Source organism: Citrus sinensis, chromosome 6 (genome assembly GCF_022201045.2).
Source record: "Citrus sinensis cultivar Valencia sweet orange chromosome 6, DVS_A1.0, whole genome shotgun sequence".
NCBI classification, from domain to species: Eukaryota; Viridiplantae; Streptophyta; class Magnoliopsida; order Sapindales; family Rutaceae; genus Citrus; species Citrus sinensis.
Genome location: NC_068561.1, coordinates 11,095,886 through 11,240,064, shown reverse-complemented (window position 1 = coordinate 11,240,064; position 144,179 = coordinate 11,095,886). Strand labels below are relative to the sequence as shown.

Sequence of the window (144,179 nt, the reverse complement as noted above, 5' to 3'; positions counted from 1 at the left end):
GTGCTTATGATAATGGGAATCTACCCAAATTGTATCTAAGATAATAAAACTTAACGAAAAGGATACATACACCCCCAAAGTTTGGGGAAACGGTTACAAAATCATTTGATTTTTCAAAAAATGGACACTAAGACCCCTTTTTTACCATAATACCCTTTGAATATAGTAATTAGAAAATTGATTTTAAAGTTATTTAATTAATAAAAAATTAATATAAATAATATAATATATCGAATAGACTAATAGTATTCAATTATTCTTAACATAAAGTAATATTAATATTTTAAATTATTACGTTTATTTTAATAATATATTTGTATTTACTTTAAAGATTATAAATAAATCTTTGGTTAAGTAGATTTTACAATTAACAAAATATCTCCCTATTAATAAAATGTTTTTACATAAGATTCAAAATAATTTCAATTAATTAATTTATTTTGATATTGTTTCTATTTATTATAAAAATTACTTTAATATAACAATAAAGGTCCAATAGATTGTAAAATATTAAAATATTTTTTAAACATTAAAATTATTTTAAAATATATATACTACTACATTTATTTTAATGCCATATTTCTATTTATTATAAAATTTTGGAGTCAATTTTCTTGACCTTATAGAGTCAAAGGATATTATAGTCAAAAGTGAGTCCTGATTTTCTTTATTGAAAACCTAGGAGTTTTTGTGACCATTTCTCCAAAATTTAGAGGTGTGGGTGTCCTTTTTTTTAAAACTTGTCAATGATCATATTTTGGCATAAATAATACATTAAGAGATTGATTGTTATAATGAAAAAAAAAAGTTGAATACTGAAACCCAAATGAAGAAGGCTAGCTCAAATGCATTCTGAAAAAATTATGAACATATTGGTTAGTTCAGTGTTACAAAATCACTGGGTATTGCAAGTTCTTTTATTCAATTTTCCTTTTAGAGAAGAATCATATGTATGTATGTTACCATGAATAGAGTTAAGTGAAGAAGAAACAGAACCAAATTTGGATGGCCGATCAAACCAGAAAAGACTATCAGTTAGTTGAACAAGAAGAGTTCCTTTTATTACACTTGTTCGATCATCGATTTGAAGTGTCATTTTCACTACAATTGATTCAAGTTTGATTCCCAGAACTAGCCCTATCTACACGAAATGTTATCATGGCCCCAAATGTTAGAATCGCAGACACGAAGAGAAACAGTCAATAAATAACGCTAAATCGTTCATATCAAATGCTGTAGCACTCATGGAAAGGGAAAAAAAAATAGTGAATTGAAATTTTGAAAAGTAAAATACTAAAGAGAGAGTGGCGGCAAAATGTCGATAGAAATAAGATAAAATTGACGTGTGCTCATTTATATTACTTTCAACTAAGTGACTAAATCAGCACCGATTTTATCTTGTTTCTATCAACATTCTACAAGATTTGTCTGTCCAAATATCATTTCATTTTTTTTAAAAAAAAATATTTTTTCTTTTTGAAAAAGCTATAGGGTAGGCTGAGGCCAAATTATTATTATTATTTTTTTACTCCAAGCTACCTCCTTAAAATTCAAATTCGACTGGCTAACAAAAAAAACAAATAGAAAACTACTCACAGTTTTTTGAAAAATATGACACAACACATGAATATACTTTTTGAGATAACTAATATTCTTAAACTTTAATAAATATAACTTTTTTCTTTTTAAATTCTCCTTTATATATACACACACTTACTTACTGTGAGTGGAACATAAGATATCAGAGATAAATAAGCCATTCTTGATGAAAATTAGGAAAAAAAATTGGGAGAAAAAAATATAGTCTGGGCAAGCACACCTATCGGAAAATCCACAAGCAAGAAGATGACAACAACAAACCATAAATGTCTGTCAAGAGAAAAGCATTGATAAATCAATATTATGCCAGAAATTGAGAATTATGAAATTTTATTCTAATTATTTTTTTTTTAAATTTTTTTCTCTTAATTGAGATGAGAAAATGGAGATTCAAAAATTCATTAGCTAACCTGATTCCAACGAACGACTTCGAAATCTTCCTCCAAGAATCATTGTATGTATTTTTGGTAATCTAAAGTGTTATATCTTGCTGATGACAGGTGAGCCTCAAAATTTTTATCATTAAAACATAATCTTAATTAACGGAAAGCACTAATTTTTTCATCTCATCATGCACTACAAGAAAATAGGGATAAGGCTGTTGGGAAAATATGCTCTTTAAAAGCATATGTGTTTATTTAATTGTAATAAACAATTTTTTCTGATTAATAAAATAAATGAGGTATTTTATTCAAATATCTTAATTGCATTAATATTTGTATTAAAGTCCATTTAATCATATTATATGTATTTATGTGATCACCATGTGGATTCACAGAAGACATAAATACAAGTTATCTTATGATTAAATAAATTTAGTTCGCAGTTGATAAATAAAGTTGGGCACTTTATTTAGGTATAGACTGTAATAAATTCATTGAATGATTTGTCTTAATCATGTATGAATTTATTGATGTAGTACGACTACATTGAACAGGATCACATATGAGATTTAATTAACTTTGTAATAATTGTCAGACTTATTAAATCTCATAGGCGTTGATTTTATTGTAATCTTAATCTTGAGTTAATTATGATTTCATGATTGTGATTGTTATTTCATTTGAGTTACCTATGGGCACGACACATCCTTGTGATCAAGATTACCCGGTATCTTGGTGGGAGCAATTATGAGTATTGGAGTTATGGATTAACAATATAGAATTTGTACAACACATCTCTTGATAGGTTTTCGGTACTTGATCATAGAATTCTCTGGCCAGAGTGTGTCAACATATTTAGTATGTTGAAAATGATCATTAGAGAAAACCAGTAAGGATCAAGGAATAAGATGTTATTAAATTGATTGGACAGTTGAGATATCAATTTAATTAACGATGTGGTACAAAGGATTGTGCAGTAAAGAAATCAATGTGGCTTGGGACGAATTATTATTCGAGCATACAATTATGGAAGTCAGTTCCAATCTTTTAGTGGAGTAGATTTGGAATTAAATAATTGGGCTAGTTTAATTACATGCCTAATTATTGTAGCCACTATTGTATGTTCCCAAATGATCCCCGGGTTAGCTCATTTAATTGATTGCACCACTACTGGACTAATAAGTAAGATAACTAGCAATTTGGGTCAAAAGCCTAAATATATCATTTAGTGGGAGGCTCCATTTAATTAGCTTTTGTATAAGGGGCCTTATGTTATTTTACAAGGTGGGTCCCCTATTGAAAAAGCAAATAACGTGGGTTTTGATTTTTCATTATTTGGAGCCTAGGGTTTTCACTAAAGGGAGATATATAAGGCTTATTTTTCTCAACAGAAAGAACGGAAGCCACTTTATACAGATCAGAGAAAAAGATTTTTCTCTCTATTGTTGAGAGAAAAATTTTCTCGTTGCTAGTTGCTTTGGTAGTGATAAAGGCGCCCACACGTCAAGTGCAGATCGAACCTGAGTCATAACCTGGAAGATCATTGGTGACAGTTCGTGATCTAACAAGCGTGGTGGTGACGGATCGTGATCTAACAGGAGTGGTGGTGGCGGATCGTGATCTAGGAGCCTAAATCACTTCAGCGGAAAAAGCCAACTTGGATTTTCAAGGTACGATTTCTAGAATACAAATTCTTATATATTATATGAGAGCGATCTTCAAAAGGTTTTATAAAAATTTAAAAACCTAATTTTTCCCCAACAATTGGTATCAGAGACATCTCATATTAATATATAAGAATTTCGTATGAAATTAATCTTGATATTTATGTATTAGAGTGGCACAATTTATTCAGATATATATTATTTGTTTAATATATGAATAAAGCATGTTTTGGTTTGTCTTAATTCATGGTTAGATTTTTCGTTGTATTTTTCTTTGGATCTGTAACAGGAGGGGTGGTTTTTTATCACCATGTTTCCCTCTTGATTTATTTTACTGTTATAGAATTTTTGTAAGCCAAAATTGGCCTAGGAAATTTGTAAATTAATCTCGGATTTTCAAGATCGGAGCGACGGAGGCCAGAAATTTTGACAGCGGCAACCAGCAGCAAGCAGCGCGCGGCCAGCAGCACATGCTGCCAGCAAGCGCGCGCTGCACGCGCAGCGGCAGCAGCGCGCGGCTCGCAGCACACGCTGCCAGCAGCGCGCAGCGGCAGCAGCAGCAGCGCGCGGCTCGCAGCACACGCTGCCAGCAGCGCGCGGCTCGCAGCACACGCTGCCAGCAGCGCGCGCTGCCAGCCAGCAGCAGCACGCAGCAGCCAGCGCTCGCGGGAAGCGTGGCTTGTGCGCGCAGCACGCGCTGGCACAGGCTGCGCGCGCAGCAAACGGCGCGCGCGGCCAGCGTGGCCAGTAGCGCGAGCTGCACGAGCAGCAAGTTGCGTGCGCGAGTTTGGAGCGTTTCCGGCAACATGGCGGCGGGTGGTTCAACGTCGGAGATGGCTGGAAACAGTGAACAGGGGATAGGTTTTTGGAGATGGCGGCTGGGGAAGAGAGAAAGAAAAATATGGATTTAGGGTTTCATGGTTTCTATCATGGAGGTCCCTATGGTTCCATAAGTTTTCATTTGGGCAGAAAATTTTTAATTTTTTGCGTTTAAATCCAAAAACAGTTTTGGGTTTAATGAATCCTAGTTTTAGGCCCAATTTCAATTGGGCTTAATGGATTAAAAATGCATAGACAAAATTAAATATATTAAATTTATTTTTGGTCCAAAAGTTTTATTTTAATAATAAAAAAATAAAACTATTTATTTATTTATTTCCTTTCAAAATTAAAATTGGACCAATTATAAATTTAAAAGCCCAATTTCTCCTAGTCCATTAACAAAAACAAAATTATGAAAGATGGACATTGACAAGAAGCCCAATGAAGATTAGGCTTAGGGTTAATGTATTTTTCATTATTAGGAAAGCCATGAATTAAGATTATTTAATTGTTTTTCTATATGTTATGTTTTGGATGATAACATGCCATGATAACATGTCATATAGAATAGGTAGTGCCACTCTATGCATGATTATACATGTCATTCATTAATAATGAATCTCATTATATTGTTTGAAATTTGCATATGCTTAATAATATTTGATATCATCTAGATAATATTATAGGAAGCATGCAATTAACAATATGTATGTTTTAAAAAAAAAAAAAAACCAATTTTAAAATATTGAGTGGGAGAGGGAAAATTCAAGATAATTTTCCCACGGGCTCCATTGTTAGTTCAATAATAAAATTATATATATACCTCGACTTCATGATACGGTGATGCTCCCTACGGAGGGTATATATATTAGATATTTTATTTGATGAACTTCTTCAAAGATAAAATTGAAATATTTTTCAATCGATTGTTCACCCCAACGGTGACTATTGATATGAAAAATACGTAGATTGAAACAATGGTTATACACTCAACTAAAGTTTGTTATTAACCTTCCCAACGAAGCTCTGTTAACAAATTTAGGCCCAAAAAGATAACGATAATTATTTATCATGTCTCTACATGAAAGTAAATAATCCAATGGGTAATTGGGTCTAGTAAGTATAGACATGACTTCCCCACCGGATAGCTTGTCAAAGCAGTACTAGATTATCGTTACAATAAATTAAAATGCATTTATGGTTTTTTGCATTTTTGTCATTTATTGTGAATATTGTTTCAAAGTATTTATGCATGTGTATTTTGTTTTTTCAGAAAATGTCTTCCATCAACCCATTATTAATTATCCTTGTTAAAAATGAACTCACTGGCGAAAATTATTTAGATTGGAAACGCAATCTATTTAATATTCTCACTGCTAAGGGAAGCAAATATGTGTTGACCCAGCCTTGCCCTCCTGAACCATCGTTATACGATTATAGAAATCAGAGGGAGCCTTATGAGAAATGGTGCGAAGCTAACAAAATGGCTAAGCGCTATATATTGGCTTCGATTTCTGTGGAACTGTATAAGAAACATCGGAGCATGGAAACAGCCACTGAAATAATGGGTAGTCTTCATCATATGTTTGGGCAAAATACCCATTTTGCCAGAGAAGCAGCATTAAAACGTATTACGGACACTAAGATGGAAGAGGGCACAAAAGTTCGTGATCATGTCCTCAAAATGATGGACTATTTGAATGAGGTTGAGATTCATGGTGTTCAAATCAATGATAAATCAAAGATTAACATGGTGATTGAATCTTTACCTGATACATTCAAAGAGTTTAAGGTCAGTTATATCTTAAACAATAAAGATATGACCTTAATTGAATTAATGCACGAACTACATGCTATAGAAGAATTTTATCATAGCAGAAAACTTCCTGAAAAAGGATTCTCTTCAAGGCTTAAGTCGAAAGACAAGAATGAGCAAGCAAGAGTTGGGATCGGAAAACTGTCCACTAAAAGAAGTGGCAAGCCAAAAGGCAAGTGTTACAAATGTGGACAGAAGGGTCACTGGAAGAAAGATTGTCCTAAGATTATTAAAATCAGGTATAGGAAATCTTTAAGCTTCCTAATTAGTTCAGATTTCTATTGATTCATACAATAATGAATTCTGAGATAACTAATCTTATTTGTAATTCATTTATTTGGTTTTCAGGAAACCAAGAGATTAAGTGAAGAAAGCTTCAAACAGCAGTTGAGGACGTGCTAGTTTATATCAATTGAAAGACTAGATCAATTTTACAAGACTTTAGTTTTGATATTTGTCTTTATATTAGAGGAATTTAATTTCGGTGGCTTGTTTTAATAAACAGGAGTACACTGTTATTTATGGATCCTCTGTTTATTATTTATTTTGGTTATTTATAAAGACAATTTATATCATAGAAGTACATTGATCTATTCAAAGTAAGATATAATGATAAAAAGTATATGCATTTATCTAAGAAAAGAAATGTTTCTTCTAACCAAAAATCACCTCTGATATTTATGCTTAAGTCATATAAACTATAATAAGATTTTAAGAAAATGATTAATGATAGACTTGTTGGCCTATTAAGATTGATCATTGTAACTCTATAAATCTTATTTAGAAAAGTAATATGACAAGGATGCTCTTCATGAGCTAAAAGCATAACATTATATTTGATGATTTAGCGCATACAAATGTATACGGACTAATCATTTTACATGTTATAAGAGGTTATGAGTATTCTATCAATCTTGTTGATGAATATTCATTTTATTTATGTTTGTCTAAATGCGTCATGATTCCATTGCTTTTGAAATTCAAAAGAGAACGTGGATAAGACAGAAGCAATTAGACAGGAACATAAAAGAACTTCGATATGATCGAAACATAGAATATCTCTATGGAGAATTCAAGTACTATTTGGTTGTCAATGAACACTATGATACAATAGTGTAATTAAATGGAGAAACAAGATTCTTTTGGATAAGACAAGATATATACTAAGTGGTTTATCATTTACCTTTTTTTATTCCAGATACTAGAATTTGAAACTACAAAGTTTATTGAACTAAGTTTCATCTATCTCGGTGTCTACTACTCCAAGATATTATGAAAAAGTCACAAACATAGTTTGAGACACATTCGTATTTGGAGTTTACTAGAATCAGAGATAGAGCAGATGAATTCGTGTTCAGAAGCTTGCATGTTTTAGGTATCTTAAAGGAATAAGGGAAAGTCTGAATTATAGTCCTCAAGATAGGAATGTATTTATAGAAATATTATTTACTTTCTTTGAGGAAGACTATATAATGACTTATAACCTAAGAGTAAGGTAAAACTAGAGAAGCAAAAGAGATCAGGTTGATGCTCAGCTTTCAACACCTGTTATAGAACAGGAAGAACAGCAACAACCAGCTGATCAGTACAGGATTATCCTTGAACAACCATCACTTTTAGAACCTCGTCGTAGTGGGAGGGTAACTAGGTTACCTGAGAGATACATGCTTTTGGGAGAAACCTATAAGGCTATCTCAGATGAACATGTATAAGATCCCACTAGTTACAACGAAGCTCTAATAGATAGATATGTTGAATTTTGGAAAAAGGCCATGAATCAAGAAATGGAATCTATGTATTCCAAATAAAGTCTGGGAACTTGTAGAGGCACCAAATGGGGTAAAACCTATAGGGTGCAAGTGGATCTACAAGAGAAAAAGAGGAGTAGACGGAAAGGTGGAAACATTTAAAGCAAGATTAGTAGCCGAATGGTTTACTCAGAAAGAAGGAATCAATTATGAGGAAACCTTTTCTCCGGTTGCTATGCTTAAATCCATCAGGATTCTGCTCTCCATTGCTGCAGTGCTAGATTATGAAATTTGGCAAATGGATGTCAAGCCTGCCTTTCTTAAACGGGCATCTTGAAGAAAACATCTACATGCAGCAACCAGATGGATTTATACAAAAAGGCCAAGAACACATGGTATGTAAGTTGCAGAGATCCATTTATGGATTGAAGCAAGCATCCCGGTCATGGAACATCAGATTTGATCAAGCGATAAAATCGTTTGGATTCATTCAGAACATTGATGAACCATGTGTGTACAAGAAAATTCAAGAAAAATTTGTAACCTTCCTAATTCTTTATGTAGACGATATTCTTCTAATTGGAAACGATATAGGAGTGTTGACTACAATAAAGAGTTGGTTAGCAAAACAATTTGATATGAAAGACCTGGGAGAGGCAAGTTATATTCTTGGTATCAAGTTACTACGAGACCGGAAGAATAAAACTTTAGCCTTGTCTCAAGCGGTCTATATCGATAAGATATTGGCTAGATTTAGCATGGAAAATTCCAAGACTGGTTTATTACCATTCAGACATGGAATTACATTCTCTAAGGATCAATCACCTAAAACATCTGAAGAGATAGAGAGAATGAGACGAGTTCCCTATGCAACAGCTGTGGGAAGTCTCATGTATGCCATGCTTTGTACTAGGCCAGACATCTGTTTTGCGGTATGGATGGTTAGCAGATATCAATTTAATCCTGGACCTCAATACTGGACTGCAGTCAAGCATATTATAAAGTATTTGAAAAGAACTAAAAATTATATGCTTGTGTATTCTGGTGATGAACTTATTCCAGTGGGTTATACTGATTCTGACTTTAAGTCAGATAGGGATTCCAGAAAATCTACTTCTGGCTATGTGTTTGCATTGGGAAGTGGAGCTATTAGTTGGATGAGTGTGAAACAATCTTGTATCACAGACTCAATAACTAAAGCTGAATATGTGGCTACATCTGAAGCTGCAAAAGAAGCTATATGGCTCTGCAAGTTCCTACGAAATCTTGAGGTGGTACTTGTTGTAACTGCACCCCTTAAACTATTTTGTGATAATGGTGGTGCGGTAGCTCAATCTAAGGAACCAAGGAACCACAAGAAACAAAACATATTAAAAGGAAGTATCATCTTATAAGGGAATAGTGTAGAAAGGTTATATAAAAGTACCCCAAATGGCATTAGATGCTAAATTGCAGATCTTATTACAATGGCCATTAGTGGGAAACCTTTATAACCTGCACTTAGAGCCCTAGAGCATGTGCAATATGCCAGATATGCTTTGAGAGCTAGTGGGAGATTGTTGGGAAAATATGCTCTTTAAAAGCATATGTGTTTATTTAATTGTAATAAACAATTTTTTCTGATTAATAAAATAAATGAGGTATTTTATTCAAATATCTTAATTGCATTAATATTTGTATTAAAGTCCATTTAATCATATTATATGTATTTATGTGATCACCATGTGGATTCACAGAAGACATAAATACAAGTTATCTTATGATTAAATAAATTTAGTTCGCAGTTGATAAATAAAGTTGGGCACTTTATTTAGGTATAGACTGTAATAAATTCATTGAATGATTTGTCTTAATCATGTATGAATTTATTGATGTAGTACGACTACATTGAACAGGATCACATATGAGATTTAATTAACTTTGTAATAATTGTCAGACTTATTAAATCTCATAGGCGTTGATTTTATTGTAATCTTAATCTTGAGTTAATTATGATTTCATGATTGTGATTGTTATTTCATTTGAGTTACCTATGGGCACGACACATCCTTGTGATCAAGATTACCCGGTATCTTGGTGGGAGCAATTATGAGTATTGGAGTTATGGATTAACAATATAGAATTTGTACAACACATCTCTTGATAGGTTTTCGGTACTTGATCATAGAATTCTCTGGCCAGAGTGTGTCAACATATTTAGTATGTTGAAAATGATCATTAGAGAAAACCAGTAAGGATCAAGGAATAAGATGTTATTAAATTGATTGGACAGTTGAGATATCAATTTAATTAACGATGTGGTACAAAGGATTGTGCAGTAAAGAAATCAATGTGGCTTGGGACGAATTATTATTCGAGCATACAATTATGGAAGTCAGTTCCAATCTTTTAGTGGAGTAGATTTGGAATTAAATAATTGGGCTAGTTTAATTACATGCCTAATTATTGTAGCCACTATTGTATGTTCCCAAATGATCCCCGGGTTAGCTCATTTAATTGATTGCACCACTACTGGACTAATAAGTAAGATAACTAGCAATTTGGGTCAAAAGCCTAAATATATCATTTAGTGGGAGGCTCCATTTAATTAGCTTTTGTATAAGGGGCCTTATGTTATTTTACAAGGTGGGTCCCCTATTGAAAAAGCAAATAACGTGGGTTTTGATTTTTCATTATTTGGAGCCTAGGGTTTTCACTAAAGGGAGATATATAAGGCTTATTTTTCTCAACAGAAAGAACGGAAGCCACTTTATACAGATCAGAGAAAAAGATTTTTCTCTCTATTGTTGAGAGAAAAATTTTCTCGTTGCTAGTTGCTTTGGTAGTGATAAAGGCGCCCACACGTCAAGTGCAGATCGAACCTGAGTCATAACCTGGAAGATCATTGGTGACAGTTCGTGATCTAACAAGCGTGGTGGTGACGGATCGTGATCTAACAGGAGTGGTGGTGGCGGATCGTGATCTAGGAGCCTAAATCACTTCAGCGGAAAAAGCCAACTTGGATTTTCAAGGTACGATTTCTAGAATACAAATTCTTATATATTATATGAGAGCGATCTTCAAAAGGTTTTATAAAAATTTAAAAACCTAATTTTTCCCCAACAAAGGCAACATCATTTTAACAACGTGCACATATGAAATGTTGTCAAATTTATAATTTAACAACAATCGTAAACTGCATGTTGGCAAATATAAAGTTTTAGCAACACACAATGAGTGACCATTGAGTTACCATTAAAACTTTATTCCTATATTTGTTGCGATATAGGAATATGTAATGACAACATTCAAACTTTGCATGTTGTAATTAGTTACTTAAGACAACATTGAATTGTCTGTTGCATAAATTATTATTTAAATAACAACATTTAGTTGTGTGTTGTTAAATTTTTTTTAACTCAATTTAATATGAAGTTGGTATAAATTAGACATAAATAGATGCTTATGAAATTTATTCATAAAAATATTATAACAAAAAAAATTTTTGACTATATCATTAACTATATTTCTTAGAACTAAAATAGTAGAAAATAATGTGCAATAAATAAAAAATTTCATTGCGCATGCATAAGTTATACGGCGCGGGTTAAAGCGCGGCAAAAGGAAGATGAAAAAAAAAGACGAATTGACTAAACCAAAAAAAAAAAAAAGAAAAGAAATTGACTTAATGAATCCTGGGTTCACTTTACAATGCCACTTTACTCTTTCTCTGCCTCTCAAGCAAATCAAGCCCCTTCATCGTCATTGTAATAACAAGTGCCCAAGGAATCGGGTTTATCAGGTACTTTTCTTTTCAATTTCATTAATAAAGCTCTGTTTCACTTTCCTAATTCCATTTAATTAATAGTTTGCTCTTTCCACTAATTCTTTTCAAGAGATTTCGGGCTTTGTCCTAATGTTCCCACTCAAAATCGTTCGAGATGGTCCCATTGCAAATTCATTGCTTGGTAAGTGGGACAATTCTTTATTGTTTGTGGGGTTCATATGTTATGACATAAACCAAACTAATATTAATTTTTTTGTGGTGGGTCATTGAAACCAAAAGATGATTTTCTTCTTTGAAAATATTTACACGGAAAAGCTGATTTTGGAGATTATATTTTTTTTTAATTTAAATTAGTAAATATTACTAGTGAGATGGATAATGATTTCTTTTAATTGAGTGGTGCAATTTTAATCTATTATTGGTGTTGTTGACATGATGAAATAGGTAACTTCTTTTAACGTCATTGAACATAGTCTCCTATATCAGCAGTGACTTCTTACAATTTGACTGCGAAGCAAAACTTGAGGTATTGCTAATGCTTTCTGCTGTATAATTAAAATTCTAAATGAAATTTCTCTATTTTGATTTTTGCTTTAAAAAATTTATTGCAGTTATATTATTTTGTCTATTTTATGTTTGTTCATAGTCTTATTCTGTTAACTTTTACTAACCTATTGGATACTCTAAATGGATCCTATTTCTTTATATTTATCTTTATATGGTCCAAACTAATCACCTTTGCACAACCAGGTCTTGCCAACATTAGTAATTCAAAATGGATAAAAGATGGGTCTACTTCTCAAGGTTTCATGTTTATTTAATAAAATAATGAATAGTTTTAGGAACAATTATAGCTTTAGATTAACCAATAAGTTATTACTCTCATTATTATTTTTTTGTAGACATTCAGATGAATATAGAAAGGGAGCACGTGACTTTGTTTATAGTGCTCATGCAAATTCAGGTAATCTAGATATAATAGTATGTCCTTGCATTCGTTGTAAGAACGTACAACGCCACCATTTTGATTTAGTGTATGAACACTTGGTTATGAAAGGCATGGATCCTACCTATAATACTTGGGTTCTTAATGGTGAAAATTCTACTTATTCTAGAATGTCAATGCAATATGGTGATATTGAAATGACAGAAATATATCAGATGTATAGAGATCAAGTTTATTTTCAGGAGCCAAATGTATCAGAGCGCACACATGAAAGTAGCAAAATAGAGTTCACAAATCTGATCAAAATTGCTGAAACTCCATTGTATCCTGGATGTACAAAGCACACAAAAATATCAGCGTGGACAAGTTCGAGGACTGGGGTTCAGAGCCACTCCCACTCAATTAGAAGCACATATTCGATCTACTGGAAAAGTAAAAGAACTTCAAAACCAATTGCAAGCTCAATCTGAAAGAATGTCTGTCCTTGAAAAGAATTATGAGCATTTGACAGCTGCACTTTTAAAACAATGCCAACAGGTAAATGACTATATGATAATGCATATATACATGTAACTAGTTATTTGAAATCCATTCTAAGACTTAAGAGAATTCTAATCATTTACAGAATCCAAGCAAAGGTTTTGATGATATTATAACTTCTCAAGCTTGTACTCCTCAGGTAATGTTTTTTTATCTTTTTTTAGACTTATTAAGAATGCTTCATTGAAAAGAAAAAAAAAAGTGCTAGCTAAACCAACTTTTATTTCTTACTCCTATAAGTTGTAAATCCATATTCGTCTTGCTTATAGTCACAACAAGGAAGCAGTACAATGCAAGAAAATGGCCACTATGAAAATGCAAGATGTTATTTATTGAATTGGTATTCAGATGATGTTGATGAAATTGTGGCTGAAGGAACGATTGCCTCCACAGACCCTAAGGCAAAAGTTCACCACATGCCTCTTGGAAGAGATTGTTGGAAAGTTTGGGTGGAATCAATATTTGATGGTATGGATGAAGTGACTTTATATAAAGTGACAGATGAAGCTCATATAGTAGTTGAGGCTTTGGGAAGCACTGTTGCTTGGCCAAAAAGTTGCATTAAATTGTTTTAAAGAAGGTATGTAGGCATGCAGATATTCTCTTTGGTATGTATATATAATTATTTTTCAAATGCAGCAAATAAAAATTGATTTAGTTAACCATTTTGTAGGAGTTTATGCCTTGAAGAAGATGTTTTTGTTGGTGTGTATATATGCCTTGAAGAAGATGTTTTTGTTGGCGTGTATGTATGCCTTGAAGAAGTTTTTGCTGGAATTGCAAGCTGAAGAAGCTTTTGTTGGAGATGATTTCTTGAATTTGATATTTATGGAATTGCAACTGCCACTGATGTGTTTTAATTATTTTTTTTGGGTGTTTTGCTAGATGGAAATTATACTGATGTTGGAAATTTCTATGGATTAATTGTATGAATACTAAAATATTGGTGTGACTTTTAGCTGGGATGTGTGGTCATTACTATGTTTATCAAATCTTATTACAATAAGCCGAATATTTGAATTAGTTCATATACATTTTATATATGGTGGCAGTAGTGTTGTAGTAAGTAAGTAAGTAAGTAAGTAAGTAAGTAATAATAATAATAATAATAATAATAATGATAATAATAATAATAATAATTATTATTATTATTATTGGCAGCATGCAAGATATGTTGTTTATTGCAAAATAAAATTGAAATTAATGGCGACAATTAGTTGCTTGTTGCTATATAGTGTATGGCAACATTCACAAGCTTGTAGTAAAAAATTTGGATGCACATGACCTTTTTAACCACAATCACTACAAGTTGCCATAAGACATTTAACAACATTCATATCTTTTTCAACAACGTGAATTGCGCGTAGTTGAAAGTTACCTACTTTTCGCTACAGCAAGAACCGCAACACGCATGTGCTCGTCGTGAAACCCCTTCCACAACAAGCTTTGCCTGTTGTCATATAGTATTTTTCTTGTAGTGATGTTATCAGATATATATGAATGAAATAGTAATATTTAATTTAATTAATTACCGAGATAAAACCATGTCTCAAGGTGAGATAATCAACTTTTGCGAAGGAGCGAAAAAACTGCCTGAAAAAATATTTCTGTTCCATTGAAACAAGTCATTAATTAAGCAGCAACATAATATGTTCTATTAATTTTTAAATTATATTAGCTGAAGAGATTAATTACTCACAGTCCATAAATGAATTGATGTTTCCGTACACGAATTCACATGCCGTCTTCCGAATGTTGTTTGTCTCGTCAGTCTGAATTGTTAAGTATCTGGTTTAAAAGTACTAACATGAATATTAATAAAGCAAAATTAGAATGTGTAAAAAGTCATAAATTAGTCTGCTTTATGCTGAAAGAAAATTAACAAAAATTCCACCAAATTAATTAATTCTCTTCAACTGAATTTAATCTTAGGTCCTTCATATTCAATCTAATACACGTGCAAGTTTCTCATTATATTCCAGAAAATGATAAATCCAATGGGGACAAAATAAACAAAATATCAAGTAGACAATTTCAATTCCCCTAAGATGGAGGGAAGTCACCCGCACTGCTAAAGTTTCATTAAATGACCATACATACAGACCTAATCGGTCCCATAAATATGCTATTTTATTAGTTATATATATTTAAATATTTTATGTGTATTTATATGCTTTTTTATTATTTAGGATTTTATTTGTATTTATTATAAAAAGTTTGACTATAATCAAAAGATATTATAATAAAGAAGGATTTGTGCGATGAATAGATTATGTATAAATAACTAATTTTCTGTGGCAATTATATATAAATTATAATATCAATTAAGACTCATTGTTCAATTGTTAACATCCCTTGCATTACTTTTTTTTTTATTTAATTTTTTTAGGAACATCATTCATTGAAGAATATCTAAAGAAGTCTTGACATACAGTTGGCAACTTGGTACTCGGTTGTTCGAGTTTCTTTCTCCCAAGCTTTCCAACGTCTCATTCGTATTAATTAATTAATATCGATAAAACAAAAAGGTGTAGACTCGTGGAATAAATAAATTCCATTACTCAAAGGAGAAAATTTCGGATGAAATAATTCTTATATACAATTAGGAAATAGAACCGCACTTTGTGCGGCTTTAAAAAAAGAATTTCGTATTATTTTTTTATTACTTTACATTTGATAAAACTGATAAAAAATATGAATTGATTTTTTTTAAAGATGGCACAGCATTATAAAACTAATGTTATTTATGAAAGTTAATTAATTTTTTGTTAACTTTAAAAATATATATTAATGTGTATAGTTAAGTGTACATAACCTTTTCATCAATAAAAATTATGTTCACACTAATCAACTCTCCATTCTTCTTGGTATTAACAGACTCTCACATTTTACAAAGTCTAACCCTTATCATCCAACTATCTTTATCATTGTTTAACTCATGGAGAAAAGAATACTCCATGAAATACACAATACAAAAAATAAAAACACAAGAACATTTTTAAAGAGGATGTTGGTTAAATAATAATAAAAAAACCCAAACATAACAAATCTTAAATACTTAATATTTATATAGTTTGAATAAGTCAAAAGACACTAAATAAAAGGTTGCATAATTAAATATGAAATTATGACATTAAAATTAGGTCCTAGTGGTATTGGTGAGGGAAGATAAAATAACCTTCCTTCCTATATTAATTAATTGATGTATTTTAAACTACAAAAGTTTAGTTGTTGGCTTAATAAAATAAATGAATGTTTCAAAACTATAATTAATTTATTATTAATGGTTACATATTGTTGAATTTAAATAGAAAGAAGAAGAGACATGTAATCTTTTATAATCTACTAATTATTTTCTATTTTTAATATTTTTTAATGTAATTATTTTTTAATCTCAACCAATATATTAAATTATAGAGAATATAAAAAGATGAGAAATATTAATGCCACAAATCTTAACTACTTAATATTTATAAAGTTTGAAAAAGCCAAAAGACACTAAACAAAAGGTTACATAATTAAATATGAGATTATAGCATTAAAATTAGACCCTAATGGCATTATTGAGGGAAGATGAAGGAACATTCCTTCCTATATTAATTAATTGATATATTTAAGCCACTAAAGTTTAATTGTTGGCATAAGAAAATAAATTAATGTTTGAAGACTTATAATTAATTATTATTAATGGTTACATATTATTGAATTTAAATAGAAAGAGGAAGAGACATATAATCTTTTATAATCTAATAATTATTTTTTATTTTTAATAATTTGTAATGTAATTATTTTTTTAATATCAACCAATTTATTAGATAATAGAGAATACAAGAAGATAAGAAATAGTGATGTCACATCAGCTCATATATATATATATATATATAGATAGATAGATAGATAGATAGATATAGATTTTTAATATTTTGTAATGTAATTATTTTTTAATCTCAATCAATATATTAGATAATAGAGAATATAAAAAGATAAGAAATAATGATGCCACAAATCTTAAATATTTAATGTTTATGGAGTTTGAAGAAGCCAAAATGCACTAAACAAAAGATTGAATAATTAAATATGGGATTATGACATTAAAATAAGGCTCTAATGGCATTGTTGAGGGAAGATGAAGGAACCTTCCTTCATATATTAATATTAATTAATTGATGTATTTTAAGCCACTAAAATTTAATTGTTGGCATAATAAAATAAATAAATGTTTCAAGACTTATAATTAATTATTATTAATGGTTACATATTGTTGAATTTAAATAGAAAGAGGAAAAGGCATGTAATCATTTATAATCTAATAATTATCTTCTATTTTAATATTTTGTAATGTAATTATTTTTTAATTTCAACCAATTTATTAGATAATAGAGAATATGAGATGATGAGAAATGGTGATGCCACATCACCTCCTCAAGTCCCAGCTTTATATAGATACTAGAAAATAGAACCGCGCTTCACGCGGCTTTGAAAAAAGAATTTAGTATTATCCTTTTTTCTTATTTTACATTTGATGAAACTGATAAAAAATATGAATTGATTTTTTTTTAAGATGAGGCAGCCTTATAAAAAACAAAAAAAAAACTATTAGCCAGCAATACAAATAAAGAAGCAACGCAAGATAAAGAATAAAATGAGAGAATATATTATAGAGTGATTTTATTCATTCTAATTGTGTGTGTACAAAAAAAAAAGATGAGTTCTCTTTTATAATTACATAATCACTCCATGAAATTAATGAAAAATTATGGATCATAATTCCTTGTGATATAGTGGGAGTTATAGAGAAGCTAAATGTTGCTAATGGGAGATAGTGAGGAGGCTAAGAGATATATGTTATGAACATTTACATTTATTTTAATAAATTCATAACACTCTCCTTGGATGTTCATTACAAAGAATATGCCTCATTAAAATCTTTACATAATTATTATTGTGTAATAACAATCAAATTAATTATGAGAAGATGAAAAGCAAAATCTAAGAAAAAATTTCTCTATTTATTAGATAATAGAGAATATACAAAGATGAAAAATGGTGATGCCACATCACCTCCTCAAGTCTCAACTTTATATATATACTAGGAAATAGAACCGCACTTCGTGCGGCTTTAAAAAAAAAAGAATTTAGTATTATTTTTTTTATTACTTTACACTTGATAAGACTGATAAAAAATATGAATTGATTTTTTTTTAAAGATGACGCAGCCTTATAAAACTAATGTTATTTATGAAAGTTAATTATTTTTTTGTTAACTTTAAAAATATATATTAATGTATATAGTTAAGTGTAAACAACCTTTTCATCAATAAAATTTATGTTCACACTAATCAACTCTCCATTCTTCTTGGTATTAACAAACTCCCACATTTTACAAAGGCTAACCCTTATCATCCAACTATCTTTATCATTATTTAACTCATGAAGAAAAGAATGTTCTATGAAGCACGCAATACAAAAAATTTAAATAAGTCAAAAAATAAAAACACAAGAACATTTCTAAAGAGGATGTTGGTTAAATAAAAAAAAATCCAAACATAACAAATCTTAAATACTTAATATTTATATAGTTTAAAGAAGCCAAAAGACACTAAATAAAAGGTTGCATAATTAAATATGAAATTATGACATTGAAATTAGGTCCTAGTGGTATTGGTGAGGGAAGATGAAAGACCCTTCCTTCCTATATTAATTAGTTGATGTATTTTAAACCACTAAAGTTTAGTTGTTGGCTTAATAAAATAAATGAATGTTTCAAAACTATAATTAATTTATTATTAATGGTTACATATTGTTGAATTTAAATAGAAAGAAGAAGAGACATGTAATCTTTTATAATCTACTAATTATTTTCTATTTTTAATATTTTGTAATGTAATTATTTTTTAATCTCAACCAATATATTAGATTATAGAAAATATAAAAAGATGAGAAATAATAATGCCACAAATCTTAACTACTTAATATTTATAGAGTTTGAAGAAGCCAAAAGGCACTAAACAAAAGGTTACATAATTAAATATGAGATTATAACATTAAAATTAGACCTTGATGGCATTATTGAGGGAAGATGAAAGACATTCCTTCCTATATTAATTAATTGATATATTTAAGCCACTAAAGTTTAATTGTTGGCATAATAAAATAAATTAATGTTTGAAGACTTATAATTAATTATTATTAATGGTTACATATTATTGAATTTAAATAGAAAGAGGAAGAGACATATAATCTTTTATAATCTAATAATTATTTTTTATTTTTAATATTTTGTAATGTAATTATTTTTTTAATATCAATCAATTTATTAGATAATAGAGAATACAAGAAGATGAGAAATAGTGATGCCACATCATCTCCTCTAGTCCCAACTTTATATATATATATATATATCAACTATATATATATATATATATATATATATATATATATATATAGATAGATATAGATTTTTAATATTTTGTAATGTAATTATTTTTTAATCTCAACCAATATATTAGATAATAAAGAATATAAAAAGATAAGAAATAATGATGCCACAAATCTTAAATATTTAATGTTTATGGAGTTTGAAGAAGCCAAAATGCACTAAACAAAAGATTGAATAATTAAATATGAGATTATGACATTAAAATTAGGCTCTAATGGCATTGTTGAGGGAAGATGAAGGAACCTTCCTTCATATATTAATATTAATTAATTGATGTATTTTAAGCCACTAAAGTTTAATTGTTGGCATAATAAAATAAATTAATGTTTGAAGACTTATAATTAATTATTATTAATGGTTACATATTGTTGAATTTAAATAGAAAGAAGATAAGATATGGAATCATTTATAATCTAATAATTATTTTCTATTTTAATATTTTGTAATGTAATTATTTTTTTTAATTTCAACCAATTTATTAGATAATAGAGAATATGAGATGAAGAGAAATGGTGATGCCACATCACCTCCTCAAGTCCCAACTTTATATATATATAGATATAGATGGTTACATATTGTTGAATTTAAATAGAAAGAGGAAAAGACATGTAATCATTTATAATCTAATAATTATCTTCTATTTTAATATTTTGTAATGTAATTATTTTTTAATTTCAACCAATTTATTAGATAATAGAGAATATGAGATGATGAGAAATGGTAATGTCACATCACCTCCTCAAGTCCCAGCTTTATATATATATATAGATTGGGGTGTAACGTGCAAACCACGAAATCTCTTTCATTTTCCTCTTTTGTAGGGATGGTAAAAATCCCCACGGGACGGGTATCTTCGGGGATTTTCCCAATTCGGGGAGGGTATGAGGATAATTTCATTCTCAATTTCTTATTCGGGGAAGGGACGGAGAAATTTTTTTACCCAATTTCTTATTCGGGAGGGGACGGGGATGAGATGGAATCCCCATCCTCTACCCATTTCCCCATTTTAATTTTAATTTTTTAAAATTACTAGTAAATAAATAATAAAATTTGAATTATAAAATTATAAATATTGGTAAAAATAACAAATATCAAAATATTTATATTATTAAACTTTTAGGCCTAATTAACTAATTAAAGTCCTAAATTTTTATTTAGGACATTAAAAAAACCAGGTAAATTCTATTAGCCCAAAAAGTTTGTTTTAATTTTACTATTCATTAATTGTTTTAAACTTAAATCTATTTTTTATTTATTTTTAGATGTTATAATTGCCCACAGCAAATCACAATTTTAATAGCTAATTTAATCTAATATTTGCTCTTGATTTGCTCCCACTTAATTATTGAAAAAGTTAATTTTGAATCTAAATTCGATTTTATTTGTAATAATTTTGTATTAGACTATTAATTTATTCACGATAGTTTGTAAAAGAAGTTTGTATCCCTTACATGTTGCGTTACTTACTAATTTAATGTATGTGACTTTTGTAATGGATATTAATGTAAGATATATTTCAAACTTTACTTTTATTTGAATTTTTTATTTTAATATGATTAACTCAAAATCGAAAATAAAAAATGTATTAATTATTCGGAGATCGGGGACCCTTAGGGATCCCCTGTTATTATTCGGAGAGGGGATGATGATTCTCTCAAGTAATTCTGACGGGGACGGAGAGGGGACGGGGACATACGCAAAATATCGGGGATGGGTACGGGGAGATTGGTCCCCTCCCCTCCCCTCCCCTCCCCTCCCTCCCCATTGCCATCCCTATCCCTATTCTTTTGTGATAAAAGGGAAATTAATTAATCGATTCAGCTATTCTAGCCAGCTGAGGAATTTGCTAAAATCATAATCATGTAAAGTTGCAAGAAGTGATAGAGGTTGCATAAAATCAGACCCAAAATTAAATTGAAAGTACTTAAAAATGCGCCAAATTCTCTCAAGTAAATTGATATTTCCTACTAATTTAAAAGTCTGCTGTATCACTGTTATTAAATACATGAGATTAGCTAAATATGTTTATATTTGTGCATATTCAATATATAATTAATGAGAGATCTAAAAGTATACCTTTTGATCCTGAACGCAGAAGCGGATCACAATAAAGTTATGTCATTGTCCATTTGATTAGAGACAAAGGATAACCTCAAAGGAAAATCCTCGTGCAACCGTATACTTATGGCCGGAGGATAATCATAATTAACAAAAATCTTCTTTGATCAAATTAAAAGAATCCATTGCCGTTTTTTCTTATTTTCTCTCATTTTCACACATGCACATTTTGGGAGGTTTCTTTGTATTTCTTATATGTTTTACATATTCTCATGCCTTTCACACACACCTTTTTTTTGTGTACAATAGGTGTGTTTATAAAGAAGCCAAGTCAACCAAAAAAATTTCATGACTCTCAGAGTCCAATTAAAATTATAATAGTCATTTGAAACTCTATCTAAAATGATTAGATGGTCCAGCGAATCATGGGCACCAATTCCAACAAAGTAAATGTGAGTAAAAAGTGATTGCTTTTAAAAAAGCCTTTTGAGTTCGCTGTGAATATCTACGTGGTGAATGAATCATGTTTACCCTAGCCCTGCCCAAAGCCATAGTGAGAACTATATACAATCTGCGTGACTGATATTACAAAAATAAAATGTGTAGCCGATGGATCCAATCTTTTGATATTAAAGAAACCTTTCCCTGCAAAATTTTGATCATTCGTAACAACTGAATCACCATAAGAAAGATATAGATATAATATAATATAATAAAAGAAGAAATAGAAAAAAAAAATTGTTCTACTTCTACTCATGGCATACTTTAGAAGTACAAGAATGAGAAACTGCAATGGGATCTTTTTTGCAGCCTCATCATCAGTGCCAGCTAGCTGTCGCCACAGATTATGTATTGAAGATAAGTTTCCAATAATTTCCTGTGTTTCCAGGGATTGGCCGGATTGGGGAGGTTTACGGCCGGATTGGTGGGCATGCAGATTTTAGATATAGAGGTTTGAGCAACGGCCAAAATTGGCGACATGAATCCCAAAAGCATCAATTCTGCATCATAATTCACCAAATTTAAAAAAAATGAAAGAAAAAACTAAATGATAGGTCTTGAAATCAATTATTCACATTAAAATTTTGTTCTAAGGAAAGATGAAACTTTGAAATGGAACCTGATTTGAGCTTCTCTACTGCATCAATTCAAGGCATTTTTTTTTTTTTTTGGTTTTGACCACGAAGTATCCTGGGGAAGGTCCCAACTGTGGGAGGCGCCTTTAAACTTGTACCACAACCCAGACTAAAAGTCCCCGCTCGAACCGAGAGGCACAGGTTCTCCCAACAAAGGCGACTTCCCTGCGACTCGAACTGAGGAGCAAACCCAGTCACGCCACTTAAGGGGACTCCATTGCTAGTGGAGCCAACACTTGTTAGTAATTCAAGGCATTTCTTCCACGCCTCTTAAGCCACAGCATGCATGCACCCATGTTTTAGATGCGTGAGTTAATTGGTATTTGAAAATGTTAGGTTAATTATGTGCTCTTTAATTTGCTTGAAATTAAAAGTTTATTGAAGTAATTTGAGTGAAACTTACGGAGCTAAATTATTGAAGTGGATATGATCACAAAACAAACAACGGGCTAGAGCCCATGTTGGTGTTGTTTTCCAATGAACGAATGGATGTGTACATGGCAGCAGCCATAATCTGCTAAGATGATTAATTAAACTTCTATCAGGACTAAGGACTTGAATATATAGGACTCTAGGGGAAGCTGAGGATCCACTTCTTTCATTTATTTCATTTCCACACTAAACTTTGGTTTATTTATAAGACTAAAATTGAAAAAATTCTATCTTCATCTAGCTTTTGCATAAGCAAATATATAGATGTGATTGAGAATTAATAAAAATTAAAAAGAATAAAATAATACATTGATACATTAAAATAGTTAAAATTATTTATTTTATTTACTTAATTTTATAGTGTTGGTTGATTTTGAATTAGTCAAAGTAGCTGCATTTATTTTATAGAAATATATGTATATAGTAGAGCATTATGTGAAAACATGCTTAGTGTAACTAATTTTTAGGTTGTAATCGTAAATAAATTTTATTATATAAAATTTTTCTATAAAAAAAGTCTGGAGTATTATTATTTTTATAACTCGAAAGTTATATTTAAGAGTTTATTGACTTCTCGAATAACCAATACTTATTTGAAAATCTGAGTTTTCTCTAATTAATCTTATTTATTATCTAATTTTTCTACTTCATTTGATTTCTCCAAACTATACTATTCGTATCATGCATCCGAACTCTACAGTCTCACGAGCATTGTCTAAAACGGTTGTCCATATTGGAGACTATTGCAGTCATTGGTTTTCTTATTTTGACAGGTGTACTATCGTTTGTTTTTGTTAGTTCAGATTAATCGATTCAGCAATCATTGATAATCGATTGCTAATTATTGGTAATCTGGTAAATCATAAAAAAAATCTTGCCTGCAATATATGCCTCACCAACTGCAATATTTCGATGGCAAATCATTGCCAAAACTCTTATCTATTTCAGTTTTCATTTCATTGATGCAATTATAAACGGACTTGCTATTATATTTGTGTTTTGTGCGTCCTCTTCCAATAGTTGTTGTTGTTGTTTTATTCTTTTGTTTTCCAAATTCACCCTTGAAAGTGATCATAAACGAATAAAATTGAAGTTTTCAGAATATAGTACTTCGACCAAATTCTTTAATACCGAGTTTAAACAGCCTTAAAAATATCCTTGAATCATCTTAAATAAAAGAATAACACTATTAATTAATTAGTTCAAAAATTAATGTTATTTTTTTCTTTAGTTGAAAATATGTAATTACGCTACAATTATCAAAAATCATTTTACTTCTAAATAAAGTAGAACTTCAATAAATTAATAGCCTGATGACTATGAAAAATCTATTAATTTAACAAATATTAATACATTGATAAATTAATAACTTATTTATTTAGAAAGATAATATCACGTTCATAATAAGAATTTTACGAAATATAAAGATAGTACAATTAAAAAAATGTAGTGATTCCTTTTTCTAGTTTGATGATCTTAATTGAGTGGATTAGTCACTTGATAATTCCTTACCTAGATTATTTGACTTAATCATGATTACATGGTAATCCATCGATAAAGACTTTTTTTAGGTAATATGTTGAGTCGATCTCTCTATTATTTCTCTTAACATGGGACATTGAATATAACAATAACTTGTCAACTGAATGGTGTAAAGAAAACAACACTGATCAAAATAAAATGCATAAATCATTATGCTAGTACAACAAAGAAACCTTAGACATATCATATGTATTTAGTTTATATGTATTAGTAAAAATAATTTTTTTTGAAAATTTATTATCTAATAAATTTATTAACTTATTAATTTACCATATTGGTTCTAGGTTGGAACCGATAAAAATATTATTTAATCGAGGTTATCAATTTATTGAGTATCTTTCAAATTATAAATATATTTCAACTACTTTGAAGTGGCAAGCTTTGGCACGAGCTTTTAAAATAAAATTTTAAATAGCATTTAGAAAATAACCTGGGCATTTGGTCTAGTGGTATGATTCTCGCTTAGGGTGCGAGAGGTCCCGAGTTCAATTCTCGGAATGCCCCCAACTTGCTGTTTTAATAGCATGTTTACCCTTTGGATCACAAGCAACGTTAATCATTCCCAACTTGCTGTTTTTATAGCAACTGATCCCTATATGAGCTTTAACTTGTTGCAAATTACGGAAATAGTACGGATAAGGTAATTTGACAAATTTTTATTTTTATTTTTATTTTTTGATATAAGGTACAATGAAACATTCTTTTACTTCTCTATTGATTATTAAATAAAATGTTAATTTGGTAGACAGATAACAAATAATGTCATCAATTTCTCTCATTCTTTTCTATAACTTATATATAAGTTTGGAATAATTATGATTAGAACCCATTTGAGACAGCTGCGTTGTGGCAATGTAATTATAAATTTTTTTAGTTCTCTATTTATCATAAAATAAAATGTTAACTTGGTGGACAAATAATGATAATAATAATAATAATATTATTATCTGTTCCAAGCAGTAAAAGAAAAGAGCCGACAAACCAATAACTTAATAGAGATTTTTTCTTAAATTATATATAAGTTTAGGATATTTACGTTAGGAGCCCATTTGAGATAGTTGCGTTGTGACAGCGCACAACTATCCCAAAGCCAATAATTTTGGAAAGATACTCTCCTAAGCAATTGCCCAAAGGAACTCAAAATTTTAAGGGTATTTTTTAATTGAGTCCTCATTATTTCTAGAAAAAAATTCAGAGACCAGAAGTTTACTAAATGAATTAATTAAATCCTTTCAAGTACAAATTAATATAATTCAAGTCCTTAACTTAACTCTTCAGTTAGAAATATTAACAACGTTGAGGACATTTTAGTAAAAGAACAATTAAACCCTTCTTCATTCTTTTATTTTTGACAGGTGGCAATAGTTTGCTTACAGGTGGCAATAGTTTCAAGTAAAGTCAATTCACCTAACCAAGTTAAAGTTCTTTCAAGCGGAAAAAAAAAAAAAAACCTCCAAAAGAAACTGTTGTATTCTTCATGTGAGAGGAGGGATTGAGAGAACGTGGGATGTCGCCAAAAATGTTATATAAATCTACTGTGATTTTGACCAAAGCTTTGTTAGCATTGGTTGAGTTCAAGTATTGGAGAGAAGCCAAGCTTAAAGGTTAGTAACTCTAATTTTTAAGTGATTTTTGCAAGTATTTTATGATAAAATTGTTTCCATATTTAGTGATCTTTGTGAAAATTAGGTTTTTCAAGTCTATTTTTCTAAATGACAAACTATGTTTAATTATTGGTGGATTTTTTTTATTGAATGTTGTATTTTGTTAATATACTTTTTTTAATTTGCTCTTTATATAATAATTAGACCAAATACACCATATTTATATATGTATTTATTGAACTTATTTTGCCTATTTTATGGGCTTTCTTGAATTGTTGTATATGTACAATATTTCATTTCAACCAATTGGTATCGTTATATTAATAAGATTGAATTCATTGTATTTGCTTTTTTGTTCATGTAAAATTGAATTCTATGTGTTATTATGAGTGGTAATTTTTATATATATTAGACTAAATTCTCTATAGTTGTTGGGTTATTTTTTCTTTTCAGTTTTTATTTTTATATGTATTAGATTGAATTTTCTTTTATACTTTTTTTAACCGAATTACATGTATATTTCATTTAGGTTGAGTTTTTTATTCTTTGCTAAATAAAATTGTATTAGTTTAGCCATTTTTTGATGCAATACTTTTTTGTTTTAAAATTGATGCAGGTATTCATGTTACTTTTTTTTTTGTTGGTTAAAATTAATGGGGCGGTGTATGAGATAGGATATAGGGACCCAGAGGAATATAAGATTATTAGGTTGTTTCATGAAATTCTAGAAGTCATGGTTAAGTATGGACACAATGAAATGGATTTGATTGAAATTTTTGTTGTGTTGCCATGGACTAAAAGTAGGCAGAGGAAGCTAATTTCAAATGATGGTGAATTGTATTCGGTTTTTGAGGAGTTTTTTACTAATAGTTGTCTTGTTATTGAGTTTGAGGTGCACACTGGGTTAGGTGGTCAATCATGTCATGAAAGTGTTGTAATAGGATCTGAAAATCCTGTCAATATAGGTGTTAGTATGGGTAGTGATAAGTTTGAAAAACTTAGTGAGGATGACTTTATCGGAGGGCACTCATCTGATGAAGAGAATGGTCTCTCACAGATGTATGAATCCATTGTTGATAATGAGTTGAAACCAAATCTAAATGGTTTAGTTAGTCTAAAAGTAGGAAATACCTTTGAATCTTTTGCATTATTAAGAGAGGTTATGGTGAAATATGCAATCCAAGAGGGTTTTGAGTTAAATAGGATTAAAAATGATGGTGTTAGGTATACTTGTTGTTGTGTTAATCCAAAATGCACTTGGAAACTTCATGCTTCATCGATGGTTGATGGGATAACTTTTAAAATTATGTATATTAAAGGGAAACATGATTGCCAGATTAAATCAATTAACAAAGATGCAACAGCACCTTGGATAACTAAAGTTTGTGCTGGACTTATTCAAACTAACCCAAGAGTTGGTGTAAATGTCATAAGAAGTGAGTTAAAAGATAAACATGGGATTAAATGTGACAAACAAAAACTATATAGGGCAAAAAAAATTGCATTAAAAAACCTAGGTGCTAACCACATTGCTTGCTATGGAAAACTTTTGAAATATGCTCACATTCTAATGAAAATGAATAGAGGTGCTTGTGTTAAGGTAAAGGTTGATAGGCCATTGTCAAATAGCCCAGTTTTTCAAAGGTTTTTTTTGTCATTTCCTGCACTTAAAGTGGGGTACCTAACTGGGTGTAGACCTTTTATAGGATTGGATGGGTGTCATTTGAAGGGGCCATACAGGGGAGTATTGTTATCTGTTGTTGCATTAGATGCTGATAGTGGAATTTTTCCACTGGCTTTTTGCATATGTGAGGTAGAGAACTATGATAGTTGGGGTTATTTTTTATCTTTGCTGTATGAATTCATTGGGGCTAATGATCATAGGTCTGTAACTATTAATAGTGATAGACAAAAAGGTCTTTTATGGGGATTGGAAAAATATTGGCCTAATGCTAGTACTAGATATTGTGCTAGGCATATCTTTGCCAATTTGAAGTGTAAGTTTCCTAGTTTGAATGTCATTGGGTTATTCTAGAAAGCTTGTAGTGCTGCAAATCAGTATGACTTTGAGAAGGCAATGAGTCAAATTAGGGCTAAAGACCAAAATTGTTATGAATGGTTGAGAAAAATACCACCTGCACAGTGGTCTAGAAGCGGGTTTGATCATCATGTGAAATATGACCATGTTACAAACAACATGACTGAATCTTTTAATAAGTGGGTGGATGAGGTTAGGAATAAGCCTGTCCTAACCATTCTTGAGCATATTCGTAGACAACTAATGGTGAGAATGTTGAAAAAATATCAGTTAGGTGAAACTTGGCAAGACCATTTGACTCCATATGCTAGAGAAAGACTAAATCAATCCTCAAATGAGGCAAGGAGAATTAAGGTCTTTGGAGGTAGAGGGGAGCTGTTTGAATGTTGTCAAGCTGGCTATAGAAACTTCCTGGTACATATTACAGATGGTACGTGTGAATGTGGGATGTGGCAAGTTAGTGGAGTGCCTTGCAAACATGCAGTAGCTGCTATTCTTCATAAAGGAGGGCAACCTGAAAATTATGTGCATCATTATCTGACCAAGGAATCTTTTATGATGACATACATGGGGACTATAAATCCTATTCCTGATGAGTGTGCTTGGCCTGAAGTGGAAGTTGAACCTTCCCCTAATGTTGTGGTGCCTGTGAAGGTTGGACCACCTGACATAAAGGCTCTAGTTGGTAGACCGAAAAAGAAAAGAACAAAAGAACCTGGTGAGACCAAACTAACTAGTAAAAGGTTTACTATCAAATGTAGTGCTTGCAAATGTCTTGGGCACAACAAAAAGGGCTGCCCTAATTTTCCAAAAACCACAAGAACTATAGAGGTATAACATAAGAGTCATTTTTGTTTTTTAAATTTCATTTGGTGAAGTTAACAAATATTGATCTTGATGTTGTGCAGGGAAGCAATAGGACTTCATCAAGTGCACATGTTTAATTTAATTATAAAATTTTAATTCAAAAGGATTTTTTTTTTCTTTTGCACTAGATATTGCTTAAAACTTGGTGATATTGGTTGTGTGCAAGGAAGAAATAAGGCTTAATCAAGTGGACATGTTTAATCTAGTTATGAAAAATTTAATTCTAAAGGATTTTTTTGGTTCTTTTTTCATTAAATTGCTTAAAACTTGGTGATATTTTTTATGCGCAGGCAAGCGATATCACTTCATCAACTGCACAAGTCTGATTTTGTAATTGAATCTCCTTATATATGTTTTGTTATGTTAACAAATGGATTAATAACTTGGTACTATATATGTTTGATTTGATCATGGAATTATATTGAATAGATTGATTCTTTTTTTTTATTAAATGAAATTGATGTCTTTTTTTTTTTCTTTTTGGACAGCATGGAACTAACCCACAATCTCAAGAAGTAGATGTCAATGAACAATCAATTGGCAATAGTTCTCAACAAGCTAGTTAGGTTTCAATCAATGTCACTCAACCAGTGGGGTTGTATACACAACTATTGTGGACTGTACTTCAACCTCAAAATGAAGAACTTATCACTGTTAACAAGGAGTAGGATAGTACAATTTCACATTGGGTTGACATTTAATTCTCCATTATAGAATTCAAAAGACAATTAACTATTTTTTGTGTTTAAATTTCAGTTTACCTTAGTATTGTTAAGGTATTTGTTAGTTTGAATTTAATTGATTTTCATACTTTTAATTTCATTTTTAGACCGAATGTTATTGTGATTTTTTTAATATTATATTCAATACATATGTTATTTAGTTTAACAATTATTATATTTTTATAGATGTGATGAAATTATATGGATAGCAAATTACATTTTCATGTATAATTCACTCAAATTGATAAATAGGATGTTAGATTGAAAAACAAAATGTTCAAGGTTAAAATTGTACTTTAAATCACTAATATGATTATAGGGATATACCTGTCTTTTATGTTTAACTTAACATTGTCACTAATTTTTTTAACGGAAGAATTGGGTTAAGGGCTTGAATGACATAAATTTACACTTGAAAGGATTTAATTGATTCATTTAGTAAACTTTTGGTCTCTGAATTTTTTTTTAGAAATAATGAGGACTCAATTAAAAATTACCCAAATTTTAAATACAGAATTTGAAAACTGCGAGAGAACTTGAAGCAAGTAACTGCATATCATATTGAACAAAAGTACTTTTTAAATGTGGAAAAAGTTGCAAGTTATGGTAGCAAATAGAGGAGTTACATAGATCTGCACTTTGCTTGAAATTGTGATTTTTTCGTTCATTTCTGTGAGGCAAAAACCAGCGGTCAAGTAAATCAATTGTTTTAGTTTGTCCTTACTGTTTAGGTAAAGGTGACAAAAATGGACCGAAATATAAAGTGAGGCAAACCCCAACATGCATTTAATGTATGTTACTCCACTCATATGAACAGTGAGTGGAGTAACATACATTAAATGCATGTTAGAGGGATTCATAAAGTGATATTATTACACACAGTTATGTATTAAGAATTATTTATTTTAATATTCCTCGTTATTTATATGTACGTCATATTAAGTAATGAGATATAAACGGGTAAAATTTTATTTGGTCTCTACATTTTGAAATTAAAACCTGTTAATCTTTATATTTTAAAAAAGTACTTCAAAACACTCTTAATAGTAAACTAGTGAAACTCCTTTTTTTTGTTTCTTTTAGCATGTATTTACACTAATACTCTTTTACAACAATGTTTCTTTTTCTTAGGATGTTAATAAAAATTAAAAAATTAAAATTACTAAATTAGAAATGAAATAAAACAAAAAAAATATAGATATTGTTGCATTTATATTTATTTTATTTTTTGGAATTAATTTGATAATTTATTTTTTTATTAATGCCTAAAAAAAGAAACATTAATGTAAAAGTGTATTATTGTAAAATTAATTAAAAAGTAATGGCAAGGTTGTTATTAATTTAACGTAAGGGTGTTTTGAGGTGCTTTTTGAATTATAGGGATTAAACGGTGGCAATTGTTGGCGCGATGGCAATTGTTTTTTTTTGTGTGTTTAGGATGAGACGGGGGCGTACAAGAACCTATTACAGGAATGAGGAAATTGCACAAAGAGTTGGAGCTCCATTGCCGCAATACACAACAATCAGGTCGGGCCTTGGACACCTGCCTGTTTTTACTGGGATCGTAGAGTTGGCTGGGATAACATTTACAGGGAACCTGCCAAGAACAAGAAGCAAGTTGAGAAGAATGCAGCCATGGCAGCGTGGACATCTCTAAAACAATTTAAGTTTCAGTCTTAAGCTTTCTTTTTGATGAACTATCTGTGTGATGGAATATAATAATTGAACTGAAGTAAGCCTCAGTCCCAAACTACACGAACCCTCCTCCTCCAATGTCCTGTGTGTAGAATTATGTCGTTTCATTAGGATAATATCTCCACTTCAATGAGAAGATCTTTGCTGGGTGGCCAATCAAATTCAAAATAGAAAGAAATCCAATCCTAACTATTATTGGATTCCTTGTTTCAATATATTAGCGTATGTCGGCGTAGTTGCAATAAAAGTCACGTTTTCAAACGGTTATTTAAACGTGGTTCAGTCCGCATTCGTTAACTTATTCAACAATCAGCATTCGGCAGGCAAGGCGAGGTTATCTTTTCTGCGAAGCATGGAATCAGAATCAATTGACAAGGAGAGCAGGATATCTTCTTTCCTCGAGATCGCCGTTGGCGCAAGTGGTGTGACTGCCATAGAATGCCTACAGGTCTTTTTTTATTCTCTTATGGTATGTTTGGTTTACAAAAAAAATATAAGAAGAAGAGAGGAGAGAAAACGAGGGTGAGAAAAAAAAAATTAGGAGAGAAATATAAATTCTTTGACCAACCAAATAATGGAACTAAAATTATTTTTTTTTTTTTACTCTTTTTCTGTGCCCTTGCTAACTGCTTGCTCGCCTTGCCTGCCTGTGTTGCTGATCAAAGTTTTATTTATTTTATGCATGTTAATTTGGCGACTTGCCACTGGGATTGTTCTGAAATTTTGATCGTTAATTGATTTTAACTTGTTTGGTTCGTTCGTTCTTTATGTACATTCTTTAATATTACGCTGATTGAGAGTGGCTTGCGATTTAACAATTTTTATTTGTGAAAAACTTTTAAATTGTTATGGTATTTACGTACATGACTCAGTCAGCTCACTTAAGCTTTATATCTTTTTCTTTATCATAATCTTCGTTCCTGAGTCACCGTTATAGGTAGTAAGGCTATTAAGGATTCTTCGGTGTGCAACTGCCAGTGGTAATTCCATTTATTGAAAATATTATTATGGACTTTTTATCCTCTTACTGTGCACGTTTTTTTTCGGGGTTAGGCATCCGTTCAGATGTTTTCAGAACTCAATGGTTGAATATTATGGAAAACAGGCTACAAGTTGGAAGCTTGATGAAGCCATTCTGCTGTTCTTTGCGGTTAATGAGGCTGATGCAACTGTCCCCCCTTCATATTCTGCACTTGCAGAGAATGCTAATTCAAGGCCTGACCAGAATTTAGTGTAAGAACATTTGTTGTAGTCATCTGGTTTCTTCTTGTTTATCTAGATCTATCTTTAACATCAGCTTTCATTTAATGTCCCAGAACTGGGGGACAAGATGGTGGATATGAGGTCTGTGTTCCACCTCATGCGAAGGATCTTTTTTATAATGATGCATCTACAACTGACACTTCACATGATATTTTGGCTTCTTTATACCGTCCTCCATTTCATGTGATGTTCAATGGCTCATTTGAAAAGGTATCTGTGCTCCTCATTAAGTTTCCTGCCATTTGATTTAGAATTATAGAACTAATGTGTTTTACTTTATTAAAAATGGCCATAATCCATTTTTGAGCATTAACTGTTAAGTCTCTTAGCTAAGAAGTATTTATAGCTTTTTAATATATGTAGGATTTCAATGATTTGCTGCTCCCAATGAGTGGAGTTATACAAAATTTCATCTACTGCCAATAAATTTGAGGTTCTCTAGTTTTATTGAATTATTCAACTGATATACAGAAGTGTACAGAACTTGATGTTCAGTCAATTTGTCCAATTGCTTGATGATAGTATGTTGTGTTTGTCTGGCTGCTTTATTTAACCAAAGTTAAAGTTGAAGCTCTATCTCTGTGCATCCAGGCGAAAGATGCTGCCCTTGCTCAGGACAAATGGCTCCTAGTGAACTTGCAATCTACAAAGGAGTTTAGTTCTCTTATGGTAATGCTTTGTCTCTTTCGGCTTCCCAAAGTTGAACTATTTCTTTATGCTAAAACTACTTATTCTCGTTATATATTTTGTTGTCTGCAGCTTAATCGGGATACATGGGGAAATGAAGCTGTTTCTCAAATTATTAGTGGCAACTTTATCTTCTGGCAGGTTAGCATATTGTTTAAAGTCTTTCATGTCTTTAAACACTGTTCTTTCCTTGTGGTGAATTGGGTTTACTTGTTGGAATGCTACAACTTTATGGAATGCTTCATATGACGTGCCTAAAACACTCTTCAAATTAATTGCTGTGCTGTCGTATGCATTTTGTACCCTTAATTTGTTCCCACATTACCTGGATCTGGGCTTTTCTGTCAATCGTAGATAGTACATTTAGGTAGCGTCATATGATTATTTTCCCCCCTTGAATTGAGCTGCAGTTGATGAGTAAGTTGATTCATATACGAAGTATAACTGGAGTTATTTGGCCCTTAGTTGATTGATTAGGTTAATCACACATCAGAAGATGTTTATTTTCTTTGTTTTGGGAATCTGTCTTATTAGTGTGGGAATGGTTCTAGTTTGTGAATATGCATTTACACTTTCAATTTTTACTGATGTTATTTTTCATCTGTTGGAGAAAAGTATACAATTGTTCATCCAAAACTTTCTCCTGTTAAATTTTTCTTCTTCCAACCCTCTCAACCATCCTCCGGTGTGTTTTTTCCCCGCTTTAAGATTTACCTTTAATCCTGAAAGTTTAATACTAACATTCATCATTATAGACCATGTAATAGCAGCCAAGAACTTCAGAAATATGCCTATTACTGTTCACTTAATCTGTATACAGCAAAGTGACACTAACCGGTTCTTTGTTTTCGGCTATCAGTTCACCATGATACATAACCTTGCCTTTGCCATGACCCTGATTATTTTATTAATCATATAATTTTTTCCACTATACATCAAGAACATCTAGAGATGTACAGCTTATTCTTTGTCAAAACTCTAAAATGTTTACTGTGGCACTTAAGGCAAGTTATTTGAATCTTTTCTAGAGCAAATAGCTTCCTAATATACTTGGTTGTTTCTAAACTTTTTTAATCCTGGTTTTAATTGCTGTTTGGCACGGGTGTGGAAATTCTGTATCAATATCTTCTTCATGCTACTCATTTTGGTTTGTGGCTTTAGGAGTATGATGATACGAGCGAGGGCTGGAAAGTTTGCAGTTTCTATAACATGGATTCTATTCCTGCAGTGCTTGTCATTGATCCTATCACAGGTCAAAAAATTTGTTCTTGGTGCGGAATGATTAACCCACAGCCTTTGGGTGAGGTATTTGCCAGCTATGTATATCATTGTATCCTTGTAGCAAATTAAAGTGGTTTAGTAACTGCAAATCTCTTTCGAACAGATGGGGTAGGTAACATTGAATATGTTAATGTATTTGCCTTGCTGATGCTAGTAAACATGTCTATAATTTTAGATGCTATTACCTTTCATGGATCGTAGCCCAAGGAAATGTGCAACTATCATTATTGAACGTCAAAGAGCAAGTTCCACAACTCCTCAACGAAATATTAAAGGTAAACTGCAATTGCTTTTTTCTGCCATGTTATTGTTGCATATAACTTCCGAATAAAATGAAAATAGAGAACTGGCAAAAGGCGATTATAGTTTCACTGTAAAATGCACAAATTTCAGTTATTGTTCCAATTTATGATGCAAAATGCCCATGTAGCTTAGGGATTATTCAGGAAGAAAATTTTCATCAACGTCTTTCTTTTTTTAAGATAAGTCTTTATGCTGGAAGTAGTTGTAGTTTATTTTTGAATCTGACATCTTGACTTGTAATTTGGGTGAAAATATTTCTAAAACTGCAAAATGTCTGTGGAAATTATCAGAAGTTACTTTTTTAAAGATTGAATTCTTTTACAATTGTGCATACGTTGGCTAAATTTTATTTGGAAGCTCTGTATTTAAAATTGGTGCATCATAAAGCTCCCTAGACACAATTGGAGTATCTCCCAGTGATGCTGATGTAACCAGTGCTGACAAGGAGGCAACATCCACCACTCAAGAGACTGCATATCCTGCACTTCCTGAAGAACCCAATGTTGATGGAAAGCGGTAAGCCCCTTTGTTGGGTAGAAGTCTGACTCCCTGATGGCCGTAAGAGGCATCGACATTTCTTGCCTATAGATCCAATATAGGCAAGATATTTGAAAGGCATAATATTTTCTTATGTGTACTTTGTTTTCCCCTGTACTAGTTTCTATAGATTTCTCATTTGAATATCAGTTCTCCACGACTTCTTATGCCAAGTAATATTCTGAATGTTGCATCTTAAGTATGAGGGTTGATGATTTCATATTCTTTGAGGTTTTGGGTATGCATTTAGCATGTCTGGTTCTGTATTCATTGTATAGTTTTCAGTTGAGATTGCTTCAATATGAATGGTGAAAATGATGCTTCAGTATGGCTTATAATATGGCGCATACGAAGTTCTTTTGGGGACATTATGTTATGAGGTTAGGGACGTGTCTGAACTCATTTTCATATTGCCTTCTGACTTCCTGCTAAATTAGGCTCAATTTGGCTCTCAATTAAGCTTGTATATTGGAAATTATGCACGTGTTAGAGAGCCTCCTGAATTGAACCCTTGTCACAGCATCTTAACCCTATCAAAACGATTAGTTGTCCATTGAGAGGGCTTTCCTTCTTTGGTTAATTTAGAAATATCACTTGGTGCATTCAGCTGCCTCTTTTTCTGTTCTCGGTTTGTTTTCTAGAATTTTCTCCCTTCAACCAAATGTGTAATGATCTGAAATAATCCTGTTTTCATTATCATTAGCTACCTTGCATAACCGAGGTCAGAGAAAGCCATCAAGTCATTTGGGCTACCATGACCAAATGTTTATTATAGGTATAATCTGAATTTGAGTTCCTCCGTGAGCTGTTTTCTTAGTCATATTGTACCATAAGCTTGAAAATATTAGTGAGAACCTGAGTCTACTTTCTGATTTGATTTCCTTGTTCTGCGGCTGCTATGGTCTTTTTGCCATTCTCAACTTGAAATGGGTAACATAAGGCTTTTCCTTCTGACACAAACTATGTCAGGGACTACAAAGTCTCTCGATTATGAAAGCAAATTTGACCTTTCTGGATTCGGGGCTTGGCAATGCAATGATCGCAGATTCGCAGTTACCTGGGATTGCGAATGTCAGGCTTTATTTAACGCGTTTCTTTTAATTTCTGGAGAATCCTTGCACCAAGCTGTTTGGCTTACGTTTCTCGCATTCGCGTATTGGTTTTTAGGGATGACAAAATTTTGCGTATTGGTTTTAGGGATAAATCCTATATAGGTTTGGAGCCCTATGGGTCCCGCCCCAAATGTGATATATTTTATATAATTTTTGGGGAATGAGACGAAGAATGAGAGAAAAATAATTTCTGCATTTTTAATAGAGTGGGGTTTGATTTTGTGCTCTCCGTCCCACATACTCCAATTCCTATTATATATGAATTTTTTTTTGTTCAATGATTTTTGTTTTATTAATTACAATGTTAATTAATGAATTTTTATTTTATTTTTACCTAATATAAATATGTTATAACTAAAAAAAAATCTTACATTATAATTCTTATTCAACCCTAAAACATTGTTATTTTTTCTTTTCTCTCTTAGGGTGATGCTCTCTTCAAATATTTTTTAATTTTGATATTATTTCAAGATATTGTTTCAACCTTTTAGAGATCTTTTAAATCATTTAAATATTTTATAATGTGATAATGATTTTATTTAAGTCTCTAATGTTTAATTTTTAATTTATTGAAATCATTTATCCATACCTACTATAAAATAAGTAAATGGGAAATGGGGTAGGGATGGGAAATCATTCACCATATGGGGATTCCCCATTGATTTTCCATCCCCACCATACTAAATTTATTGAAAAATAAGATGGGTAATGGAGATGAAATTTTTAATGTTGACAATGGTGGTAGGTAAAATTAATAATTCAAAAATAATAGTAATTCACTAAGTTGGGGTTATTTGTTCCAAACATATTTTGAACACATTATTAATCTGTACATCATCTAAAAAAAATTAGTTTTTACTTTATACAATTTCTAAAAATGTTAAAAAGGTTCTCACTAAAATTCTTTGAATTAATTACATTTTATGTACCCCACTCGTTCGTAAAAAGGAAAAATTGTAGATGAAATTGTGATCAAACATATTGAGTATTGAACACGTTCTGGTCATCAGTTGCATCAAGAGCTGCGGTTTTAGGGTGGTTGGATTGATCGAACAGCTAATGGACCCTTAACAGCTAATAATAGATCGGGATTTCGTTTGATAAGTCCAATACGACATAACTCGAATTTCTACCTTCACATATATTAAAGAGATATTTGTTCTACTTATTTCAACAAATCTAATATAGTACAATCTGAATTTTTACTTTCAAATAATTTTGGAAGGATTTTTGTTCTACCTATGCTAAGGGGGGAGAAATTTACCCCTCAATTTAACTAACAGGGAATTAAACCTGCACACTCAAAACTCTGAGTGCACAAGTCGTGCCAATAAATTAAAAAAATAATTGCATGGGTTGTACCAATAAGTTAGAAAAATAACGTTTTGGATATACACAATGCTTTTCTATAATTTATGCTTACTCAAAAAAGTACTTTGTGTTCGGTTGAAAATAATAATGAGTACTTTTCGATAGTTTTGATATTTTAATAAAATTTTAGATGTATTAAAAATTACTAAAAGACATCGAATGTATATTTTTCGTATTAAATTTATTTTCTTTGAAGATATCCTATTTGGTTTTGTAAAAAAATAACTATGATTTTAAAAATAATTTTTATGGTACAAATTACATAAATGATTAGTTAACAGTATAATTAGTTAAATTTTAATTGTATTTAATGTTATACTCATATTTTTACCATGATTCGTTGACATAAATAAATGGGCTCTCGAGCCCAATGACCCATATCCAATAACATATCCTAATTTAAATATGATAAAATAATATAAGTCTTAAATATCCAAGAATGTTTGGCACAAAGCCTTCTCTCAAACCGTAATGTTTATCCATAAGAATTTCCTCCATGATCTTCTACAAGAATACATCACCACTTTGTGCCTCTTTATTCTTTCAATCAAAATAGGTTGCATCGATTATGTAGCTATATATGCTTCATTATCAGCTTCAACCACTTCAATGCCAAGCTTCTGTAAATCTGGCAAAATCTATCTCTAAGAGATAACAAGTGTAGCTACATGTTCTCAAGATTTCCTGCTGAAAGCATCTGCAACAACATTAGCTTTCCTTAGATGGTAGTTTATCATATAATTATAATCTTTGACTATCTCAAGCCACTACCTTTGCCTTATATTTAACTCATCCAGTGTGAAGTACTTAAGGCTTTCGCTTTTATGATTTGTGTATATTTCACACTTTTTCCCACAAAGATACTGCCTCCAAATTTTAAGAGTATAAACTACTGTCACCAGTTTTAAATCATGAGTAGGGTAGTTTTGCTCAAAACTCTTAAGCTATCGTGAGGCATAAACTATAACCTTCCCATTCTGCATCAACGCACAACTGAATCCCTAAGATAAGCATCACTGTAAATTACATATCCACCAGATATAGAAGGAATGGTTACTATTAGAGGCTTAGAGCTAGAACTAGCCACTGCTTCAATTCTTGGAAACTCTACTCACACTCTTTTGACCACTGAAACTTGACATTATTCCTTTTTAGTTGCGTTAAGGGTGAAGCTAACTTGAAAAATACTGTAACTAATGTTCTGTAGTACCTAGCCAAACCAAGGAAACTACGAAGCTGGTCTAGGCCAACTCACCGCTGCTTCAATCTTGCATGGATTTACTGTGATTCCTTTCGAAGAGACAATATGCCCCAAGAATGAAATTCGATCCAACCAAAATTAACACTTCTTGAATTTTGCATAAAGTTACTTTTTTCTTAGCATTTATAGGACCTTCCTCAAATTCTCTTCATGATCTTCTTTACTTTTGGAATATACCAAAATGTCATCTATGACCACAATAAAAAATTTGTCCAAGAAATCCTTGAATTCTCAGTCCATAAGGTGCATTTATCAACTCAAATGGCATCGTTGTAAACTTAGAATGCCCATAATGCGTGCGAAAAATAGTCTTTTGAATATCTTCTTGATCTTGAATTAATGATAGCCTAATGGAAGATCATGTGATTAACTGTCTGGCAAAAAAAAGGGGATTAACTAATTTGATGAAATTCTTTGGCCATTTCCCAAAACTTAAAAATAATGGTGAGAATATAGAGGTGTTCGCTGATCGGATTTTACGAATTAGATATCAATCCATATCCGATCCACAATTTTACGGATTATAATTTTTCAATCCAATCCAATCCACGGATTGATTAAACTCAATTCAAATCCAATCCATACATCTGCGGATCAGATGTGGATTTGACTCAATTCATATCCAATCCATACGTCTGTGGATCGGATGCGGATTTAACTTAATCCATATCCAATCCACCATTTTGCGCATTAGTTTTCGAATTAAAAATTTTTAGTTCTCCCCAATCCATGAACTAATGAAATTATAAAAAAAAATCTTATATAAAAATAATTTTACTACCAATTAAATTTAAAATTGAATAAAATTTAAACAAATTAATTGTTTAAATAAAACTAAAATAATACATTCAAAGTTTCAAAATATAGCACACCGAGATTAATTGTTCAAATAAAGCTACAATAATACGTTTAAAGTTTCAAAATATAATACACTAAGATTAATTGTTCAAATAAAGTTACAATAATACATTAATATAACACCGAAGTTAATTGTTCAAATAAAGTCACAATTAATTGAAATGGCGAAGTTTCTGAAACCATACACAGTCTGATCCTTCACCAGGGCTATTGCACTTGTCGAAAAGTGGTGATTATGGAGCCGTCAACGATGGGAACCAGGAGAAGTACGGGTGGCGATCTTGAAGGTTTTGATAATGCAATTGTTTGGCTGGAACCAGTGATTGTGAAGTGGCTCGATGGACTCGGGGAAGAAGATGGCTTGCTCTCGCTGGAATCACGCGGCCGACGTCCTTCAAACCGGTGTCGAGAGTGTATCGAACCAGTATTGGGTGTTTCTAGTGCGTGTGACAGCGGGGAAGCTTAGGGTTTTTTGTTTGCAAATTGTTGGTGACTTGGCGTTATGTTACTTTGCTTTTGGGTGACTTTGCAAATGTTGATAACTTGGCATTATATTACTTTGCTTTTCCTAGTGCGTGTGACTTTGCTTTTATTTTGTTTTACAATTTTTACAAGTTTTATTTGTATATTTGATTATTTAATTATTTTTTATTTAATATTATTATTGGGTAATCTCTAAGATATGTTATAGTGCTTATGTAATTATGTAATGTCACATTTATAATATTCTTTAATTAAATTTATAATAATTTTTTAACTAAATAAATAAAATATATATATATATATATATATATATTTTGCAGATTCACGGATTTTTACGGATTTACAGAAGTAAATTCATATCCAATCCATCGACTGCGGATTTTTAAATTTTCAATCCATATCTAATCCATGGATCCACGGATCGAATTTTCACGGATCAGACGGATTGAGCGGATCGGATTGGATTCAGAACACCTCTATGAGAATAGAGATGGATAAAAAATTAATAATATAATAGTAATTACAATTTGTCTGCTTCTAGCAAGGTGTGCAAATGACGTGCTAATTGTCGGTTAGGTAATTTCAGTAAAGGAAAGAAAGTGAAACAGCCAAGGATGGAGACCAGAGAAAGAGAGAGAGACATTGAGAGTGAAAAAGAAACACAAGATTATTCAAAGAAGATTAGAGAATACAGACTCTGGTTTCAGACATTTCCATAAAGAGTTGCGAGATGAATTTAGAGGGAGTAAAGAAATTTTTAAAGTTGCGGAAGAAAATCAAATAAAAGGTTAGAGATTAAAAAAACAAAGGGGGGGGGGGGGGGGGGGGGGAGCACCACTAAAGGAATTGAGAAAATATAATATGCAGAAAGATTTTAGGATGGAATGAGAGAAAATATTAATTTTTTTTAAAAAATTTTATTTATTAATTCATCTTAAATTTAATAAATATTAATAACTATACAGTTAAGGATATTTTAAAGAAAATATTGATCCCTGCTCTGTTTATATGTATAAATATAATATCATTGTCAGGCTCAGAAAATATAAGCCTAGTATTGGAATCTCGTGCTTAAATGTTGAAGGGGGAGAAATTCTTAAGGAAGAGACAAGAGGCCTTTTGAAAAACGTGGTCATAAATCTGTAATGTGGAGCGAGTCCGACCACAATTCTGGAATTGATTCTCTTCTTGCATCAACATAATAGAACCTACACTTGTAGCTATTCGGGCATTGTGTTTGGAGACATTGGGGAAAATAAAAGTCATCATAGCTATCATATCATCATCTGCCAGGAGGTCGCACAGCTCGCACGCCTGCAAGCAATATTAAATGCGCTAGGAGTTAGTGGCAAGAGCTTGAGTATCACGGTGGCGTAAAGAATCGAGAATGGATTGGCTGCAGTAATGCAGTTAATTATTTTCAATCGCGAGTTGGATGGATCATTTTACGTACTTGACTTAGGCGTTATTGCTTCTCTCTACGAAAAATGGCGCTGCAACCTTCCTAAGATCTATACATATTATGCTGTCAAGTGCAGGCTCTTGGATCCAACTTTGACTACGCGAGCCAGGCTGAAATTAAAGGGAAGTGGCACCCGAGATGTGATTCGTTGATCCGGATCAAAGCCCTGGATGATAGTAAAGCAGTGTGCCCACAGGCACAGGACTCCAAATGCGGTGCAAATCTGGCGGAAATTGGAGCTCTGCTGAAAGCCGCTCTGGCTTCACAGCTCAGCATCGTGGGCGTTTCGTTCCATATAGGAAGCGGAGCCCACAGACTTCGGTGTATTTGATGGAGCCATATCAGCGGCTAAAGCAGTTTTTGATGCAGCATCAGCTCGGCATGGCTTGACTGATCAAATGCGTGCCAAACATTGGCGGTGGGTTTAGCCCTAACAAGAAATTCCAAGAAGCTGCTTCAATCATAAAAGACGCCGGGCAATCTTATTTCTGAAACGAATTACTGCCACTAGAAATTATCGGGAATCAAGTGCGTGGTGAATTAAGGGAGTATTAGATTAATGATGGCAAATTTGGGTCCTTCACTTATGCGAAGATGCAATTGCTAAGTGCACGCCTCTCGCTTGCACCTCCAATCGTACGTGCACGGGTATGATCTACAATTCGACGGTGTTTGGACCGACGTTGGATGCATACGATAAGCTATTTACTAGCCACCCGGAACTTCTCAGGTGGGCAATTGGCTTGTGTTTTCCCAAATAGGTGCCTGTACGGCGGTTTATGGATCCGGTTTTAAAGGCTTCAACACGGCTGACATTCTCACTTGTTTACTCATTAAAATCGAGCTGACCGGCCATGTTACGAATTGTTTGGTATGTTTTCTATTACCGCTTTGCCTATCAGTGTTTGCGCCAATTTTTTTAAAAATTTCATAGTACTTTAAAGTGATTGATGTTGCTAATTCATTTTCGTGCTTTATTGCTTAAATAATGATTGATTTTAGATAAATAAATAAGTGGAGCGCTCTAACAAATAAGACACAAAAAATTTATATGGATCAGAATAGAAAAAGAGTAATTTTACTGTTGTATAAAGATTGTAACGGAGAATTTGTTTAGCTATTTGCTTGTGTCTTCCCTACTTATTAAGAACTTTCTATTTATAATACAACTAGAAAATAGAACCGCGTTTCACGCAGCTTTAAAAAAAAAATTTAGTATTATCATTTTTTCTTACTTTACACTTGATGAAACTGATAAAAAATATGAATTGATTTTTTTAAAGACGAGGCAACTTTATAAAAAACAAAAAAAAAACTATTAGCCAGCAATACAAATAAAGAAGCAACACAAGATAAAGAATAAAATGAGAGAATATATTATAGAGTGATTTTATTCATTCCAATTGTGTGTGTACAAAACAAAAAGATGAGCTCTCCTTTTATAGTTACATAATCACTCCATGAAATTAATGAAAAATTATTGATTATAATTCCTTGTAAGATAGTGAGAGTTATAGAGAAGCTAAAGGTTGCTAATGTGAGATAGTGAGGAGACTAAGAGATATATGTTATGAACATCTACATATATTTTAATAAATTCATAACACTTCCCCTTAGATGTTCATTACAAAGAATATGCCTCATTAAAACATTTACACAATTGTTATTGTGTAATAACAATCAAATTAATTATGAGAAGATAAAAAGCCAAATCTAAAAGAAATTTTCTCTATTTATTAGATAATAGAGAATATATAAATATGAGAAATGGTGATGCCACATCACCTTTTCAAGTCTCAGCTTTATATATATATATAGCTTAAATTCTTAATAACGCTTTCTTTTGGTTATTTTGATTAGTTGACTAGAGTTTTATATAGAGTCAATATTTATTTCCAACACTTATTCTTTTTCAAACTCAAATTGAGTTTCTAGAGCTTCTAAATTCTTCTTATTTTAATCATTATGAATAAAACTTAACAGGATAAGGCTTCGACCAACTCAGCTAATGGATTCAGAAGCTAGACTTTTTTAATTAAATTTATCTTCTATAGTTATGTTCTCCTACTATCGTGCTCTTCTACAATTCTACAATCGTACTTGTTTGACTTTTTCAAACTTTCAACTATTACGCTCTCTAACAGCTAGATTTATTTGACTAAAATCTATTTTTTTCTTTTTAATCTTCCACATTTCTTATTACAACAAGTGTCCTTAACTATTTGAAGTTGATTTACAGAAGTTAAAAGGCGATAAAATTATTATTATTATTATTAGCCATCATTTGGCCTCTCTTATAAGAAAAACTCATTCCTCCGCCTCTCTGAATTTAAACATGTCTTCATTTATCTCTTATGAGTGTTTATTACTTCTTTTTTCTTAAAATATTTGATTGATGTACGGGCAATATCTTCAGACTCTAAGGACTATTTTGGCCCAACCATTTTTGAATACCTTGTTGAAGATGACGATTATTAGCCTATCACAAGTAATAAGCCATCTTTTCTTGTGAATTCTACTCACACTATCTTTCATCATACACTTTCATTGTAATCCTAATTGGAGCATCAATGAAGTGAATAATCACATGGGTGAGATGTTGTTTGAATCTCTCCAAGTCTCGTATATTGTACCCAACTCAATTTTTCTTGAGAAAACAAAAGACAGTGAATGGCTTAACTGTCCTCCTCGAGGAGCTATCACTATGCATCTAGATTTCTTTACACGTGCTACACTTTTCAGCTTCTATAAATAAACTTGAAAGAGTAAAGTGGCAGTTGTTGAAAATAAGAAATGTAGAGGGTAAAAAAGTGAAATGAGGATTTTATTCAAATAAGTCTAGTTATTGGAGAGTTCAGCAACTGGAAGTCTAAACAAGTCAAATAAACATGACTACAGGAGAACACGACAACAGCTGATATGTTTAACACTTATCGCTAATTTTAATACTCATAATTCAATTAATACAAAGAGTCTTCTCTTATTCTTTAATGGCCTTAAAGACAACAGCAAAGTTGTTGCCTTTCCTAAAGCCTCCACATCCCCCTTTCTAGTAATCAATCTCTTCTTTATCTTTGTCCACATATTCTATTCTCTCAATTATTTCGAATAAAACATGTCGGCCCGTCGAAGTAATACAAGTTAAACCAATCACAAAATTATTAGTGATTAGGGGAAAATTTGGATGCTGATAAGGACAAATCGATTGATGAAACATGGTAAAGAAAATCAGCAAAGTGAAGTCAGCTTATTTGATTGAATGGCAATATAGCTCTTAAAGGTCAAAGATAAGCTTCCTAAGGGCAATTTGAGTAAGTATGCCCAACGTCAAGGGATATTATCAGAATCTAAATTTTAGTGGTTAGAACCACCATGGGAACCATGCGTGCCATCATAAGAAGAATAAAATATATTTTTTAGGTTAAGAATAAAGAGCCAATAACAATAAAAATACCTTGACCAAAGCCATAGTAAAAGACCATGTCACCTGTCTTTTGCTATCCTTTAAAAAGTAATGGAAGGACCACAAAGCAAAGAGGCTGGCACATGCACAACTATGGAGGCTAAAAGGAAGTTAAAGGTTTCATTGTCTCCTTTATTCATGGATGTCACCATTAAAGGACAAAAGAAAAAAAATTAAAATAAACTCACTTTTGAAAATAATGAAAATTCATTGGCTGTTCAAAATTACCAAAACACCCTCAAGAGCACTCCTATTTAATCTTGACATGTTTAATTTTAAACAGGATCTCTCGCTCTTTCTCTTTTTTTGCTCCATCCAACCTTAACCACCTTTTTTTTTTCCATATCTACTTGTTGAAGAGGTTGCTTCATCTTCTTTTCCCTCCATTTTAAAGATTTTTTCCTCTATTTTTAAATCTCTATGGGAGATATTGGCTATCTTGTCTCTCAAAGAAGCATTTTCCTTATTTTTCTGTTAATGAACTCTCTAACCTGTATAAGACCCACATCTCTCTCATGTTATTATTGACTATAGACAACCTTTAATAAGGTTTTGTTGATATTGTAAAGTAATCATGTAATACTCCATATACACAATGGATTGGAGATGATTACTCTGGTAGATGTAGATAAAAGGCAGAACCACATAAAATATTATGTGTTCTTCATTATTTATGTTTATTTTCTTCTTTCGATGATTATTTTCTTTTTACAATGATTGTTTTCATGCCCTGATTGCATTTCATATATGAGCTTACCTCTATAAGCTTCACTAATTCCTTGGGTTAAGCTCTTTAAAGTTAGGAAAATTATCATTGCACCACCTTTATTTTGCCTTATATTCATTCAACCACTACAAAATTTTAACATGTACTTTGCACCACCTTTTTTTTCAAATTTGTATTAACTAGCCACTTTTGTATTAACACTATTAAATAATTTTACCCTCAAATAAATTAAAAGACCATTTTATTTTATAAAAACTTTAAAAAATAAAAAAATATAATGATAAAATATCCCTAAATTTAATAAAAATAAATCCCAAAATTAGAATTTTTATTTTTAATAAAAATTATTTTAATATAAAATTATAATTATAAAAATAATTGCAAAATTTTGGGAATTTTGGGATTTAATAAAAATCCCCTAAATTATTAAAATTTTAGGATTTATTCTTTTAAGAAATAAATTCAGTTATTTCAATAAAAGTTTACAAAATTAGAATTTTTTAATAAATAAATTCATTTATTTTTATTAAAATTTTGTAAAATTATAATTTTTAATAAAAATAATTATTAAAATTTTGTAAAATCTAAATTTAGTAAAAATCAATTGAGCACCTATATTTGTGATTTTTTTTAAATTTAGGGATATTTTTATGATTATAATTCTTAATTTTAAAAATTTTTATAAAATAAAATAGTCTTTTAATTTATTTAGGGGTAAAATTATCATTTTATTAAAATTATTTAATAGTGTTAATGCAAAAGTGACTAGTTGATACAAATGTGAAAAGCAATGTAGTGTAAAATACATGTTAAAATTTTGTAGTAGTTGGATGAACATAAAACAAAATAAAGGTTGTGCAATGATAATTTCCCTTAAAGTTATTACCTGAGTTCTTTTGAGCTCTTTATGCTAACTTTCTAAATTAACTCTCACGAGCTCCACTGAGCTCTTCACATCAGTCTAAACTCATAACACTTAGCTCACCTCCCAATATACTTTAGTTCACCTTCCAAATCACTTTAGCTAAACAATAGTTTGAAGGAAATGTTTTTATCGTAGGTTGTTTGTCATAGTATCCTAGGATAAAAATCTTAGAACCTATGAGGTTTATCTTATATAGATTTTCTTAGGATCTTGGGAATCTTAGAGCCTATGAGATTTTTCCTAAGATCCCGGGGTTTAGAAACCTTAGAACTTAGGGGAATCTTAAGAGCCTTAGACCTAGGAGGTTTATCCTAGGTTATTTGTCTTGGAATCCTAGGATTCTAAGAACCTTAGAGGTTTATTGCATGTGTTTTATCCAGGATTCCAAAAACTTTGGAGGTTTATTGCACGTGTTTTGTCTTAAGTGATTTCCCTTAGGATCCTAAGATCTTAGAAACCTCAGAATTTAAGAGGTTTATCTAAAATGGTCTGTCGTAAAATATTAGATCTTAGGAAACTGAGAACCTAAAAGGCTTATCTTAGGTAGTTTGCCTTAGGATCTTGAGCTTCTAAAAACCTTAGAACATATAAAGTTTGTCCTAGATGATTTATATTAAAAATCTTGAAACTCCAGAGGTTTATTTTAGGTGGTATGTCCTAAGATCCTAGTATCCTAAGAACTTTGAAAGATTTATCCTAGTAGGTCCTTCTTAAGATCTTAGGATCCTAGGAACCCAGGAGGTTTATCTTAGGTTATTTTTCATAGAATTTGGCATACTTGGAATCTAGGAACCTATAAGGTGTTCTTAACCTAAGTACTCTGTTTTAAAAAGTTTATCCTAAGTAGAGATGGGCAACGGGTTGTACCATGATAGTGTGACTCGTCAAAGTAAGGACCACAAGGCCCGTGGGTCGGCACGGCACGGCCCACCATGTGAACAAGCCATGTTGTGCTGTGCTCAATTCTTTTTAGGCCGAGCATGACCTACAACATGAACCCATGCATTCCATGCATAAAAAAAAAAAAGAAAGATACCTTTTTTTTTCTTTAAAAGGCATGCCTAACGTGCTTTTTCAAGCCTATCAGCCCATGCACTAATAATAATAATAATGATAATAATAATAATTTAATTGTTAACTTGAACTTACATGAAGTCATAAATCATAGTCCATAATAACATGAATGCTCACAAGCTTCAAATTAAAATATAAACATTTTATTAACACAATTTCAAAACTATGTCATCTAATTTCGTAATAATCAATTATAAAATAAGAATATATAAATCTAATTCCATAGACTATGGTAATGATTAATAAAAATTAAAATTACAATCCTGAAATAACAATTTCAAGATGTTACAACTATGAGGTATCAATTATAACAAGTCATAACTCATAGGTAAGAAATTCTTATTATAATAAATCACAACTATGAAAATACGAAATATCGATTATTAATGATAAAATAATATTTATTAATCACAACTATAGAAATGGTAGATAAATAAGGCTAATTCTGTGTTGGTGGCGTGTTAAACAATTTGACACATTTTGAGGTAAATTCACTATGCCAAGGATATCTGAATAGAAAATTTTTCGATGATAATAGTTACACTCAAAGATCATTCCTTTGTAAGGACGATACAAGCCATTATTTATTATTTCCTCCTTATAGTAAAATGTTGAAAAAATTCATTTAGACGGTGCCTTTTGAACTGATTTAGCCTTGTATTGTTGCTGTTATGTTGAGGTCTACTGCATCGAGACCGTGTTCTTGAAGGTGTTGAAGTTCTTCTGTATTCATATTGTGTTCTTGAGGATCCATGGTGATTTTGAAATGCAGCAAAGGTTTAAAAAACAAAAGAAGAAGAATTCTAATATTCTAATGATATTCATAAGTCGCAACTTACGAGTGTGAAGTGTTATGGTTTATTTGTGTGCATGTACAGTTATTAGTTAGTTCTAAAAGGACAAAAGTTGAATTGGTTACATTGATAGGTGGAAATAATTGAGTAGGTACGATATATTTAGTGAAATATGTCAATTTTGTAATTTTGTGGGGTCGTGGAGGGAAGCGAGTGGTTGATAGGAAAAAAGTTATTAAATTATTTAAAAATAAATGAAAAGTTAAAAGAAATGAAGAAATAGTATTGAATTGTATCGATTTGACATTTTGACTACACAAACACAATGCTTACTATTTTCTATTACAAATTGCATTGTTGGGAACTCTATATAATTGCATAACACACAATTCAAGTTGCAAAGACTATAAAAGTGAAATTGATTTATACACAATTTAAAAACCTTGCACGGATCAAAAATTAATTTTTTTGATTAATTTATAAAAAAAAACTTTTGAATTGAATTGATTACTCATTCAACCCAAAAAAAAAAGAGAATTATAAAAAAAATTTTGAATTGATTTTGATTACTTATCCAATGGATAAACTAGAGATGACCAATAGGCCAGATAGCACATGACATGGCATGGGCATGGGCATGGCACAAGCACGACACATGGTATAGCACGGGCATGGCATAACATAAGCATGTTTTAGTAGGGAACGACATGGCTCGATAGATATACTGGCTGGTCTGAGAATTTTAGGTACGTGAGCTTTAAAAACATGACATGATTAAAGATAGCATAAAGTACACCATGTAAGAAGGCCTATAATAAGCGTGCTTTATTGATGGGCTAGCACACTGCCATTGGGCTATTAATAGCATGCATGCCAGTACATCAAAGTAAGATTTTTTAATAAAAGTAAATATAAAATGTTATCATTTTACGGATAACTTAAAATTTAATTTTTTAATATATTTTATTAGTATAGGTTCTTTAAAATTCATTTCAGTCTTAGTTTTAAGAAAAAAATTCTAATTGTTTTATGTCAATAATTAATTGTAGATATTATGATTTTATAAATGATAAATCTAAACTTTTATAGTTTTAGTATTTCATTCATGAAATCATAAATTAGTCAAAAGAGATATGTTTCATTTGTGATTGAAATGTTATCCACATTTACACACACAAAAAAGAAAATTATAAACAAAATATGTTTTACGATAAATAAGAAGTAGCATTTTCATGCAATAGAGTTCACGTGTAAGTGTAATATTAGTAGTTCTAATAAAATTAGGTGTAATATGTATCACTACAGTTAACAGTACATTCCAACTACTAAGCTATATATCATTTGCAAATTCGTGACCTTTTTACTCGTAAAATTTATTCTAAAAGTTACAAGGAAAGAGGGACTCTAATATTTGAAGGTATGTCCGGTGTTCACTAATAGGCATAATTTAGATCCACTACCTCTTAATCAAAATCCAAACTTTGAATTTGTTCAGTTAAAGCATTTTGCCAATCTTGTTGCACTTAGCTTTCATCATCTCCCCAATCTTTCAAACCCATTAAGAATAGGCAAATGTTAAGTTACATTAAATGTAACTTAAGGGCTCCCTAAAAGATAATGTCTCTAATGACAAATTCAACCAACACTCTTCTAGAATTCTACCACTTGCATTAAAAGCTGACTTAGATGATACAATTAAAACTGGCGGGGGTAGTAGATCACGGTTCATAATGAATTGTATAGGAAAACAATATGTCTTATCTATCCAAAATTCTAAAATATCTAAATTTTACAATTGTGAAACAGTCACTAAATATTTTAAGATTGATAGTATAAAACCTTTGCAATTCATTACTAATTAGTATTAACACCAGAAGCAATACCCTTACTTTGAGCAATAAAAGTTGAGCTGAATTTTTATGAAAAGTCAGTGCTTGTTGAATATTAGAATATGTAATACTTGATCTAAATTTGTTTTAATAAAATTCAAAAATTTCATTCATAGAGGGCATAATTGTATAAAAATTTGCATCAAGTCCTTTTTTGTAAATTTTTGGTAATACCATCAACTAAAATTTTTGCACTAATTTCCTTCATTATATGATCCAACACTGCTGCAAATGTTAATTGGTGGCGAAACCTTTCCAATATTTTTGAAAATTTTGAATATTTCTAGATATAATATTTTCTCTAAAAATCTTAAAAGCATCACTCATATTATACAAATGAATTAACACTTTACATGAATTAAGCTCATAAATAGTAGAAGATGCATGAGTAGCCTTATAAAATACGTTAAAAGATCCAAAAATTTAAATGCAACATTTCAATCATAATCAGTGATATGGTAATCTTTATCATTTATTCTTCCATTGTAAAAGCTTAAAACTGCTTCAAAATAGCTTTGGCAAGAAAGTAATATCAAATATATAGAATTCCAATGAATTTCCATGTCAAGGTTGAATATCCTCTTTTTTCAATCAAAAAATTTTCAATGTATATAAAAATTGTTGATGTCTTGAAGGTGTTCTAATATATAAAATGGTTGCTGTAATTTTTTCTAAATAACGATTTATATGGGTTATAACAGCTTGAACAATTATATTAGTAATATGACATATACATATAACATGAGAAAATTTTGAGTTAGGTGTAAGTATGAGAGTAGAAATATTCCACAAAAATATATCAATTGTAGTAGTATTGCCTGAGGCATTATCAAATGATATGCTAAAAAATTTATCAGTAATTTCATGTTCTCTTGAAACAAGCATTATGACAGATTAAATTACTAAATCAACATGAGGATATTTTAATTCACAAAATGCAAGCAATTTTTTCCAACCTTTATTTGCCATTAATTTCATGAATAGAATGCCAAGTCACACAAAAATAGCTAGTTGTATTATTATCAATCCAACAATCAGAAGAAATTGAAATAACACCTATAAAATTGATAGAAGATTAATCAAGATTTTTTTTTTCATATCATAAAAAAATTTAGTTAAATCACATTTTAATGTATTTTTAGACACTTTCTTAAGTTGAGACTAAAAATACCTTTGCAAAATATTCATTAGTCATTCATCTTCTACAAACATTAAAGGTTGCTCTGTAGCAGCAATATACGTAGAAAATTGTCTCGCATGTTTTGTTATGAATATTTAAATGATGTTACAATACCAAAACGTCCAAAACCATATTATGAAATTTGGGTTTGTGTTAGATCTTGTGGCTTGTGATTTGCTTGACAGATTTTTGTATGTCGTTTTCCATCTTTCCTTATGGCACTTAAAATAGCTTGACAAAATTTGCACACTACTGCATCTGTCATTTCACCCTTTTTGTTTAGACATTTTTCCAAACTAAAACATGACCAAAAATTAATGTTCTCGGTCATTCGATTTTGATGGTAGAAGTAAAACTGACAGTGGTAGAAGTAGAACTGTTATGACTTGCTTGAGAAGAAGGAGGAGATTGCTCAGTTAGGACAATAATTAAATTGTTTGGATCTAATTTTGATGCAATAATTTCTTCATTTGGAACTCCCTCTCCCATTTCAACAAAATTAAACTTCTTATCTAACTTAACATGTCTTCCCTCGTAATTATTATGAGAGCGAGACATCTTATATAAATAATTTTTTTTGGTAAATAAAAGTGCTTGTGGTGTATTTGTGCGGGTTAAAAAAAAAAGTGAGCAAGAGAGAAGTATGTCAAATGACAGAGTAAGCAATTGAATGATGTTTCACTGTTGTTTAAGAGTTGAGTAAGAAGTTGCTTGGAACTATAGGAGAGTTTAGAGGAGGTTGGGTACACATGAGAGTTAATGAGGTGAGATTGAGATTATGATGAAAATTGAAAATGATTAAATTGTTTAAATAGAATGAAAAAACAAAAAACATTAACGGTCAAAAATATGTTATATTGAGCCGTTGCATTTATTTATTTTTAACCTTTGTTTTCAGTTCTTGTACGTTGTATCTGTTCGATAAGTAATCAGATCAATTTAAAATCTATTATATTTGTTTCTTTTGAATGACTAATTAAATCAATTTAGAATTTCTTTATTTTAAAATGTCAAGTTAAAATGTCAATTCAATCAAATTCGATACCATTTTTTTATTTCTTTTAATTTTTCATTTATTTTTGGGGTTTAGCTACCTTGCAACAGTTGCAAGGTACCACTTATTTTTGTCTTTTGTGATGTCAAATTTCATTTAACTCTTTATCTTCCTTTTTATTTACAATTTATTTATAACGTTATGTGTTTTGGCAAGTGACGTTTTAAAATGTAATTTTATTTTATTTAATATTATTACTTTTTTATTTATAATTTATTTATAAGTTTTTGTTCTTTGACTGGTGATCTGCTAAAATGTAATTTTATTTCATTTAATATTATTTAACTTTCTAAAAGAATAAATATAACAATAAGCCTATGACTAGATAATATTAAATAATATTTTTAATAAAATAAAAATATTAAAATTTATTCTTTTAAATAAAATAAATAATATTAAAAAATAATATTTATTTTTTAGGACTCACAATTGCTTATTCTATTTTATTTGATATTATTTAATTTTGAAAAATAAATATAATAATAAGCTATGACTAAATAATATTAAATAAATAAAACAAATGTTATTAAAAATAATATTAATTTTTTGAGACTCATTACTGATTATTTCATTTTATTTAATATTATTTAGTTTCATGAAAGAATAAATATAATAATAAGCCTATGATTATATAACATTAAATAAAATCAAATAAATAATATTAAAAAAATATTTATTTTTAATAAAATAAATAATATTAAAAATTTATCCTTTTGAATAAAATAAATAATATTAATTAAAAATTATATTTTAAGACTCACAGTTGATTATTTATTTTATTTAATATTATTTAGTTTTCTAAGGAATAAATATAATAATAAGTCTATAACTAAATAACATTAAATAAAAAAATAAATACTATAAATAATATTAAATAAAATAAAATAATTAATATTAAAAATTGTATTTATTTTTTAATGCTCACCATTGATTATTTTATTTTATTTAAAATTTTTTAATTTTTTGAAAGATTAAATACAACAATAAGCATGTAACTAAATAATATTAAATGAAATGAGAATAAATAATATTAATTAATATTTTTTAATAAATAAATGATATTACAAATTAATTTTTAAATATAATATATAATATTAAAATATATTTATTTTTTAAGACTCGCTACTAATTAAACAACATAAAATTTTAAATAATTTGGATGTATGTGCTAAAAGTTTTAATTCTTTAACTCTTTTGCATTTTTGATAAATAGTACGGAGCATAATGTTAATATTCAAACAAATGAATCTCCACCCTTAAATCTACTTTTTCATTGAATCCAATGACCAATAATTGAAACCACAAAAAATAAAATCAGGTGGTACCTTGCAACTGTTGCAAGATAGTTGAGTCCTTATTTTTGAAGTAATTTTATAGCTTTTTTCCTACCAACCACTCAGCTTTCCTCCACAGCTCTACAAAATCAAAAAATTCACAATACAATTTTTTATATTTCACTAAATATATTTTACCTATTCGGCTACTTTCACCTACTAAAGTAACTAAATCAACTTTTGTCCTTTTACTACTAACTAATAATTATATACAAACACGTCATAACAGTTCATACTTACAAGTAGGGGTGTTCGCGAATCGGATTTTACAGATTAGACATCAATCCATATCTGATCCATGATTTTGCGGATTATAATTTTTCAATCCAATCCAATCCACGGATTGATAAAATTCAATCCAAATCCAATCCATACATCTGCGGATCAGATGCGGATTTGACTCAATCCATATCCAATCCACCATTTTGCACATTAGTTTTCGAATTAAAAATTTTTAGTTCTCTCCAACTAATGAAATAAAAAAAATCTAATATAAAAATAATTTTGCTACCAATTAACTTTAAAATTGAATAAAATTTAAATAAATTAATTATTTAAATAAAGATAAAATAATACATTTAAAGTTTCAAAACATAACATATCGAGACTAATTATTCAAATAAAGCTACAATAATACGTTCAAAGTTTCAAAATATAACACACCAAGCTTAATTGTTCAAATAAAGTTACAATAATATGTTAATATAATACCGAAATTAATTGTTCAAATAAAGTCAGAATTAATTGAAATGGAGAAGTTTCGGAAACCAAACACAGTATGATCCTTCACTAGGGTTGTTGCGCCTGTCGAAAAAGTGGTGATTACGGAGCCGTCCACGATGGGAACCAGGAAAAGCCGCACGGGTGGCGATCTTGAAGGTTGTGATAGTGAAATTGTTCAGTTAGAACTAGTGAATGTGAAGTGGCTCAATGGACTTGGAAAAGAAGATGGCTTGCTCTCGACGGAATCGCGCGGCCGATGTCCTTTAAATCTGTGTCGAGAGTGTATCCAACCAGTATTGAGTGTTGCTAGTGTGTGTAACGGCGGGGAAGCTTAGGGTTTTTTAGTTGCAAATTATTGGTGACTTGGCGTTATGTTATTTTGCTTTTGCTAGTGCGTGTGACTTTGCTTTTATTTTGTTTTACAATTTTTACAAGTTATATTTGATTATTTAATTATTTTTCATTTTATATTATTATTGGGTAATGGCTAAGATATGTTATAGTGCTTATGTAACTATGTAATGTCACGTTTATAATTTTTTTTAATTAAATTTATAATAATTTTTAATTATATATATATATATATATATATATATTTGCGGATTCACGGATTTCTGCGGATTTTTAAATTTTCAATCCATATCCAATCCACCAATCCACGGATCGGATTTATACGGATCGGATTGAGCGGGTCGGACGGATTGAACAGATCAGATTGGATTCTGAACACCCCTACTTACCAGTTGTAACTCGTGAATATCATAAGAATATTATAATTCTTTTTCTTTGCTCTTTTCAAACTTTTCCTGCATTCTAAAATCACTATGGATCCTTAAGAACACAATATGAATGCAAAAAAACCTCAACACCCTCAAGAACACAGTGTCGATGCAGTAAGACCTCATGAAAATAACAACAATGCAAGGCTTAATTAGTTAAGAAGGCATCATCTAAATGAAAATTTTCAGCATTTTACTACAATAAGAGAGGAAATCATAGATAATAGCTTGCATCGTTCTTACAAATAAATTATCTTCGAGTGTAAGCATTGTCATTGAGAAGTTATCTATACAAATATTCTTGAAATAATCGGTGTCATTGAGAAGTTATCTATTCAAATATTCTTGAAATAATGGGTTTACACTGGCACAAGTCAAATTTTTTACTTGTCCACCAAGAAAGAATTTAACCTTATTCATTTACCGTGTCTATACCTTTGATTAATAAATGTTATTTTGTGACTAATAATTGATATTTCGTATTTTCATAATTATGATTTTTCATAATCAATATTTGTAATTGTGAGTTGTGACTTATTATAATTATTATCTCATAGTTGTAACTTTTTGTTATCGTTATTCCAGCATTGTTATTCTAATTTTTATTAATTATTACCAAAGTCTATGGAAATAGATTTATGTATCATTTACTATAATTAGTTATTGTGAAATTAGATAATATAGTTGTGCAATTGATTAAAAGAAATGTTAACTATTATATATTTATCTAAAACTTATAAGCATTAATATTATTATAGACAATGCTTTTGTGACTCCATGTAAGTGTAAGTTAATAATTAATTGTTAACCCTTAAGAAAAACTTATTATTATTATTATTATTATTACTATTACTACTACTATTACTACTACTATTACTACTACTACTACTATTACTACTACAAGTGTATGGGCTAATGGTCGTGAAAAAAGGTCATGTGGGTTTGAAAAAAGGATGCCAGGTGCGTGGCTAGGCACGCCCTCTAAAAAAGGGAAAAAAGAAAAGTTATCCACATTTTTTTTTTTTTGGACGGGCATGGGCTAGGCACGCCCATTGGCCATCTTTAGGTACAACGTACAAGAACTTAAAACAAAAGCAAAAAGTAAGTAAGTGCAACAACTTAATTTATTGCAGAACTCTACGCATCTGTCGTTTTGACCATTAATATTTTTCTTTTTTATTATATTTAAACAATTTAATCATTTGCAATTTTCATCTCAATCTTAATTTCAACTTATTTACTCTCATCTTTACCCAACCTCCTCCAGATTCTCCTTTAACCCCAGGCAACTTCTTCTTCTTACTCTAATCTAAAGAGAAGTGAAACATTGTTCAATTGCTTACTTTATCAGTTGACACACTTCTTTCCTGCTCACTTATTTTTTTAACCTGCACAGATATTGATACGGTCAATTTTGGAAGAAGGTTTACGAAGGCTTAGAGAAGAAGAGAGATAGAAAGTTGAATACTAATTGGCTTGATGCCTTTATTGAATTCAGAGCTGGCCTTTTTAAAGGCTTACAACACAAATATCTAACTAGAAATAAGGAATAAAAATACCAAAATATAAGGAGATAATGCAGCACCATGTGCCACGATTCCCCCATGAAATTTATTCGGTTCTATTCCAAAGCAACAAAACTACTAACAGCTAACTTACTCCACTTGACTAGGTCTTACAATCAGCAACAAAGTAGTGACCGCAAATAGCACATATCAGTCCACCCCCTAAAATGCGACTTGTTCGCAAGGAGAAAGTCAGGATACTGCCGAGTAAAACGCCATTGATTCTCCCAGGTGGCATCTTCCTTGGGTGCACCAGCCCATTTTACAAGAATCTCAGTTTTGGGACGATATTTGCCTTTACGAATAATGCGAGTATCCAAGATAGCCTCTGGTTGTGGAAGAATGGTGAAGTCGCCGCTTGTAGGAGGCAAGGTAGGAGAAGAAGGAACTGAACCCACTCTTTTCTTCAAAAGACTCACATGGAACACGTCATGAATTTGAGACCCATTTGGCAGCTGTAGCCGGTAAGCAACAGGCCCTACACGAGCAAGAATTTTGTACGGTCCAAAGAATTGTGGTGCCAACTTAAGTGAGCCACGAAAAACCATCGAATGTTGACGATACGGTTGCAACTTAAGGTACACATAATCACCCACTGCCTGAACTTTAGAAGTACCAGGAACATAGGATAGCAATGAGGGAGGAGGTACACCATATACAGACTCAAACAGAGAAACTTTAGTTGATGAGTGAGTAGCTGTATTATAGCTGTACTCAGCCCAAGGCAACTAATCAATCCACTTTTTAGGCTGGTCATGAGTGAAACAACGTAGATACTATTCCAAAACTCGATTGACAACCTCGGTTTGTCCATCCGTTTGTGGATGATAACTAGAGCTCATTGAGAAAGTGCAGCCTTGTAACTGAAATAAGGACTTCCAAAAAGAACTAAGAAAAACACGGTCTCGGTCATTGACAATAGAGGGTGGCACACCATGTAAGCGAAGAATTTCCCGTACAAATGCCTTGGCTACTGTTAAGGCTGTATAAGGATGCTTTAAAGGAATAAAGTGGCTGTATTTTAACAATCTATCAACAACGACCATGATAACAGTATAGCCCTGGGATTGAGGCAAACCATCTATGAAATCCATAGAGACTGCAGTCCAAATTCTTTCCGGCACTAGCAATGGTTGAAGTAGGCCCACAGGTTCTAGACATTATGTTTTACAACGTTGACATATATCACAACCGCGTATATATTCCTTGATTGCCGTTTGCATTCCAGGCCAAGTAAAATTCTTTTTGAGTCTGCTGAGTGTCTTATGGTAACCAAAGTGGCCACCTGTCGGTGATGAGTGCCCTTCTGATAAGATTACAGGAACTAGAGTAGAAGTAGGACTCAATAGAAGTTTTCCTTTTTTTATCCAAACACCTCCTCTTTTAAGGCACTGAGATTCATTAGAACTGGACAACTTGGCATAAAAAGGATCTTGAGAAACTTCTTGTTGGAGAGTAGACCACCAATCAGCAACGGGCAAGGAAATTGCGAAAAAATGAAAATTTGTAATGCAGGATAAAGCATCAGCTCCCTGATTCTCTTTACCCCGCTTGTACTGGATAGTGTAGTTATAACCCAAAAGTTTTGGTAGCCACCGTGTCTGAGCAGGAGTGGTAATACATTGCTCAAGTAAGTATTTCAAACTCCTTTGGTCTGTTTGGATGATGAAAGGTTTGCCTAGCAGATATAGATGCCATTTTTAAATTGCCTTAACAATGGCTAACATTTCTTTCCCATATGTGGACAATGCCAAAGCTGACCCTTTAAGTGCTTCACTAAAAAATACTACTGGTTGGTTTTGTTGCGTCAATATAGCACCGATTCCCTTGTTATTTGCATCACTTTCAATCACAAAAGGTTGTGTAAAATCAGGAAGGCGCAGCACTGGGGGAGAAGTAAGGGCATGCTTAAGTTGTACAAAAGCAGCGGATGCTTCCTGAGTCCAAAGAAATATTTCCTTTGTCAACAAACGTGTCAATGGAGCAGCAAGTTCTCCAAACCCACGAATAAATTTCCTATAATACCCGGCCAAACCAAGGAAACCACGAACTCCCCGAGAAGAAGAAGGAATCGGCCAGTCCATAACAACCTTGATTTTTGCGGGCTCAACTGCGACACCTTCTAAGGAAATGAGGTGGCCCAAATAGTCAACCTGTAAAACCCCAAAACGACATTTTGATTTTTTAGCAAACAAAGTGTTATGTGACAATATTACCAGTACATTGCGAAGATGTTGTAAATGCTCAGTCCAGGTTCGACTATACACTAATATGTCATCGAAGAACATTAAGACAAACTTTCGAAGATAGGGTCGAAACAAGTCTTTCATAAGACTCTGAAAGGTAGAAGGAGCATTTGTAAGACCAAATGGCATTACCACGAATTCATAGTGGCCTGCATGTGTACGAAAAGCCGTATTGTGAATATCTTCCTCTCAGACTCTTATCTAATGGTACCCGGATCGAAGGTCCAATTTAGAGAAGTACTTCGCACCATGCAACTCGTCGAGCAACTCATCAATTACTGGTATAGGATATTTGTCTTTTACTGTGATGTTATTGAGAGCACGATAGTCAACACAAAATCTCCATGTGCCATCCATTTTTTTAACTAACAAAACAGGAGAGGAAAAAGGACTCGTACTAGGACGAATCAAACCAGAGTCAAGAAATTCATGCACCATCCGCTCAATTTCAACCTTTTGGTAATGGGGGTACCGATATGGACGTACATTAATTGGCTCTTGATTCGGTCGAAGTGTTATTTAATGATCATGTGTCCTTGGCGAGGGTAAAGATGTTGAAGTAGAGAAGACATGAGAGAATTCAGTAAGAAGAGATTCAAGGTCAGCTAGATGTGGGGTTGATTCATAGGAGTATTGTGTAGGGACTACTTGTAAAATGAAACTCATACCAGATACATGCAGTAATTCCTTAGTAGTCATAGGAACCAGGTTAGGTTGTTGAAGGCCCTGGAAAGTGCAAACTTTGCCATTTTATTGAAATGTCATTTTGAGTTGTCGATAGTCTGTCTCGACGGGACCCAAAGTCTCCAGCCATTGCACCCCAAGCACAGCTTGACAAGCAGTCACGGGCAATACAAAAAAATCAGCTTGGATTTGATGACCTTGAATTTCCAAAGTAAGCGCTAGGCAACGACCAGAACAATCAACCTTCTCTCCATTTCTGACCATCACTTGAAGTGTTTTGTCTCGGATCACTGGAAGTCCACATTTAGTTACAACAGACTGGTCAAGAAAATTGTAAGTGTTGCCGCCATCGATGAGCACTGTAAGGTCCCTATTTTTCAACTTACCGAGGACTCGAAGGGTTTGTGGGTGGGTAGTTCCTGCCATAGCGTGGAGAGATATTTCTGGTAAAGATGTAAAAGAGATATCATCATCAGAAGGCTTAGTTTCAGCCGAGTCTACAACAGTTGTAAGGTCTTCCAACATAAAGAGTTGTGGTCGCTCGCAACGATGTCCGGGCACGTACTTCTCATCGCAATAATAACAAAGACCTTTTTCTTGGCGAGCTTTGGATTCCTGCCCAATTATCCGTCGAAAAGAAAGTTGAGAGGGAGTTGCCATAGGTGTGGTCTTCTGTGGAGGAGAAGGACCAAGGATGCTCGCGGTTGTATTCGGTTGCAGTCTAGATGGTGGTGTTGTGGATGCAGGATGGGTAGGGAAACTTGGTCGACGCTGCAAGTTATTCCCTTCTTCAATCAAACGAGCCACGCTAATTGCATCTGAGAGAGTGCGTGGTTGCTTAACGTGAACGTCCAGCCGCACGTCATCTTTGAGCCCTGCAATGAAGCTTCCAACGAGATGACTCTTAGGCAAGTTATCCACACGGTGAGAGAGCTGCTCAAATTGTTCTTGATAAGCAGCCATGGTGGTGACTTGTTTAAGACAACCTAATGCTTCTGACGGGTCATCATAATCCGTCGGTCCAAAACGACGAAGAATGGCTTGAGTGAATTCTACCCATGTGGAAGGACCTCGAAACTTTGTGAACCATCGATACCATTGTAATGCAACCCCCTCTAAATGAAATGAAGCAAGTTGAACTTGCTGCTGAGGATTAATTCCTTTAAACTCGAAATCTTGTTCCGCTCTAAAAATCCAACCAGTTGGATCACTGCCTCCAAAGGTCGGGAAGTTCAGTTTGAGATGGGCTTGGTTGTGGTTGTGAGTAGCATTGGATGTGTGAATCTGATTCAGAAATGAGGTAGGTCGATGTGACAATTCTCCTGGTGCGAAAGGGTTTACTTCTGTAGCAGCTGAGTTGGTGGTAGAGTTGACTCGAAGTGTTTGTAGTTCAGCGAGGACAGTTTGAAGGGTTGCATTAACTTAATTGAAGTTGTTTTTGAGGCAATCAAAGTTTGATTCATGTCGAGTTAAGATTTCGTTGACTTCATTCTTGAATTCAGTATTTGTTTTGCCACGAGTGTCCATGAAAGGAACCGTGCTCTGATACCACTGATACAGTCAATTTTGGAAGAAGGTTTACGAAGGCTTAGAGAAGAAAAGAGATAGAGAGTTGAATACTAATTAGCTTGATGTCTTTATTGAATTCAGAGCTGGCCTTTTTAAAGGCTTACAACACAAATATCTAACTAGAAATAAGGAATAAAAATACCAAAATATAAGGAGATAATGCAGCACCATGTGCCACGATTCCCCCATGAAATTTATTCGGTTCTATTCTAAAGCAACAAAACTACTAACAGCTAACTTACTCCACTTGACTAGGTCTTACAATCAGCAACAAAGTAGTGACTGCAAATAGCACATATCAGATACACCACATGCATTTTTATTTGCAAAAAAAATTTACATAAGATGTCTCACTCTCACAATAGTTATGTGGGAAGATATTTTGAGTTGGATAAGAATTTTAATTTTATTAAAGATGGAGAAGAAATTCCATATGAAGAAATTACTGCATTAGAATTAGATCCAAATAATATATTTATTGCCCTACCTAAGCGATCTTATACTACTTCTCAAGCAATTTATAGTGGTGGTTCTACTTCTATCATTTCCGATTGCACTTCTACCATATACTAAACAAACCAAGAACATCATTTTGGTCATGTTTTAGTTTTAATAAAAGGTCTAAACAAAAAGGTTGAATTGGCAGAAGCAGCAATGTGCAAATTTTGTTAAGCCATTTTAAGTGCCAAAAGTAAAGGTGGAACCAGACATCTCAAACAACATATGGAAACTTTCTAGAAAAAGCATAAGCTATAAGACCCAACACAAACCCAAATTTCATAATATGATCCTGAAGCTTCTAATATTGTAACATTATTCAAGTATTCATAACAAAACATGCAAGAAGGATTGGGTAGGTATATTGATGTGGTAGAACAACCTTTAACATTTGCAGAAGATGAACAACTGATGAATTTTTACAAAGGTATGTTCAACCTCAACTTAAGAAAGTGCCTAGAACTATACTAAAACATGCTTTAACCAAAATTTTTCATGATATGAAAAAAATTCTCGATTAATATTTTTATCAATTTTAAAGTTATTATTTTAATTTCTTTTGATTGTTGTATTGGTAGTGATACGGTTAATTATTGTTTGTGACTTCGTATTATATTCATGAGATTAATGGCAAATGGTTGTTGAAAAAAAAAATTGCTTGCATTTCATGAATTAAAATATCCTCATACTGGTTCAATAATTTACTAAACCATAATATCTGTTTTAAGAGAATATGAAATTACTAATAAAATTTTTAATATATCATTTGATAATGCATAAGCTAGTACTACTACAATTGTTATGTTTTTGCGGAATATTTCTACTCTCACACATACACGTGGCTCAAAATTTTCTCATGTTAGATGTGTATGTCATATTAATAATTCAATTGTTCAAGTTGGTATAACCCATATAAATCCTTATTTAGAAAAAAAAAATTAGAGCAGCCATTTTATATATTAGAGTACCTTCAAGACGTCAACAACTTTTTTTACATTAAAAATTTTTTGATTGAAAAAGAGGAGATCCAACCTTGACATAAAAGTTTGTCGGAATTCTACATATCTAGTGTTACTTTCTTGCCAAAAATATTTTGAAACAATTTTTAGTATTTAAAATGAGGCAACAAATGATGAAGATTATCATCATTATTATTGGAATGTTGAATTTAAATTTCCAGATTTTTTGAAGATATTTGTTAGGCTACTCTTGCATATTCTACTGTTTATAAGCATATTTCATGTAAAATGTTAATCTACCTGTATAATATGAGTGGTATTCTTAAGAGAAATGATATTATGTTTAGAAATATTTGCAATGTTATGAAGGAAAAATCCCAAAAATATTGGAAATATATTCTCCATTTATTTGTATTTACAAAAGTATTGGATCCTACAATTAAGAAAGTACAAAAATTTTAGTTGATGATGTTAATAAAATTTGTTAATAGGGCCTAATAAAAATTTTGACACAATTATATCCTCTATGAATAAACTTTTTAATTTTGATCAAAATAAAATTTGGATCAAGCATTATATATTCTAATGTTTAACAAGCATCAACTTCTCATCAAAATCTAGTTTATATTTTGTTGCTCAAAGGTAAGGGTATTGCTTCTGGTATTGGTACTAATAGTAATGAATTATAAAGTTATTGTGCTATCAATCTTGAAGATTTAGTAAATCCCTCACAATTGTAAAATTTTGATATTTTAAGATTTTAGATGGATAAGACATTTTCTTTCCTTATACTATCCATAATGACATGTGATCCACTCATCCCTTTAGTTTTAATTATAGCATCAGAGCCAGCTTTAGTTGTAGATGGTAGAATTCTATATGAATATTGATCAAATTTTTCATTAGAGAGATTACACTCTTTTATGCGTTTGAAAGATTGAGAAAATGCTTAAACCTAAGTGCAACAAGATTGGCAAAATGTTTTAATGAAACAAATTCATGTTTTGGATTTCAATCAAGAGGAAGTGGATCTAGATTATGCACACTGGTGAGTGAACATTGACTTATCTCTAGAGACTACAGACCGTCTTTTCTTATAATTTTTTGGAATAAATTTTACTGATGGAAATGTTGTAAATTTACAAATGATAGATAATTCAGTAGTGTCAACCTAGTTGGAATGTACTGTTAACTATAGTGATGCAAATTACACCTAATTTTATTTAAACTAATAATATTATACTTACACTTAAACTCTATTGAATGAAAATACAATTATTAATGTTAAAAATTGTATGTTATTTTGTGCTATTAATGTAATTTATATTTGTAATTGTGTAACATATTGTGAATTTCTAATTATTTTTCTAATTATTTGATTTTGTGTATTTTTGTTTGTTTATTAGGTAAAAATAATAATTTCATACAATTTGAGGCTCCAAACAAATGTACGGATGTCAAATTTGGATTCTGAAAGACCGAGAAATTATGTCATTGTCGAGGAGGATCCGAGACTTTTGTTGTAAATTTTTACGTTTTTACCACGGTAATGTGGTAATTGTAAAATTAAAATTTTTTACCATGTTAGGTATGGTAATTGTTAGTGGAATGTGTTGGATATGCTTGAGTGGATTTAGTTAGGTTTATGTTTTATTAGTGGGATTATTAGTGAGACAAATGCAAGGTTAAGATGTAATTATATTTTTTTATTTGTATGGTGTGGATTTACCATGTATTAGTATAAATAGAGGGGGGTGAACACACCTCTTCACACCTTCTCTTCTCTTCTTTCCCCGCAAATTCTTCTTCTCATCTCTCCTTATAATATATTTTCAATAAATAAAATTAGTTTTATTTTCAATTTTCAAGTATTTTTTTAATTATGTCTTTTTTGTTTTTAAAGAAAATTTCTTTTATTTTAAATATATTTAGCTAAATATTAGTAGTTAGGGGAAGATGAAACTCTTAGTAAAAATATGGTTTAATCAAATTCTATTTTTAATTTTATAAATTATATTGTTTTCTATTTAAATTTATCCATATTTTTTATATTTTGAAATTGTGATTTAGTGTAGACAAAAATAGGAATTTGGCACAATGAATTTTTAATATCTTAGTATAAAGTATGGAAAAATGGTATATTGATTTAATGTATACAAATTAAGTTTTGGCACATTAAATTCTTAATCCACAATAAAATAAATGGGAAAATAATTTTAATTTATATAATTAATCTTTTGGGAAATAAAATAAAAATAAAAAGAATTTTTTAAACTATATTTATTACTTAGAGTGGATCCATAACCCTAACTAATTCAATTTTATATTTTTTTCTTAAATAAATTACATGTTTTTAAATTTTATTCTTATTTGGATAAACTTAAGTAAACAAATTAAATCATTTCTCTGTGGATCGGCCTTGGACTCACCGAGTTATAATATAACAAGAAACTCTTATACTTGGGACTATAAATAACTTTTAAGTCGTGTCATACAACTTTTAATCTTATCATAAAACATATTTTGTTCATAATTTTATTTTTTGTGTATAAATATGAAAAACCTTTCATTCACAAACACATATCTCCTTTGACTCATTTATGATTTCATAAATGAAATATTAAAGTCGTAAAAGTTTAGATTTATCATTTATAATATCATGATATTTATAATTTTATTTATTAAAATCATGATTTATTTATTCATTTAATAAATTATGAATATAAAATAATTAAAATATTTTTTGAAACTAAGACTTAAATTAATTTTAAAATATTTTTGATAATAAAATACATTAAGAGATTCAATTTCAAGTTATTTTAGAATATTAACATTTATATTTACTTTTCGTTAAAAAATTTTACTAATATACTTTATCTGAGGTACTATTGACGGCTCACAGGCCGCTTGCTAGCCCACCAATGAAACTTACTTATTGTGAACATTTTCACATGTCGTGCTTTAGAGCATTTCTAATCATACTGTGCTTTTAAGACCCATGTACTTAAAATTCTTAGCCTAGGCCAGCCCATGTGCTTGCCGTACCATGTTGTACAAACATATAATGTGCTCGTGCCATGCAATGTGTCACCTGGCCATCTCTAATCCTAAGTGATCTATCCTGGGATCCAAAGATCATAGAACCTAAGAAACTAACCACCAAGGAATTTAGGATGTGTTTCTTAAGGGTTTTTTTCAATCTCTTCTTGGGCTTTTCTAGGACCATGTTTATTTAAGCTCTAATTGGGTGCATTCTAGTTTTAGTTCATTAGTTTCCTCCCTAAGTCCCAAACTTTTAAAGTAACACATTGAGACTTTTTCTTTTAAGGATTTTATCTTAGGGTTTTTAATTAGAAGGTTTATTTTATGAGGATGATTCCATCTCTAGTATTTTCTCTAAAATTTTTTATCCTTGGATTTTAACCTAAGATTTTTTATCCATGAATTTTATCCTAGGAATATTTTTGTAATACCCCAATTCTCCTAACAGTATTTAAGTCTTTTTAGTTTATTTTAGTGATCTTTTTACCTTATTATAAAAAGAATAATATGGCTTTCCCATTATAAGAGAGAGGAAGAGACAGTTCGGCTGAGGAAAAAAAACGATAGAAAGGAAAAGAAAAGAGAGAAAAGAAAAGAAGAGAAGAAGAAAAAGAAGAAAGTCTTCTTCTTGGTCCTGTCGGAAGCAATACATGAGATCAAGTTGCATCTTTTGAATTGGATATTGTTGAGAGAAGATTTGAAGGTATGTTTTATTCTTGGTTTTCATTAATTTGTTATAGATAAGCATGATTAGATATTTGCAACAGAAGTAAAAACCTAAGATTTTACAGGAAATATGATGAAAGTGCATTATTGGAAAATCATAGTAATTTGTACACATTGATTTTGATTCTGATTTTTGGATATGTTAAACTATACATTGTCTAAAATGTTTTGAAACTTGTTTCAAGCTAATTGAATACGAGTTCAATTAATTACAATTTTTCAAACTCAAGTCTAAAAATCTAGAAAGTTCTGATTTCAGTGAAGAACATGAATTACGAGATTTTTTTTTACCATAGCTAGACTTCTTCAAAAATTATGACATTTGGACCAGTGATTTTTATAAATGTATAGTATGATTCTACAAATTGTCATGATTTTATAATAAAACAATAAATTGTTTTGTAATTTTAAAACAAGCATGTTTAAAACAAAAAACTGCTTGACAGTATTGATGATGCCTGAAACATAAATTGTTTTCAATAGTTATGAAACTTTACTAATATGAAACTTTTATCAATGAATTTTCAATATGTCAGCATATGATTTGAAAACAAGTTTTGAAACATTCTAGACAATGTATAGTTTAACATATCTAAAAATCATAATAAAAATCAATTTGTACAAATTGTTATGATTTTCGTAATAATGCACTGTCAGCATATTTCCTGTAAAATCTTAAGTTTCTACTTCTATTGCAAATATTTAATCATGCTTCTCCATAACAAATTAATGAAAACTAAGAATTAAAACATACCTCCAAATCTTCTCTCAACAATATCCAATTCAAAAGACGCAACTTGATCTCATGTGTTGTTCACAGCAGAACTAAGATGAAGACTTTCTTCTTCTTCTTCTTTTATTTTCTCTCTTTTCTCTCCATCACCCTCTGTCTTTTTTTTTTTCCTTTCTGTCTTTTTCTTTTCCTCAGCCGACTTCTCTCTCCCTCTCTCTTATAATGGGAAAGACATATTACTTTTTTTATACTAGGGTAAAAAGATCACTAAAATAAACTAAAAAGACTTAAATGTCCTTAGGAGAATTGGGGTATTACAAATTTTCTCTATTGATTTTTCTCCTGGGATTGTATTCTAGGTTGATTTTTCTCCGAGGATATTTATCCTAGGAGGACTTTTTCCAAGGGCCTTTTTTCTTATAATGATTTGCTTCTATCCTTGGAAGATTTAAAGCAATTTCAGGAAAACTTTCCTTTAAAGATTTTTATCGTAGGACAATTTAATTCCATCCCTAGATAATAGATTTAAAGCTATTTTAAGAGGATTTTCTCCAAAGATTTTCATCTTAGGAAGATTTGTTTCTATCCTTGGATAATTGTGTTTGGAAGATTTAAAATTTAAGCTTTTAAATTTATAATTTTGAAAGTTTATTCTAGAACTTTTTATTCATATATATTCCATCATTATTTGCCTTCAAAATTGATCTTCTTTGATTGGCTTGGATTATTTGCCTTTAGTAATTGAGATTTTCCACCAATTATTATCTTTATTTAAGATCCTCTTTAATTGACTAAGATTCTCTTCCTCTCTTATATAATCCTCATTTTCCATTCTTTCTCAGTTAAGATTTTTCAAGAGAGAGCATATGTTTTAGCAAAAGAAGCTCTCAAGTTTCCAAAGAGAGAGGTGGTGGTTCATGTTGTTTGACAAAGGTATTCACCGTGGTTGGTGACAATTTTTCGATGACTTTTTGGCATTTCGCTGGTAGTTTTTTGGTGATTTTTTATTTATGTTTATTTATTTTTAATTTTAAATAATTAAGAGAGTATTTGTAGGTCTTTGTCACTTTGTAGGTTGGCTTAGTTCAAGATTACCAAGTGTTAAAATGGCCAAGGATAAGAATATAGAGATAGATGATGTTCATTAGACAACTACTCATGCTACTATAAGCAATTTCGGTAATTGTAAGTTTTAAGAGGAGATAGTTGAAGATAATAGTGCATATGCAGATGAAGTAAAAGGAAGAATTGATGTTATTGCCTTAGGAAATTATGAGGATGAGGCTGAGCTTGTAGCTGAAGATACATGTCTATGACAGATAAAAACGATTAAATGTGGATTAGGCCAAATGTCTCTTGAGATTTTGATGATTAAGTATAACATTCATAGGTCAATCACTCTTCATCATGCTTCACTCAGGAGGAACAACAATCCTCCTAATGGGTTTGTTGGGTTTACTAAGTATATGTTAAATTCTTGAGTTCGGCTTCCATTTCACCCTTTAGGAGGATATTACTTGCCATAGGACTTACCATTGTTTAGCTTACAACGCTAAGCTTTAGAAGTACGCTGAGCGAGGGAAAATCATATGGCATGTAATATCCTCTAAATATAAAGGTGAAATAGAAGTCGTACTAGTAATCCCAATAAAGTCATTAGGAGAATTGGTAATACTCTTTCTAAGTCGAGCACTATAAAGTATGATTGACCTAGGAATATGATACCTTATCATTAAAATCCCAAGGTACATTTGGCTTAATCCACATTTAATCGTCTTTATCTACCATGAATAGGGATCTTTAACCACAAGCTCATCCTCATCCTCATAATTTCCTAAGTCAATAATCTCACTTCTTCTAATTACTTTATCTGCATATATGCTACTATCATCATATATCTCCTCTTTCAACACACAACTAGCAACATCATTTATAGCAATGTGAATAGTTATCGAATGAAATTCATCCATCATTATATTTTTATGCTTGGTTACTTCAACACTAGTTCTTCTTGAACTAGGACAAATCAACCAAGTCCCAAAGACCTATCATTATTATATTAAATATGTAAAATAAAAATTTTAAGAAAATAAATAAAATATGTAAATAAAAAAACTCATTGAAAATTGCCTAAAATTTTCCAAAATAAGTCACCAAAATCTATTGGAAAATCATCGAAAAATCGTCAATAGCCACCCTAAGTGCCGTTGTCAAATATTGCAAATCACCACCCTCTCTCTTCGGAAATTTGAGAGCTTCTCTCTCTCAAAGCTACGGTTTCTCTCTTCAAAAGTCTTAATTGCGAACTAAGAGGATTATATAGGAGAAGAAGAGGATCTTAGCCAATTAAAGAAGATTTACAATTAATGTAATTATTGGTGTAAAATCTTAATTAACGAAGGCAAATAATCTAAGCCAATTAAAAAAATCAATTTTCAAGGCAAGTAATGATGGAATAGATATAAATAGAAATTTCTGGAAAAGACTTCCAAAATTCAAAATTTTAAAGCTTTAATCTTTAAATCTTCCAAATTTAATCATCTAAGGATGGAAACAAATCATCTTAGGATGAAAATCTTTGGAGAAAATCCTCCTAAGATTGCTTTAAATCTTCCAAACATAGTCAGCCAGGGACAGAAACAAATCTTTCTAAGTATGAAAATCTTTGGAAGAAAATCCTCTTGAGATAACTTTAAATCTTCTAAACACAATCATCCGTAGATAGAAACAAATCGTCCTAGGATAAAAAACTTCGGAGGAAAATCCTCCAAAGATACTTTAAAGCTTCCGGTCACAATCATCTAAGGATGATTGTGAATCATCCTAAGCTAAAAATTCTTAGAGAAAAATCTCATGGGATGAAGTCAGATGATAAAAGTCCGAAGATAAAAATTCCTAGAGAAAAATATTCCTAGGATAAAATTCAAGGATAAAAAATCTTGGAGAAAAATCTTCTTAAGATATAATCTGAGGATAAAAGTACTTAGAGAAAGTTCCAAAGATAGAATCATCCTTAGATAAATTTTCTAGGTTCAAAATCCTAGGAAAAAAAAAATTTCAATTTTTTACTTTAAAAAATTTGAGACTTGGGAGCAAATTGTTGGACTAAAAATAGAAATGGCCCAACGAGAGACCAAATAAATGAGGCCCTGAGAAAGCCTAAGAAGAGATGGAAACACGGTATTAAAATCACTTTCAAAGTTTTTAGATTCTTAAGATCCACTTCCTAAAACAAATCACCTAATATAAAATAGGCACAAAAAAAAAAAAAAAAAAAACTAAGGAAAACCTCCTAACATAAACATTCTATGATTAACTTACAAGGTTCCAAGTTTCCTAGGTTCTAAGGATCCTAAGACAAATCACTTAGGATAAGTCTCGTACATTTTTAAGACAAAACACCTACGATAAACTTCTAAGGTCAAATGTCATATTAGGTAATAGAGTTAACAATATAATATATATATATATATAACTCTTTTTTAAAACGAAATAAAATTTCTTAATAAAAAATAGATGCAAATGAAATAGGACATTACCAGACTTCAAATCCCAATATTTTAGCAAATCCCCGTAATCTGCCTGCAAGCCCTTAACAAATAGAAGCTGGCGGGCAAATCCCACCAAATAAAATTAGAAGACTTAAACTTTTTACATATTTTTTATTTCTACAAGACATAATACCCCAGTCGGAAACTAACTCCAACATATTTGAAACAAAATCAATTCCTTACCAGGAAAATTACAAGACTCCTCTCATGCCGTTGATCTGCCGAAGATTGCATACTTTCTGTCCACTGTCAAGCACTTGGTTGTCAATTCTTCTAGCAAGACTCTGCTGCATTTTCAATCCTTTTCCCTGGAGCAAGTAGTTCCTGTTCAGATCTGTCATTCAGGACTTGTGAGGATCCAATAATTGCAACAAAGAAGTCAACCATAACTGTCATAGAAAGATTATAATAAGCAAGTGGGTCATGTTATCTTTGTCAAGCTCAAAGTTCAAACGTACCTCTGGATCAATCAAAGTTGAACAGTCCACGCTCGTTAAAACCTTTCGCAGTTTAGAGCAATAAATGACAGTAATCAAAATGAACGATCAATTTAAGAACTCCAGGTAGTTCCTACCCACCCACTTCCCAGCATCAGACGGTACTATTTACAGTCTTCCTAAACTCCTTTGGTCCTTTTCAAGATGGTCCAAAAGGTGACAGGATGATGTTATCATGCACAAGCACCAATTACAGCAAACTGGCTATTTTTTTACAACAGCACTAACATATATAGCCCCTGCACAACCACATATAAAGCGAATCACACAACAGTCTAAGAGGAAGCGCCCTAACAGTCTTTTTCCTAATTTTATCAAAATGCTAGATGTCAAGGTATTGAATCCTCTAAAAGTTCAACAAGCAGACACAAATTGCCAGACATGAGATCACTTTGATTTCAATAGAAGTGTATATGGGGACGGCCACAATTCAGGTAAAACGATGCAGCTGCTTCCATACATTGACGTGAAATGCCATTAAATTGTACTATTGTCGAAAATAAATAAATCTTTCTCACATGTTGGCATGAAACAAAATTCGTGCATGAGTCCAAAGAAAACCAACCAGATGATCCATATATCTCATTAGATATCCTTCATCAGATAGTCCTGTCACTACAATAATGTCCAGAGGAAGCCACTTTCAGCTACTAACCACGGTTATTTATCTAAAAATCCAAATGCATGTTGCTTGAAGAAGCTCTGGAACATGGGCTGCATCTCAGAAAGTACTTACTGCAAATGCCCCTTCGAGTTAATGACCGATGGGATTTATCCTCAAAAAGTATATCGTTCGGTAATGTCCCAATCTGTACAGAAGCAATTGTGCCTGCTTCAAACAAGAAGAGTAATTTGTCTCATTATTAAAACTACCAAAATCAGCAATTGCCAGCAACATTCTTACAGACAGCAAGGAATTCAATATATGCCAAAGAACAGCACAGCAAATTACCTGAATCATTCCATCAGGAGGAGATATTCTACTCTGCTCTGACTCCCTACCGGAGGCACCATAACTCTTAAATGAATAATCCACAAAGCTTGAATGCTCATGGCAGCCTGATGAATAGTATCGTCTAACAAAGGCCGGATTTTAAAATCAAGTACAGCTTCGAAATGAAATTTTCCTGAAATTTTTCTGGAAAAGATCAGAATGAGATGCCATTTTGTACTATATTTTGGCCAGGGAAATGCACAAAATGGATACTAATTGGACAAATAACAAACTTAGGTAAGAAAAGAGCAACCAAAATTTAATCCGAAATGGGAAGGAAAACAGGATTAAGCCTCACCAACTACCTTGCGTGTGCCAAGCAAGTGTAAAATCAATGGCACCAAGTTCACAACTTAATCCAGTATGTCAATGTCAGACACAGCACATAAATAATGAACGGGCAAGCTGAACTGCAGAATTCCACTACCAATTCTAGGATTATCTTATATGCCAACAATGAACTTATATCATGAATGACGCAGTTATATGATAAATCAGATACTGTAACAAAATACGTCACGCAGAGTCTTTCCCTCTGACAAATAAGAATAAAACCAAACAAAGGAAAATTGCTCCATCAAAAAATAATTACATAGGCATAGCACAAGTATCACAAAGGCAAGGCATCCAAAAACAATAATAATATTAACTACTAAAAAAAGAAAAAAAAATCAACTGAAGATCAAGACATTTATTTAAACAAAGAGAAATTTATTCATAGATTTGTTTAACAAAAGACAGATTTAAGAGAACGACCGTTATAACAATAAGCAAATACTAAAATCTTGCTGTGAGCAGACAAACACAGACAGAACTCAAAATAGCTCAGAATTGACCACCACGAAGACGGAGGACAAGATGGAGGGTGGACTCCTTTTGAATGTTATAATCAGCTAAATTACGGCCATCCTCAAGCTGCTTCCCAGCAAAGATGAGCCTCTGCTGATCAGGTGGAATCCCTTCCTTATCCTGAATCTTAGCCTTGACATTGTCAATGGTATCAGAACTCTCCACCTCCAGGGTAATTGTTTTCCCAGTAAGAGTCTTGACGAAAATCTGCATACCGCCCCTCAGACGCAACACCAGATGAAGAGTCGACTCCTTCTGAATGTTGTAATCCGCAAGCGTCCTTCCATCCTCCAGCTGCTTCCCAGCAAAGATCAGGCGCTGCTGATCAGGTGGGATCCCTTCTTTATCCTGGATTTTTGCCTTGACGTTGTCAATGGTGTCAGAGCTCTCGACTTCCAGAGTGATCGTCTTTCCCGTCAGGGTTTTGACGAAGATCTGCATTCCACCACGAAGCCTGAGTACAAGATGCAAAGTGGATTCTTTTTGAATGTTGTAATCGGCCAAAGTGCGGCCGTCTTCGAGTTGCTTCCCGGCAAAGATGAGACGCTGCTGGTCCGGCGGAATTCCCTCCTTGTCCTGGATCTTGGCCTTGACGTTGTCGATTGTGTCGGAGCTCTCCACTTCGAGGGTGATTGTCTTGCCGGTGAGGGTTTTCACAAATATCTGCATCTTCACAAAGTTTGTTTCTTTTCCTGTGAGCGAAAGAAAAATAGATGTTCTTGGAATGTAATTAAGAAAGAGGCTAAGCAGTCAATAGAAATAGAAAAACTGACGTGAGGAGTGAAGGCCGGCCTAGGGGCTTGTGTTTAAATAGAAGATAAAGCCGACCGTATTAGGGAATTCTTAATCCTGATTGGATTCGAGTTGGTCAATTTAAGTCGTGGAATTGGACGTTTCGTCATCACCTACTCTCTTGGACGTTACGTTATCACCTAGCTACTTCTTGTTGAAGTTATGATGTGCCATCTAGAATCTTTACTTCCATCAAACTGCCTTGTTTTTAAAGGTATTAGAACGTAAGAACCGCGTCAAAGTAAACAACTTGATGCACATTTTCATCATACGTTCTAACATATCAGATCGTTTCTGACTTCTTTGTAAACAACAGAATCAACGGATCAATACTGGTTCAGACTGTATGCGCCAAAACTTCTGCGAATGAAATCGGTCCATTCAGCTGCCATAACAAAATGAAGCTTGAATCAATCCCTTGCTTCCACTGCAAGAAATCAGACTATGGAATCGTGTATTCTCTGTGAACCATGATCTGGCTGCGTGTTCTGGAATTAAACCGTACTTTTCCAATAGACATTTCTACGAGAGCATCAGAGAGTCAATTTCTTGACCTGCACTACCCTAGCTGCAACATGCATAACTGCCATAGACTACTAATTAGGCAGTTACTTCTGTTGCTCCAAAATTTGTTATCAGTGGCTGTTCAAATTAAAAAAGAAATTTATTCAGGAAAAGTGCAAGTTCAACCATTTAGGCAGCTTTAGTTATAGTACCAATTCCTTCAGATTCGTTTCCAAATCACTTAAACCTTTGCAAATTTGCCCAAAATTTTCTCAACAAGAATAAGCCTATGTTCTTGTGATCTTTATAATATAAAACTGAGAAGCAAGAAATTTGCAACTCAATTGAATAGGAAAATATAAAAAAAAAAAAATGAAGCACTAAAATATGCAGAGATGCTGTAGTTAGATGTTTGATGAAACCCAACTGAAATTTCAGACATTAGGAGAAGGGAAAATCAATCGCCAAGTTTGGTTATATAACTTCCTTCCAACACAGCTTTAATTATGCAACGTTATGTTATCAAATCAAGTCAAACACAACCATAGAAAAGCCAGCACTGGCCCTCCTCTCAACCGAATTTTCCAAGGAACGTTCCTTGACAAGTATAGTATTAATCAGACTGTGAACATAATATCATGCTTTTCTGATGCAGAGCAAGAAATTGAAGAAATCTTAATTAGATTTAAATTTATAATATTTAGGAATATTTTAATTAATTTGTATTCTACTTTAATTTGGTTTCCTATTTAGAGTTTTATTGTTTAGGCATTACTTATTTGAGTAATATTCCTAATTTAGGTATAAGTCTTATTAAAATAAGTTTTCTAATCAAATTAGGATAAGTCTCTTAGTTAGTATAAATAAGTATCTTTTGTATCTTTTGGAGCATATATGTTCGATTTCAATAATATTTTCAATTTTCAAATCTCTTTGTGAGTATTTGAGTTTAGTTAATTCTCGGTATTCTACGGAATCAACGAGTCTTAACTCCTAAATTCGCGGTATTCTTTTGAATCAACGTGAATTTAATTGTTCTTTTGTTCCGGTATTCTCTAGAATCAACGGAATATTTTGAACATTAAACTTCCGCTGCATCATTTTCTCACCCATCCCATAATCTGGACTGTCACTGAGCACGTTTGACAACTTCTAAGAATCGAGTTTCTTAGGCTGCTCAATATATATTCAAATTTTCAGTTTTCATTTTTTTTGTATATGTCCGACAGACGAACAATTTTTTGTTCAGTTTCTTTGATCTTTCTTTTTCCTCGTATTTGTGGTATGCTGCCACACTTGGTTTTCTTTAGTCTTCTCATGAACCAGCTGTTCCAGTCTTGACTGCAAAGGACAGAATTTTAATAAGAAAAAATGAAACAAAAAATTCAAGAAGCAAAAAAAGAAAACTGAGAGATTTCAACTCAAACCTTGATGAATGACTTATAAATATGGGCAACACTATTAACCTATAGTCATAACCAGATAGCTCTCCAAGTTTGTAGGTTATATAGCTTCGTGTTGCAAATGCTTCCCTTTATCCTTGCATCTTCTGAAAAAAATCTAAGGGATTGAGCATGGTCAGACCAAAAGAGAACAAAATAGCTGAATAATTAAAGAATCATTTGGCTAAAGAAACGAAAGCTAATAATACTCACATCATTTTGCAACTGATTTCTCCATCAGTAAATTTTTTCCCTCGGACACTCATCTGATGGATTCAAGTTTTCGTGCATTCTTAGCCTTTTCTTCAAGCTGATAAGCAGTCATAGAGTGTGTTTCTAGGACATTCAAAATAAATTCTAGCTCAAACTGATCATTACTCGCAGCATTACCATTCCACTCTTCAGCTGTTTTTGCCATTCTCTAAGCAGGGATGCAAGAGTTTCCTTCACAGACTCTTGATTTTCCTTCCTTCATTTAAGCTTGTTCACACATATACTAATGTCGAAAAGAATTAATTAAAGTGAAGCATGGGCACATGAAAAGACAAAAGTACAGAAACCTGGAATCAACAAAAGTGAAAAGTAGAAAGTATGAAAAGACAAAAGTAACAGTAATCAGGAACTAGAAACTAAGAATAAAAAAAAGTCAAAAGTAAAAAGTGAAAACTAGAAAACTAAGAGCTAGGAATCAAGAAAAGTCAAAAGTGAATAGTAAAGAGTATGCAAAGACAAAAGTCCAAGAACTAAGAATTAGAAACCAAGAAAAGTAAAAAATGAAAAGTGGAAAGCATGATAAAAGTCCAAGAACCATGAACCAAAAAGTGAAAAGTGAAAAGTATGAAAAGACAAAAGTTCAGGAACTAGTAACAAAAAAAAATCAAAAGTGAAAAGTGAAAAGCATAAAAAAAAAAAACATGGCATGTAGGACACAACGGAAGCAAAGTGTAATAAAATTCTAATTAATTTAAAAACTTCAGAACCTACTTTGAGAAGGAAACAAAAATAGACTCCAAATAAAATTCTAATTAAGTAGGAAAAATCGACCAAAAATAAAGAATTAGTGAATACTTAGGATACTCAAAATTTGTATTATAAATAGAGAGCTCTAGAGGTATAGTGGGGGAAAAAAATTTCAAAAGTGAGTAGCAAGAAAGAAAAATTTGTATTACTAGTAATCGACTTAGAAAGAAAAGAATTAACCCCGAAGCTTTGCCGATCTGGAAGTTATATGTGGAAGGATCATCAAATCAACAAGGAAGTGGGGCATGATTGATTTTAGTGACTCCAAAAAATACAAAACTAAGTTATGCCCTCCGATTTAGATTCCAAGCCTCTAACAATGAAGCATAATATGAAAAACTACTTATTGGACTTAAATGAGCAAAAGAAATGGGGGCAGAAAGACTAAAAATATATAGTGATTCACAATTAATTGTGAACTAGGTTAAGTCAGAATACTAGGCAAAAGAAGATAAAATGATGGAATATCTCGGGAAGGTTAAGGGTCTATTAGAAAGTTTTATGGAATACACTGTAACACAAATCTCAAGGGACGAAAATAGTAAAGCATATGCTCTTACTAGGTCAACCTCAACTCTGACACAAGCTTGACTAGACTTATTCCTATGGAATTTTTGCCAAGACCAAGTATTAACGAGAAGGAGAGTGGTAAGGTCAATCTCGTTGTTACAAGTGAGAGTTGGATGGATCCCATCATTGATTATTTAAAAAATAAAACGTTGCCGGACGATAATCAAGAAGCAAGGAGAGTAAAACTAAGATCAGCACAGTACGTGATTTTAGAGGATGTACTATATAAGAGGGGATACTCGCTGCCCTACCTGCGATGATGCCTAACACCAGAGGAGGCAAGTTATGTAATGAGGAAAATCCATGAGGGAATCTGCGGCAATCATTCTGAAGCTAGTTCCTTAGCTCTAACAACAATTCGCTAAGGATACTTTTGGCCCTCGATGAAAGAAGATGCATACAAGTTTGTCCAGCAATATGACAAATGTCATAGATATTCTAATATCCCTTGTCAGCCTCCAGAACAACTCACACTAGTCACTAGCCCCTGGCCGTTCGCGCAATGAGGCATAGACATCATTGGTCCAATGCCAATAGACAAAAGGCAAACCAAATTCGCCGTTGTGGCAGTGGATTACTTTACTAAATGGACATAAGCAAAACCTTTAGCGCAAATTACAGAGCAAAAGACAATGACTTTTATATGGAAATCTATTATATGTAGATTTGAAATCCCTCAAACTATTGTCACAGATAATGGAAAACAATTTGACAATCCCCGCTTTAAAGGATTATGTAAGAGTCTTGGAATCAAGAACTTCTTTTCTTCACCAACCCACCCTCAAGCCAACAGGCAAATATAGGCTATTAATAAAATAATCAAGCACCACTTAGAAGACCAAGTTAGAAAAGCACAAGGGCGCCTGGGCAGATCAGCTCCCATTTGTATTGTGGTCCTATAGAACAAAGCATACTACAACAACTGGAAAAACACCATATTCCTTAGCGTTTTGTACGAAGGCAGTGATTCCAGTTGAAATAGAGATGTCATCATATAGAGTGCAACACTTTCAACCAAAGCAAAATAAGGAGCAGCCAAAATTCAATCTATACTTACTAGAAGAAAAGAGAGAACATGCGAGTTGCAACGTATAAGCAAAAGACATCTTGATATTTTAATTCAAAAGTAAATCCAATAAGCTTCTGAGTTGGGGACCTGATTCTTAGAAAAGTATTTCAGAGCACCAGAGAGCAGAATATTAGAGTGCTAGGCCCGAACTAAGAGGGTCCTTATAAAATAATAGAAATTATTCGTCCTAGAACCTACATGATAAAAAATATGCGTGAAGTTGTGCTCCCACGTCCTTGAAATGATCTACTATCAGTAGAAAATTTATTAATTTTTCAACAGTGATAATAAGATCCTCTTTGAGCCATTAGAAAGTTTAATTGTTACCAAAAAAACCGTTCACAGTCAAACTTATAGCTATTTATTAATAAAGGTGTTTTTTTGCAATCTATATTGTTTTTCTTTTTAGTTACATGTTCTAACAAGAAAGAAGTAGGAAAAAAAACTAGGAAAAAAAACTAAGAGCAAATTCTAAGCAATTTCCTGAAAAAGTTAAAGCAAATTCGAGGAAAAGTTAAAGTAATTGTTAAAGCAAGTTTGCTGGTGTAGGAAACGTGTAGAAAAAGTTAAAGCAAATGTTAAAGTAAGTTTCCTGGCGCAGGAAAAGTTAAAGCATGCGGAAAACTTAAAGCAAATTTCTTAAAAGTCTGCGTTAAAGCAATTTCCTGGAATTATATAGATTGGGGACTGTACAGAAAGCACCAGCATTCCATGAATCAGAAAAAGAACTATAGAATGCACACAAAGTCTTTGGCCAGCATTACGGCTTCAACATTCTAAAATAAAATATAGTCAAGATAGTGGCCCTGTGAGAAGCCAAAAAACGCAATTCGATAAGCCAGCCAGCCTTCCCTCCAGAACAAAACCAACATTTATTAAGACTAAAAACATGGAAAAAGACTAATCAAACCAACAATCTATACAACTCATAAGACATTTTACCCAAAAATATTCCACAATCTGGGCTCAAAGAAGTTAGGTTAAGTACAACCTTCATATTTTGCACATTGCAGCCAACTGGCAATAGGAATAAAACAAATCAACTGGCTATTGCTTCGTTGTGGCATAAATCACTGATGCATGGCATGAGTAGCACACCATCATGGAATAAAAACAAAGGAATACGAGATTCTAAACTAGAAATCTTAATTCATAGGCACATATAATTTGTTTGAGCAAAGACAGATAAACTAGTCTTCAGTTGAGGTCTATGAAAACTTTGAGAAACCTCAGTCTACCCAAATGAAAATCATTATGTAATGCCTCAATCTACTGAAAACAAAATTATCCCCAATATGAACCAATGCATTCCTAGCTCTGCTTACAGCGAGAGAGTGATTTCGATTAAATGTCACAATTTCAAGCAGCGGCATGATGCACGTTCGCTTATCGGACCCCATAATGAAGGCCCCGCAAAAAAGAATCTGTAATGCGGCAATTTACCCTAGACATATTATGATACAGTATTTAAGAATTGTAGCCTAACTAGTCTACACCTGTCTGAGCTTGTTGAACGCTCCGGCAGGATGCTTCAGCAAACTATAGACATACTTGGAGATACAGGAAGGAACCATTTTCTGCAATACCAGGCTGCGATATAAATTTATCATTATAAACAACTTACTTCTCTTTAGCAAAAGCAGTCCACATGTACCAACAGATCAGACAGAATGAAATGTAGAATTAGCCACAAATGACAGTCCTTTCATAGCACTTCATCAGCCTCCAGATGACATATGCCAAACCTCGATGAAAATTTCTGAGCAAGCATTGAATGCCATGCCCTATATGCTTATATAAACAAACAACGCATGCTAGGGCATTAGATAGATTAGGAAGGGACAGAGATAATTTCCAGCCAAAGAGATTAAAATCTGACGAGCAAGAAAAGTAAAAATAAACTTCTGACCAAAAAATACATCACAACCTTGCAACTGCTAGTGATCTTAGAATCAAGAGGCAGCGAGGAATTGTGGAAGAAATATTAAGACAGCAATCAACATTGTACCAAGCATGATAGAAAGCATGCATGTCAAATGTCAGATAATAATTGAATCACCGCACCAAGTCGCACAATTATACAGTTAATTCTATGATACCATGCTAACAAGATAGGATGTTTCAGTCATTCTCTAACCAACAATGCATCAATATAATACCCCAACAAACTAGGCAGCACAGAAACTTATTTAAATCAAACCCCAACAAATTGGGGAGCACATGAACTTATTTAAATCAATTTTTTATTCACCACTGCATAAAACTTGTTCAACAAAAGACGGAAACAGAGCACCATAACCCAAAAGCAACAAACTAATTCATGACGGAACCAACAATAACCCGACCAAACAAAGACACAAGCACAACTTAACAACCATCTCAGCATTCACCACCACGAAGACGGAGGACAAGATGGAGGGTGGACTCCTTTTGGATGTTATAATCAGCAAGGGTACGGCCGTCCTCTAGCTGCTTCCCAGCGAAAATGAGCCTCTGCTGATCTGGTGGAATCCCTTCCTTGTCCTGAATCTTTGCCTTGACATTATCAATTGTATCAGAACTCTCCACCTCCAGAGTAATAGTCTTCCCAGTCAAAGTCTTGACAAAAATTTGCATGCCTCCACGGAGACGGAGGACAAGGTGAAGAGTTGACTCTTTCTGGATGTTATAGTCAGCCAACGTGCGGCCGTCTTCTAATTGTTTCCCGGCAAAGATCAATCTTTGTTGATCTGGTGGGATCCCTTCCTTGTCTTGGATCTTGGCCTTGACATTATCAATCGTATCGGAACTCTCCACCTCGAGAGTGATCGTCTTCCCAGTTAGGGTTTTGACGAAGATCTGCATGCCACCACGGAGCCTGAGGACAAGATGCAAGGTGGATTCTTTTTGGATGTTGTAATCGGCCAAGGTGCGGCCGTCTTCCAATTGCTTTCCGGCGAAGATCAGCCTCTGCTGGTCGGGAGGGATTCCCTCCTTGTCTTGGATCTTGGCCTTCACGTTATCGATCGTGTCGGAGCTCTCGACCTCGAGGGTAATCGTCTTCCCGGTTAGGGTTTTGACGAAGATCTGCATGCCACCACGGAGCCTGAGCACGAGGTGGAGCGTTGACTCCTTCTGGATGTTGTAATCGGCCAAGGTGCGGCCATCTTCGAGTTGCTTTCCGGCGAAGATCAGACGCTGCTGATCCGGAGGGATCCCCTCCTTGTCCTGGATCTTGGCCTTGACGTTGTCGATTGTGTCAGAGCTCTCCACTTCGAGAGTGATCGTTTTGCCGGTTAGGGTTTTCACGAAGATCTGCATATTGACAAAGGTTGTTTATCTAGCGAGCAACGAGAGAGATTTTACAATTGTTTTGAGAGAGTAATGAGAAAGATGATAATAAATTGAGCGCGTTGGGTTTATATAAAAAAGCTAACCCTTGTCGAACGATTCAGATGGAGGGCGGACTCGTGTTACTAGAATGTAAAGGAATGGTCAAGATTAGTCGGTACGGAGTTAAGTTTGATGACGTAATTGCCTATCAGTTTTGAACAATCTAGAAACTTCCTGTGATTTGTCGTTGGAATGGAATTTGGGCCAACGTGGTTTTACTTAATCCAGCGAGCCCATTTGTAAACTTTAACTGATCGGATTCTAAGCAATTGTGTGTTTACGAGCTTCTACATTGGCCAAATTCTATTCTAATTAAATGAATCAGCCTGATTCATTTGATCAAATGGTGTGTTTGGCACACTGTATTGTATTATATTATATTATATTATTTTAATATTGATATATTATATTATATTGTATTGTATTAGTATTGTATTGTAATAATACTGTATAATGTTTGGCACTACACTGTATTGTATTAATTTTTTTATAATTAATTTAAATTTTATATTTTATTATATTAATATTAATATTTTTATTATTTTTAAATTAATATTATTCAAATTTGTTCATATTTAAATATTTATTATTAGTTATATTATATTATAAATTTATTAATAAATTATAATATAAAAATAAAAATATAATATAATATTATTGAATAAAAAATTATATATTTATTAATTTATATTAAATTATAATTTAAAAATAAAAATATTATATAATATTATATTAAATTAAAAAGTTATCTTTATTTTTTATTATTATTATAAACAAAAACAAAAGTTAAAACAAAAAGCAAATGGAAAAGAAAGAAGAAGGAAAAAAAAAAAAAAAGAAACGCAAGCCGCATTAGCTACAGTGCCTTTTATCTCATGTGATATTTTTCCAAACATGATATTGGTATTAACTTAATACAAATAGTAATTTAATACCCCCTTCATACTACAACCAAACACACCCAAAGATCAATACGATAGAGAATTAAAATTGTTTTGAATTTTAAGAGATTAGAGTATTTATATCTTGAAATTAGTAATTATAGAAAAATAAAATAAAATTTAACTGAAAGAATTAAAGTTAGTTCTAGCATAGAATATTTAGAAAATCAATTTACACACATTCCTCACACTAGTAATAGTCAAAAAAATTTGTAGTAGCACATTAATTTAGGACAACACTTAGAAACTAAATTTTTAGAAATTAAAACAATTAGTACTAGGATTAGGACAATTTTTTGAAACACTAAGACGAATGTTAGATTATGTATGAGGAAAAATAGATGAGCAATATATGAATGCAACCTATCATTATGAACAAAGAATGGTTGAATATCAGGGAGAGCTAGGCTATCTCATTCTCAAGTATGCTAGGAACAAGTGAAATATTACAAGAAATGCAGTGATAGTAACCGATTAGAAGGTTAAAATAGGAAGAAAATTGATTTATTTAGAAATATTATCTCCTTAGCTAGAAAAAAAAAAAGAAGAAAACTAACGAGCAAACTAAGAGCATCATCAAAAAACTCTTCAAATAAGATTTTATTACTTATTTAAAGAGCCACATCAGTATTTAAAGGTTCAAAAAACACTCCAATTAAAATTTTTCAAATAAGAAACGATCGTCTCTCTTTAAATTTAGAGAATTATTTTCTCCCTCTTCAATTTATATTTTATTACTTTTTGTTAGAAAAAGTAATAAAAGACTTGTAGTTCAATGGTAAGAGTGTTATTTAATGGTTTCAAAACCTTAGTTCAAATTCCATTAGCCACATTATTTTATTTTTTTAAATATTTTGTGGAAACTACTTCGGAAAATGATATTTTCATGCATTTAAAAATAATAATTTATTACTATTATTATTTAGAATTTAAAAAAGTAATAAAATTTGAGTTTATAAGACTTAATATGTATTCAAGTGAACATTAAAAAAATTTAAATTAAATAAAATTTTTTGAACTAAGCCACCCTTTATTTTAGTTTCTGAGTCCGCCGCTGCGTGTGCGTATAAACAAATTACATGAATAATGAGTCAACTTATTTTTCAAACATACTCCTAGGTCCTAGAGCGCCATAAATATAAAAGGACATGGATATCCTTAGTGCGGAAAAGAGGCTATAGAATAACGCGAGATGCATGGTGATAGGAATACCCCAGGGCACTCCATATATAAATGCTCAAGCTTTCTCTCTCTCTAACAAAGTTGAATACAAAGAAAGAAAAAAAGAAAAAATAGCCAAAGTCATCTTAGATCTTGAGCTCTAACCATTATTGAGGGTTGCGAACCTTTAACTTCTCTTATTCGTCATAAATTAACTTAAGCCTACTGCTGCTCCACTTCTAACCTATGTTTCCTCATCTTTGCAAGTTCTTCAAGCTCTCAATCCACTTTCTCTCAAGTTCCTCACTCACGCCAACAATCTACCACAATTTCTTGTTCTTTTAAGCTCATCAAAGTCCAAAGCAAGTGTCATAGCCTGGAGAACCTTTGCACACACCTTTAAATGCAAATTTCTTGTGTTTGACCTGATTTTCGTTTTATTTTGAGAAATACCCAAAATCTATTTAAAACAGATTATATTAAAGAAATATTATTAGATTTCATAACAAGCAAGAAATAGTAGATTTAATTCAATTACTAGATACAAAAACACCTAGACCTATAAAATTAGAAATTATAGATATACTACAAACCTTAAAACTTGAAATTGAAAATATTAAACAAACACAAAGAGATTTTCAAATACAATAAGACTTAATAAAAATTGTAGTAAGTGAATGAATATAAAAAGACACTATAAAATTCTTTGCCGAATTAAAAAAAGACTTACCATAAATTATCCCAACAAATAATAGTTGTAAAGAATTTAACTAAGAAAGTAATAATATACAACAAGCACAGGCTAATACTATTGTTAAATTATTTATTAAAACATGTATTAAATTAGAAGATTTAGAAGATAGTTAATTTTATCAATAACTAATTTCCAGTCATTTAGAAAAAAATAAAGAAGTTGTATCAAACCTAGAACTCTCTAGTTCGCTAGATAATTTAGATAAAGAATTAAATATCTTAACTACTAAAGTAGGGAAACTAAAAATTAGTAAATCACCTATATCACCTACAATAATTAATGTTAGAGATACCATAGGACAAAAAGTCATACTAAACAGTAATGGAGCTAATAAAAAATAGTAATATAGACTATACTATAGGAGAAGGAATAAAAAGCTCTTTATCGTTTCCACCTAAATGGATTGAATCAGGACTTATACTAGCTCAACATATAATATAACAAGATTTCATAAATTCAAAAAACCCCTACTTTTTGTAACAGAGTTTCCTTGGCCATGTAAATTTTTTAGTTCAGAAGAATAGCTTAGACATTGGAGAATTAGAAACAATTGGTAGGAACTTCCATTGGCACATTATCATTTTGAAGACAACCTTCTACAACCAAGCCTAAACATAAAAAGTTAATTGATCGCTATGCAGAAGAATTCAAAGAAGAAATGAAAGCTTAATGCGAATAGGCAATTTTGGCCAATGAGAATCAAAATGGTGGGACAATTAAAAGATGAAAAAAAAGAGGTAATATTGATAATATAATGGAATCTTAGCTAGCTACTCTAAACAAAGTTTTCATTATTTTATAGCCTTTTCTTTTATTAAATTATGCTAATTTGCATCAGTCAAGTGTGGTCTTACAGAACCATTAGGCCTTTAGTCGAAGTGGTTGAGCTGCTGCCCTCACAAGTATGAGGGCAGTGGTTCAAGCCCCCACAAAAGCATTGTGGGGGCTAAAATATTTATGAGTTATTTTTCGTTACGAAATGTGAGTGGAGTAGAGACATTTCTCGTCGATGAGAATTATTTGTCTGGACATGTACTTCATCTTACAAAGGGCTAGTGACCACCTTTAAAACTTTGGAGGGATGAAGTTAAATGATTTAATGTTCATTATGCAGACAACAATTGGTTTTCAAAGAAAAATAGCAACCTTTACTTCAAAACTCTATCGTTAAGCATGCTGGAGTCGGAGAAATTCAACGATAGGTGACATACTGTGTTACAACAAGCGCCTTCATCCAATAAGTGGTATTACGGCCCGATCACATGTTTGATAGTTGATAGCACTATATCAACTAGTCAGCGATCCAATAAGTGGTATCAAAACCTAGTCAGTGTTCGATAGCTGGTAACACCATGTCAACTAGTTAGCAATGTTGTGTCAACTAGTAGTTATATTGAAATATGAGTGCATGACCGATAAGGTGCAGTAATTACCCTTAAAACTACGAGGGGATGAAGTTAAATAATTTTAATATCCATTCTCTGAACAACAATTGGTTTTCAAAGGACTATACTGATAACCTTTAACTAAAAAATCTGCAGTTCAATGTGCTGAAGTTTTTCTTTTATTAGTTCAATGACGAAATACCAATTGTATATATAATCTTATCTTCTTATCTCTTTGTTGTCAAGTCAATAATTATAAGTTAATGTGAATTCAATTGTATTATGTAGGTTGGCCGGCTAAAAAGAAACAAGCTTAGAAAGAGGGCCTTTAACCCTTCTAGTAACAACCAGTTCAAAACAACAAAAAATAATTTAAAATAAACATTCTTTAATTTTACATATCAATTAGATAACGATTAGTGAATAAATCTTTTTCATTCCTTTTAATTTTATTTATTTTTGAGTTAAGAAATTTTGCTTAATTAACAAAAATATAATTTATATTTCAAAGCATCAGCATTGTTATTGTTCAAGAGAAAAGAATTTTTCAAAAAAAAAATTATTTTTACAGAAATTTAGGAATTCAGTAAAAGATTCTGTTATTTTTTTGAAAAACTTATTTTAAACACGGCTTTGGTAGCCCGATTATAGCCTAAAATATTTTGGTAATTTGATAAAGGCTTATAAAATAGAGTCAGGAGTTTTAAACCGTGTTTCTACAAACATATTTTCAAACCAATTTAGGGTGCGTTTGAAATTGAAATTAAACAGCTGTACCTTTTAAGTTACAGCACTAAAGTATTTGGTAAACACTAGTTGTTGTAACTTAAAAGCTATCTTAATATGATTTTTTACTTGTATGATGAAAATTTTATTATACCTTTAATAATTTTGTTAAAGTTATTATTAAATAATTGTATTTACTATATATTATTATTATTATTTTTATAATCACAACTTTTTTTACAAGAACTGTTCCTGTAGCTTTACCTTAATTCCAAACAGACTCTTAATCAGGATCCGACTTCGACCCAATGAACCCGAATAATCTGGGCCAGGTTCAACACATACCAAATTAAATAAATTCGTTACCTGGATGCGATTATATCAATACGGGTCTAGGTTTAGGTAAACCCGCAAGAATCCCGGACTCGGATATGTTTATTTTAATATGATTAGGAAAACAATTCAGCCCATGCCTAATTCCCGCTTCCACAAGCGCGGTTGCCAAAGCTATTATTTTCGGGTTTATTTATTTAAATATCCCCAATTTGTCTTTAAATACCAAATTTATACTCTATTATATGCATATACCTCATGAAGATAGGAAAAGTAAAAAATAACCTTAAACAAACCAAGAATCCACACCTTTCTTCCTCTCACAACTTCTCTCTTTCAGGCTTCTCTCACCATTCTCTTCTTCTTCCTCTCACGGCTTCTCTTTTTCGGGCTTGTACACACACTATTTCATAGAATGTAGGGATTTAAGACTCCATTTTAAGTTATGAGTGATTGAAGAATTAGTGCAGGAGAGAAGTCGAGTACGAAGTCGGGTAAGTCGAGAACTTAGTCGAGTAAGAATTGGAGATAAGTAAGTCGAGTATATCGTCCAGTAGGAAGTCGAGTAAGCATATTAAATGAGTTGAGTAAGAAGTGAAGACACTTGAATAAGTCGAGTATTTGGTCGAGTACAAAGTCAGGTATGAAGTCTGGTAAGTTGAGCATTCAGTCGAGTAAGAAGTGAATGCAATTGAATAAGTCGAGTATCTAGTCGAGTACGAAGTTGGGTATGGAATCTGGTAAGTTGAGCATTCAGTCGAGTAAGAAGTGAAGGCAATTGAATAAATTGAATATCTAGTCGAGTATGAAGTCTGGTAAGTTGAGCATTCAGTCGAGTAAAAAGTGAAGGCAATTGAATAAGTCGAGTACGAAGTCGGGTATAAAGTCTGGTAAGTTGAGCATTCAGTCGAATAAAAAGTGAAGGTAATTGAATAAATCAAGTATCTAGTCGAGTACGAAGTCGAGTATGAAGTCTGGTAAATTGAGCATTCAGTCGAGTAAGAAATGAAAGCAATTGAATAAGTCGAGTACGAAGTCGGGTATAAAGCTTGGTAAGTTGAGCATTCAGTTGAGTAAGAAGTAAAGACAATTGAATAAATTGAATATTTAGTCGAGTACGAAGTCGGGTATGAAGTCTGGTAAGTTGAGCATTCAGCTAAATAAGAAGTGAAAGTAATTAAATAAGTCGAGTATTTAGTCGAGTAAATCGATTGAATGAGTCGAGTATTAATTTTTTATTGGTATTTTATTGAGGCTATTTTTATATTTTTTATGATTTTTTTAAGTATGTATGTATAAAGTTATAGATTTTAATGGATGGAGGTATATTTTGAGAATTTGGAAGGAAATGGGGTACATCCCACGCAATTCCCTCATTATTTTCCTTTCCATTCAACTCTCTTTATAAAATCATCGTCGTCCCTCGTCATCGCTTCACAAGCTTCGCTGCGTTCTTGTTCATCATCATCATCTGCCGTTTGTCCAGCTATGTCACGGTTTTTAGCCGACGTTCGTCCACCTTCGCGAATCATGATCGCGGCTGTGACGCTGCGTTCATCTTCAAGAAAAATTACTGAAGAGGAAATCGTTGAGTATTTGGTTAAGAAAGCACAAAGAAAGGTTTAGTAAAAGGTTTAGTATTTTGATTATTTTCATTGGATTTTATTTTACTATATTGTTTCACTCAATCTTTGTGTTGCTTATGTAATTTTCGACTGTGCAGGCAGCAAAAGTTGCGAAGAAATTGAAGGCACAAAAGGTTTCTGGTTATTCTAACGATTCGAATCCGTTTGGTGACTCCAATCTTAATGAGAAGTATGTTTTCTTTATATTTTCTCTTGAATGGGCATTTATTTTTCTTTCCTTCTTTTAATGCATTTGAAGTTTGAAGATTGCGGCCGATGATAATAACTAGTCCAGAATACATGTTTTCATTTTTATGAGGTTGATCATGTTTGTCTTGAATGCATTCTCAGTCTAAAACTACTTATCTGACGGCTAATGGATCTGAAATAATTACAAATTGGGGGAAGATTTTTCTTTCTTTTATTTTGTATTGATTATAATCTGTGGGTTGCAGATTTGTGTGGCGAAAAAAGATTGAGCGTGATGTTTCTCAAGGTGTGCCCCTTGAAGAGTTTTCTGTTAAAGCAGAGAAAAAGAGACAGAGAGAAAGGATGGTATGCGTTTTGTTTTGTTTTTTATGTTGTTAAATTCTTTGTCGTCCAAATTCTAGTGATTTCATAATTTAGTAATTGATATAGCTAGTTTTTCAGTTCAGTATTTCAATTTATTCATCATCCATTCTCGATGCAGGCAGAAATTGGAAAAGTTAAAAGGAGAGAGGAAAGAGCGCTAAAAAAAGCACAACATGAGGAAGAAATGGTAATTTTTGTCCTTTAACAGAGTAAAGTTTTTCTTGTAGAATCTGTTTTCCAAGAGAAATATTTCATGGCTTATTATGATGGAGTTATCTATACTACTATTTGGATGCATTTTGGCTTGGTTAATTATATCCTTCTGGCAGCACTGGTGGCTAGAGAACATGCTCTTGCTGAGTTCCAGGACTGGGAGAAGAAAGAGGAGGAGGTTCGTTGCCGAGCTGTTCATTTTTTAAATTATTTTTAATTTGATCCACTACTAATATTTTGATTCTACAGTTTCATTTTGATCAAAGGAAACTCGGGTCAGAGATTAGATTGCGTGAAGGTCGTGTCAAGCCTATTGATGTTTTGTGCAAGCACCTTAGCGGCTCGGATGATTTGGACATAGAAATAAATGAACCATACATGGCTTTCAAGGTGATTTTTTGCTGTAACCTCAATTTTGATATAATAATAATTTTAACAAATATGCATTGACTATGTTTTCTAACTATTCATGTTGGTATTTGATTTGTATTGTTTAATATAGGGCTTGACTGTAAAAGATATGGAAGAGCTTCGTGATGATATCAAAATGTATTTAGATTTGGACAGAGCTACACCGACTCATGTCGAGTATTGGGAGGTATTATCCCTTCTCACTATTTTGCTCTTGCTGAGTAGAGATATTCCTTAGTGATGGGTGATAGCTAGAAATTTCTTCGTTTTACAGACTATCTATCTTGCTACCTTTCTAGAATTTGGATATTTTGTAATATCGGTCCTGGTATGAGAACACAATGGAATAGGATTTATGTTGTTGATTCCATAATCATGTAAAATAAGGTTTTTGTCAATTTGAGGATTTAGAGTGTCCTCCAAAGTCTTATATTTTCCTTTTGGTCACCCTCTCTTCTTGGTTGAAATGATTGCTTTTAGAGCATTTCTCAATGACAGGTGACAGTTAGAAATTTCTTCATTTACAGACTATCTATCTTGCTACTGTTGATGCGAGATTCTGGTTGTCCTCTTTCCACGACCAGGCTCTCTGCTCGATCAACTTTACCACGATCAGAATCTCTCATCGTAAACCTTCTTCTCCAAAGGTTCCTGCGTACACAGACAGGTCAGAGCACGCCGGTTGTTTTCCCGGCGCAAACCCTCTGACGCTCAAGTCAGAAATGAAGGTTCTAGGAATGTTTGCCACGAATCTTATGGCTTCTTTTCGATCTCAATTTTTAGAGTTCTCATTTCTTAGTTCTAATAGCAAAAAATCTAACCCTTTTACCTTCGTTGGCTACCATTTTATAGGCTTCCTCTGAATCCCGGTCTTCCGTAGTCCACGCCCGTTATTCTCCCCACCCTCGGATGTGGATGCCTCATTATCGCCATTGTGGGCGAATGGAGATGGACTTCATGCCTTGATTCTCGGATAGGGATGCACGTCTTGTCAACTGTCGTTGACCGGGTCTCCTCGCCTCTCGACCTCTAGCCGGAATGGCCTTATGCCTCTAATAGGAGTTCGACCGCGTGAATGGCATATTCGCGGACAAGAAGAATATTTCTGCTCTTGTTCCCCTGCTACCTGGCTCTTACAGGACACACCTGTTCGCAGAACTCTGCCATCAAATATCTGCTCATCACGTCTGGTCTCGTCGAAGTATTTCCCTTAAATACCGGTCCCCCAGTTTCTAGTGTTGTGTAATGTAATGGACCAGCAGTTGAAACTGAACGATTCTTGCTCGCGTGGGACTGGAAAAGGCTGCCAAGAGTCGTGTCGCATTTAATTGCGGATGAGGTGATGTGGCAGAGATCTACCCCTCCATTTGAATTTCAAACCGACGGTTACGAGACCCTCGGGATTCGGTGCTGTTAAATGCTGGCTATCCAAGAGTTTTTCTTCCAATAAGATAACCAAAAACCTCTCGAAGGGAAAATTCACCATTTTCGCCGTCTCTGTCCCTGTCTCTCCTGTAAAGAAGTTTCGGCATAAAAGCCCCCATCCTTGCCTTTCCCCGACTGAAACATTACTTCAGGTATTACTTTTTTCTCCTCGGTCTCGGATAGTTTGTAGATAACTTCTTTTCTCTTTGCTTTGCTTGAGGTAGTAGTTGGTGGTGGTGTTTTGGTTATTACTTTGGGAATGTCGAAGGGTAAGGAGAAAATCGTTGAGATTGATGACGACGAACTAGGTTTCTTGCCTAGTCTGCTCACTGATCCTGCTTTTGACCCCGGGATCCCCTTAGAACCCATTAGGTCTAGTGTCGGGACTAGTGCTAGGAGGATGTCCCCCCTAACAACCTCCACGAGCGGAAGTAATGGTGAGGAGGGATCTTCTGGCTCTGAAGACACCTTGAGTGAGAATGGGGAAGGTGACTCTGGTGAGGTGTCTCCATCTGGAACATCACGACCAGAAGAACGGAGTACAGTAGGAGGTAGAGCCTTGTCGCGCGATTATGCCATTGATTACATGTCGTGCACGACCACGTTTGACGAGCTCAATGACCTCTGGCTTAGGTATAGCATTCCTGGTGAAATACTTCTTAAGATCCCAGGAAAGAATGATACTCCTAGCTGGCCTCCTAGGGGATACGTTACCTTGTTTTTGAAGAGTTTTAAGCATGGGCTGAGGTGTCCCTTGCAACCCTACTTTGCCCGGATTCTTAACGGGCTAAATCTAGCTCCTGGTCAGTTGAACCCCAACTGGTGAAGAGTGCTCTCTGGTCTGTTCCTATTGTGGGACAGATGTTGTTAAAGCGAGCCTACGGTCGATGAGGTGAAACACCTGTACCAGCTAAAGAGCAGCCCCAAAGATGCCGACTGGTACTACTTCCAATCTAGTACCAAGAGCAGGAAACCCATAACTGATCTTCCAACTGGTGGTGGTGGGACTTGGAAGAGAAAATTCTTTTTTGTTGGGGGTCCTTGGGGTCAGGTTGCACAAATGGATGGGAAGGATTATCGCGTCCCATCCCGTTTCGCGGTCCCAGGTTGCCTACTCGCTTTAGATGTCTTGTATCCATAATTGTTCTCGCTTTATTGGTTTGTCTCTAACCAAGTGTCTGTTTGTGTTGCAGGTTCTTAGGGTGTTCACTTCCCGCTCCAACCTGATCAGCTCAAACGGGTCGAGGCTGTACTAGCCAACTCCTGCCCGAGTCGAGAACTGATAACTGTTTACAACTTGCTCGAGTCTCGCTTGGTACTCCCTGGCCATAAGATGGAGGACGCTGTGATTGGGGTTCTGAACAGGAAATGTTCTCGACCTTAAACCACTAAGAGGGACAAGAACAAGGACACCCCTACTGCAAAGCGGGCCAACATTGTGCAGCAAGTCTCTCTCTTGAAGACTTTACCTCCTGCTCCTACCAAAGTCGGGGAAACTAGTGGAGCAGTCACAGATCCTGCTTCCTTTTCTCCTCTTGTCGGGCCTCGATCTCGCTTACCTGATAGCCGAGCAGAACACTTGGTCCCCTATCTCAATGAGTTATCTAAACTTGTGAGCAAGAAGGACCTGGATGATTTTGATGGCTGCACCCTGGGCGAGCTGGTGGGAGCCATGCAGTATAGCGCTTTCCATCTCAGCTGCATGACCACATACTGTAAGGCCAATGTTGGCCGTTATGACATGAAGATGAATGAGGACATTCAGTCGGCGATGACCAGAGCTGACGACGCCGAAAAGAAAGCAGGAGAGCTAAATGTCGAGAACCTGAAGCTGATAGAGCAAGAATCTTTTGCTCAAGCAAAAGCCATTACCCTTGAGGAGGAGCTGACCAAGGTCAAGGAGGATCTTCAAAGGCAGAAGGCTATGTATGAGGCTCAACTCGAATCTCTCTGCGATTCCCACCGAGCTCAGGTCGAGAACTTGGAGAAGGAGGCCGACAACCAGTACGACCAGGGACTTCGGCATTCCTATCGTTGCATCATGGCCGTCCTCAGGAAGCAGCATCCTGAACTGAAGATGGATGACCTTGCAGCTGGTGTTACTTAACACATGGACGAGGAGGCGGCCAAGAAAGATGCCGAAGGGGTAGAGCCGATCGTGATTGAGGAGGAAAACTCTCTTCCTCGTGCAATCCCTGCTAATGTTGGCGAGGCGATCACCCCCCCGGACGCAACTGGTGATACCCCCCTGCACCTGAGGAGTTCCAGCCAACCGATGCTGCTCGGCTTACTGATCCACCATCTTCTTGAACATATTTCTTGTGTTGTAATGAACAACTTTGTTGGTTATTGATAAATTAATGAAAACTATTTTTGATTACTTTCTTGCGTTTGTATTTACAAGTTATTTTTCCGTTTGAGGGTCTGCTTGCCTTCACTTGGTCGAGCAGGCTCTGGCTTAGAATATGGTCTTTCTACATGACTTGGGATTCTGCTCGCCTTTGCTCGATCGAGCAGATCCTGGCATGCTTGGCTTCCGGTCTTGCCATAGACAGGCTTTAAGACTTAGTGAGCCTTTGCATGCCTTAGAAATTTTTCAATATTCGAGAGTCTGCTCACCTTCGTTTGGTCGAGCAGATCCCGGTACGCTTGTCTTCTGGTCTCGCCGTAAACAGGTTTTGAGACTTGACGAGCCTTCACATGCCTTAGTAAATTCTTCGATGATTAGGATTCTGCTAGCCTTTGCGCGGTCGAGCAGATCCCGGCACGCATGGCTTCTGGTCTCGCCATAAAACAGGCTTTGAGACTTGGTGAGCCTTCACATGCCTTAGTAAATTCTTCGATGATTAGGATTCTGCTAGCCTTTGCGCGGTCGAGCAGATCCCGGCACGCATGGCTTCTGGTCTCGCCATAAAACAGACTTTGAGACTTGGTGAGTCTTTGCATGCCTTAGAAAATTTTCAATGCTTGGGATTCTGCTCGCCTTCACGCGGTCGAGCAGATCCTAGCATGCTTGGCTTCTGGTCTCGCCATTAACAGGCTTTGAGACTTGATAAGCCTTTGCATGCCTTAGAAAATTTTCAATACTTGGGATTCTGCTCACCTTTACGCGGTCGAGCAGATCCTGACACGCTTGGCTTCTGGTCTCGCCATAAACAGGCTTTGAGATTTGATGAGCCTTTGCATGCCTTAGAAAATTCTTCAATGCTTGGGATTCTGCTCGCCTTCACGTGATCGAGCAGATCCTTGAACGCTTGGCTTCTGGTCTCGCCATTAACAGGCATTGAGACTTGATGAGCCTTTGCATGCCTTAGAAAATATTTCGATGCTTCAAGTGAATGAAATTCCTCGACGTTTTATTAATTGCAGGATTCAACTTACAGGAAACTGCTTTGGCATAAAAATAAAAGGCTACGAGCACGAGCAGAAATAGATTTAAAACATGAACAAGTCTTACTGGAAGTATTTCCTGAGGTGTGCTGCATTCCATGGGCACTTCACCTCGTGGCCATCCGTGCGAACCAGCTTGTAAGCTCCGGGGCCAACTAGCTGCTAGACTCTATATGGCCCCTCCCAATTCGGTCTGAGCACTCCTTGAGTCGAGTTTCTGGTGTTCAGATTCACTCTCCTTAACACCCAATCTCCGACTTTGAACTGCCGTACATTCACCTTCAGGTTATAATACCGGGCAACCCTGTGCTGGTAAATGGCTGATCGCTCGGCTGCTTGCTCCCTCTTTTCCATTAGCAGATCAAGATTCAAAAATATCTGCTCGTCGTTTTCCTGCTCATTGAAATGATCTGTCCGGTGCGTCGTCGTTCTTATCTCAGCTGGTACGACTACTTCATGCCCGAAAACTAAGGTGAATGGTGTCTCTCCAATTGTTGTTTTGTGGGCTGTCCTGTATGCCCATAGAACACCTGACAGCTCATCAACCCATGCACCCTCTTTTGCTCCAAGCCTGGTTTTCAAAAGCCTTTTGATGGTCTTGTTGGCTGCTTCTACTTGCCCATTCGATTGAGGATGAGCAGGCGAGCAATACTTCAGCTCTATCCCGAGGTTCTGGCAGAAATCCTTAAAGCTGTGATTATCGAACTGCCTGCCATTATCTGTTATCAAGGCACAGGGGATCCCGTATCGACAGACCAGGTTTCTCCACACAAAGTCTGTTGTTTTCTTCTCTATGATCCTGCTAAGGGCTTCTACCTCTGTCCATTTCGTGAAGTAGTCTATAGTAACTATTGCATGTGTTGCTGCTCCTCGTCCCTTTGGCAATGGGCCGATCAAATCAATTCCCCATTGAGCAAATGGCCAAGAGGAGGTCATGGAGGTGAGCTTCTCTGGTGGTTGGTTGGAGAAACTTACAAAATTCTGGCAGCTTACGCAACTCCTAGTCTTCCCCTGCGCATCCTGGTGCATTGTCGGCCAGAAATATCCCTGCCTTAGAACCTTGTGGGCGAGGGACCTCCCACCAGAATGATTTCCGCAAATTCCTTCATGTACTTCTCTCAGTACGTAATCCGCGTTGTCCTCATCCAAACATCGCAGGAAAGGTGGTGTATATCCTCGCCGATACGGTACCCCATCAATCATCGTGTATCTCGAGGCCTGGGCTCTAATCTTCCGAGCTTGCAGCTTATCTGGGGGCAATACCCCGTCTCTGAGGTATGAAATTATCGGGTCCATCCATGAGCATTTTTGTTCTATCCGCAATACCCCCAAATTTTGTTCGATGCTCGGGCTGGACTTCACCTCCAGAGGGATCGATTTTGGCATTTTTGAGTCTGCTACCGCTGCCATCCTGGCCAAAATATCTGCTCGACTATTCTGCTCCCTGGGGATTTGTACCACCTCTACTGCTTCAAATTTTCCCATCATCTGCCTGACTATCTTCAGTTACCGCTCTATCTTCTCCTCTCTTGGTTGAAATCTTTCACTGACATGATTCGCAACCAGCTGGGAATCAATTCTGATCTTCACTCTGTCTGCTTTCACAGCCTTAGCCAATTCCAAACCTGCTATCAAGGCTTCATACTCTGCTTGGTTATTTGTGGCTGCGAATTCTAACTTTACAGCATAAGAGATCTCCTCCCCCTCCGGGCCTTCCAAGACAATCCATGCTCCTGATCCCTGCTCCCCTAATGACCCATCCACAGACATTTGCCATACTTGGGCTTCACCACTGTCTGTAGCTACATCTCATTGGTCCAAACAAACTTCGGGCTCTGTAAATTCTGTTACGAAATCGGCCATTGCCTGAGCCTTTATCGCTGCTCGGGGTTTGTAGTCTATGTCGAACTCGCTCAGCTCTATAGCCCACTTGACGAGCCGACCAGACGCGTCTGGCTTGTGTAGAGTTTGATGCAGTGGGTGGTTTGTTATTACCGAGACTAGGAATGCTTGAAAGTATGGCCTCAGCTTCCAAGCAATAACCACAAAGGCAAGTGCCCATTTTTCCAACGGTGGGTATCTGGTCTCAGCGTCGAGCAGGGCCTTGTTGGTGTAGTATATCGGATATTGAACCCCTTCTTCCTCTCTCACCAGAACAGAACTTGTGGCCCGATCTGATACCGCCAAATACAGAAATAACTTATCCCCATCCCTCAGTGTGGACAGCAGTGGAGCTTGCTGCAAGTATTGCTTCAAGTTCTGGAAGGCTTCCTCGCTTCTGGGGTCCATTCTGTTTTCTTTCCCCTCCTTATCACTTGAAAGAATGGCTGACACTTATCTGTAGCATTGGATATGAATTTTCTCAACGCCACCAACCTCCCTATGGGGCTCTGCATCTCCTTTAGGTTACGAGGAGACCTCATCTGCACGATCGCCTGGATCTTCTCGGGATTTGCTTCAATCCCCCTATGGCTCACCATGAATCCAAGAAATTTCTCTGACTCGACCCCAAAAGCACACTTCTCCGGGTTGAGCTTCATCTTATACTTCCTCAAAAGCCCGAATGTCTCATCGAGGTGTCCGACATGTTCTTTCGGGATTTTGGACTTGGTGATCATGTCATCCACGTACACCTCCATGGTTTTCCCAATCAATGGCTTAAAGATTTTGTTCACCAGCCTCTGATAGGTGGCCCCAGCATTTTTGAGACCAAATGGCATTACCCTGTAACAGAATAAACCCTGGTTAGTGATAAAAGCAGTGCTCTCCTCATCCTGCTAGTACATGGGGATTTGGTTATATCCCGAGAACGCGTCCATGAAACTAAGCAGGCCGTGCCCAGCTGTTGAATCTACTAGCTGGTCGATTTTTGGCAAAGGGAAACTGTTTTTCGGGTAGGCTTTATTGAGATCTGTGAAGTCTATACACATCCTCCACTTGCCATTTGCCTTCTTTACCAGCACCACATTCGATATCCACTCAGGATAATTGACTTCCCGAATGAACCCTACTCTCAAGAGCTTTTCCACCTCGTCATTTATAGCTTCATACCTCTCCTGGTTGAAACACCTCATTTTCTGCCTTACGCTCGAGCACCTTTCTTTATTGCCAGCTTATAACATGCTACCTCAGGATCAATCCCTGGCATGTCTTTATGTGTCCAAGCAAACACATCTGCATGAGCATGTAAGCATTTCACCAACTCCTGCTTCTGCTATTCCTTAAGTCTCGACCCGATTCTGATCGTCTTTCCCGGATTCTCTGGTCTAAGGCTTACTGTCTTCAGCTCCTCTACAGGTTCTTGTCTGCCATTCTTATTTTCCACTCAGGTATCAAAGGATGTTATCTGCATTGCTTCCATTGCTGCTGAGGAGTAGCAGCTTCTAGCGATTCTCTGGTCTCCTCGTACTACTCCGACAACCCCATTCACTCGGTACTTGAGAGCCAGATAATGGTTGGACAGTACCGCTTTGCTCATCCTTAGAAATGGCCGACCTAGGATCATCTGGTAAGGACCTTCTTCATCCACCACCACAAAGTCTAGTATCATTGTCCTTTTTGTCGAGGAGCTCCCAATCGTGATAGGCAGCTCGACCACGCCCAGAGGGACCAGCTTTCCTCCTCCAAACCCTTTCAAGGAGGTATTGGTGTATTCCAACTTTCGGTCTGCTATTCCCATCTCCTCCAAGGTTGACTTAAATAACACATCAACTGAACTCCCTGTATCAATCAATATCCGGTCAAACGTCTTGCTAGCGACAGTAGCCTTGATGACTAAAGCATCCTCGTGGGGGTATAGAATTCCTTCCTCATCTTCATCCGTCCACATGATTGGCACTTGCCTGACCCTTACTCGTTTGGCTGCTGGGGTGTTGAAGAATACCTCTTTGCTGATCATGGCGTATCTAGCATAATTCTTCCTCAACCTGTTGGAATCTCCGGCCAATGTTGGGCCCCCAGCTATCACCCTTACTGCAGGCTGCTCGCGCCTCAAGTTCATGTCACTCTCCCTTCACTTATTGAGGCTACCGTTGGGAAGGTCTCATCTATAAACTCGTCCAGATACCGATTTCTCACAAAATCTTCAACCTGGGTCTTGAGATCTCTGCAATCTGCTGTGGTGTGGCCATGAGTGCCATGGAACTTACAATAGCGTCCCCTATCCCTCCTGCTGGGTAGCTTTATTATTGGAACAGGGAGGTATAGCAACCCCCGATCCTTTATGGCCTCGTACACTTCGTCCAGGGACATCTTCAAGGAAGTATACCGGCCATAGTCCTGGTTCTGGTCGATCAGGTGCACTGCTCTTTCTCTATTTGCTCCGTTCTGAGTTGGAGGTGGTGGCAGTACTTCTGGTCTGCTCTTTCTGCTACCATGGGAGTGTTGATGAAGACCACCATATACCGAGTCATGCCTTCTCCAAGGCTCCCTAGCTGGGGAACGAGGAGGTTGCACCCTGCTGCGCTGATACTGTGGTGGCCTCTGATGAGGCTGGTAAGCAGTTACCCGACCTCCTGCTCCACTGCCTGCGGCCTGGTGATCCCTCCTTCTGATCGGCCCATTCCCCGGTAATGCTTTCTTCTATTTCCTCCCCAATCCTTCTAACTGGTCTGTCTTAATCCGTGCTGCCTTTTCCTCTTCAATCTCAATGTCTCTCTTAGCCTGCTCATATGCGGCCGCATACGTCTGAATAACTGGGCTTCTCAAGTTATACCACAGCCTTCCTATCTTCACCCCTTCTTTCAATCCCCTTAATGCCTGAGGGTGGTTGAAGGCTCCCAAGTCGAGGACAGCACGATGAAACCTATTAATGAATTCCCGAAGGGTTTCTTGCTCCCCTTGTTTCATACTTTTCAGCTCCATCATGTCATCTTCTGGTGCCATTGCCCCACTAAACTACTCTGTAAATTCCTGGCACATCTGCTTAAAGGTTTTAATGCTCCCCCGATGAAGTTTCCTGTACCACTCGTGTGCACGTCCCTCAAGGGAGAGTGGAAACACTCTGCACCTTTGGGATTGAGATAATCCTTGCACCCTGGTAATGTCGTTGAAGCGCTCTATGTGCACCAACGGATCAGTTCGTCCTGAATATCTAAGGTCTGGGAGGCGAAAATCTCTTTGAATGACTGCCCTCATGATCTCTGCTGCGAGCGGTGATTCTCCGTCCAGTATTATCCTCCAACCAAGAGTTCTGCTCCTTCCTTGCATGTTATCAATTACTTGCACTAGTCTGCGCACTTCCTCCTCTAGCTGCACTGCACGACCAGAGTCACGTGTTGCAACTTGATCTCGCTCTTGCTCTACATCATGTAAGTGTTGTCTGAGCTCTGTTTCCTCTGCATTCGCTACCCCGTCGTCCTCATCAAAAGTCTGTCTTGCTGGGGATTGCTCTTCCTCCCTCTGAATTTCTCCCCGCAAAGGTATGTTACCTCTCTCACCACCAAATCTCCCGGTGGTTTGACTTCTCCTCATACTATCGGGACCTGGTGCCACTCCACCACCTCTCACCTTTTCTTCCTAAGTTACTCTTCGTTCACTCCACAACTCATGCAGGATGGTTGTTAGGGTCTCCATCTGCTTTTCCATCCGTTCCATCCGGTCGAACATGGCTTTTTCCCGTGCTTCACTGGCTATCTCCCTCAGCGTCACGGAATCATTAAGCCTCATATCACCCCCTTGTGCACTACTTCCTCCTGTCTCTATTGCTTTTCACTTGCTTCACTCCTCTTCTTACTATCAACAGAAGCTTTTTGCTCAGCTCCCCACAGACGGCGCCAAAATGTTGATGCGAGATTCTGGTTGTCCTCTTTCTATGACCAGGGACTCTGCTCGATCAATTTCACCACGATCAGAATCTTTCCTCGTAAAGCTTCTTCTCCAGAGGTTCCTGCGTACACAGACAGGTCAAAGCACGTCGGTTGTTTTCCCGGCGCAAACCCTCCGACGCGCAAGTCAGAAATGAAGGTTCTGGGAATGTTTGCCACGAATCTTATGGCTTCTTTTCGATCTCAATTTTTAGAGTTCTCCTTTCTTAGTTCTAATAGCAAAAAATCTAACCCTTTTACCTTCGTTGGCTACCTTTTTATAGGCTTCCTCTAAATTCCGGTCTTCCGCAGTCCACGCCCGTTATTTTCCCCACCCTCGGATGTGGATGCCCCATTATCGCCATTGTAGGCGAATGGAGATGGACTTCGTGCCTTGATTCTCGGATATGGATGCACGTCTTGCCAACTGTCGTTGACCGGGTCTCCTCGCCTCTCGACCTCTAGCCGGAATGGCCTTATGCCTCTAATAGGAGTTCGACCGCGTGAATGGCATATTTGCGGACAAGAAGAATATTTCTGCTCTTGTTCCCCTGCTACCTGGCTCTTACAGGACACACCTGTTCGCAGAACTCTGCCATCAAATATCTGCTCATCACGTCTGGTCTCGTCGAAGTATTTCCCTCAAACAGCTACCTTTCTAGAATTTGCATATTCTGTAATTTCGGTCCTGGTATGAGAACACAATAGAATGGGATTTATGTTGTTGATTTCATAATCATGTAGAGTAAGGTTTTTGTCAATTTGAGGATTTAGTGTCCTCCAAAGTCTTATATTTTCCTTTTGGTCACCCTCTCTTCTTGGTTGAACTGATTGCTTTAAGATAATATCTCACGGTCACTAACTTATCAAAACATTATGACCATGAGTATTGTATTTAGCACCTTAGATGTTGGCTAAAAATAATTGCTGGTACTTGTCACAATAAGATGTGAATGTCTCATAGGTGGTGCTTCGACATGTGTAATTAATTCTACAGGCGCTTATGGTGGTTTGTGATTGGGAATTAGCTGAAGCACGGAAGAAGAATGCACTAGATTGAGCTCAGGTGCGCGGGGAGGAACCTCCTACTGAGTTGATTGCAGAAGAAAGGGGTTTGCATTCTAGTATTGAAGCAGATGTCAGGAATCTTTTGGAAGGAAAGACTCACAAGGAGCTTGAAGCATTACAAACCAAGATAGATCTGCAGATGTGGACGGGCACAGCCATGGTGGTTAAGTACTGGGAAGCCATTCTTAAACAGCTTCATATATATAAGGCAAAGGTACTCAGTTCTAAACATTTGTAAATAATTTTTCTATGTAATGTGCAACTTGTTCTGGACTTCACTACTAACTAGCTGCAATTATAGGCTTGTTTGAAGGAAATACATGCTAAAATGCTGCGTAAGCATCTGCAACGCCTTGAGCAAGCTCTGGAGGGTGCAAAATTTGAAACTGATCTTGATTCAATGCATGAAGCAGAGGTTATTGAGCATAATGACGACGGTATGTGTATTTTTATTAGCTATGGTAAAATTCTGGATTCTTTTTAACGTTATTGCATTTATAGTCATTGACTAATATTTCTTTGACATAGATGCTGGAAATTTCTCTCCAGAACCTATATTGGAGAAAGAGTCTCAAGAGTCGGAGGAAGAGGCTGGATCATTTTCACCAGAACTATTACATGGTGATGGTGACGAAGAAGCTATTGACCCTGACAAGGATAGGGCTGTTAAATAAAAAATAAGAATATGGAGGCAAAGAACAAAGAAAATTTCTTAGGATTTGATACGTGTTTGCACACTTTCCTTTAAGGTTTTATTTGCCCTCTCCAATCTTGGTTTGCTATAGAGTATTAATGGCAAATTACCCCCAAGATATATCAAATCCTGAATACAATCTCTAGCAAATAAGATTGTATTTCCAGAACATATATGAAACCTGCAAAATCTGATGATCAATTATAAAATATGTATATTTCTTTTATGAAGAAGATGTTAATTCAAAAGAATGCAACCATTCGAAATGATACTTCTTCAAAAAACTCTTTTAGTTTGAATTTGCAACGATTAACACTTGAAATTTTCAAGCTTGTCAACCATTTCTAGTTGACGCCTTTCTGGAAATAAACGGTTAACCGTTTTCTCAATAAACGGTGAGCTGTTTTATTTCAGAATGTCAAATACGTTGCTCTCTGTACATAAACAGTTAACCGTTTTCTCAATAACCGGTGAGTCGTTTTCTCTAGACCATAAAACATGCTCTCTGGAGTTAAACGGTTAGCCGTTTTCTCCATAAACGATGAGCCGTTTTCTCTAGACCATAAAACATGCTCTCTGGAGTTAAACGGTTAGCCGTTTTCTCCATAAACGACAAACTGTTTTTGTCCAAAATATCAAACCAAAGATTAAAAATGTTACAATCTCTCTTACAATCCCCACTAGATTGTAATATTTTTTTCAGATTTATTAATGATCAACTTATACATACAAAAAGGTATCTTTCGATTTTAACCTTTAATTAGTGAGTGTATTTCAAAGCATTTACAAGACAATAGTGTGCTAAGCATTAAACTTTGTCTCTTAAGTAAATACCGGAGATACATCACATATAAGCTATCCTATATTTCAAAGTTGTGTTCCAATAGTTAGCACTATTCCGGCCTTGTGCTCTATCTTGGATTCATGAACATTTACAAGATTAAACCATGACCTTGTTAGAAACGGCACCATTTCTTATGTTCACTTAGGTGAAGTTTCAAATCATGTCTTTAGATATTATAAGACTTGAACTTTATTAAGAGTAAATACTCAACCTCAACCTCGTAGCTATTTACACCGAAACTCTCGAATGAGATTATTTATTACTCGATGCCAAACCAGTCACACAATAACAACTTGTTATTACCCATTTAACTATGGAGTAGTGGTATAACTACTACATAGTTGGGTTACCGTCGTTGGTGACTTTATTATGTAAAGGTTTCAATCCCATTCCAAAAGATGTATCCTTAACTAAGTCTCTTGAAAGACCTTTTGTTAAAGGATCTGCTAGGTTCTTATTAGTCCTAACATAAACAATATTAATAACACCATATGCTATTAATTGTTTCACATATTCATGTCTCAAGCTAATATGTCTAGACTTTCCATTATATACTTTATTATAAGCTCTAGACAATGTAGCTTCACTGTCGCAGTACAAAGAAATAGATGGCATCGGCTGTGGCCACAACATTATATCAAACAATAAATTTCTCAGCCATTCTGCTTCTTTGCCTGCAGCCGCAAGTGCTATAAACTCACTTTTCATTGTTGAATGAGTTATGCACTTTTGTTTCTTTGAAGCCCAAGAAACCGCTCCTCCAGTAATTGTAAAAATCCAACCAGAAGTGGATTTATTATCTCTTGTATTGGTTACCTAACTAGCATCTGAATATCCTTCCAGTACTTCAGGATAATCATTATAAAACAAACCCAAATTAATGGTCTTTTTAAGATAACCAAGTATCCTACCAATTGCTTTCCAGTGTTCAACGCTAGGGTTACTCGTGAATCTTGACATTTTGCAAACTGCAAATGCTATATCAGGCCTCGTACAATGCATAGTATACATCAAGCTACCAATAGCACTAACATATTCTAATTGTGCTACTACTCGGCCTGAATTCTCTAGTAATTTAATACTAGAATCATATGGGGTATTAGCTTCTTTAAATTTCAAATAATTGAATTTAAGAAGCACTTTCTCTATATAATGAGATTGACACAACGAGTAACCCCCACTATGTTTATTCACTTTGATACCTAAGATAGTATCTATTTCACCAAGATCTTTCGTCTTAAATTGTGAAGTTAAATACTTCTTTGTATCATCTACTCCTTGCATATTAGTTCCAAAGATAAGCAAGTCATCAACATACAAGCATATAATCACACCAATATCATTCGTAAATTTAAAATATACACATTTATCAGCATTATTATGCTTAAAACCATGTGATAAAATTACCGAATCAAACTTCTCATGCCATTGTTTTGGTGCTTGCTTTAAGCCATAAAGAGATTTGACTAAATTGCATACCTTTTTCTCATTTCCAGGCAAAATAAATCCCTCAGGTTGTTCCATATAGATTTCTTCATCAAGATCACCATTAAGAAAAGCTGTTTTAACATCCATTTGATGCACATATAAATTGTTCAATGAAGCAATTGCAAATAGCACTCTTATAGAAGTTAACCTAGCTACCGGAGCATATGTATCGAAATAATCAATACCATTTCTTTGCTTAAACCCTTTGGCTACTAATCTAGCTTTAAAAGTTTGCAAAGAACCATCACTATTGTACTTTCTTCTAAATACCCATTTGCTGCTAATTGGTTTAGATCCTGGAGGAAGATCAACCAAGACCCATGTTTGATTCGACATAATTGAATCCATTTCATCATTTACCGCCTCTCTAAAAAAAGAAGCGTCTCTAGAAGACATAGCCTCGCTAAATGTCTTTGGATCTTTTTCAATATTTAACAACAATGGTACTTTGTTAAGTACATTCTTTCTATCCCCTTCAACCAAGAAGAGTAGTGGTTGTGATGAAATAAAATCCGAAGCTAAACTCTTTTTTTTCTTTTCACGTTGACTCCTCCTTGGTTCGAAAGATGTCATAGACTCTTTCCTTTTATTATTATTAGTGGAGGTACTAGGAGTATTAACACATGGTTGATCAATACTTGATTCTAATTCAATATTATAATCATGTTGAAATTTATTCTCTATAAATTCAACATCTCTAGATTCCACAATCACATTAGAATCTAAATCTAACAACCTATAAGCCGTGGAATTTTCAGCATATCCTACGAAAACACTTTTTATACCTCTAGAACTCAACTTTGATGACTTAGGGTCATGTATTTTATAAAAAGCTAAACAACCCCAGACCCTTAAATACATCAAGTTTGGTTTTCTTCCTTTCCAAATTTCATAAGGAGATATATGTGTTTTCAAAGATGTAATTCTGTTATGAATATGACATGCAGTCAGTAATGCTTCCCCCCACAAATTCTTTGGTAGTTTTGCATTAAGGATCATGGAATTTATCATATCCGTGAAGATCATATTCTTCCTTTCAGCCAAACCATTTTGTTGAGGAGTAAATGGAGCTGATCTTTGATGAATAATTCCAACTTCTTCACAATAATTATTAAATTCAATTGAGAAATATTCACCACCTCTATCACTACGAACCATTTTGATTTTCCTATCTTTTTGGTTCTCAACTTCAGCTTTGAAAATTTTAAATTTATCAAAAGCTTTATTTTTTGTTCTAAGTAAATACACATAAGTGTATCTAGAACAATCATCAATAAAAGTGATAAAGTACCTCTTACCTCTTTTTGTTAACATGCCATTATACTCACAAATATCGGTATGTATTAAATCCAATATTTGAGTATTTCGTTCAGCTTTAGGAAAATGTTTCTTAGTTAATTTAGCTTGGATGCAGATTTCACACTTATGACCTTTAACATCATTGCAATTAATCAAACCATGCTTAGACATGTATTTCAAAGATCTAAAGTTCAAATGTGCTAATCTAGCATGCCAAACATCACAAGACTCAACAATATAAGCTCAGTTGATATTATTATTATTAATGCTAAGTTTGTACATTCCATCACAAGAATACCCTTTCCCAACAAATAATTCATTCTTTGACACAATACAAGTATTACCCTCAAGCACAATCTTAAGCCCATGTTTGCACATACAACTAGCAGAAATAAGATTCTTCCTAACGGAAGGTACATGAAAGACATTATACAATGTGACTTTCTTTCCAGAAGTGAAGTTGATCTCAACTACTCCTTTCCCTGCTACTATGGCTGCATTATTGTTCCCCATGAGAACCATTTGTCCTTCCGTTTCTTCTTTGTATGATAAGAAAAATTTCTTATCATTACAAACATGAATTGTTGCCACCAATCATAGGACTTAGTTTCAGCCATATTTGTTTCGGTAATCATGCCAATTTGCATTTCAGAAACCATAGCACAAATCTCTTCAGATTTGTTTTCAATCACATTAGCTTTATGGGAATTCACTTCTTCTTTTTTCTTCTTGAATCTGCAATCACTTTGGCGATGGCCTTTCTTACCACAAAAGAAACAATTTCCAGAAAAATTTTGTGTGCTGGACTTTTTGAATTTCTTGTCATTCTTGACTTTAAAATTCTTTGAGAATTTACTAGCTTCAACAACATTAACTTTAGTAGAATCATGCTTATTCTTGGATTCGCGAGACCTAGTCTCTTCTTCAATTACCAAGTGTTTTTACAATTCTTCTAAAGTTATGTTCTCTTTACTATGAAGGAGTTTCTTTCTATAATCATTCCAACTTTGAGGCAATTTAGCAATAATAGCCCCAACTTGAAATGATTCAGAAATTTCAACTTTTAACTCTCGAAGCTTAGCAACAATAATTTGTAACTCATGTATTTAATCAAGAATGGATTTTGTATCTACCATAATAAAATCAAAATATTTAGATACAAGGAATTTGTCGGTACTTTCTTTCTCCATTTTGTATTTGTACTGAAGAGCATTCCAAATTTCCACCGGAGAAGTCATAGAATTGTAGAGATCATATAACCTGTCAGAAAGCGTATTGAGTATGTGACCCCGGCACATCAATTCATCATCTTCACGACGCTTCCTTGCAGCCTTAACAACTTCGGTATCATCTTCTCTTGGTTCTGGAAATGGTTCCAATTTCGGATCAAGAACATATGCCACTTTAAGAACAGTAAGGAGAAAGAACAATTTTTCCTTCCAACGAGTGAAATTAGTTCCATCAAAACGATCAAGATGGACACTAGGATTCAGAAATGATGTCAAACTCTTCTCAGCCTCCATTTGTATTAAATAAAACCTTAAAGATTGTTAAATAAAAAATAAGAATATAGAGGCAAAGAACAAAGAAAATTTCTTAGGATTTGATACGTGTTTGCACACTTTCCTTTAAGGTTTTATTTGCCCTCTCCAATCTTAGTTTGCTATAGAGTATTAATGGCAAATTACCCCCAAGATATATCAAATCCTGAATACAATCTCTAGCAAATAAGATTGTATTTCCAGAACATATATGAAACCTACAAAATCTGATGATCAATTATAAAATATGTATATTTCTTTTATGAAGAAGATGTTAATTCAAAAGAATGCAACCATTCGAAATGGTACTTCTTTAAAAAACTCTTTTGGTTTGAATTTGCAACGATTAACACTTGAAATTTTCAAGCTTGTCAACCGTTTCTAGTTGACGCCTTTCTGGAAATAAACGGTTAACCGTTTTCTCAATAAACAGTGAGCCGTTTTATTTCAGAATGTCAAATACGTTGCTCTCTGTACATAAACGATTAACCGTTTTCTCAATAACCGGTGAGCCGTTTTCTCTAGACCATAAAATATGCTCTCTGGAGTTAAACGGTTAGCCGTTTTCTCCATAAACGGTGAGTCGTTTTCTCTAGACTATAAAATATGCTCTCTGGAGTTAAACGGTTAGCCGTTTTCTCAATAACCGGTGAGCCGTTTTCTCTAGACCATAAAATATGCTCTCTGGAGTTAAACGGTTAGCCGTTTTCTCAATAACCGGTGAGCCGTTTTCTCTAGACCATAAAATATGCTCTCTGGAGTTAAACAGTTAGCCGTTTTCTCCATAAACGGTGAGCCGTTTTCTCTAGACTATAAAACATGCTCTCTGGAGTTAAACGGTTAGCCGTTTTCTCCATAAACGGCAAACTGTTTTTGTCCAGAATATCAAACCAAAGATTAAAAATGTTACAATCTCTCTTACAAGGGCTTTACTGGTAACTTGTCTAATACAATGCATATTGTCTATTTAAGAAGCTTACTGAGTTGAAAAGCTGTTTATATGTTTAACCATGTCATTACTTAGCAGGAATGTAAACGAATTGCAGTTTTGGAAGACCAGCAAAGACGAATTCAAGAAGCTATGGCATCAATGCCAACTCCATCAGAAGATAACTTTGAACTGAAAGCCATGAAAACTATGGGAGCCATGGAAGAAAGGGACGTCGTATTTGGGTCTGGTGCAGAACATAACCTGGACTCACAGGTTGATCTTCATCCATTCTGTTCATCTTCCTTTACTAAGGGGTTATTTGATATTATGATTTGCTTACAAAATTCTCATATGCAGGTGTATTGGTGGCACGATAAATACCGACCAAGAAAACCAAAGTATTTCAACTGTGTTCACACTGGATATGAGTGGAACAAATATAATCAGACTCACTATGACCATGACAACCCACCACCAAAAATTGTGCAAGGGTATAAATTCAATATCTTTTACCCTTACCTCGTTGACAAGACAAAGGCTCCTTCATACACAATTGAGAAAAGATGGAAGCAATGGTGAGACATGCATCATTAGGTCCACGCCGGGCCTCCATACGAGGACATTGTAAGTTGTTGACTCGATCTATTTGGTAGTCTTGCTTTTGTATACAATGATTAAATTACCCTTGACTTACCAGATTGTCTTCTTGAAATTGCAGGCATTTATAGTTGTTAACAAGGAATGGGAGTATTCTCATAAGAAAGGATTCAAGTGCACATTTGAACGTGGGATATTACATGTATACTTCAACTTCAAACGCTACCGCTATCGTCGGTGATTTGTGGAAAGGCGGTTTTGCTAAATTTTTTTGTCTGTTTCTTTTTTTCTGCTTTAACAGAAACTCTTCAGGCGGCAAACCTTGAGAAACATCACTCTCAATCTTTTTTCGCCATACAAATCTGCAACCCACAGATTATATTCAATACAAAATAAAAGAAAAAAAATTCTTCCCCCAATTTGTAGTTGTTTCATATCCATGAGCCGTCAGATAAGTACTTTTGCCATTAACAATGCACTCAAGACAGACATGATCAATATCATAAAAGTGAAAACATGTCTGCACTAGTTCTAATCATCAGCTGCAACCTTCAAATGCATTAAAAGAAGGAAAGAAAGATAAAAAGGCCATTCAATAGAAAATTGTTTAGAATTTAGATCTATTTGAACAGGAAAATAAAATCCTAGATAAATTAATTAACTTAGGTAATTAGTCTTCAAATTATTGCTATTGATTACTGTTCATACAATACTTTTTTACTTTTTATACAATACTATTCATACTAGTTACTATTCATAGGTAGTGTTCATTGCACTGTTTATTATCTTAATTCTATCATATATGTTAGAAATATTAAATTGCAAAAAGTAAAATACATAGAGAATTTTTACTTGGTTCGGGTTACAATCTTACATTCATAGGGCCATGCTCAGACAATAAGCAATTCACTAAGTAATGAAAGATTACAACCTATTAGATTCTTACACAATTTTAGACTCTTTTTTACTTTTGCAACCACCTCGTTTAATCTAACTTAGTTGAGCTTGCATAGCGAATATGACTCGTCTTCAATTGTGTTTGTTGCTTTGCATGAGATCCCCTCAACATAACAAATGGCCCTTTCAAGACAAAGTGATCAAAGCAATAATAAAGAACATCTAATGAGAAACTTGATATTATGAAGACTTGATGAATAAGACTAAAATGTCTTAGAGATATGAAACATTATATGTGGCCAAATAGGGTTTCTTCTAGTTCTCTGCGTTGGTTGCTTCTTTGATATAAAATACAATGTCTTCTTCATATTTGCAATGTGTGAAATTTTTCCTTTATATAGGTATCATATTTTACCCAAACCCTAGTAGAGGAGTACTAAGATATACTTTCTTGAGAGTCCAATCTTCTATTAATATTTGATATACTTACCAATATAGTAGTCATTTTTATTTAAAACTCTTTGATATGTAATCCTACTTACACGTCAATTTCGTTCTTTATGCGTCTAAAAATATTATCCAATATTCTACAAAATCTAATCTAATTAATTCCCAATACTAGACAAATCCTTAATAAAAGCAAACAAATCCCTACTAAAAGGAATAAATAAATTACAATATTATTAGTGCAATGATATTAATCATAAAATCCCTAAAATTTTTTATAGAAACACACTTTTCATTGAGAATGGAGTCACCAAATGGATTTGAATCGTTAGAATAAGCAAAAACCTTTGTGCCTTCAATTTCTTGCAACTTTTGCTGCCTGCACAATTGAAAATTACAAGAGCAACAAAAAAAAAAAAAAAATTTGAGTGAAACAATATACTAAAGGAAAATCCAACCAAAATAATAAAAAATATTAATCATTTCTTTGTGCTTTCTTAGCCAAATGCTCAACGATTTCCACTTCAGTAATTTTCCTCGAAGACTTCCGCTTTCTGTGGTCACGCTTGCTCTCATTGCTATTATCACTAGAACTATCTTAGTCCCCTCTGCATTTGTTGCTTTCGCTTCTTCTTCTGTCACCTCAAAACTATCTGATCCCTCGTCATGTCTATTGCTCTTATCATTCTCTACGTTTGCGACGTTTGCGTGAGCTCCTTTCTAATGACTCATCGGAAATGGTGTATGAGTTGGACTTGGACTATAACTCGGATGATTTCTATCTTTCACTTTCACTTCTTCTTTTGGAAGAAGACTTCTCTCTTGCTCTTTCTACTCTTTCCATGACTGCCCATTTCACAAAAACCTGTTCAAGTTACCACAAGTGAGTGAAACGAATAAGAATATAGGTCAGGGCATCTTTGGTTCTATATAATCATTTAAACCTTGGACAAGAAACCAAACAAACAAATTCTATTATGATAAGGATGTAATTTACAAATGAAGAACTGCTCAATATAAACAAATTGATATTAAAATAATTAATATTAACCACGAGCATTTAGTTTAAAGCAGAAATAAATAAGTAACCTAAAAATGAATAGAATATTTGACTCAGGCTAAAATTCTACAGATCTACTATAAAGTCCAACATGCAAGTTCAAACTCCAAGAACATTGATCAGAGCAAGAAATTGCAAATTCGCTAAGTTTTTTTTCAATGAGAAAACAATTATCAAAGTTCCAAATTTTCAGACGATGAGTCATCGTATCTCTTTCTTTCACTTCGACTTCTTTTTTTTAAGAAGACTTCTCTATTGCTCTTACTACTCTTTTCATGCCTACCCATTGCACAAAAACCTGTTCAAGTTACTACGAGTGAATGAAACAAATAATAACGTAGGTCAGACCATTTTTTGTTCTGTACAATCATTTAAACCTTGGACTAGAAACCAAACAAATAAATTTTATTATGATAACAAAGTAATCTACAAATGAAGAACCGCTCAATGAAAACAAAGTGATATTAAAATAATTAATATTAACCACAAACATTCAGTTTAGATCGGAAACAAATAGGTAATCTAAAAATGAATACAAAATTTGATTCGGGCTAAAATTCTACAGATCCATTTCAAAGTCCAACATGCAAGTTCAAACTCCAAGGACATTCATCAAAGTAAAAAATAAAAAATTAACAAAGTTTTTTTCTTTTCAATAAAAAATAATTATTAAAGTACCAAATTTTCAAAATCAATATAGTAGAAATATGGTCCACAAATTCCATTAGCTTTAGTGTAAATTTTCCCAGCTCTACATATATAAATTATTTGTTTTACTATCTCTTGGTTTTTTTAGTATTGTCTTGTTCACTTATTTGGCTAAATAATAATAATGTATACTTTTAGCTTGTATACCTTTTCTTGATTTACTTCTCTAGACTAGGTATACATTTAGTTTGTAAAATCAGCCATTAACCCATTGAATGCATAAGTATCAAGCTATTGTAATAACTAGTTGGCAAGCCTGTGGCACATGAAAAAACATTACACGGACAAAACCCCTCTAATTTGCACGAATTGTATCTTCTCAGCATACGTTACTATTAATTCAATCACTAACGGCAGAAAACAACCAATTAAGATCAAAGGAAACAAAAAAATTGTCTCAAATTATAAAATTTCAAGATTTATAATTCGTGGGGTAGAGTCGTGTTGTTATTTGAATCTTTAATCCTAGGGTTTAATTTTGTCTTTTAGAAACCAAAAGATTCCTAAAACAGTAGCGTTTGAATGCAATACACTAATCTTAATGGACAGCTTTCTAGTGGAACGACAGTGACGTATAGACGATCGGCGACAAAAAAACAACTTCTATGGCAAGGTTGCTTTCGGAAGTGAGAGGATAGACAATGCAGGCAGCTTTTCAGCTTGGGAGAAATTGCAAAATTTGTTTTTTAATATTTTTTATGTAATGATTAATATGTAAGTTTGCATATTGTCTTTCTCATTTCGAGGAAAAGGTGCGAGAGGAAAAGGAAACAACGGAGGGATCCGAATCGGACCTAAATGGGAATGACATGAAAAGTCTTTTTCAAAACCTAGCATTAAGGGCGTTACGACGATATACGAGAGGAATGGAGAAAAACTCGTGATTGGTGTGGAGGGGAAGATCTGTTTATGATATAGTTCAAGAAAAAGTCGTCTCATTTCCTTACTTCTTCGTTCTTTCTAATTCATTCACTTCAAGGCTGGTTCTGAACGCCGCGTAACATCATCTTCAACCAACCTCCACCGTACTCGGTGCGGCCACTAAAGAATTGCTTATACACTAAAAAGCTGCTTATTAATTATTCACTTATTAATTATCCACATGCAACCGCCTTTGGATCACTTTCATGCGTATGTTAAAGATAAAATTTAATAGTTTATTGCGTGCCGCTCACTAATCATGAGTATTATTTAAGTTCTTAATCTCAAATCTCTTCTAGTATTTTAAAAAGAAACAATATTCAGCTGAAAAATGACGATAGCATAAAAATAGACAAAGAACCAAACCAAACCGACTGGTCAGCATAACTTAATGTACATATAACGCAGCATTATAACATTGATAACATACAATTACATATTTGTATTAGACTTTGCCTTGAATGTTTTGACATAGTTTACACAAAATTGCCACTACTCCCATTCCAGATAGGAAAATCAAAGCTGAGTAGAACAAAACCAACATAAATATTAAAATGCTTTGCTAAGTCATTACGGTTATAAGAGTTTATACAGCGGACGTTCCACTGTTGAGTGATGAGATTATGGAGAATGTACATAGATTTTTAATAGGTAGAACAAGTCATGGGTGACAGAGAATTTATTTGCTTCCGAGGATTGGTTATTGGTGAATGGTGACCATTTAGTTTAGTGGATGCCGATTCATGTTTGTATAAATCCACATGCATAGACACAAGCAAGAAAAGACTGGCATTGTCGCTGAAGGAGATGGGCACAATGACAATCATGCCTTTTGCTTTTGCTCCTACCTTATTCTCTGCGATTGCATGAGCTCTTTTCTGGTGGCTTATCGGAATCGGTATATGAGTCAGACTTGTACTCCAACTTAGACGATGAGTCATCGTATCTTTTTTTTTTTTTCACTTGGACTATTTCTTTTCGAAGAGGACTTCTCTCTTGGTCTTACCACTCTTTCCATGCCCACCCATTACACAAAAAACTGTTCAAGTTACGACGAGTGAGCGAAACGAATGAGAACATAGGTTAGGGCATTTGGTTCTGTACAATCATTTAAACCTTGGACCAGAAACCAAACAACCAAATTCTATTACGATAAGTAAGTAATCTACAAATGAAGAACAGCTCAATAAAAACAAAGTGATATTAAGATAATTAATATTAAGCACAAACATTCAGATTAAATCAGAAACAATCAAGTAATCTAAAAATGAATAGAAAATTTGATTCGGGCTAAAATTCTACAGATCCATTATAAAGTCCAACATGCAAGTTCAAACTCTAAGAACATTCATCAAAGTAAAAAATCACAAATTCACAATTTTTTTTTCAATAAGACAACAATTATCAAATTACCAAATTTTCAGACTCAATATAGTAGAAATATGGTCCATAAATTCCATTAGCTTTGGTATAAATTTTCCTAGCTCTATAGAAATAAATTAATTATTTTAATATCACTTGTTTTTTTAGTGTTATCTTGTGCACTTATTTGGCTAAATAATAATAATGTACACCTTGGTTTGTATATCTTTTCCTGATTTACTTCTCTAGAGTAGGTATATCTTTAGTTTGTAAAATCACCCATCAACCCATTGAATGCATAAGTAGGGGTGGGAAAAACCGAACCGGAATAGAAACAAATTCGGTTTGGTTCGGTATTTTAATTTAGAAATAACCGAATATAGAAATACTGAATTGAACCAATAATATCATTCGGATCCCTCTCTTTTATAAAATTTTAGTATGACCCAATATTTAGTAAATATTTACATATAGAAATTCTGTTATGGCCTAATATGTTTTGAAAACTTTTCGAAAGGGTCCTTGACCAAAAGTCAACAAGACAATATAACATTTGATCCCTATTTTTTGATAAATTATATTATGGCACAAAAACTTATTTTATTTTATTTATGTTTTGAGCCAAAAGTTTTGATATTAAAAATAGTGATGATGATTCTGAAAATTATTTAGTTTAGTCCAAAATTTTGCAACTTTTTTTTTTTACGTATACAAATTTGTAAATTATTTTTTTTATTGATTATAAATTGATTATAGTTGGCCTTGTGTGCAAGTTAAGGTGAAACGAAAAACCAATTTGTTAATATAATATGTTAAGTGAATTGTTATCAAAAAACCGAAACCGAACCGAAAAATCGAAGCCGAAACGAAACCTAACCGAACCGAATTATCGATTCCGGTTCGGTTTTTATTTTCTCTAAAACCCGAATGGATTTTTTAAATTTAGGAGCTGAACCGAGCCAAAACCAAAAATTTATCCTGAAACCAAACGATGCCCACCCCTATGCATAAGTATCAAGCTATTATAATAGCTTGTTGGCAAATCTATCTCACCCAAAAAAAAAAAAGCATTACATGAACAAGAACCCCTCTAATTTGCACGAACTGTATCTTCTTAATATACCTTTACTGTCAATTCAATCACTAACAGAAGAAAGCAATCAAATAAGATGAAACACAAAATAGTCTCAAATTATAAAATTTCAAGGTTTAAGATTCGCGGGATGGAGTCTTCTTGTGATTTGAATCTTTAAACCTAGGGTTTAATTTGTCTTTTACAAGCGTTTGAATGCAAAACGCTAACCTTAATGGACGGCCTTTTGGTGGAATGACAGCGACATACAGACAATCGGTGATAAAGAAACGGTCTTTATGACAAGGCTACTTTGTGCATCTTGAGGATATGATACACACGTGGAATGTTTCAAGAAAAACAGAGGCTTTCAAAGAAGCCAAGAGTTCTTTTGGTTTATTTTATGGTAATAAATCTCAACAATTCATACTTGGATAAGGATTCATGGTCACAAATCTCTGACTTTATTCATTTGTACGATAATAAAATCTATTAAAATGGTTAAATTGGTTGCTATAATTAACAGCTATATGTTTTTTTTCATTATTTTCCAATAAATTGCAAAACTGGAAAGCTCACCTTTATGAACTGGTACTATCATAAAACAAATGCGTTTTCTTGTTTCTTATCTTCGAAATTGAAATTTCTTTGAGAGCTTTTTGCATTGGTGTCTTTCCCGTAAGAAATTCCTAAGAAATGCATTGCATTCTGAGTCGAGATTTTGGTTATGAACCCAAGCAAGCAAATGATATTTTTGAAACTAGAATAATTGTTAGCCTGACTATAAAATATTGATTTTGATGATAACAAACCACGTGTTTTGGATAAACAAATAATTACACATTATGTTTTTATAATAAGAAAATGATTTTATGAAATTAGTTGTTTTCAAGTTTATAGTTTAAATCACAAATTTTGAAAACTTTGAAATCAACAAGTATTGTTTTAAAATTTTGAAAATGGACCTATTTGAAAAACTTTATAAATATTTAGGCCATAGTAAAATTTTAAAAAATATTAGGGTAAAACTATAATTTAAAAAAATAGTTGTTTCACTGTAGCAAGCGGCTTGCCGGATTCAGAAAGTGGCAAACTGGTTATGGACAGAAATTCTCTGGAATGAAAGCGGCTGACTAGATTCAGAAAGCGGCAAAACGAAAGTGCAAAAATTTAAATCTTTGAATATAACGGTAACATAAAGCGACAAGCCGGATTCACAAGCAGTAAGCCAGTTATCACCAGAAAGTCAATAACGGCTAGTTTTCTTCTTCAACTATAAAATGGCTCAAATCAAATTCATTTTAATATATACAATCATTGTTATCATTGAGCATTCCTTTGCAATCTGAGCATAAACTTTGTGTATTCATTCATTCACATACATTGAGCTTTCATTTGTAATCAAACACATTATGTGAGAGAAATTTATTTGTAACCGTTTTTGTAAAATTAAGTTGAGAGGTTATAAGTGTTGGGGTACACTTGGGTTAACAGATTGAGGATAATATCTTATTGTAAAGGTCTATTAACACTTTGGAATTCAATTGTAAAGAACTTGAAGTTTTGGGAGGCTTGGATAATGAAATCCTCAAGCCGGGTGAGTTTAGAGGCGTGGACGTAGGCATGGATTGTCAAACCACGTAAAAATCATTGTGTTTGCTCTCTCTTCCCTTATTATTTTATTATTATGCTTTATTAAATTTATTATTTTTTATTTCATTAAGGGAATAGATTGAATTGTTGTGTGTTTTGTTTATCTTAAGTTTTAAAAACCCAATTCAACCCCCTCTTGGGTTGCCTAGTTAGTATTTCAATAATATCTTGAACAACATTTTGACTTTTAGTGGTGAAAGAAGTTGGTCTAAAACAATGATCAACATACGTTTTGGATCATATGCTGGTGATAATGATGAAAGGAGTTCTCCCGGATAGCTTCCTATTAATACTGCAAGTGCCATTGCTCAAAAGCTATATACATCGCATTTCTCTATCACAATCATAGTATAGGCAAGTTTTACATGAAAAGAAAAGGTGTAAGATCATATCTTTAAAATTTAAACCATAGAGTACGATGAGAAACATAACCAAATATTTTATTTGCCTGAAGCAATATATGCGTAAGTGTCTACTCACAGGGTTCTATCAGATGAGTCAACATAAAGAAGTCTAGCAGTGCTAAAATTAGTAACAAAAGCCTCCAAATTTAAGTTAAGCAGATTGTTGTCGCTTCATATGTCGCGATAAATAATTGATGGTGTGCAGTGGTGATGCAGGTACGACAAAGCGTGAGCCACACACTTTGCAATGTTTACATTGTTTGTCCAATTCAACTCAAGAGCTTCATTCTCTTTGTGTAGAACACAACACAAGCTTCCTCTTTCCATGTACTTATAAATCGCAAACATGCATTTCTTGTGCAAACAAAAACCATAGAGTTTCACAATATTTTGATGTTGTACTGCGAAGAGTACAAGAGCCTCATTTTAGAAACTCTTGACAAAAGTTGAATCCTTTATTGCAGAATGGTGAAGCTTTTTCAAATAACAACTTTTATGTCCGGTTGCTTTGCTCTGTAATCACTGTTATAACATCTAGTTTCGATGTGATATTTTGGTATGAAAATCTTCTATTGCATTAATTAAATCTTCACATAAATTTTTACCATCATAATTTTGTGGTGATAATATTATTATTATTTATTTCAAGTGATATAATACCACCCACTTTATACATAAAAATACACTAGTTATGTTCTCAGGAAAGATTGGAAGGGTCACGATGGTCCCACTTAAAGCAAGTCTCCTTAGGCGTTGTATATAGCCTTGGTGCCAAAACCTTTTTAGTGCACCTAGGCTTACTAATAAGCTTCTTATATACTTCTCATAAATTATTATTACTATTATTATTATTATATTATAATAGTAATAAAAAAATTGCAATGGCAATGACATAATAAATAAATCAACAATATGTAAAAATATTACAAAAATTCATTAATCCGAGGCCTGTAAAATTATAGTGTCCTTAAAACAGATTCGCCACTTTTACAACGGTGCTTTAATTATATAAACTTCTATCTCCCAGAATACAACGGATTCAAATAGTGTTGGCACCACAACCTCACTATTCCTGCAAACTTCAAACAAATGTTTGAATTCTATCACGCTAAAGCCTAAAGCTAGAACATTTGCTTAAGAGATAGGAGAATAAAATCACTAGAATTTTGTGAGTTTTATAATTGAACGTGGAGGCCAATATATATAGGTTTGAAGGGGGGGGGGGCATTAGTTAACTAAAAATCCCACAAATCCCTCATTTTTCCACACCAATGAGTGCTTTTTGAGATCCAATCTCTAATTCACCCAAGTACCAATTTAAGAGTTCTATAATTTGTTGCAAAGAGCTCACAGAGGAGATTCCGAATCATCCATGCACATATTTTTTTTCAATATTTATCTTGCTCAAAATTGGCCTCAAAATAGCCACTTTTTGCTATTTTTCTAACAATCCCCCACATGAATGAAAATTAGCAAAAACACAAAAGCGATTGTTTTGATATCAAAATCATTTTGACTCTAGTGATAGAATTCAACAGATTAAAACCTGCATAGGATATGTAGGTCTTAACCTTTGAACCTTCGCTTGTGAAATATATTTACTTTATTGATTGACTAGTAGACACGATATCTTTGAACTATTCTGTCGTTTATATAAACGATAATATACTCTCACACAATAATTTTTCCTAACACTTTGAGTTCTCATGGTAATGTTCATTTTAGTCCACATATAAACGATCGTCGCTATTTCTTCATGGGAATGAACAGAAAGATAACCCCTAAAGTGATCTCACAAGGTATTATACAATTAGGTTGTCCCTTTAAAACTAGTTCTTGGGATCTCCAATCAACTACGTTGAGTTTTCCATCTTAAAATAAATCTTTCATTCTATGGGCTTTAGCCCTATTACCCCCAAAAATTTTGTATTAGCCTTTTGTTTAACCTTTTGGTTAGTGGATCACAATGTTATCCTTAGACTTTACATAGTCAATGAAAATAACTACAGTAGAGAGTAATTGTCTAATGGTATTATATCTACAACGTATGTGTCTAAATTTACCATTATACATATTACTTTATGCTCTTCCAATTGCGAATTGACTATCACAATATATGCAAATTGCTGGAACAGGCTTTGGTCATTTTAGAATACCTTCTAAGAAATTCCGTTGTTATTTTGCCTCTTCACCACATTTGTCTAATGCAATGAATTCAGATTCCATCTTTGACCTGGCTATCACCATTTATTTAGATGATTTCCATGAAACGACGGCACCTATTAGTGTAAACACAACCACTGGTAGACTATAAGTCTTTTACATTAGATATCGAGTTTGCATCACTATACCCTTCTAGTACAGCTGGATATCTAGTGTAATACAACCTGTAATTGTGAGTATAGCGTAAGTACCTAAGTACTCTTACTATAGTTTTCTAGTGATCAGTTCTTGGACTATTCATATATTTGCAGTTTGTTTACTGTATAAGCTAAATCTAGCCTTGTACAATTTGATAGGTACATCAGACTGACTATCACTCTGAAAATTCTACTTGAGAGATACCTTCACCTCTATTCTTAAACAGTACTGGAAATAGGATCGAATGATGGATGTGATTCAAGTAAAATTCATAAATTATACTTCAATTTGCAATTACCAAATAAGAATTAGATCAGTATGTGACGTTGGTACCAGATCGATACAGAACTTAATCTGCTTTTGAGACCAGATCTGACTTAGAACAGATCAATATCTCGCACGTTCTGTTTTCCAGCTGATATACCAAAATAATTTTTTAATCTTTTTATTAAAGCAAATCAACACAAAGGCTCATAGATAATACTAGATCTGGATCCCAAAAATAGTATTCTGATTGTATGGAGGGAGAAGAGAAGATACAACTAAGGGCAGAGATCTGGTCTCTTTGCCTTAGAGGAATGTAGCAGATTTTATGGAAATTGAAACTTTAAATAAACTGCAAAAATTTAAACATACATTTGAACTTTAAATTAAAATTACAAACTGAACTTTAAAACTTACAATTTAAATTGCTTGTATCCTTGAATCTTTACGAAGATCTATTACAGAAAGAAATAGATGAGAATATATTTAAGATAGGAAAATTTCCTTGATGTCTTAAGATTCTCAGAAATTTTTACAAGAAGAAAGAAAAATTCTTGTGAGAGAATGCTTTGGCCTCTGAGAAATTCTTTGGGAAAACAACCTCTGCCTTCTTCCATTCTTCAGACTTCTTTAAATAGAAATTTTGGACGACATGATACTATTGGTCCACATGCGTAATTGATGGAGCGGGACCTCCTTGACATGAAGGGGACAGCATCATTTTGAAAGAGCATTCTTTATGACTTTAGCGTTGATGACTTTGGTTGTAGCTTCACATGCGGAGATAGTAGAGACTGCTTTTGGAGATGCTTCACATGAGTGGGACCTTCTTTCTGACTTTAAAGGAAAAGAAACAAAAGATGGGTGAAGAGACATGTGCGCTTTCATTTGTGTCCAAAGGACCACCCAAAAGAAAATACAATAATTACAGGAAAAGGAAATTACAATAGTAATGCAGGAAAAAAATTACTTTTCTTTTTCACAAAGTGCTAATAATTACAAATGACTTTAACAATGCTTTAATGGAGAAAATATTCCGAAGCAGTCATCTTCGTTTTCATCTACAAGGGAAATAAATGGCTCAGCTTCACCAGAAGAACTTGAACCAGAACTCGCAACAGAGGGTTCTGATCTCGAGGCAAGGAGCTGTTGAATGACTTTAAAATATTCCTCTTCAGTTTTTGCACTGGCCAAGAGAGACTGGGCCTTAGTTCTTTGAGCGAGGAAAGTGCTTTGGGCTTTAACATCTTGAATACTTGGGGCAAGGAGGCCTTTTGAGGAAAGCCAATCTTGGACCGTGGCTTCTGAAAGTTTGGATTGTTCATCAAACTTAGACCACCATTTGACTTTAAAGGTTCTTTGTAAAATAATTTGGGCTTCTTGAGTGTGGTAATTTAAGTTCCACATCCAAACCCAAGGAAGAAAGAAATTTGTATAGAAGTAGAGAAAATGAGGAAATCTTTTCTCGGATTCTGAAGGAACATAATGGGCTTTGAAAATGTTTAAACAGTTTATGGCATTTGGGGTTAGAATGTCTGGGCTTGGCCCAAAATAGTTCCACCATTGTTGAAACCAGTTTGGAAAACTTTGGACGGTTATTTTTTAATTGAAGAAAAATAACCAGGAATGAGTCTTTTTTGGGTTTTGAATAAAAAATGTATTAAACCAGGCTTGCTGGTAATCCTAGTAGGAAAAGAATGGGCAATGTTTTAAATGCATTTGAAAATTGGCGGGAAAGGTCTTTAGTTTGTGGAGTTGGTCATCCCACTGTTTTGGACTTAAAACTTTAAGAATGGTTACCGTGGAATAGGCAGGCTCAGAATGAGATTCACTGAGGAAGAAATGTTTGAATTTGACAGACTTAGTGAATTCTAAAATGTCTTGATAGAAAGACTGGGGTTTTGACAAATCTCATGGTTTGAAAAACCAGCCTTTCGGGAAAATCTTTGAGATTGCTTGAAATGGATCAAAATGATAAAAACCATCTTCCATTGTTAAAATATTTTGAAAATGGGTTTTATTAATCAAATTCGAAGATTTTTTAGAAAGCTTCGATTGAGAAACAACAATTTGGGAAGATGAGCTTTCTCCAGAAATAACTTTATAAGAAGAAGATTTTGAAACAATTTGTTCCTTTTCAGGAATTTTAGAAAAAGCTTTATCTTGAGAAAAACTTTGTAATGCAAGCATGAGCTCAGGAGATTTAGAGATGGATTTCATCTATTCATTTACCTGATCTTGAGAGGCAATAGCTTTAGACTGAGCTTCTTGTTGCTCTTGTTCTTCAACTATGTTAATCCAAGATTTGATTGGCATGGCTGAGGAAAGCAATTTTTTCTTTAGAAAGGGTTGCATGTGAGGCTTTTGAGGTGGTTTGAGGTTCAGGGTCTTTAAGAACGCCCTTCCCCTTGTCTCGTCTTTTCGGTGGCATTATCTGTTTTGGAGAAATTTCCTGGTTAGAAAATCAGGGATAGAATTTATATCACCTTTAATAAACTCAATATCAAAATCAAAAACGCTCAAAATGGCTTGCCATCTTGTAAAAATTTGTTTTGAAGCAATATTTTGAACATCATTTTCTAAAACATGTTTTGCAGCTTTGCAATCAATTCTAAGCAAAAGTTTTTGATTTAACAAATCACTTTGAAATTTAGAAATGCATAATACTATAGAAAGAATTTCTTTTTTAATAGTAGAGTAATTTCTTTGACATTCATTCCAATGAGCAGAAACATACTGTACTATTTGTTCTTTATTATTATCGACTTGCTTTAGTATTCCTCCATAACCTAAATCGGATGCATCAGTTTCAACAATCTTAGGCAATGTAGGACTAGCAAGAAATAGGCATGGAATATTTTTAACAGAATGTTTTATTAGTTTAACAGCTTTAGTGTGTTCATCAGTCCATGCAACATGATTCTTTTTTAATCTGTCATGCAAGGGTTTTTACATCCTGTTGATATTAGGACAAAAATCAAGAACATAATTTAAACTACCTAGAAATCTTTGGAGTTGGGTTTTATCAAAAATTTTATCTGAAAATTTTTCTGCAAAAGTAAGAGATCTTTCAATAGGTGTTATGGTTCCTTTGGAAATATAATGACCTAGGAACCTAATCTTTGTTTGAAACAAAGAAACTTTAGAACTAGAAATGGCTAAACCAGCCTTTCTAGTGGCAAGGTAAAAAGTCTTCAGATGTTTGAAATATTGATCAATTGTTTGGGAAAAGATCAACACATCATCAATATAAATAATGCAAAATTCAGAGAAAGGGTTATAAATATCATTCATAATTCTCTGAAATTCTGAAGGAGCATTCTTTAATCCGAATGGTATTACAGTCCATTCATACTGTCCAAAAGGAACAGTAAAAACAGTTTTATAACGGTCTTTAAGATGAATTTGAATTTGCCAAAATCCTGATTTCATGTCAAATTTTGAAAAAATGAATGCAGAATGCAGTTTTTGGAGCAAATCCTTTTTATTAGGTATGAGATACTTAATCCATTTTAATACTTTATTTAAAGGTTTATAATTTATTACAAGTTTAGGTGTTCCTCTTACTATTTCAGAGTTTTTGTTGACATAGAAAGCGGCACAAGACCATGGAGACCTAGATTTTACAATGAGGCCTTTTGATTCTAAATCTTTTATTTCATCTTTACAGTGTTGTTCCAATTCCATGTTCATTTAGATTGGTCGGGCTTTGGTAGGTATTTGCTTTTCATCGAAAGTGTTTTCATAAGGCAAATCAACTAAGTGTTGTATTCTGTTCCAAAAAGCAGATGGTAGATCAGCACATATTTATTTTTCAATGAGGGTTTTAAAGTCAGAGATTTTTCTTTTTACAAATTCATTTTGTAATTGGTTTTCAATTCTTTGTAAACTCAAATCCTTTTTTAAATAAATCAAGTCATTTTGTTTAGATTTGAGAAGGGCATTGATTTGGTTCTGGTAAACAGAACAAGCTTTAACAATATTCAAATTTCTTGGTTTAGGTTTTTCAATGAAGGGAAAAATGAGTTTTTTGTTCTTTGCTTTAAAAGATATACTATCATAGTTGACAGTATAAGGGATAATGAGATTAATAAAGGGAGTTCCTAATATAACAGTATGATGGATATCATTCGTTAGGAGGAAGGAAGTCCTAAATTCAAAACCATTATTATGTACTGAGGCATCAACTTTAGATTTGACTTTTAACTTTGAATTATTAGCGGCTGATAGTCTTTCATTAGTTTTTTCATGAAATCTTTTAGGGACAATGTCTTCTTTAATGCAATTTAAATCAGCACCAGTGTCAAAAAGGGCAATGGTGTCAATTTCAAAGTCTTTAGAAAGAATTAATGTGATTTTAATCAAATATTTTCGAGTGGTGATTTGTTTAAGAACAAAAAGGAAATCATTGGGTGTGGATTCAATATTTTTAAGGTTTTTTTCATTTTCACCGTCAGATTCAATTTCTTTATCTGAATTATCTTCTAATTGTTTTTGTAATAAGAGTTGGATAGTTTCTGAATCATTTTTTTGTTTTTCTTTTAAGTCTTTTATTTCAAGCTTAATTTCTTTTATTTCCCTTTGAAGATCCTGAATATTAGGAGTTGTTTTCTTTGTTTTCTTTTTATCAAGGATTTCTGAGAGATCATAAGTATTCTTTTTAATGGTAGGGACTTTGGAAGTTTCTGCTTTATTTAATTCTAAGGCTTTTAGAAGTTTATCAAGGTATTCTTTTTGGAGATTTGGATCAAAAATATATTTAACTAATTCAAGAAAAGTTTCTTGTTCTTTAGTCAGTACATTAATCTTCTTTAAATAGGACTCTATGTCAGAATCACTATTACTGGATACAGATGTATCTGAGTCAATTAACTCATCAATCTGTAAGGGCTCACTATCTCCCGTCATAGAAGACTCAGAGTCAGATGACTCTACCATTAAGGGGGCTACTTTAGAAAGTATTTCTTCATCAAGGCCAAGCTCATGGAGCTTTCTATTCATTCTACAAAATTTTGCAGTGTGGCCTTTCTTTCCACATTTAAAACATGTGGCTTCCTTGTAGTTAAAAGGGGTTTTTGTTGTGACTTTAGAGGTTTTCTTTTTAGAGAAGTGATGTTTTCTATAAGGCTTCTAAGGTTTCTTATGGAAAGGTTCTTTAAAGTTGTGGAAGGGTTTTCTATGGCTTTTAGATTTGTAATGTTTCTTGTAAATATTTGAAGAACATTCACCATTACAATCTTTAGAAGTAGAGGTTTTAAAAGGGTCATAATTGAACTGTTTACAGAAACTACCTAATTCTTGTTTAGACTTTCTAAGTTCCCATTTTAGACGTTTCTGAAGTTTCAAGTCTTGACAAATCTTTAAACCTTCCTTATTAATGAAGCTAACTAATTCACCATAGGTGAGTTCGTCATAAGGAGTACGGTTGTCATACAAAACTTTAATGGAATTCCTAACATTCTCTCCTAATAGGGTAGGTAAACCTACAAGGAATTTTTCATTCCAAGTTACATGATTTGCATCATCCCTAAGGAAGAGTCTGGTAAAGAATGTGGTTTTATAGCTTTGGAATTCACTAAGTTTTCTACATCTCAGGTTGCGTAGTAACTCAGCGTTCTTGTCTTTAAGGTGTGAGGGATCACCTATGAAATGGAGGGATATAGTCAAAATCAGGGTAGCAACAGCATCCTGAATTAGACTATTGAATTCATCAAGAATATGAGCTCCATTTTCATCCGTTTGGATAGAATTTAGGATATCTAATTGTTGCTGTTTGGTGAGAAGATGATCCCACCAACCTTTAAGTTGACCTGTAAAACCAGCAATGAGAATTTCTGCATTGGTCTTGTCAGAAGTTCTCGACTGTGTTTTATATGCATTGGCTGCCATGGTCATTTGTTGCAATAATCCTAAAATATTATATTCAGACATACCATCAATGTTCCACCCATAGACAGAGGATGCATTAAATCGTGATTAGTTTAATGCAGCAGGCTTGTTGTCTATGGCAAGGTCAGGCGGAGACTTGACAGTAGGTAGGGCTAATTTCCAATGGATTTTGTTGGCTTTGGAAACAAGTTCTTCTTTAAAGGCTTCTATATCAGAAGAGGTTATAGACATGTTGTCTTGTTCTAGTACACCAATCTTACTAGATTGGGCACTATCAGGGGCTATTTGGATCTCACTAGACGAAGGAGAAGAGGCTTCTATTCTATCTGGTTGTTCTTTAATAGCTTTAGCAAAATCTGATTTTGACTCTTGAACAAGCTTTTGACTAGTTTTCGAAACCTGGAAAGGTTTGAAAATAGGCTCTTTAAGCTTTTTGTCAGAATTTGATTTTGATGTAACAGGAGAAACAGTTATGGTTGACTTCTGAAATTGGTTTTCTATTCTAGTCAACTGTTTTCCTATCATATTTAGATTGGCATTACAGAAATTATTCTGTTGAATAATGCTATCTAAATCTGTTTTTGGATCTTTAGGTTTATGGATTTTATAGGGTGAAAGTTTTATCTGAACAGGAGGTTCACCATGATTAATGGTTAGACTCCTAAGTGGGGGATGTTCAGATTCTATGATCCTATCGCCATCAGAAAGGTTCCATTCAGTGATTTTCTTTCTAACAGTAATAGGGTTTGATTCTTTAAAAGGATATGAAATGTTGTTATCCGTAGCATACATTTCAAACCAATCAAAAAACAATATATGAACTTTATGCATATTAACAAACTCATAATAAGTTTCTTGAATTTCTTTTCTTTGATTTAAGAAATGTTGAAAAAACCAAAATCTTTTTTCTTTATTGGTGTCAGAGTAAAAATCATTGTGAAGAAGAGTTTTGTCTAATTCAAAATCTTTTTCAATGACATTAATTACGTTCTCTGTGACAGCAGAAAATGTAGGAGAAGTTGGAGGAGAATGTTCATTCTCTTCCTGGCTTTGTTCATGTTGACGGCTAGTGTAAATGGGATAAGGAACACTAGTTGTATAGTCAATAGAATGTATAGAAGAACTAGGTATATCCGAGGTGGAGAACCTAGGTGGAGTTTTTACTGGTTGAAAAGGGAGATTTATAACGGAAGGAATTTTTGAAAATTTCCTTTCTAATGAAGGAATACTCGAGCATGAATTTTTATCAGAGAATTTAGATGATGTAGATCTCTTAAAAGATAGTTTGACTTTACCATCAGAATACTGAGTCACGTTTTGCAATTTTGTATTAGGCTCACGTTGTTTTGGAATCACTGGTGCAGTGGCTCCTTCAAGAATCCATTCGTCTGGGAGATTAACATCTTTCCATTGGATTGGTTTTGGAATAACGGTGTTGGCTTTAGACAGGTCAGTCTGCAAGAGAATAGTCTCATCTTTTTTTGACTGAAATTTATGTTGCGTGCTAAAAGCAGAAATCATGGCTTTGTAGGAAATTTTATAAATTAAGGCTACTGGGACAGATCCTTCTATCATGTGATAATTATAGGTCTTGATTTGTAAAATCATGCTTTTTAGAATATTTTTGTCTTTTAGAGAAATTGTTATGTTCGGGTAACAGTTAAATGAAATGGGACCTTTACAAAGACTCAATTCTATACTACTTAGTAAGAATCATCAAAAGAGATGAATCGCCCATCTCTTAGGACAACCAATATAGAAGTATTAAGGCCTTCTTTTGTTAAGGGTTTTATACCAACTTGTATTAAGCCGATGTGAATATAATTAAAACTTTTATCTTTTAATTTCTTTAAAGAGTGTTCTGAAAATAGATGAATAGTTTCAAATGACTTTGAAAGAGTTATGTCTCGTTCTTCAGTCTTTACAACATAATCCTTCTTTAAAAAATCAAGCTTTTTTGTTTTGTAAATCATTTCTTTAGAGATCTTTAGTAATTCCCAATTATCAATTGCTTTATTAAAGTCTTCAATTACAAATTCTTCCGAATTCACAACATTCTTTGAATCACTAGTTCTTCCAGAAGAAGAGCTAGAAAAGGACGATGCTCTACAGAGCAGAGAATCCATGGATAAAAACCTATATTCTAGTTTTAGTCTTGTAGGAATGGCTACAGTCTAAGGCTAAAAATTGGTTTTACTGCCCTACAACCAAATCAGGACTTACGACCAAAAACTACCAAAGCACACAGAGGTAACACTCACCACGCAAACAATGTTCAACTAAAACACAAGTCTTTAAACACGAAGTCTCTATCCTATGTTACACTATCCTCCCCTTGACTCTGATACCAGTAGGAAATATATGCAAACTTGTGTCTAAAGGTGTTCTTGCTACAACAAAATCATCTTTATTGAATTTCCCAAGAATTTTGTTCACATAATGTAATTGACTCAAAATAAGTCTATTAGATGTCCTTGAGATTTTTATTCCTAAAATGACATCTGCTAAACCCATATCTTGCATGTCAAAACTGAACTTCAATATATTCTTAGTAAATATGATCATCTCATCATCGCTCCTAACAATAAACATGTCATCAGTTAAAAGGCATAAAATACATAAACATTTTTTTATCTTTTTGACATATATACATTTGTCACATCCGTTGATCTTAAAACCACTAGCCATCATTGTATGGTTAAATTTTTCATGCCATTGTTTTGGTGCTTGCTTCAAGCCATTGACTTTACTCATTTATAGAATTGTTTTCTTGTCCTGCAGTTATAAAGCCTTCAGGTTGTTCCATATAGATTTCTTTATCTAAATCTCCATTTAGAAAGATTGTTTTTACATCCATTTGATGTACTTTTAAATTGAGCAATGCTTCAATTGCTAGTATCATTCCAATGGAATTTATTCTTGTTATAAGAGAATAAGTATCAATATAATCAATGTCTTCTCGTTACTTTTAAATTGAGCAATGCTTCAATTGCTAGTATTATTCTAATGGAATTTATTCTCGTTATAAGAGCATAAGTATCAACGTAATCAATGTCTTCTCGTTGCTTATAACATTTAATTACAAATCTCACCTTGCATTTATTAATTGATCTATTAGCTTTTATTTTCCTTTTAAAAATCCACTTGGATTCTAGAGGTTTGCATCCTGAAGTGCAGGTCTACTAACTGCCAGGTATGATTCTATAAGATGGATTCACTTTTACTATTAATAGCATCTTTTCACAAAGTGCCTTCTGGTGAACTTACAACTTTCATAAAGTTGTGTGGTTCACTTTCTAGTGACAAGGTCAGAACATCTTATTTTTCCGTTCTATCTCTTTTACTACATCTAATTTCAAAATGAATCTCTTGTTCACTATCTTGAACTTCTTATTTTTTGTCTTCACTATCTTTAATGATAGCTTAATGTGTTCGTTTAATCAAACTTGAGTCCTCCTTAAACTTATAAGCAAATACATTTTCAAAGAATGATGCATTTCTGGATTCCATTACTGTATTCTTGTGAATATCTAGTATATTCAACTCATACACAAGAAATCGATAGGACACTACTGTTATGTGCATAAGCAACAAAAATGCAATCTATAATAATAATAATAATAATAATAATAATAAATAAATAAATACAATCTATGAAAATACAATCTATAAAACGCGTCTTATTGTATCACAAATTTATAATAATAATAATAATAATAATAAATAAATAAATAAATTGAAATAGCAACGATATAATAAATAAATCAACAATATGTAGAATTATAAAAAAAATAATTCTACTACCACGAGGTTTGTAAAATTATAGTGTCCTTAAAACATATATGTCACCTTCACAATGGTGCTTGAATTATATAGGCATCTATCTCCCAGGATACAACAAATTCAAATAGTGTTGGCACCACAACCTTATTATTCCTGAGAACTGCAAAGAAATGTTTGAATTCTATCATGCTGAAACCTAAAGCTAGAATATTTGCTTAAGAGAGAGGAGAAGAAAATCATTAGGATTTTGGTGTGTTTTGCAATTGAATATGGAGGCCAATATATATGGGTTTCAAGGGGGCCATTAGTTAAATAAAATCTCATGTGGGATTTTTCCTAATTTTTTTTCATGTCAATGGGTGCTTTTTGAGATCCAATTTCTCATTCACCAAGCGCTAATTTGAGCATTCTATGATTCATTGCGAAAAGCTTATAAAGGAGATTCTAAATCATTTATGCACACATATTTTTTCAATATTTATCTTGCTCAAAATTGGCCTCAAAATAGCCACTTTATGCTAGTTTTCTAAGAAATTCCACACTAAAAACACATTTCCATTCTTGGTAGCTCTTGTCTCGATTGAATTTTTATTCTTACTCTTAAGGAGTAATATGAATCCAAATATTATGGAGAGAATTAGAGTGAGGGGACGAAAAATTTTAACAAACATAATGATTGAAGGTGCAAATGTATGACGTCGAGAGCAAGAAGGAAAACCTTTAACATGGCCGCATAAACCCTTGTTTCCTAAAAACTCTTTGGTGGATTATCCTGCAAATAAGTTGGAATTTCACCTTCCAAGTAGTTGAATGACATGTCTAAGTACATTGGAGGGAGAGTCTTACGTATGGTACCTAAAAGGTTATTGTGAGAAAGGTCAAACATTTATAGGAATAAAAATTTTCCAATCTCTAGTAGAATGGTTCCATCCATGCTGTTGTGGTTTAATGTTAAGCGCTGTAACCCTGAGTAATTGCCAATCACAGTTGGAATGGAACCACTAAGGTAATTTTTAAGGAGCTATAGAGACATAAGGTTGAAGAGTTTTCCAACTGCAAAATGTATTTGGCTTGGAAGTAAGTTTCAGGAAAGACGGAGGTATTTAAGTGAGGATAACTTGGTGACCTCTTCTGGGGTGATACCATATATTTTGTTATCAGATAATATAAAATCACTAGAGCATTAAAATTCTCATATTTCTGTTGGAATGGAGCTGTGGAGTTGGTTGGAACTGAGATCTAAAGGCTGCAGGCTAGTTAAATGGCCTACAGTTGCAGGAATTGGTCCAGTTAACTTATTAACTATGATAGACAAAAAGGTCAAATTTTTTCAATTTCCTATTTCGTATGGAATTGATCCAATGAACCTGTTGAAACCAAGGTTTGTCAAGCGAAACAGGGTTGAAAGAATAGGTCCACCTACGGTGTTATAATCCAGGTTAGACTTTTTAGATTCTCGATTTCTTGAGGTAACACAGCTTTGAGTTTGTTACGACTGAAAAAAAAAAACACCTCCATATTTCTTAAGCTCTCAATTTCTATAGGGACAGTACCTGCAGTATGATTGATTAAAGAAAGAATGAATATCAATGATTACTCTTTTATGGATATAAATTAAATATATAGCTAGGTATAAGTTGTATTATTGTGTAACTAAATAACAACTTTCTCTACTAGCCTTATCCGAAGCTTACCTAGTCAAGGCAGCCCTTGAATCAACAGCCACCGCCTCCACGCAATGACCAAAATTCTTGAGTTTTGCAAACATCCCCCTTACGGTGTTGCCGACTCTTTGGTCGCTGCTGAGACCTTCTAAAAGATGTTGCCCCCTCCCTTGGACCAACCCGACTCCATGCCACAGCCCCAAAACAAAAAAGTTTGCGTTTATTATCTTCCAGCCGCCACACTACCCTCGCTGCTTCTTTAGCCACAGCTGGGACTACTGTCATCACCCTTGATCCACCCCACCACAGCCTAGGCCCCATCGACGTCACAGCAACCGCACACCAACCAGTTGCCATTCGTGTCACAAAACCCTAGTTCTCTCATCCCTTCTGAACCCGCCATCCATGCAATAATCATTTCAACCCCTTCATAGCTAGCCCTCCTTACCAACACATCCACATTGACACATAGCCAGCAGCTTGGTTTTGAATGAGCCACCACAACCCGTGAACAGCCACTTCATCAAAATCCTAATATTCCCACCTCACTCCCACGCCTATAAATTCGGCTGTTAACACCATCAACCACCCAACGTAACCTGCCTATGTCATCCTATGCCTCTGTACTCAACCCAGCTGTAATCCTTGATCCAAATATTTCCACTTCTTCACCAAAATCCTTTGTGGATGTTCTTGCCGACTCCTGTTAAGACAATTTTACTTTATGGGGAGAACTTACTGTTGTGTTTTTCGCTGCTGAAGTGTAGTCCATGGCTAAACCTTTTGAACTATTCCTAGTTGGTAAATTTTCCTTTGGCCGACCCCCTATGAACATCATTCGAAACAAAATTTGTTTCCTTTTGGTTAAAAGGGCATTCTCAGGTCTACTTGTTAGATAACAGGCATTTCCTAAATAGACTTATACTGGAGGAAGATTATTCCTGAATTTGGATTCGCCAGACATTGTATGTTAATGGTAGGAGTATGCGGATCTTTAAATTGGGTACAGATTTTCGGTGATTAAAGGAGTCCTCTATTGTGCTGATTTGGGTTTTTTTTTTTTCCTTATTTGCCTATTCACTTTATTAATTATAAACTAGTTTTATTTTCGATTGCTTCAGCTGTTGGTAAACCCTTGTGAGTTGATCATGGTATGGCCTCCATTAATAGGCCATTTGTTGCTTGGGTGGTGATTGAGTATGATATCTCGCGGCCCCTATCACCATGAGTATGGATCGATGAAGGTGAATCCGGGTTTTAGCATGATGTGATTTTTGAGCGGGTACCTTCTTTGTGTGCTTCATGTATGGGTCATGCGTCTGATGCCTGCTATGTTACAAATCCCAAGCTTCGTAAGCCCCATCAGCCCGTTGGTGAACCTCAGAGTTGACAGCCTAAGGATAGGGGCAAATTACTTGTATCTGACATAGATGTCTAGCCTAGGGTGGTTCGCCCTGCTCATTATGTTGTCGTTGCTGATAATCAGCCTTAGGGATCTGACATACAGCTTTATCTTGTACAGGGACAGAATTCGAGTTTTGCTTGATAGTCTCCTCTGCCATTGGAGGTATGGCCATCGAGGCTTATGGCTTACGGTGAGACTCATTTGGCTATTAATGTCCTACTTATGTTCGTCAGGATTTCAAGACTATTTTGGTTGATCAGATTCGGGTTTCTTCAATTATTGATGATAGTGAGCATCGACTGGGTTTGTCTTGATCGGATGGAGATGCCATCGTTAATGAGGTCTTGGGTTCTAGTGATAAGGATAGATTTCTGACTGACCCTAAGGACAGACCAATGATTGATAGTATTAATGGCCAGAGGGTTACCAATTCCACTTAGGATTTCCTTTTAGTTACGGATAAGAAGTACCATAATACTTAGCGACGGATGCGGGCCTTTGCTCATCTGGAATATTAGGGAGATTAGTAAGGCCTCTGCGGTCCGCAAATTGCAGAAATTGATTTGGATGCATCGGTTATCTATGATATGTATTTTGAAGCCATTTCTTAATACTGATTAGTTAGAGATTATTCGGGTTATCTTGGGATGGATCAGGCTATGTCTTCTTAATTTGAGAAGATTTGGGTGTTTTAGTTAGAGCATTTGGCTGTAGAGCTACTACAAGATATGGGTCAAGTGATTTACTATCGTGTTAGCCATCTTTTATTCCTTGACCTTATTTTTATATCTTACTGTTTATACTACTTGTCTTGTGCCTGTGAGGGAAGATTTATGGGTTACCCTTGTGGCCTTTGCTAATAGCCATGATAGCCTTTAGGTTGTGAATGAGGACTTTAATGTTGTTTAGTTTATTTTTGAGATTTCTGGTGGACATGCCCAACCTCAAGGTGCTATTGATACTTTAAATTTAACTCTGTTAAACTATCATTTGGAAGATGTTGGGTTTTGTTGGTAGTCCATTTACTTGGACTAATGGACACATTTAAAGGGGGCTTATAATGCCTAATGGTCTGATTTTTTCTCTGTATGTTGAGTTACTCACTTGTTGTTCTCTTGTGACAATGATGCGACCAGAAGGTCTTTCAAATTCAAGTTTTTATGTGCTTGGCTTAAGCATCCTACTTTTCATAATGTTGTGTGATAGTCTTGGGTTGCCTTGGTTTTTGGCAATTTGATGAGAGCTTTTCAGCAGAAGCTAGTTCATCTGAAGCTTTACTTGAAAAGTTAGAATAATGATGTGTTTGGTAATGTTTTTCAAAGCGTTTAAGAGGGCGAAGAGGATGTGACTCAGAAGGAAAGATTGTATGATATCTATGGTTCTACTAAAGATAAAGCTACTTTTTTTTAGGCTAGAGCATGGTTATAGCGTATTTTACTCTGTGAGGAAGTTTTCTTGAGACAGTAGTCCAAGATTAGCTGGGTCCAAGAGGGGAATGCTAATATTTGGTTTTCTCATACGATGATTTGGAAGCAATGCCAGCTTTTTACTATTTATCAAATTCAGGATGCCTATTCGAAGTGGATATCTGAACCTACTATTGTTGCCATTTTTGTTGTTGATTTCTTTTAGGGTCTGTTGACAAGGGGTTAAGAGTCAGTTTCAGTGGTCTGGTTTTGATTTTATCCTATCAATGATGATTGTAAAGGATGATATGGATTTGTGTAGGGAGCCTAGCCTGGATGAGATTCGTCGGACGACATTTTTTTATTGACCCTGATAGTGCACCGGGTCATGATGGGTTTTGTAATCACTTTTATTAGGTTTGTTGGGATATTATTTGTAGTGACTTATTCGATGGTATCATTGACTATTTCAAAAGTTCTGCCATGCCTAGGGGTTTTCACAGTACTTTATTCAGTACTTTATTGGTTCTTCTTCCTTAGAAGACTTATCTAGCTTCTTGGGTAGATTTTCTGTCGATTAGTCTTTGTAGTGTGAGCACAAGGTTTCAACCAAGTTGCTTGTTTAGCTATTGGCCCCTCTGCTACCTCGTATTATTTCTCTCTCAGAGTGGTTTTAATACCTAGCAAGGTGATTCATGCTAATGTGCTATTATTTTAAGAGCTAGTTCACGATCTTAATCGTCTTAGTCGGGGCAACAATATGGTGCTGAAGCTTGACATGGCTAAGGCTTATGACTAGATGTCTAGGTCTTTTATTACTCAGATATTACAGTGCTTTAAGTTCTTAAAACAGTAGGTTTCCTTGATTTAGAAAACAATTTTTGGTCTCTGGTTCTCGATATTGATAAATGAGGTTAGTCATGGATTTTTTCAGTCACAGCGTGGTCTTCAACAGCGCGATCCCCTTTCCTATGTTTGTTTATCATTGTTGCTAAGTTTTTCTCTTGAGGCTTGGATCACTTATACTCGCAGTATCCCTTGGTCCGGTATGTACTACTGCGCTTTTTCATATCTCCCATTTGAGTTTTACAAATCATACTGTTATTATTGCTAATAAGAGTCGATCTAGCTTTCAACGATTTATGGTTGTTTTACATTATTATAAGGTTGTCTTAGGGCAGTTGATTAGTCAAGTAAAGAGTAATTTCTACATTAGGGGCTTGAAAGTTATAGCAATAAAGTATTTGATAAACACTAGTTACTTTAGCTTGGAAAATAAGTTGATTTGATTTACTCTTGGGGGCTTGTTTGGTATGCCAGATTTAATTGGATTAGATTGAATTTGATCGGATTAGATAAGATAAGATTGGATAACATTGGATTATATATAATTCTATGTTGTGTTTGGTGCAATATTAGACTAGACTATAAATAATCATGTCTTGTGTTTGATATATCATGAGGTTGGCTAGTAACTAATAATATGTCTTATATATTAATTTATCAAAATTATCTTAAATTTATTTTAAAATGACATGGAATATAATCTAACTTATACCAATAGTTATTGGTAAATTCATAAAAAAAATGCAAAATCTTCCTTTATTTTTTTTTAACATGTCATAGTTTTTAAACTTATATTTTAATAAATTATATCATCATAAACATAATAAGGATATCACCAACAAATATTTTACTAATTTCTAAAATTGCTCCAAACACAATTTCCAGAATTGCTATCCTTTTTTTTAATATAAGAAATTCACTAAAAAAACAAAATGACAAGATACAACTTTAATCAAAAGCATAAAGATAAAGTTCTATTATTAGGTAATAAGCACTAAAGTAAATTCATTATATCTAAAAATAAATTTCTAGGATTGGTTAAGAAAGAATTTCTAGAATTGCTATCTTTTTATTCTTTTAAATAGAAGAAATTCACTAAAGAACAAAATGATAAGATACTTTAATCAATAGCAAATCACATAAACTAACAAAGAAAGTAGACCAAGTGGCTAGAAATTGACAGCAAGATTTGCAAGCTTATGAACAATCCCATTACTGTATCTAGAAAATTAAAACAAAATCTACATAAATGTCTCTTCTTAATTCATCTCGAATTTTAGCCAAAACCCAAAACATTTCCTTCATGGAGCTATACGAACAAATCCATTAAAAAAGGTTCACTCAACACAAACAATTAACCTCCAAAATTGATTTATACACATGAAAATTAATTGAAACTAAGAAACACTCAAATACCATATAAAACATGATAATTCATTCCACCAAGTAATTATAACAAATAAATAAAAGAATGGAAAAATATTTAACATAAATTGAATTTTTTAGTCAAGATTTGAGGAGACTTTCTACATGAACAAAGGAGATTTGGCGATGAGAAAAGAGACTTTGGCGTTGAGAGTGATGGAGAGAAATTTTGGGATTTTTTTTCTTATCTTGTGAACAATGATAGGTTGAAATTTAGCTTACATATTATTATCCCACGCTCCCCTCATTATAAAATTTTGATACTATATTAGATTAAACTGTGAGCTCCACTAATTTTATCTTACAATTATTTTTGTGTACCAAACACTACATCAGGATAATTTTAGGGTAAAATTATCCAATCCCATCATTTTATACTCCAATCAAATGAACCCTCTTACGATGAAAAATCTATTATATATTTACTAATTTTATCAAAATTACTATTTAAAAATTATATTTACTATATATTATTAACTTTTATTCTATAATTATAGTTTTTTTTTTATAACAATTGTAACTTAAAATTTATAACATTTCAATGCCAAACAAAGAATCGCTAGTTAAGAGATGATTGCTCTAAACTAAAAATGCTCCAACTTAGCAGTTGTCTTGCATTTTTTTCTGCACATCTACTTTCACTTGGTAATTCTCAGACGACTAATTAGTAGTCAATTATTTGCATCGTAAAATCAAATGAAATGTGAATAGAAAACCTTCTAGGTTGCTGCCATTTTCGCCGATGACCAAAAGAAACAAGAGCAAATTATTCATGTATAAATAGATTGAAAGTAGACTTGTATGTAATGTGTGAATATGAATAATTACTCTATTAATTATAAGCCTCTGCAAGCTGGATGGACCATACCCATCAATATCACTTTTAGAAGATTTGTTTTTAGTTTTTCTCAAAGATAAGGATTGGGTTAAAAGAACTTAAATTAAACAAAATTCGATTTACCATAGTGAGGGTAGTTATTCAAGTCCTTGTATATAGATTTAATTTGCTCCATTTATATTATTAGATGAAGGTAGATTTCTATCTTAGAAAATGATTGGAAAAAAAATTAAAAATACTAATTAAAAACTCGAGTAATTTTTTTCTTAATTTTTAGAATTTATTTTTTTCCACAAAGCTTGAGTCTCCACTAGTCAGTAGCTAGAACCACCAGTCTCCTTCAATATTAATGGAGCTAGAAATCTAATAAAAAGCTATACTACATCATATAATAGATTTAATCTAAAATAATCCCAATAGAAAGTTATTCAAAAGTATCATAATAGATTAATAATGAAAGCTATACAAAACCGAAACAACACACAAAATTCTGTACGGGGAAAAGAAAATTATCAATTTTCCGCTAGATGATTGCCAAAGTTTTAAATACTGAAAAATTGAAAATTATAAATTTCAATTTATGAGGCCCGTAAAACCACCTCCATGTTCCTGCTACGGAGTCATAATAGAAGCATCACATAATAATTGGCGACTGCATAGAAAGTACCAGCACTCGTTGGATGCAGAAAAGGAATTATAGTATTAATGGTGCGTTTGGTACACTGTATAGTATAAATGGTGTGTTTAGTATACTGTATTATATTATTTTAATACAAATATATTATATTATATTATATTACATTAACACTGAATTATAATAATATTGAACAATATTTTATACTACATTAAATTGTATTAATTTTTAACTATACTATAATTAGTACTGCACTGTATTGTATTAAATTTTTTTATTAATTTAAATTATATATTTAAAAAATAATATTTATTAACTTTTTGTTTATTTATTAAAATATATATATTTATTTTAGGAAAATTATCTACCGACTACCTATTTTTTCGCTCTTTTTAAAAAATACACAATTCTTAATTTTTTTACTGAACTCCACTCGAAGTTACATAATTTTGCACATATCCACTTCCATCTTCAAATTGTTAAGAGAACAAACCAAATATTATATAAATGACTCTTTTACCCCCCAAATGTAAAAGGACAATTATCCACCAATTAGGTTTTTTTTTTCGTATTTTTTGAAAATTACACAATTCTTAATTTTTTTTTACTAAACTCTACTTGAAATTATATTGTTTTACACCTGTCCACTTCTATCTTCAAATAATGTCTTTATGAAATGACAAATTTATCCTTACGATGTCAGTAAAGTTCTAATAATGTTATAACGGGAGTGGAACGATGAAAAAAATGTTAATTTCGTAGAGCGCTGCAAAAACAAATTGTATATTTTTGAAAAAATTAGAAAAAAAATGTGGTCGGTGGATAATTACTCTTTATTTTATTAATATATTTTTTTTTTAAATTTTCCTCTCCCTTTTTTTTTTCTTTTCTTTGGATAATGTTTCTTATCATCATCTGCTTCCTCTCTCTCCTCCCTTCGTCTTCTCCAGATTTTCTCTCTTTCTCCGCCTTCTTCAGTTCGCTTTCTTTTTTTCTCCCCTCCTTTTCTTCTTTTTTCTTTGTCTTCTTCAGTTTGTTTTCCATTTTTTCCCTCTTTTTCTCCTTCTTTTTTCTTCTTCTTCTTCTCTGCCTTCATCTTCTCCACGGTGAAGGAAATGCAGGAAGATTTGATTGTCAGATGGATGTGCCCTAGCAAGCTTGGATTCTAAAATAAAGAGCAGGTCGGCTCGGCTTCTCTCATTTCCTACTAGAACCTCACATCTAAGTATGCAAGCCCATTACTTCCAGACATGCTATAACTTGACTTATGGCATGTGTTGTAAGACCAAGAGAGCTAAACTTCAGTGACACAGAATGTCTGCTTGTCACAATTTGAAGCAGCCGTAATGCAGATTCCGTTATGGGACCCCATAGCATTGGTGGATGCAACAAAGAATATATAGGGTGCGTTTGAGATTGAGGTTGGATAATTATAACTTAAAAGATACAACACTAAAATATTTGGTAAGCACGAACTGCTATACCTTGAAAGATATGTTGATATGATTTTTTACTTTATAATATAAAATCTATTATATCTTTAATAATTTTATCAAAATTATTATTTAAAATTTATATTTACTACATTTTGCTAATTTTTATTTCATAATTATAATTTTTTTCCACAGCAACGGTAATTTAAAAACTACAACACCTCAGTTCTGAATAGGACCGTAATGCGGCAATTTACCCTAAGGTATTATGATACGGTATTTAATAAATGTAGCCTAAATATTCTATACCTGTCTGAGCTTGTTGAAGACTCCAGCAGAATGCTTAAGCAAAATGAACTTCGATAGAAACACTTCTCCCAACATACAGGAAGGCACCATTTTCTGCAATACCAGGCTACGATATAAATCCATCGTTATAAACAACTTATTTTTCTTTAGCCAAAGTGTTAAGTCCACATATACCAACGGATCAGACAGAGTGAAATGTAAAATGGGCCACCAATGACATTCTTTCATAGCACTTCATCAGCGTCCAGATGAAATATTCCAAACTCTGATGGAAATTTCTCTGCAAGCACAGAATGTGATGTCCTATTTACTTATATAAACAAACAGTGCATGCTAGGGCATTAGTAGATTAGGAAAGGACAAACATAAACTTCCAGCTGAAGAGATCAAATTTGATTAGCAAGAAAAGTAAAAATAAACTGCTGACAAACAAAAAAGATCACACCTTGCTACTGCTAGTGATCTTAGAATCAAGAGGCAGTGAGAAATTGAGGAAAAAACTTTGAAGCAGCAATCACTATTGGACCAAGCATGATAGAAAGCATGCATGCCAGACAATAATTGGATTACCGCCGCACAAGTTGCCCAATTGTACAGTTAATTCTATGATTCCATCCGAACATGCATGGGACGCTTCAGTCATCCTCTAATCAACAATGCATCCATCTTGGGACGAAAACATAAGTTTCAACACATCCACTTATCCGCAATTCATCGTCGCATAAGAATAAACAAATCATACACCAACAAATTGGAAAGCACAGAAACTTATTTAAATTAATTTTTTATTCATCACCGCATAACCTTGTTTGACAAAAGACAGAAACAGAGCATGGTTACCAAAAAGCAACCAAGTAATTCATTACCCAAGTAAACAAAGAAACAGATACAACCGAGCAATTATCTCAAAATTCACCACCACGGAGACGGAGGACGAGATGGAGGGTGGATTCCTTTTGGATGTTATAATCAGCAAGGGTACGGCCATCCTCAAGCTGCTTCCCAGCGAAGATAAGCCTCTGCTGATCTGGTGGAATCCCTTCCTTATCCTGAATCTTTGCCTTGACATTATCAATTGTATCAGAACTCTCCACCTCCAGAGTAATAGTCTTCCCAGTCAAAGTCTTGACAAAAATTTGCATGCCTCCACGAAGACGGAGGACAAGGTGAAGAGTTGACTCTTTCTGGATATTATAGTCAGCCAACGTACGGCCGTCTTCCAATTGTTTTCCAGCAAAGATCAATCTTTGTTGATCTGGTGGGATCCCCTCCTTGTCTTGGATCTTGGCCTTGACATTATCAATCGTATCTGAACTCTCCACCTCGAGAGTGATCGTCTTCCCAGTTAGGGTTTTGACGAAGATCTGCATGCCACCACGGAGCCTGAGGACAAGATGCAAGGTGGATTCTTTTTGGATGTTGTAATCGGCCAAGGTCCGGCCGTCTTCGAGTTGCTTTCCAGCGAAGATCAGCCTCTGCTGGTCGGGAGGGATTCCCTCCTTGTCTTGGATCTTGGCCTTCACGTTATCGATCGTGTCGGAGCTCTCGACCTCGAGGGTAATCGTCTTCCCGGTCAGGGTTTTGACGAAGATCTGCATGCCGCCACGGAGCCTGAGCACGAGGTGGAGCGTTGACTCCTTCTGGATGTTGTAATCGGCCAAGGTGCGGCCATCTTCGAGTTGCTTTCCGGCGAAGATCAGACGCTGCTGATCCGGAGGGATCCCCTCCTTGTCCTGGATCTTGGCCTTGACGTTGTCGATTGTGTCAGAGCTCTCCACTTCGAGAGTGATCGTTTTGCCGGTTAGGGTTTTCACGAAGATCTGCATATTGACAAAGGTTGTTTATCTAGCGAGCAAAGAGAGAGATTTTACAATTGTTTTGAGAGAGTAATGAGAATGATGATAATAAATTGAGCGCGTTGGGTTTATATAAGAAAGCCTAACCCTTGTCGAACGATTCAGATGGAGGGCGGATTCGTGGTACTAGAATGTAAAGGAATGGTCAAGAATAGTCGGTACGGAGTTAAGTTTGATGACGTAATTGCCTATCAGTTTTGAACAATCTAGAAACTTCCCGTGATTTGTCGTAGAAAGATAATTTGGGTCAACGCGGTTTTACTTAATGGAGCGAGCCCATTTATAAATTTTAACTGATCGGATTTTGACCAATTGTGTGCTTACGGAATTTCTTTATTAGCCTAATAGACCATTTACATGAATACTAAACTAAATTATTCTTTAAGTGCCTGTTTGGTATGGCTTATTTAAGAGGCATAAGTACTTATTTAATCGCATAAGTACTTTTTAAAAATTTTTATGGTGTTTGGTTATTTTTTTAATAGAATTTTTTTAGCTTAAATAAGCTAATTTACCTTTACTAGCAAAAGCCTAAAATTTGAGCTTTTGGAAGTAGAGGTTAGAGAGTTTTTCCAAAAAATATATAATATAAAAAATATCACACATTTTAATGGTTCAAAAGTACTTTTTTTAATGACAACCAAACACCTAATGACTTTTTGTCCAAAAGCTCTATTGGTATAAGCTCTACTGCTATAAGCTCTACTGTTATAAGCTCTATTTAATAAACTGTATCAAACGGAGCCTAAGTACGCCCGAATAGCTATAAATATAAAAGAGGGAAGGTAGTGGCAATAGAATAATGCAAAGTGGGATGATAACAGAAATTTCCTGGGGGCACACTCCATATATACATGCTTAGACTATCTCTCTCTAACTAAGTTAATACACATATAAATGAAGGAGTTAGAATCGTCTTCACCCTTGAGCTCTCAACATTGTTAATGGTTAGCAACCACACCTTTCATTCATCATAAACTAACTTGAGCATTGAAATATGGTCACGGGCCACCACTGCTCCATTTCTAATTTCTAATTCCTCGTCTTTGAAGGTTCTTCAAGGTCTAAATCCACTTTCTCTCAATTTCCTCACTTACCATAGCAAATTGACCACAATTTCTCATTCCTTAAGCTTCATCAAAGTCCAAAACAAGCGACACTACCCGGATAACCTTTGCATCATACCTTTAAATGCAAATTTGTTGTGTTTGGGCTAACATGGTTTTACTTAATTGAGCGAGCCCATTTATAAACTTTAATTGATCGGATTCTAACCAATT

At 33.6% G+C, this 144,179-nt stretch overlaps 5 protein-coding genes, 1 non-coding gene and 1 pseudogene across 8 annotated transcripts; 3 read left to right on the top strand and 4 right to left on the bottom strand.

Moving 5' to 3' along the window:
* Positions 1-25,323: 25,323 nt before the first annotated feature.
* Positions 25,324-25,395, top strand: TRNAP-AGG (transfer RNA proline (anticodon AGG)). The gene has a single exon. It is a non-coding gene; the product is annotated as a tRNA-Pro (tRNA).
* Positions 25,396-31,524: 6,129 nt separating this feature from the next.
* LOC102611394 (plant UBX domain-containing protein 7-like) lies at positions 31,525-36,188 on the top strand. 2 transcript variants are annotated; one of them, XM_052443890.1, is made up of 8 exons: positions 31,525-32,286; positions 32,923-33,050; positions 33,134-33,290; positions 33,672-33,749; positions 33,840-33,908; positions 34,929-35,072; positions 35,224-35,323; positions 35,739-36,188. In XM_052443890.1, the coding sequence occupies exons 1-8, from the start codon at positions 32,170-32,172 to the stop codon at positions 35,744-35,746; spliced, it is 801 nt and encodes a 266-aa protein (XP_052299850.1). In that variant the 5' UTR covers positions 31,525-32,169; the 3' UTR covers positions 35,747-36,188. The 2 variants fall into 2 exon arrangements, with proteins under 2 accessions (XP_052299850.1, XP_052299851.1); XM_052443891.1 differs by having other exon boundaries at positions 31,528-32,265; positions 35,739-36,156.
* A 21,870-nt stretch (positions 36,189-58,058) lies between these two features.
* On the bottom strand, positions 58,059-60,545 carry LOC112498625 (uncharacterized). The gene is made up of 6 exons (XM_025100065.2): positions 60,437-60,545; positions 60,159-60,337; positions 59,652-60,095; positions 59,262-59,543; positions 58,720-59,003; positions 58,059-58,650 (listed from the first exon to the last, which is right to left on the bottom strand). The coding sequence occupies exons 1-6, from the start codon at positions 60,543-60,545 to the stop codon at positions 58,059-58,061; spliced, it is 1,890 nt and encodes a 629-aa protein (XP_024955833.2).
* A 13,586-nt stretch (positions 60,546-74,131) lies between these two features.
* On the bottom strand, positions 74,132-75,127 carry LOC102611094 (polyubiquitin 11). The gene has a single exon (XM_006480571.4). The coding sequence runs from the start codon at positions 74,957-74,959 to the stop codon at positions 74,267-74,269; it is 693 nt and encodes a 230-aa protein (XP_006480634.1). The 5' UTR covers positions 74,960-75,127; the 3' UTR covers positions 74,132-74,266.
* Positions 75,128-81,913: 6,786 nt separating this feature from the next.
* Positions 81,914-83,073, bottom strand: LOC102610792 (polyubiquitin-like). 2 transcript variants are annotated; one of them, XM_052443046.1, is made up of 2 exons: positions 82,824-83,073; positions 81,914-82,595 (listed from the first exon to the last, which is right to left on the bottom strand). In XM_052443046.1, the coding sequence occupies exons 1-2, from the start codon at positions 82,985-82,987 to the stop codon at positions 82,067-82,069; spliced, it is 693 nt and encodes a 230-aa protein (XP_052299006.1). In that variant the 5' UTR covers positions 82,988-83,073; the 3' UTR covers positions 81,914-82,066. The 2 variants fall into 2 exon arrangements, with proteins under 2 accessions (XP_052299006.1, XP_006480633.1); XM_006480570.4 differs by having other exon boundaries at positions 81,914-83,073.
* A 6,603-nt stretch (positions 83,074-89,676) lies between these two features.
* Positions 89,677-111,356, top strand: LOC102610494 (cactin-like; annotated as a pseudogene).
* Positions 111,357-141,811: 30,455 nt separating this feature from the next.
* On the bottom strand, positions 141,812-142,964 carry LOC102609871 (polyubiquitin). Its single transcript, XM_006480568.4, has one exon. It carries the CDS (start codon positions 142,867-142,869, stop codon positions 141,949-141,951), a length of 921 nt encoding a protein of 306 aa, XP_006480631.1. The 5' UTR covers positions 142,870-142,964; the 3' UTR covers positions 141,812-141,948.
* Positions 142,965-144,179: the final 1,215 nt, after the last annotated feature.

Coding starts and splice junctions, on each gene's coding strand:
- LOC112498625 (XM_025100065.2), bottom strand. CDS start 60,545: ATGGATGGCACATGGAGATTTTGTGTTGACTATCGTGCTCTCAATAAC. Junction 60,338..60,436: donor GTTGCTCGACGAGTTGCATG/GTGCGAAGTACT, acceptor GTACACATGCAG/GCCACTATGAATTCGTGGTA. Junction 59,004..59,261: donor CTACTTCTACTCTAGTTCCT/GTAATCTTATCA, acceptor CCTCAATCCCAG/GGCTATACTGTTATCATGGT.
- LOC102611094 (XM_006480571.4), bottom strand. CDS start 74,959: ATGCAGATATTTGTGAAAACCCTCACCGGCAAGACAATCACCCTCGAA.
- LOC102609871 (XM_006480568.4), bottom strand. CDS start 142,869: ATGCAGATCTTCGTGAAAACCCTAACCGGCAAAACGATCACTCTCGAA.
- LOC102611394 (XM_052443890.1), top strand. CDS start 32,170: ATGGAATCAGAATCAATTGACAAGGAGAGCAGGATATCTTCTTTCCTC. Junction 33,051..33,133: donor AGGCCTGACCAGAATTTAGT/GTAAGAACATTT, acceptor TTAATGTCCCAG/AACTGGGGGACAAGATGGTG. Junction 33,909..34,928: donor GCAACTTTATCTTCTGGCAG/GTTAGCATATTG, acceptor TTGTGGCTTTAG/GAGTATGATGATACGAGCGA.
- LOC102610792 (XM_006480570.4), bottom strand. CDS start 82,987: ATGCAGATCTTCGTGAAAACCCTAACCGGCAAAACGATCACTCTCGAA.